The sequence below is a fragment of the Ursus americanus genome, chromosome 3 (assembly GCF_024610735.1).
Source record: "Ursus americanus isolate L20-20 chromosome 3, mUrsAme1.1.p, whole genome shotgun sequence".
Classification (NCBI taxonomy): Eukaryota; Metazoa; Chordata; class Mammalia; order Carnivora; family Ursidae; genus Ursus; species Ursus americanus.
In genome coordinates, this window is record NC_142129.1 from 50,940,602 (window position 1) to 51,084,780 (window position 144,179).

A 144,179-nucleotide genomic window follows, 5' to 3' on the forward strand; every position below is an offset into this window, starting at 1 on the left:
CCTGTCTCCTCCACGCCCGTGAGCTCACGCTCAGCTCTCTTTTCTACACGCGGCAGCCAACTGTGGTTGTAAGTCATTGCTTAGTTTGCATGGTTCTGCTATGGTTCTGTTTGACTGCTGTTTCACCATTGCAAACGATGCCTCCGGAGACCCTGATGAACCATCATTAGGAAGACGAGGGCTTGGAGTACAAGGGGTCTGTGGGACCCATTCAACCCACGAGTACGCAGCGGCAGAACGGTCCTGACTGGGGAATATTACATTTTATGAGAAAAGGCCAAGCAGAGGGGCATCTGCGTGGCACAGTCGGTTAGGCATCGGACTCTTGGTTTTGGCTCAGGTCCTACCTCAGGGTCGTGAGATCCAGCTTTGTGTCGTCTGGTGCTCAGCGTGGAGTCTGCTTGGGTTTCTCTCCCTCTCCCTCTGCCCCTCCCCACCCTGCCAGCCCCCTACCTGGCCCTGCTTGTGCACTCTCTCTCTCGCTCCCTCTCAAATAAATAAATCTTAAGAAAAGGAAAGGGAAGGGAAAAGAAAGAAAAGGATAAGGAAAGGAGAAAGAAAAGAAAAAAGACTAAAATACTCAGCTGACTCTGGCGCTTCTATGGTTTGAAAACCATCTAAAACTATTTGGGAAAGTTAGGCTGTTTTAAAATGAGTTATTGTCTTAGGAAAGATTGGAATTACGCTACTGCTTCATTCTGCTCACAACAAAGTGTTCAAATTTCTGGGTTGCCTGGCCAAGGTAAAAAAGCAGACTCACCGTTAGACTTGGGGCAGGCATTATTTATTGCCTACCCTAAAGCCTTTCTCTTATTCCTTGTTTCCTGATGCTGTTTGAGCTCTGGGGGAAGATCTCTAGTTCTCCAAGACCAGGAGGTCTAGCCCCTGTGATCCACTTCCCGCTCATACCAGGAGGGGAGCGCTGCTGGGGAGCCTCAGGGAATATTTTCCTCTCCTGTAAGTGGAGGGCATACTAGATCAAGTTCTCTGTGGACACTGAAATTTGTATTTTGCATATTGTTCAAGTGTCAAAGAATGTTCTTTTCTCCCCTCAACCATTTAAAGATATAAAAAAACTTTCTTAGCAAGCTGTACTTAACTACAAGACAGGCTGGATTTGGCCCATGGGCCATAGATTACCAACCCCTGTGCTGTGCAAAGGGGGGTACCTACAAAAAAAGAAATCTTTTTAATTTACAGGAAGGGAAAACTAGAAGTAGGGAAAAGACAGGCTTTAAAGTTTTGTTGTTCTTCCACTTTTGTCCTGACACAAAAGAAAACCTCTGGGCAGTTGCGAAGGGCTAAGAGATAGGAGAGGACTGGAAACCAATGTGAATGGAAGAAATGTTCCAGGACTTTTCTATTCTTGAGGTATGGTGGAGGAAGCTCTCCCCCTAGCCCCTGCCCCTGAGATATTTACCCACATTTTCTTTTATTAATCCTATTGTTTCAGATTTTGGATTTTGGTCTTTCATCGAGCTACAGTTCACTTTGTATGCAGTGTTAGGTGGTGATTCCGTTTTATTTTTATCCATGTAGTAGCAAGATTTTCCAAGACCATCTTCTGAGGAACCCCCTTTTCCCCCAAATTGTTGTGGAGGATGGTTGGGGGCAACCTGGCTGTCTGTCACCTGGGGAAGGGGAGTGTCAAATGTCAGGATATGCACCCAGGGTACCAGGCAGCTCGGAGAAGCCTTGAAGTCCTCATAGCCACAGGGATCTTAAGACTGTAGGAAAAAGGTACAGGAAACACTTATGTAACAGAAGGACACGTGCATTCCCCAGCACACCCCCTTTACCAAGCACTGGGAAACTGACAGTCACCTTAAACACACAACAGTGCGTGGGGGGATATGGTAGTGAGGAAAGTGAATAAGAGAATACAGAAATAACGAAATAAAACAAGGGAACAGACATGTGGAGATTAATGCTAGGCATGTATCTCAAACGGAGGAATAAAATGAACTCTCTTCATATAGATTAATATTTTTTTTAAAAAGTCATGTGCTGAATTGCTCTATAACTTCTAGTAGTTTGGGAGTGGATTCTTCTGGGTTTTCCATATAGAGTATCATGTCATCTGTGAAGAGAGACATTTTGACTTCTTCTTTGCCGATTTGGATACCTTTGATCCCTTTTTGTTGTCTGATTGCTGTTGCAAGGACTTCTAGTACTATGTTGAATAATAGTGGCCAGAGTGGGCATCCTTGTCGTGTTCCTGATCTTAAGGGAAAGGCTTCCAGCTTTTCCCCATTGAGAATGATATTTGCTGTAGGCTTTTCATAGATGGTTTTTATGAGACTGAGGAATGTACCCTCTATCCCTACACTCTGAAGGGTTTTAATCAGGAAAGGATGCTGTATTTTGTCAAATGCTTTTTCTGCATCTATTGAGAGGATCATATGATTTTTGGCTTTTTTCTTGTTGATAAAATCTATTACACTGATAGATTCACAAATGTTGAACCACCCTTGCATCCCAGGGATGAATCCCACTTGGTCATGATGGATAATCCTTTTAATGTACTGTTGAATTCTATTAGCCAGGATCTTGTTGAGGATTTTGGCGTCCATATTCATTAGGAAAATTGGTCTGTAATTCTCCTTTTTGATGGGGTCTTTGCCTGGTTTGGGGATCAAGGTAATATTGGCCTCATAGAATGAGTTTGGTAGCTTTCCTTCTGTTTCTATTTTTTGAAATAGCTTTAGGAGAATAGGTATTATTTCTTCTTTGAATGTTTGGTAGAATTCCCTGGGAAAACCATCAGACCCTGGGGTTTTGTTTTTTGGAAGGTTTTTAACCACTGTTTCAATCTCTTCATAATTAATTGGTCTGTTTAAAAAATCAATTTCTTCCTGTTTCAGTCTTGGTAGATAAAGAAAGGGGGGGTAATCAGAAGGGGGAATGAAGCATGAGAGACTATGGACTCTGAGAAACAAATTGAGGGCTTCAGAGGGGAGGGGGTGGGGGAATGGGATAGGCTGGTGATGGGTAGTAAGGAGGGGATGTATTGCATGGTGCACTGGGTGTTATACGCAACTAATGAATCATCGAACTTTACATAAAAATAAATAAATAAAAATTAAAAATTAAAAGAAACAGCAACTAAAAAAAAAAAAAAGTCATGTGCATCTTGAAAAACCAGCTCTGGTTCATGTTGTGACCTGGGGTTTCCTGATCATGCCTGTCTTCCAAGTGAAAGTTGGCTAATTTATCATGCTGCCACAAGGCATTTTCCTCCTAGGTGGAATGGCAGGCTTGATGAAGGAACAACTGCCAGAGGTTTTTGTGAGACACAGGTAGGTGTGAGGAAGCAAGAGTGTGGGGAAGGATTGGAGCAGTGCTGGGGGAGGACCATCCTGCAGGGGGGTGAGGCCGGAGAGAGAGTGAACATCAGTCACCCAAGATGACATTGACAGCAATGACAGTGCTGATTGCTTTTCATATGCTAGACCATAATCTAAGTGTTTTACATCCTCATAGCAACCTGCCTGGGGTAGGTTTTTTGTTTTTTAATTTTTTTAGAAAGGGAACGGGGGGGGGGGGGGATAGGGTGGAGGGAGAGTAAGAGAGGGAGGGCATTTCAAGCAGACTCCCCGCTGAGCTTGGAGCCCGATGTGGGGCTCCATCTCACAACACTGAGATCACAACCTGAGCCGAAATCAAGAGTCGGAGGTTTAACCGACTGAACCACCCAGGTACCCCTGGGGTAGGTACTTTAATTGTTCTGATTTTTCAGAAAAGAAGACTAGGGCACAGAGAGGTGAAGTCATTTGTCCAAGGTCACACAGCTAGTAAGTACTGGAACTGGAATTTGAACCCCCACAGTCTGGTTCCAGATCTGTCCTAAATCCTCTCCCTACGCTGAGGGTTTCACTGCTTATGCTGTGGGTATTAGTGGATTAATCATAAAAGGCTTAACTTTTTGAAAATAATGGAGGCAGTCAGTATTACAAGGGACAATACACAGATTTCTTTGCTTTAAATCTTTTTTTCAGAAAGACTTACTCCATGGTTTTATTTTTCAATAAATATACCACTGACTACTTTTAAGTAAGAAATATAGAGGGCCGTGTTCTTTGCTGGTGCCACAAATATACTTTGAAGTGTCCTTCCTCGGCCTGGATATTGAGAATGACAATGGTGAGAAGAGTCCATTTTGATGGAGTTACAAATTTGACAAATTAACAAGTTAGCTGGAGCTTTTACTCTCGAATTATATCATTTGTAACTTAGTCCCTGGAAAAGATCTGTCATGTCTTCATTAGTCTTGAAATAAATGATTGCATTTTACAAACCAAACAGATAAAAATACTGTCAGTGAGCAGAATAAAATGCAGAGGAAAGAAAACGATTAGAATAATGCCAGCGAGCTGTATAAAAGGGAAAGTTAAAGATTCTTGTGTTCAGGGCTCTCCAGCGTTAAATTGATCTTTCAGGCCAATGTTTTGGAGTGTGTTCAAACCAAGAAAAAAGAGCGACATTCTTCATTAGCTGGAGATAACAAGAGGCATTTTCAGTGGGATTTAATGCTGGGTAGAGACTGCAGCAAGCATGGAAATAATTGGGAGTCTGAACTCATTGAACTGATTTGTGCTGTTTACTGATGTTCAAAAATAAAAAGACCCCATTGATTCAAGTTCTCTGCCCCTGAATCCTTTCATCGAGTGTGCAAGGAATTGGCATGACACTCAAGGCCAAAAAGAGTGACACCATGAGAAAGAGACGCGTAAAGGAAGTGGACTTTTCTGGCAGGAACACCTCCGAGCCTGTGAAAGGGAACAGTGAGCGTCTGTGGGGCCAGGCCAGGGGCCACAGCTGTCAGATGGGGCCCGAGTGGAACACGTGGCTTTTGCCGAAGGAATGGGGTTTCTGAGAAAGAATGAAGGCCCCAGCCGAGGTGGCGGAGGAGAGCTCAGAATGGTGAAAAAGACAGCTGGGGTTGGCACCAGGAGAGCACCCCAGCCTCCTGAAAGGCAGCCCTGCTGCGAATGAGGGCCATTGTTCCAGGACACTTCAGCCCCAGGGCCTCAAGCAGAGGCCCTGCTGCGAGGAGGTTCCCGTCCCTCTGGGTCAGCTCTCACCAGACTCTGTGACACACAGGGCTGCTGTTTAAATCCCACTTTTAAGAGGAGAGAATTATGAAAAATTATTTATTTATTATTTTAAAAAAATATTTATTTATTTATTTATTTATTTATTTATTTATTTATTTATTTGAGAGAGAGAGAGAGAGAGAAAACCTGAGTGAGAGAGAAAGCCTGAGTGAGAGGCTCCATTGAGCAAGGAGCCTGATGAGGGACTCAATCCCAGGACCTTGAGATCATGACCTGAACCTAAGGCAGGCACTTAACTGACTGAGCCATCCAGATGCCCCTGAAAATATTATTTAACAGGTACACCCATCAGAAAGACAGCAGGCCAAAGGGGGACACCCTCTTAAGTGAGACAAATTAAAGGGACAGTTAGGAGACAACACAAAGAAGCAGGAGGAGGGGAAGAGGGAAGGGAAAGGGATTTAAGACTGAACTCTTTCTAAGCACATGTATCTATATGCATATGTATTTACATTTTATTATGAAAAACTTCAGACATACATAAAAACAGAATAGCACAATGATTCCCTCTATATCCATCACCTGGGTCTCATACTAGTAATATTTTGCCATATGTTCCTCATATATTTTTCATCTCTTTATTTCTTTACTATTATTTTTTGAAGATTTTATTTATTTGTTTGAAAGAGAAAGAGAGCGCGAACGGCAGGGGAGGGAAAGGGAGAGAAAGCATCTCAAGCAGACCCTTTCTTTGCTGACCCTGAGATCATGACCTGAGCTGAAATCAAGAGTCGGACACTTAACGGACTGAGCCCCCCAGGTGTCCCTGCTTACTATTATTTTAAAACAGATCCCAGACATTTTCTGAATACTTCAATATGCATCACTAAAAAAACAGAACATTTTTTTTGTAATTCCGAATTGTAAGTTATAATAGTTCCTTAATATTCTTTAATACTTAGTCCATTGTATTAGTTATCCATCGCTGCATAACAAATTACCACAGACTTAGTGGCTTAAACCAGGACAAACTCATTGGGTCCCAATTTTGATGACTCAGGAGTCTGAGCACAGCTTACCTGGGCCCTCTGCTCAGGATCCCACAGATCTTGATTAAGCTGTCAGCTGGACTGCATTCCTTTCTAGACCCCAGGGTCTTCTTCCAAGCTCATGTGGACGTTAGCAGAATTCAGTCCCTTTCAGTTATAGGACTGAGGTTCCCAGGCTTGCTGGCCAGCTGCTATCCCGGTTCTCTGCTGCTCTTTGTAGCACAGCTCCTGAAAAGCATGTCCACATTCACTGCATACAGCTCCTCTCCTCCCATTCCTTTCTCAAACCATTTCAGTCAGCGTTTTTACCCCACCATTTGTGTTGAAACAGCTCTTACGGAGGTCACCGTGACCTCCATATTGTCAAATCCAATGGTCCATCCTGAGTTTTCATCTTATTTTACCCAACAGCATCATCAAACACAACAGGTCCCCTTCCTCCTCTATATACCAACTTTTCTTGGATTCCAGGACCCCACACTCTCCTGTCCTCTTCCTCCTTCTCAATCTTTTTTGCTGGTTCCTCCCAACTCCTTGACCCCTAGCAGTCACAGTGCTCCAGTCCTCTACCTGCATGCACTCCTTAGGTGAGCCCATCTACTTCCATACCTTTAAAGGTCTGCTGCATGCTGATGACTCCAAAAGATCTCCAGCCTGGTCCTTTTTGCTAAACTTCAGATACATAAATAATAGTAATAATAATAATAATAATAATGGAAACAGCAACAACAAAAAACTAATAAACAGTGTATTGTGTATTTGCATTTGGTATATTATTAATTAAAACAATAATTATTAGTTACAATAATAATTATTATATAACAAACACAAACACATATACAGAGCTTATTTTGTGATAGGTAATGTTTTAAACACTTTATAAACATTAACTCATTTATTGCATTCTCTTCAGTTTCTCCAATTTTTCATGAGGATATTCGTCGCACCCAGGTCTGGCTTCATAGGTGTATGACTCGTGCAGTCCCACAGGGCTCCATCCCTACAAGCGCCCTGTGGTTGCTTTCCTGTTCTGCTGTCGCCACCTTGAAAGGCTTAATTTTTGAACAAGGGGTCTTGCGTTTTCATTTTGCACCGGGCCCACAGATTACGTAGCCAATTCGGATCCTGTCTCCAGCGAGGGCCATAGCGCGCACAGCTCTGCGGCCTGCAACAGCCACACCCTAGGCTGTGTCAGGAAGGGCTTCTTTGAACTCGTTGATGCTGAAGAGTTTGCAGAGCTGGCTTAGAGATAATGGCTATGGAGGTCCTATTTGACCGCCCCAGCAGGCCCTCCAAAACCCACTAGGAGTTAAGCTAACCAGCTGAGATGTGTTCCCAAAGAGCACAGTCTTGGCTCCTATAGCACTGATTTCCAATGCTCTCTTTGGCCTGAGGCCCCCTGCTCTGATTAAGGATGTGGTACCAAACAGCCCTGTGAGGCCACTATGGGACATCCCAGAGAAATTATGAGGACCTGTGGACTACATCACACGTACACCAGAAACTTCTTTTTGATCTCAGCACATGCGGTGTTTGGCCCTCTCTTGAGCAGCGGTTTGTGTTCTATTTTTAGAAAAAAAAATGGTAAGGTCACCATACATCATTGTTGCCTTTGCTGTCTTGACGTGAGGAAGCAGAGCCAATTTGGCTACCACCACTCTACATTTTGGTGACAGTACTCATTCTTGGTTCCACTTTATCTTTCCTGCACCCTGCTTTCCTTTGGGCCCATTTCCCTCATCTGTTGAAGTTTTAACTTACTCTATGTATTCTTATTAGTCATTTCATACCCTTTCTAGAAAAAAAGTTATAACTCGATAAATTAAATGACAATTATTAAAATAAATCAAAACCGATAAGAGCAAGTGCCCTCTTCTCATAAAATTCCTTTAAGATAAAAGATTTTTTTGGACCTACTCACTTAAGCAGTATCCTTCACAAGAGCATTCTGGCACAGCAGTGACCCGGGCAGTCCCATGGAGTCATGGGATTTGCTCTGTGAGGGCCTGAGCCTGACACTGAAAGGCTGCCAGGCCCACAAGCCCATGACCCTGAGTCAGCTGTTCAGGGCTCCTGGGGAGATCACTACCACCCTCTTCCTCTTTCTCAAAAGTGAAACAAATCCAAATCAACTCACTGGCCACTGAGCAGATAGATAGCAGATAGATGATTCAGGACCCCTGAATCAGCACATTTAGTGCAGCAGGTGGGTTTGGCCTCGCCGCACCAGCTATGCAGAAGGGGGTGCACAGAAACCAGCCACCAGGCTCAGTTCCCTTGCCTCCGGCAGCTAATTCAGCATATCGCCGGGAGAAGTGTGCATGAGGGTCAGGCATCACATTATTGAACTCTGACGAAGCACCACGATGTTTTAGGCAGCAGGAGACAGAGCAGGGTCCTCAGCTCCATTCGTGTACCACTTCTGTGGTTTTTCTCTGATCTGTGTACTTTTTAAAAAAATACAATTTTACTTGAGAGAGAGAGAGAGAGCAGGGGGACCAACAGGCAGAGGGAGAAGCAGACTCCTCACTGAGCAGGGAGCCCGATGCGGGACTCAATCCCAGGACCCTGGGATCATGATCCAAGCTGCAGGCAGATGCTTAACCGACTAAGCCACCCAGATGCCCTATGTCTGTGTACTTTTTATTATAGTTTTTACTTAATATTTATCTTTGAATCTACAACAATACTTTAATCCCTAAGTAATAGTACTCCAAACGTAGGAATTTGATACTCCAGTTATGTTTTGTCTATCTATAGAAAGATAATTTACTGTAATCTATTGTAAAATAAATGTTGAAAACTTGTAGAAATAAAACAGATGTGTTCACGTACCTTCTGAAGTCCTCTCCTGCACCTCCAGTGGTAGGCATGCCACAGCCTGCAACACTCTGAAGGAGAAACTAGATCCGGGGTCTCCTAGGGCTGCCCAGAACAGTATTGGCTATGGTGGGATTTGGGAGGAGTAGAGAAGCTGTCCTTTAAGTGCCATATGTGTAGACACACCTTATTATAGACTGAAAGAAGATAGGCTTCGGGAAACCAAAATAACCACAAGTTAGGATCTGTAACTTGTACGCCTTTCCTACCTCTGTTCTGAGGCTTCTTTGGGTAACACTGTCTTTAAAACAAACATGTTTACTAATGCCAATAGTGCAGCATTTGTAGAGCCTTTAGAAACAATGCTGGCAGTTATAATAAGCTCTCTCTGTATTTTAGGAGCAGTACTTGTTCATTCAGTTTACCAAGCACCAGTAAAAGAAAGTCTTGTTATAAAATATCAGCAAATGTGGCCAGCAGGAAGACTGTATTCCAGAGTGGGCTGTGGCTTCCTCTGAGAGTCCCCACGGAGTGGAGCACACTGGAAGAGGGGAGAGGGTCCCATCAAAGAGAGGTTGGAGAGAGAATATTTTCAGGCTGTGTTTTCACTCCATGGTGGGCATGGGGAGAGAAGGAGGAGGAAGAGGACCTCTATCGTAAGGGTTGGCAAATGGGGTTGGTGGTGGTTTGTCAGGGCACAAGGGAGGATGTGAAAGCAAAAGAGAAAAATCTGGAAAAGTAAGTTTTCTGCAAGGTCATGTAAGAGAAAGTTTATTGGCAACAAAAACAAGGATGGGAAGTGTATTTGGGTATTAACTGGAGACCTGGTCAATGGTAGAGCTGGATGCTAGAACTTCAAAACTGAGGCTAGCTCAGAGAGGTTTGTGATTATTATTTGTTTAAAACTCAGATCTCAGAAGCAGAAAGGACACACGACATACTTCTGAGAGATGCTGCATTCATTTAACCAGAAGTGCTGATTCATGGCTTCAAGGTGGTGGCTTGGTGTGTTAAGGGCATTGTGGGACAGGCAAGGCCATTCCCCACAAAGCCAGGGGACCAAGACAGAGGCTGAGAAGTCAGGCATTGGTCTGGGGGCAAGGTCGCCTCTTTGTGGATGGAGGTTGGAAGGTTGTGATAGTGGCTTTTTCTGTGGCTTGGGTCATAGCAGCCCTTAAACAATGGCAAAAGGAGAGAAATTGGAAATTTCAAAGTTTTTACCAGTTCTTTTGGACTGTTGTGGTGGGAGTAAGGGCAGAACAGATTAGGAGAAAGTTTCCCCCATCACCTCTACCAAGTTGACTCAGAGAGATTAGAAGACAAGTGGGGCTTCCACAGAAATTTGAAGCATTTTTTTTCCTTCTAATTTTAGGGGCAGCTTCAAAGAGCCCCTCTATTGACAGCTGGACTACATTTGGAGGTCTGAAGAAAATGAAGAAAATGCCCAGACATTGCAGCTTCCAGGTCACCTCTCCCTTTCTCTTCCTCAACGTGGTCACATGAACATACATTGTGACATTTTTGTGGTATGATGGAAAGTTCCTTAAAAGCACAAAAAGCACAATTCAGCAGTCATGTGCTTGATGAGGTTGATAAAGAAAGAACTGTGTGATGTGAGTGTGTATGTCCGTGGGCAAGGTCCTAGAATGTGCATCTTGTGCGACATTATTTGTGTTAGGAAATTGCTAGAAAAACCAAATGTCCTTCAGCAAAGGAGAAGTCAAATAAATCATGATACATTTGTGCAATGGAATATTATGCAGCTGTTAAAAAGGAGGAGGTAGATCTTTGTTTCGGCATTTGGTCAGGTCATTAGAAGAGCCTCTGCGTATTCTGTGACTGACCCAGGATGGACATGTGGCCTTGATCAGAGCCAGAGAGAGGCTGTGAGGATTTTTTTGGGAATCCTGGGATAGAGATCCTTTTCCTTCATTGACTCTCTAAGAGATGTAAGGTCTGGAGCTGCTGCAGGACTGTTTTCAGTTGGAAGAGGGCGCCTGGACAGAAGCCTCACGGATACTGAGAACTTATCAAGGACAATGTCAGTGGAATAAGGGGTGAGACAAATTGAAAAAGGTTGAAGAGTGAGGTGGGAATGGGTGGGGGAGGAGAGTGGTGAAGTGAAACAAGGTTTAGAGAAGTGTGGCTTTTACAGGAAACAGAGAGCTGGGGTGGTTTTGGAAGACAAGGTCAAGAGCATTTTGCATTCGTTTTTTCCCAGCAGAGAGGCACTCCAGCACATGTGATGTTTACGGGGGACTCAGCGAAGGGGAAGAGCAGGTGATTCGGGAGGAGAGTGGACAACTGGTGGTGTCCCATAGCCTGTGTGAAGGGCTGGCTTTGGAGTACAGAAGGGAATGACCAATGTCCTGTCTGAGGCTTCTAATTTCTCAGTGAAGGATGAAGAGGGTAATTTTTTGAGAGAGAAGACAGATTAGATGGTATAGAAAAGCTTAGGTGGGGGCACCTGGCTGGCTCAGTCAGTGGACCATGCAACTTTTGATCTCAGGGTGGTAAGTTGGAGCTCCATGTTGAGTGTAGAGAAGATAGAAGGAAGGAAGGGAGGGAGGGAGAGAGGGAGGAATGGAGGAAGGGAGGAAGGAAAGAAGAAAGGAAGGAAGAGAGGAAGGAAGGAAGGAAAGAGAGAGAGAGAGAAAGAAAGAAAGGGAGAAAAGCTTAGGTGGGAGCAGGGGCTGAGCCCCCTGGAGGAACTGTGTGGCTTCCTGAGCAGTGTTACTGAGATGTTTAAGGTCCTGACGTCACAGCATAGCTTTCTGTAGCAGCTACACTGCTCTGCGGGTGTGCTGGTCATGGAAGACAGCTTCCCAGGGTCTCAGGTTGGCAGGAAAGTGCCTGGAGGAAAGGAGCATAGGAGTTGCAGTTATGTACCTTCAAGAGTGGTTGGACTGATGCGCTGTGCAGTCTAAGCTAGAGGAAGAAACAGGTGAGGCCAGGAGGTGCCTCAGTCACTTGGGGATAGACCCTCTCCCCCTCCCCCCAATAGAGTTTCATTTTCCTTTCCCTTTTGCCCATTTCGGTCTCACGTTTGGCTTCTTAGAAGCTGCTTGGCCAGTGAGAAAGCTGGAGCCATTTCTTAGAACCACCTTTCTCTACTTCTGCCCCCATGGGTGAGCTGCCATAGGTGGTATTTTCCACTAATAATGTTTTTTTTTTCTTTGTGCTTTGATAAGATTCATCTCTCTTGTCAATGTACAGACTTGTACGTTCAGCCATCAAACATTATGAAAACCTATCTACAGGACAGAGGGCATCTTCAGAACACTTGGAAATCCAGTCTCTCTGGGTCTTTCTAATTTTGATGGAAAAAAAAAGCCAACAAGATCTGAAGTGTTGTCCATGCAGTAGCAGTCCAGGGGGCTCACTGGAAGGGACTGATGGGAACATTACTGATCTAGCCCCCAGTCCTAATTGCTCTTATTGCTGTATATATTCAATGACAACAGATTCACTACCTTTGAAATGTAAGTAGGTTATGTCTTCTGTTTTCAGGACCTGCATGGTGGGGAGATGGGAGGAAAGGAGGGGATAAATCAGTAAGACATTTCAAAGATCAATCTAATGAAGCCTATTAAAATAAAAACTATTCATACTTTCAACTCAGCATTTTCATTTTTACAAAACACACAATGGTGAAAAGATACGTGTTCTAGTATGTCCTATTGAAGCATTGTTGGCCATGAATAGAGGTATAGTTAAATAAATTAAGTAATGGACATACAATGGAATATTACCTTTAAAAACAGTGAGGTAAACATATATGTGCTGATTTGGAAGGTTCTTCAAAACATTTTGTTAGGTGACAAGACGAAACACAGCATGATAGCACTGATAATGATAATAACTAGTAGAATGTGTATAAAGTATGAAAATGAGAGAAACATGCACAATAATGTTAAAGACAATGCCATTGGGAGAGGGAGAATAATTTTCATTTTATGAGTTTCTATGTGGTTTGAATTCTCTATCATGAACAAGCATTATTTTTGCTCACCAATGGAATTATCAAGCATAATTTCCCTGCTAAGGATGTTACATTCATTACTGAGCCATACAGTCACCAGGTGGTGGATATTACCTATTCTACAGATAAAAGGATTGTAAAGGTTAACCGGCCCAAGTTCACCCAGTTAGTAAAGATTCTTTATCTAAAGGGATAAAGAAGTGTTTCAAACTCTATATAATAAAGTTAATGTAATCTTCCTGGGCTCAGTTTATTTCTATTTACAAGCTCACTTCTGACTGCTTTGACTATTTCTCCTTCCCATTATGATTTCACTTCTGTCTCAGAACTATTAAAATTCATTTCCTTTGGAAAATTACCACAGGCTGATGATAGCTCCTTATGATTCCCTTAACTCCACTCTAGCATTTTGATGTCCTCATTGCAGTGCCTTTGTATACATGTTACTGTCTGCGTTTGCATAGATGACTTGATTCTTGTTCATCTTCATCTTGACAATGAGCTCCTTGAGAGAACTGACACTTTGTTTGGAACTTTCCATAATCCTTCAGGGTCGTTTCCAAACCAGCTCAGTAGGTCGCAGGACTGAATCCTTAGGGTAGCATTTGCATTTGGTGGGTTCTTAATATCAGAGAGCAACAATTCCAATAAATCAGGCAATCTTTTTCTTATACAAGACTGTGTTTTCTCTACTGAATTATGTAAATGTCCTGGAGTTGAGTAGCTTCTGGGTCAAAATAATTCCAGTAATGTCTTCTCCTGAGTTTTTTTTTTCCCCCTGGTGGAAAGGAGATGTGAGTCATGCAGTTACTAGAAGTTTTCCAAGTGGAAAAAGCTTGACAACCACTATGTCAAAAGAAACATTAATGGCAGAGAATCCTCTTTTCCTCTGCATCACCGCGGACAGGATTGAATACTGTCTACATTATAAATGACAAGGATACAAGACAAGACTTCCAGCTGGTTGATGACATGAGGTTGAAAAAAGAGCTTCAAGGTAAATAGGTAACATATAGCATAGATTATCTTCCTTGTCTGGTGTAAGTAGAGAGACAAACTAGTAAATCAGGTATAATTTTCATTTTGCTCCACAAATATTTGACTGTGTACCCTTAATATTTCATCAGCATGGTAGCAAAAATTATATTGTCTACATCCACAGTCAGTTCCCTAGTTTTCCTTTCTGTGCTTCAGTATTGGAAGACAGGCTGCACCAGAGTGGCATATTTAATCCAAAACACGTGGATACAATTTGACAAACCAGTTGATTCATAGTATCACTTCAGAAATCTAAAAGCTACTTGATAATACCCAATTTAGAGTGGGAAAGAAGGCATTTCTTTTTTTTTCTAAATTAAATCTTTACAAATGTGTAAACTTATTTCAAGTATATGGAAAAGTATAGAAAATAACATAATGAATAACTATGTACTCATCATCCACTCTATTAAATGTTACCATTGTTGTATTAAGTTTAGAGTAAATGTCACAAAGATAAAGTACCCTGCATATGCCTCCAAAATCTCATTCCTTTATTCCCTCCCTAAGCAAACTCTACTCTGAATTTTGTGCTTATCATTCTCATGCTGTTATTCCCTTACTATATCTATATATTCACAAATAATATATAATATTATTTTGCATTTTGTACTTTAAAAAGTATACCATACATATCATTTTGCACTGGTACTTTTTGGTTGTATATACGTGTAACTCAAATTGTTGTACAGATATATCCTGTTTTACCAAATATGTGTTATCCTGCGGATGGACTTCTGGTTGTTTTCAATGTTTTCCTACTATAAACAATACTATATATAGATTTGCACATGTCTTTTCCCACATATGATTGTTTCTCATACATTCAGGTGCATTCAATCATCTGGCAAATCTTGTTAACAGGTGAACTCTGATTCAGTAGGTTTGGGGTGGGGCCTGAGATTCCGCATTTGTATTAAGTTCCCAGGTGGTATCAATGCTGCTGGTCCTAGGACCACACTTTGAGGAGCAATGGTCTTACGGAGGAGTGGAACTACTAGGTTGTAAGGGATGTGCATCTTCAACATTACTAGACATTGCCAAATTACTCTCTCAAGTGCTTGCACCAATCCACACTCGTATCAACAGCTCAGAGTCTCCACAATATTCCATCTTCTTCAACACCTGTTTTCATCAGACTTTAATTTTTGCCAATTTGATGGGCATGAAGAACTGAAAGAACAGGGCTGGAAGGGAGTAAGGAGAGGCACCTACCTTCACTCCAGCTGGAAGGTCTTAGGCTTTTTCCTACACTCTTCCTTGGCTGAGGGCAAGAGAAACAGAAATGGAAGCTTATGAGGGAGGAAGGGGTAAGACATCTGTACCTTCTGAGTATTTCATTTATCTTGAATTTTAGAGGAATTAATTTAACTGAAATAACTAATCCTGCTAAAATAAGGCCTTTGCCATCCAAAAATGTTAAACTCCATCCTACAAATTACATACCTATTAGAAAAATGAGAGATAAATGTATTGCAAAGGTAATGCATGTATATTGTAGAAAAAAGCAAGAAGAAAAAAACCCGTAATCTAATATCTAGTATAGCATGGTAGTTAAAGGCATGCACTTTTAAGTCCTGTGTTTGAATAACAATTTAACCATTTGTTAGTTGGGTGACCTTGGATAGGTCATTTTCTCACTTAGAAAATGAGGATCATAATAATACCACCTAGAGCATAGGGTTGTGAGGAGTAATTTAGCTAATAGATATAAAGCACTTAAAACATCATCTGAAACATTGCAAAAGTTCATAAAAACTAGAGCTATTGGAAGTGACATTAGCAAGATGATAGAATAGGAAGCCCTCCACCCTCATTCTCCCGTGGAGACACAGATTTAACAGCAATGCATGGACCAATTGTCCAAAAAAATCTAGAACCCAGGCAAGAGGTTCCTGCACTCTAGGTGAGTGCAAAGCCAACCACATTAAAGCCTGGTAGGAAAGTTCATGACATTTTCTCTTGCCAGGGCCCCTCCCTCTGAACCAGTGCAGTGCTACTGGGAGGAAACACCTAACTCCCATCTTCTCTCCGGGGAGGAAAGGAGCAAAGTGTAGGCCCAACATTCTTTTTAGGTGGACTGTTGAAGGGACTGGTTTACATCTTGTCTGACAACCAGGAGCCAGGTTGGGAGCTTGGCCTCTGAGAACAAGTGATCAACATGAACCAGAGTCTGCAGTACCACATATAGACGTTAAGTGGCACTCCAGTGCCGTGGCATACTAAAGCACCAGTGAGGCCACAGTAGCACAGGCAGATATTGATGGCGAGTATTGAGTAGAAACAGGCAAACCTCTTCAATTAGGTTACACACAAGCCCCAAAAGGACACACCCCCAGAAAAGGCTTGAGAAGTTTCCAGATTATCTAGCGGCGCTGACTTGAGAATGTCATTCCTGTACAAGACCAGACTGTGATGTTGGGGAGGGATGGCTGATTTTTCAAATGCCAAAATCCCAACAGTAGATAACAAGACATACAAAGAACAAGGAAATGTGGTCCATTTGAAGGAAAAATTAAATTTCCTGAAAGTGACCCTGAATAAATGGAGACTTATGAGTTACCAAAGAATTTGAAATTGCCATCATAAATGCTCAATGAATTAAAAGAGAGCATAGATAGACAACCAAACAAAATCAGGAAAATAACGCATGAACAAAATGAGAATATCAATGATGAGATAAAACTATGAAGAAGAACCAAATAGAAATTCTGAAAATGAAAAGAATAATAACTGCACTGAAAAATTATTCAACATAGGTAGAAGGTAGAAGAATGGATCAGTAAAAGACAGGACTTTCAAAATTACTTAGGCAGAGGAGCAAACAGAAAAAAGACTGAAGAAAGATGAAGAGAGCCTAAGTGACTTGTGGGACACCATAAAGCAGAAGAATACATACATTACGGAAGTCACAGAAGAAGAAAGAGAGAAAGGAATACACAGCATAAATGAAGAATAATTATGGCCTCAAATTCCCTAAATTTGAGACTAGAAATGGACACACAAATTCATGAAATTCAAAAAAACTCTAACTAAGATAAATCTAAAGAGAATTACACCAAGGCATATCATAATCAAACTGTCAAAAGTCACAAAGAGAATCTTGAAAGCAGAAAGAAAAAAGTGACTTGTTATGTATAAGGGAGCTCCTATTACATTATCAAAAGATTTATCAGCAGAAACATTGTGGGCTAGAAGGGAGTAGAATGATATATTTAAAATGCTGAAAGAAACAAGTGCCAACCAGGAATACCATATTCAGGAAAACTATCCTTCAAAAACAAAGGAGAAATTTAGATTTTTCCAGATAAACAAATGCTGAGAGTTTCTCATCACTAGACCTGCCCTATAAGAAATGCTGATAGGTTCTTTCCCTTGGAGCAGGTGGCAGAGGTGGTAGTTTGTGCAGCCATGGCCAATATTAAGTCCCAAGACCTTCAAGGTAAGGAGAAGGAAATGTTGAAAGAGCTGGACAACTGGAAGGTGAAGTTATCCCAGCCGCATGTCTCCAATGTGACAGGCAGAGTGGCATCCAAGCTGTCCAAGATCCAAGTTGTTCACAAATCCATCACCTGTGCTCTCACCACATTAACCAGTCTCAGAAAGAGAATCTTGGAAGATTCTACAAGGGCAAGTAGTACAAGCCCCTGGAATTGTGGCCCAAGAAAATGTGTGCCACGTGCTGCTGGTTCAACAAACATGAGGAGAACCAGAAGACTGAGAAGCAGCAGTGAAAGAAACTGCTGTGTCCATTGTGGGTGTATGTGGTCAATGCCTGAGCACTGCATGTCCATAAACTGGCTGGGAATAAAAAGAAATGCTGAAGGGAATTTTTCAAGTTGAAGTGAGAGGATGATAAATAGCAACCCAAACCATAAAAAATATAAAACTCCTGTGGAAAAGGTAAATATATAAATGTAGAATTATGTAGTATTATAATGTAGGTGCATATATCACTTTCTACTAGAGAATTTTAAAAACAAAGCATAAAAAGTAATTATATATAAATATATGCTAATGGATGTCATATAAAAAGAGGTAATTTACACCTCAATAACAAAGTGGGGGATACAGAGTTTATGTAAAGGGGCAGAGTTTTTATATGCAATTGAAGTTAAGCTGTTAACAGTTTAAAATATATTATTACACCTTTAAGATGTTTTATGTAATTGCAATGATAACCACAAAGAAACTATGGAATATATGCAAAGGGAAAATGAGAAAGGAATAAAAACGTCACTACAAAAAAATTAAAAAATTAATGAAACATAAGGTAGTAGGAAGAAAAGAGGGACAAAAGAACCCTAAGGTATACAGGAAACAATGAGCAAAGTGGCCATAGTAAGTCCTTACCTGTCAGCAATTACTTTATAGGCAAATGGATTCTAAATACACAACTGAAAGACGCAGATGAGTTGAATGGATAAAAAACAAGATCCAACTAATATACTGTCTATAAGATTCATTTTAGATCTAAAGACACACATAGGCTAAAAGTGAAAGCATGGAAAAAGATATTTTATGCAAACAGGAACCTGAAGAGAGGAGGGGAGGCCATATTTAGACAAAATAGTCTTTAAGACAAAAACTGTCACATGAGACAAAGAAGGACATTATATAATAACAGGGTCAATTATAATATACATGCATCTAATATTAGGGCTCCCAAATATATGAAGCAAACATGGACAGAACTGAAGGGAGAAATACACAGCAAGACAATAATTGTAGACTTCAATACTCCACATTTGTTTATGGCTAGAGTAACCAGAAGGAAGAAAATAGAGGAATTGAACAACACTATAGACCAATTAAATCCAACAGATGTATATAGAACACTTAAACCAACAGTAGAATACATATTCTTCTGAAGTGCACATGGACATCCTCTAAGGTAGACCACAGGTTAGGCCACAAAATAAGTCTTAACGAATTTAAGAAGACTGAAATTATACCAAGTATCTTCTCTGACCACAGTGGAATAAAACTAGAAATCAATAAAAGAAAGAAAATCCACAAATACATAGAAACTAACCAACATGCTCTTAACCAATGGGTTAAAGAAGAAATCACAAAAGAACTTAGAAAATATCTAGAGACAAATGAAAACAAACCTAATATACCAAAGCTTATGGGATGCAGCAGAAGCAATACCAAGAGGGAATTTTATAGTGGTAAGTGCTTACATTAAAAAAAGATCTCAAATCCATAATCTAACTTTACACTTTGAGGGGACAAAAAAGAACAAACTAAACCCAAATTTTGAAGGAAAGAAATAATGAAGATTAGAGCAGAGGTAAATGAAATAGAGGATAGAAAAACAATTAAAAAATTAAACAAAATCAGGAGTTGGTGTGTTATGGACTGAAAGTTTGTGTCTCCCTTCAAATTCATATATTAAAGCCCTAATCAGTAATGTGATAGTATTTGGAGGTGGGGTCTTTAAGGGATAATTAGGTTTAGATGAAGTCGTGAGGGTTGGAGCCTCATGTTGGGATTAATGCCCATATACAAGAGGGAGAGAAAGAGAGAGAGAGATCTCTGTCTTCATGCACATGTACCAAGAAAAGGCCATGTGAGCATACAGGGAGAAGGCAGCTTTCTGCAAGCCAGGAAGAGGGTTCTCACTAGCATATGACCATGCTGGCACCCTGATCTCAGACTTTCAGCCTCCAGAACTGTGAGAAATAAATATCTGTTTTTTAAGCCACCCAGTGTATGATATCTTATGGTAGCCTCAGCAGACTTAGATACTGTCTTTCAAAAAGATTGACAAAATTGATAATGCCCTAATTAGACTAAGAAAAAGAGGCAGAAGACTCAAATAACTAAAACTATAATTGAAACAGTGCATATTACAACTAATATCACAGAAATTAAAAGGATTATAAGAGACTACTATGAAAAATTCTATAACAACAAATTGGATAACCTAGAAGAACTGGATAAATTCCCAGAAATATACAACCTACCAAGACTGAATCATAAAGAAATAAAAAATCTGAACAGACCTATAACTGGTAAGGAGATTGAAGCAGTAATCAAACACTTCCCAATCAGGACCAGATGACTCACTGAAGGATTCTACCAAACATTTCAAGAATTAACACCAATCCTCCTCACAATCTTCCAAAGAATTGAAGAGGGAACACTTCCAAACTCATTCCATGAAGCCAGCATTATTCTGATACCAAAACTACATAAGACACAAGAAATAAAACTGTAGAAAAATATTCCTAATGAGTAACAATGTAAAAATCCTCAACCAAATACTAGTAAACTGAATTAAAGGCACACTAAAAGGATTATACAACATGATCAAATGGGATTTACACCTAGAATGCAAGGATGGTTCAACAATAAAAAATCAATCAATATAACACACCATATTAGCAAATGTAGGACAAAATCCACATGATTATCTCAGTTGATGCAGAAAAAACACTTAACAAAATATAACACTTCTTCATGATAAAAGCATTCAACAAACCAGGAATAGAAGGAAACTGCCTTAACATTAAATACATATATATATGAAAACCCCATAGCTAACATTATACTCAACCACGAAAGACTGAAAGTTTTTCCTCCAAGATCAGAGACAAGGTGAAGATGCCTCTTTTCATCACTACTATTCAAGAGAGTACTAGAATTCCTAGCCAGAGTAATTAGACAAGAAAAAGAAATGGAAAAGCACCTAAATTGGAAAGGAAAAAAGTAAAATTATCTGTTCACAGATATGATTTTATATGTACAAAACCTTAAAGACTCAACACACACACACAAACTGTTACAATTAATAATTTTAACAAAGTAGCAGGATACAAAGTCAACACACAAAAATCAGTTACATTTATATACACTACCAATAATTAATCCAAAAAGGAAATTAAGAAAATAATCCCATTACTATGGCATCAAAATGGGTAAAATATTTAGGAATAAACATAACCAAGGAGGTGAAAGACTTGTACACTGAAAACTATAAAGCATTGCTAAAAGAAAAGAAAGAGGATACAAAGGAATGGAGACATCCTGTGCTTATGGATTGGGAGACTTAATATTGTTAAAATATGTATACTATCCAAAATGATGTAAAGATTCAGTGCAATCCATATTAAATTCCAATGGCAATTTTTTTTTTGCAGTAGAAAAAAATCCTAAAATTTATATGGAATCTTAAAATATCCCAAATATCCAAAACAATCTTGAAAAAGAAGAACAAAATTGGCAGCCTCACAATTCCTGATTTCAAAACATAATACAATGAAACACTAATTAAGACAGTGTGGTACTGGTATAAAGGCAGATGTATACACCAACAAAACAGAATAGAACCCAGAAACAAACCCTTAGTTATATACCCTAATAATTTTTGACAAAGGTGCCAAGACTAGAAAATGGGGAAAGGACAGTTTCTTCAACAAATAGTACTGGGATACCTAGATATCCACATGCAAAAAAAATGAAGCTGGACTCCTACCTTACGCCATATACATAAATTAAAATGGATTAAAGACCTAAACGTAAGACCTAAAGCTATACAATTCCTAGAAGAAAACAGGAAAAAAGCAAGACACTGGAGTTGGCAATGATTTCTTGAATATAATACCAAAAGTACAGTCAACAGAAACAAAAATAGACAAAAGGAACTACATCAAACCTAAAAACTTCTATATGTCAAAGGAAACAGAGTAAAGAGGCAGTCTATGAAATAAGAGAAAATATTTGCAAATCATATATCTGATAAAGGGTTAATATCCAAACTATACAGAGAATTTCTATAATTCAACAAGAAAACAAATAACTGGATTAAAAAATAGGCAAAGAAGGTGCCTGGGTGACTTACTCTGTTAAGCAGTCAACTCTTGGTTTTGGCTCAGATCATGATCTCAGGGTCCTGGGATACAGCCCTGCTCTGATAGAGCGTGTCAGGCTCCGTGCTCAGCAAGGAGTCTGCCTGTGGATTCTCTCTCTTCTTCTGCCTTTTTTTTTTTTTAAGATATTTATTTATTTATTTATTTATTTATTTATTTATTTATTTGAGAGAGACTAAGTGAGAGAGAAAGCGAGAGCGAGCGCACAAGCTGGGGGAGAGGCAGAGGAAGAGGGACAAGCAGAGCCCCCGCTGAGCAGGGAGCCCAATGTGGGGCTTGATCCCAGGGCCTAGGATCATGACCTGAGCCAAAGGCAGATGCTTAACCGACTGAACCACCCAGATGCCCCTAAATAAATCATTTAAAAAAATTAAAAATAGGTGAAAGGCTTTAATAGACTGTTCTCCAAGGAAAATATACAAATGGCCAATAAGCAATTGAAAAGATGCTTAACATCACTAATTGTAAGAGAAATGCAAATCACATCAACAAGATATCACCTCACACCTATTAGGATGGCTACTATCAAGACAAGAAAATAAGTGTTGGGGAGGACATGGAGAAATCGGAACCCTGTTGATAGGAATGTAGAATGGTGCAGCTGCTATGAAAAGTGGCATATAGGTTCAACACACTAAACATGAGTTGCCGTTGACTCAGCAATCCCACTTCTAGGTACATATCCAAAAGAATTCAAAGCAGGATCTCAGTGAGATATTTGCACACCCATTTTCACTGTAGCATTATTTACAGTAGCCAAGAGGTGTAAGCAACCCAAATTCCATCAACAGATGAATGGATAAAGAAAATGTGGTTCATACAAACAATGGAATAGTTTCAGTGTTCTGTAGTTCTAGAGACCTGTTACACAACAACGTGAATGTTGTACACGCTACTTAACACTACTAAACTATACACTTAAAAATAATTATGATGGTAAATGTAATGCTATGCGGGGGCTTTTTTACAGTAAAAAATGTGAGCTATTATTAACTTTTAGGCTTTCCTTTCCCCATGAATATACACTTCCCCCCAAAATTGGACCACATTGTGCTTGGGATTTTATAATAGGCTTTTGCCCATTGACTACAGAATAAAAGCCTTTCCAAGTTATTCCCTATTCTTTTAGGTCATTTAGAAAGGTTGTCTAGTATTCCAATATATGAATCTACCATAATTAACAGATTTCCTGTTGCTGGACAGTAGATTAAATTATTTTATCCTTAGGAGTAATACTGTGTACATGTTATGCCTTTTAAATAGCATTAATATCAGCTGTTTTCTCTCTCCTCTTCTAATCAGCTCTCAGCTGTTACAACCAAGCTAGCTTAATCAGTTTACTTGTAATAAAACCTTGTTTGCAATTCTGTCATTTGCTCCCATTCTAGGTAAACAGCTGTTGCAGCAGCTGTTAAGGGAGGCGGTTTTTGCTTATTTGGGGGTATGCTTTCCAGTTAGACCAGCTCTCCCAGAATTGGTTCTTGCCTCACTGAATAAATCCAGATGGTGGCACATACTCTTGTGGTTGCTTTTTCCCCTTCCACTCCCTCTCAGGGTCTTAAAACCCAGTCTACCTGGCCACCACCTCATTGGTAGCTGTTTCTGATTTTCTGAAGCCCTGCAGCCCCTTAGCTAGGTCTAGGAGTTCAGACCTTCTTGGCCTCCTGATACAGTATGCATGCATACTGCTGGTTTCTACTTTGTGAACTCCTTCGCTTTAGTTTCTCACACTTTTGGGTAACCCATAGCGCTTATTTGTGCTTTTTGACAACTGCACTATTTGACCACCTTGGATCTAAGTTCACCACGTTGTGTGTGTGTGCATGTGCGCACACGCACAAGCACATAAAATAGACTTCAACAATTACAACAAAACTCACAAATCGCATATTACTAAGTAGCCTAAATGCAGCTAGATAGGCTCCTGTTTCCCAAACTTGCTTATAGAATCTCATAAAACACTTGGTAAAAAAGACGTCCCCAGGCCTAGCCTAGTGGCTATATTATTCTGGATAGGTAATTTAACAAATACCTTGGGTGCCTGGGTGGCTCAGTTGTTAAGCATCTGCCTTCGGCTCAGGTCATGATTCCAAAGTCCTGGGATCGAGTCCTGCATCGGGCTCCCTGCTCAGCGGGAAGCCTGCTTCTTCCTCTCCCACTCCCCCTGCTTGTGTTCCCTCTCACTGTCTGTCAAATAAATAAAATCTTAAAAAAAACCCACCAAAACCCCCACAAATACCTCATGTAATGCTTATAATCAGGCAAATTTAGAAACACTACATCCTTAATTTGCATCCTTAGAGCCTCCAGGCCACTGGTAAGTTTGACTGGGACTCACAGGAGACTGGTAAGCCTGGTAGCATAGCGTTTATTCCATCACATAGGAAAATCCTAGGAGTGAACTATAAGTTGGAATAAACATTGGAAACTCTTTAGAGCTTGAGACCAAAGCAGGAACTTAGAATCTTTTTACTCTTTCTATACCAAGGACGGTTGCAAAAATACACCCCTTGGCTACAGATTCTATCCCAAATTTTCGGTTTCCAGAAGTGTTAGCTGGGAGTCATACAGTTCTTTGAAAGAAGTAACATAGAATCTGGATCCTCTGATGACTGAATTCTCTGCATAAACACTAAAATCATTTGGGGTGCATATCTTTTAGTAGGAAAGATTCTATTTTCACATTAAAAAATCAGCTCAATCCCAGATCTGTGTCAGGTAACTGTTCTGTAGTGGAAGCTATGTCATTATGTAGGCTTGAGAGAGGAGAACAGACCTCTGACACATAAGCCTCAACTCATGACAAGTCTTTGGCTTCTTGGATCAACTGTATGTATACATACAAGATATTACTCTTTCAATCTGAGGGAACAGGGAGATCAAAACATGTCTGAGAATTCTAACAGAAGCTCACCAGAGCTGGTGCGTCCTGATCCCACTACATATTGTTCACATGAGACCACAATTTCCATCGCTCCTACAATCTGCCAACTTGATGGGATATGAGGAATAAATAGAATTATACAAAGTTAGGCCCCGATAAAAATCGGTCTAAAATTGTTGAAGAAAACTCAAATGGCGGTCCATGAGAGAGTCAAAATTGAAGGAGGAACAAAATTATGAGGAGAAATGCCTTGTAGGTCTGAAAAATAAAAAGAAATTTAACAACTGTCATTTCTCTGGGAGAATTTTCTTTAACATGAAGGATAGTCATGCTACTGATGTTTATTTGGTAAGTAAGCTAAATATTTAAGCATTTTCCCCCCTAATGGCTTTAGAAATGATCTCCTTCCTAAAAAAAATGTTTAAAGGTAAACCTTTAAAGGGTAAGACAGTAAAGTGATATAGAATGAGAAAAGCACTTTATTCAGTGCACACTGACAGCTTTTTTTCAATTCCATTCATAATTAAAGTTAAGAAAAAACCCAAACTCTTGCTGAGTATTTTTATGCCTTACTTAGAAGAAAGTATTGAATTTCAAGACCCCTAAAGTTATTAATGAAAGCTTATATTCCTTATAAGTATATATGTACATATATACATATATACATATATATTTGAACCACTCAAAGCAATTTTATACAAACCACTCAAAAACAATTTTAAGGGATGTTCTTTTCTGTATTTAAAATTGTCCTTTCAAATATTTAGAAGTTCCGTAGGTGGTGGCTTTAAAGGAATTTTTCCCAGAGTAAATTTCTTGGATTGAAATTGCTCCAGTTCTTCTCCTGTTAGTTGATCCTTGGGTGTGAATAAATCATTATCTGTTGTAGTGCTACCATTTGAGACTGGGAGAGAGGTGGATATGCTACTATTTCCAAAGGTGTTGCCAGATGACTTGGAAAAAGCAGTGTGAGAATGTGAGCCTAGACTACCAAAACCAGCCACAGAACTGCCACTTCCAAACGCTGGGGCCCCTGGAGCTCCAAAAGAGCCTGCTGCCATGGAAGCTGGAAATCCTGAAAATCCAGGTGATCCAAAACCAGAAGCTGCAGGAGTTTTGAAAGAAAATGAAGCAGCAGATGTGACTGCAGGTTTCCCAAATGCAAACGTTGGAGCAGAAGTAGTGATGGCAGAACTGGCAGAGGATGCAGCTCCGAATGCTGGAGGATTCCCGAACACAGAAGGACTTCCAGAAGGGGCAGAGGCAAATCCAGAGCTTGGTTTAAAACTAAAATTCTGAGCATTAGCACTGCTTCTGTTATTCACTGGAAAACCTACAAAAAAACAGAAAAAGGAAAAAAATAACCTATTATAGTCAGAAAATGTAGCCATATTAACCACCCCTCCTTTTTTCCCTTATTTCTGCCATGTTTGGATGTTAAGAAGCTTATTGGATGGAAGGAAAAGTGAAAGTAAGAAGCTAGAACAAACCCACTAAACCCTGTTGTCCTATCTTTCTGCTGTACTGATCTCACTTGATTGTCCTCACTCATGGAGACAGCTTTGAGAAACCTCTGGGATTAGGAGGTGGACTTTCACCTTCTGCCTCAACCCCAAATAAATCAGCTACATCCATTAGCAAAGAAGTAACTCTTTCCTTAGCTATATTCTTTTAAGCAAATGTAGAGTGGTCACTTCATCTCAGTTTCCTCCTGTATAAATGGAATGATTCTCAAGTCCCTTCCAGCTCTCAACTAAGATGAATCTGATGAAATCCTACTTTAATAATTGACATCTCTAGTTTTTGGGTAAAATTTTTCCTGAGTTGCCATTTTTATTTTTATACTTTTTATGACAGTTCAAACACCTCAGTCCTAATTTGCCTTTTTGTCTCTGTGAACCACTGTTTACCTCTGTATCCTAATTTAAAACAATTTTTCTTTTAAAGTAAAAAAAAAAAGGTGATATAGTACTGTCACTTGAGACAATACTATACTGTTATGCACAGTGAAAAGAAGGTCCTCAACGTGCTGCTACCATAGCTACTATGTATTCCTATAAAACTTTTGAAAACCATTCCTAAAATATACTTTGAAAGCTGGAGCCATAGGGTCTTTCAAAAAACGTGCCCAGTCTGACCCCTACTTCACTAAAGATTGATGAGACAAATTCTTTGAAGCTCCATTATAGAAGGTAGTAGAATCTGCAAGAATGATTTAAAAATCACTTAAAGAGAGGGAGGAAGGTGGTGGAGGAGTAGGAGACCTTAGTTTTGTCCGGTCCCTGGAATTCAGCTAGATAGCTAGCTAAAAAATCATTCTCAACACTGGTGAACTCAAGTGGAGAACAAAGAAAAAAATTGCTGCAATTCTACAAATAGAAAAGTGACCACTTTCTGCAAGGTAGGAGATGCGGAGAGCTGAATCTAAGGTGATGTATCAGAAGATAAACCGCAGGGGGAGGGAGCCTCTGCAAGCCAGCTACCCGAAAGTGATAGAGCAGGGGAGTGCAAAATGAGAACTTTTAGAAGTCTGCTCAGGTGAGGCACATCCTTGCCTGAAAGGAGCTCAAGTGGTGAAGTGGGGCAGAATCCTAGGTGGGACAGTGTGATCTCAGGATCCCAGGGGACACAGGAAGACCTGAGTGCGGCAGAGTTCCCAAGCATCAGAGTGGGGAAGCCAGCTGCAAACTTCAAGCTCGGGAGTGGGCTTTCTGCTAGGTGTTGCCATAAACCGCGAACTGTGGTACAGTCGGGCGACCGTTCTCTGAGCAGGGGCTCAGGAAGCAGCAGAACTGTGGCGAGACCCCCCGCTTCTTCCCCCAGGAAGGAGTGGTGCACGTGTGAGCCCCAGGAGTCTGCAGGGTTTGGAGACTTGAAACAGAGTTGCATGCCTGAGATACAAACACTCAGTCACAGGCTGGGGGAGCACAGAGTGCTAGCAGAGACCAGGGAGACAGCTTTTCGCTGAGGGTGCACTGAAGAGTTGGGGGTGTGAGCTTTCAGCTCTGGGGCTGGAGATCAGGAGGCCACCATTTTCATTCTCATCCTCTAACACAGCATGGAAAGCCTTCGGGGAACAAAAGCCACATAGAGCAATCTGGAGGACTTACATTTAGCCTGGCCCCCTGGCAAGGGCAGAACAATTCTGTCCGGAACAAAGACATCTGAGAATCGGTGCAACAGGCCCCTCCCCCAGAAGATCACGAAGAACATCCAACTAAGACCAAGTTTACCCATCACAGAGAACTGCAAAATTTCAGTGCTAGGGGAAAATAGTATATAGAATTTGTGGTATTTTCTCATGATTCTTCAGTTTTTCAATTTTTTTAAAATACTTTATTTATTTATTTAACAGAAAGAGAAAGAGAGAGAGAGAGAGCATGTGTACAAGCAGGGGGAGGGGCAGGCAGAGGGAGAGGGAGAAGCAGACTTCCCGCTGAGCAGGGAGCCTGATGTGGGGCTCGATCCGAGGACCCTGGGATCATGACCTGAGCTGAAGGCAGATGCTTAACTGACTGAGCCACCCAGGTGCCCTACAGTCTTTAAATTTTTTTTTTTCCTTTTTCCTTTTCAACCAACTTCTTATTTTATCAACACTTTTAAGTCTTTTTTAATTTTTATTTTTACATTACATTCTATCCTTTCATTATATTTAATCTGATTTTTGTACATACATAAGTTTTTCTTTCTTTACAATTTTGGGATCTAGTTTTCTAACAAACAGACCAAAATACCCAGGATCTCTTGTATTGCTCTGTTCTGTTCAGCTGTGTGATTATATTCTCTCTCCCTCTCTTTTTTAAATTTTCTGTTCGGTTTTGGGTCTCTTCTGATTTGTTTACTGTATATTTTTCTGGCATCATTTTTGCTATTTTAGTATTTTGTTCTCTCATTCATCTATTCTCCTATGGACAGAATGACAAGACAGAAAAACTCACCTCAAAAAAGAGAACAAGAGGCAGTACTGACTGCCAGGGACCTAATGTATGGATGTAAGTAAGATGTTGGAACTAGAGTTCAGAATAATGATTATAAAGATACTAGCTGGGCTTGAAAAAAGCATAAAAGACACTAGAGAATCCCTTTCTGGAGAAATAAAAGAACCAAAATCTAATCAAGTCGAAATCAAAAAGGCTATTAATAAGATGCAATAAAAAATGGAGGATCTAACAGGATTAATGAGGCAGAAGAGAGAATTAGTGATATAGAAGACAAAATGATGGAGAATTGGGGCGCCTGGGTGGCACAGCAGTTAAGCTTCTGCCTTCGGCTCAGGGCGTGATCCCGGCGTTATGGGATCGAGCCCCACATCAGGCTCCTCCGCTATGAGCCTGCTTCTTCCTCTCCCACTCCCCCTGCTTGTGTTCCCTCTCTCGCTGGCTGTCTCTATCTCTGTCGAATAAATAAATAAAATCTTTAAAAAAATGATGGAGAATAAAGAAGCTAAGAAAAAGAGAGATAAATAGCTACTGGATCACGAAGGGAGAATTCAAGAGATAAATGATACCATAAAGCAAAACAGTATTAGAATAACTGGGATCCCAGAAGAAGAGGAAGGGCAGGGGGGAAAAAGGCATATTTGAGCAAATCATAGCTGAGAACTTCCCTAATGTGGGGAACGGAACAGGCATTCAGGTCCAGGAGACACAGAAAACCCCCTCAATATCAATAAAAATAGGTCAACACTTGGACATATAATAGTGAAGCTTGCAAATTTCAGAGACAAAGAGAAAATCCTGAAAGCAACTCAGGACAAGAGGTCCTTAACCTATGAGGGTAGAAACACTCGACTGGCAGCAGACCTATGCACAGAGACCCAGCAGGCTTAGACTGGCATGATATATTCAGGGTGCTAAATAAGAAAAATATGCAGCCAAGAATACTTTATCCAGTAAGGCTGTCATTCAGCATAGACGGAGAGATAAAGAGCTTCTAGGACAAACAGAAACTAAAAGAATTTGTGATCACTAAACCAGCCTTGCAAGAAATATTAAAGGGGATCTTTAAGTGAAGAGAGAGCCCAAAAGTAACAAAGACCAGAAAGGAATAGAGACAATATACAGAAACAGTGACTTTATAGGTAATACAATGGCACTAAATTCATATCTTTCAACAGTTATTCTGAATATAAACGGGCTAAATGCCACAATCGAAGGACACAGGGTATCAGATTGGTTAAAAAAGCAAGACCCATCCATATGCTGTCCACAAGAGATTCATTTTAGACCCAAAGACACCTCCAGACTGAAAGTGAGGGGGTGGAGAACCATTTATTATGCTAATGAACATCAAAAGAAAGCTGGGGTGGCAATCCTTGTATCAGACAAATTAGATTTTAAACCAAAGACTGAAATAAGAGATAAGGAAGGACACTGTATCATAATTAAAGGGTCTATCCAACAAGAAGATCTAACAATTGTAACTATTTATGCCCCTAACATGGGAGCAGCTGTTTATATATAAAACAATAACAAAATCAAAGAAACACATTAATAATAATACAATAATAGTAGGGGACTTTAACACCCCACTCACTGCAATGGACAGATCATCTAAACAGAAGACCAACAAGAAAACAAGGGCTTTGAATGACACACTGGACCAGATGGATTTCACAGATATATACAGAGCATCCCATCCTAAAGCAACAGAAAACACATTCTTCTCAAGTGCACACGGAACACTCTCCAGAATAGATCATATACTGGGTCACAAATTAGGTCTCAATGGTACCAAAAGATTGGAATCATTCCCTGCATATTTTTAGACCACAATGCTGTGAAACTTGAACTCAACCGCAAGAGGAAAGTTGGAAATAACTCAAGTACATGGAGGCTAAAGGGCATCCCACTAAAGAATGAATGGGTCAACTAGGAAACTAAAGAAGAATTTAAAAAATTCATTGAAAAAAATGAAAATAAAAATACAACTGTTCAAAACCTTTGGGATGCAGCAAAGGTGGTCCTAAGAGGAAAGTATATAGCAATACAGGCCTTTCTCAAGAAACAAGAAAGGTCTCAAATACACAGCTTAACCTTAAACTTAAAAGAACTGGAGATAGAACAGCAAATAAAGCCTAAACCCAGGAGGAGAAGAGAATTAATAAAGATTAGAGCAGAAATCAATGAAATAGAAACCAAAAGAATAGCAGAACAGATCAATGAAACTGAGCTGGTTCTTTGAAAGAATTAATAAGATCGATAAACCCCTGGCCAGACTTATCAAAAAAGAGAAAGGAGCCAAATAAATAAAATCATGAATGAAAGATGAGAGATCACAACCAACACCGAAGAACTACAACTATAAGAACATATTATGAGCAACTATACGCCAACAAATTAGGCAATCTGGAAGAAATGGATGTATTCCTAGAGACACATTAACTACCAAAACTGAAACAGGAAGAAATAGAAAATCTGAACAGACCCATAACCAGCAAAGAAACTGAAGCAGTCACCAGAAATCTCCCAATCTCCCAACAAACAAGAGTCTAGGGCCAGATGTCTTCCCAGGGGAATTCTACCAAACATTTAAATAAGAACTAATAATGTCTATTCTTCTGAAGCTGTTTCAAAAAATAAAAATGGAAGGAAAACTTCCAAACTTGTTCTATGAGGCCAGCATTACCCTGACCCCACCAAAAAGGAAATTACAGACCAATAACCCTGATGAACATGGATGAAAAAATTCTTACCAAGACACTACCCAATAGGATCCAACAGTACATTAAAAGGACTATTCATCATGACTGTGTGGGATTTATTCCTGGGCTGCCAGGGTGGTTCAACATCCATAAATCAGGCAATGTGACACACTATATTAATAAAAGAAAGGACAAGAACCATATGATCTTCTCAATAGATGCAGAAAAGGCATTTGACAAAGTACAGCATCCTTTCTTGATTAAAACTCTTCACAGCATAGGGATAGAGGGAACATACCTCAATATCATAAAAGCCATCTGGTGAAAAGCACACCACGAATATGATTCTCAATGGGAAAAACTGAGAGCTTTTCCCCTAAGGTCAGGAACATGACAGGGATGTTCACTATCACCACTACTGTTGAACATAGTACTAGGAGTCCTAGTCCCAGCAATCACACAACAACAACAACAACAACAACAACAACAACAACAACAAATAAAAGGCATCTGAATTGGCAAAGTCAAACTCTCACTCTTTGCAGATGACATGATACTCTATGTGGAAAAACCAAAAGACTCCACCCCAAAATTGCTAGAATTCATACAGGAATTCAGCAGGATATAAAATCAATGCACGGAAATCAGTTGTATTTTCTATACACCAACAATGAGACAGAAGAAAAGAGAAATTAAGAAGTCAATCCCATTTACAATTGCACCAAAAACCATGAGATACCTAGGAATAAATCTAACCAAAGAAGCAAAGGATCTGTACTCAGAAAACTATGGAATACTCATGAAAGAAAGAGGAAGACACAAAGAAATGGAAAAAGTTCCATGCTCATGGACTAGAAGAACAAATATTTTAAAATGTCTATGCTACCTAGTGCAATCTATATATTTAATACAATCCCTATCCAAATATCATCAACTTTTCTTACAGAATTGGAACAAATAACCCTAAAATTTGTATGGAGCCAGAAAAGACCCTGAATAACCAAAGGAATGTTGAAAAAAAAAAAAAAAGCTGGTGGCATCACAATTCCGGACTTCAAGCCGTATTACAAAGCTGTAATCATAAAGACAGTATGGTACTGGCACAAAAACAGACAAACAAATCGATGGAACAGAATAGAAAACCCAGAAATCAACCCTCAACTCTATGGTCAACTAATTTTCGACAAAGCAGGAAAGAACATCCAATGGAAAAAAGTCTCTTCAACAAATGGTCTTGGAAAATTGGAAAGCCGTATGCAGAAGAATGAAACTGGATCATTTCCTCACACCATATACAAAAACAGACTCAAAATGGATGAAAGACCTAAATGTGAGACAGGAATCCATCAAAATTTTAGAGGAGAACACAAGCAACAACCTCTGTGACCTCAGCTGCAGAAACTTCTTGCTAGACACATCTCCAAAGGCAAGGGAATCAAAGGCAAAAATGAACTACTGGGACTCCATCAAGATAAAAAGCTTTTGCACAGCAAAGAAAACAGTCGACAAAACCAAAAGACAACTGACAGAATGGGAGAAGAATCTGCAAATATCTTATCAGAAAAAGGGCTAGTATTCAAAATCTATAAAGAACTTATCAAATTCAACACCCAAAGAACAAATAATCCAATCAAGAAATGGGCAGAAGACATGAACAGACATTTCTCCAAAGAAGATCCAAGTGGCCAACAGACACATGAAAAAATGCTCCACATCACTTGGCATTAGGTAAATAAAACCAAAACCTTGAGATACCACCTCACACCAGTCAGAATGGCTAAAATTAACAACTCAGGAAACAACAGATGTTGGCAAGGTTGTGGAGAAAGAAGAACCCTCTTACACTGTTGGTGGGAATGTAAGTTGGTGCAGCCACTCTGGAAAACAGTATGGAGGTTCCTCAAAAGTTAAAAATAGAGCTATCCTATGACCCAGCAACTGCACTACTGGGTATTTATTCAAAGGATACAAACACAGGGATTTGAAGGGGCACATGCACCCCAATGTTTATAGCAGCATTGTCCACAACAGCCAAACTATGAAAGAGCCCAGATGTCCATCGACAGATGAATGGATAAAGAAGATGTGGTATACATATACAATGGAATATTACTCAGCCATCAAAAAATATGAAACCTTGCCATTTGTAATGACATGGATGGAACTAGAGGGTATTATGCTAAGCGAAATAAGTCAATAAAAAAAAGAAGTCAATCAGAGAAAGACAATTATATGATTTCACTCATATGTGGAATTTAAGAAACAAAACAGGAGCATAGGGAAAGGGAAGGAAAATAAAACAACGAAATCAGAGAGAGACAAACCATAAGAGACTCTTAATCATAGGAAACAAACTGAGGGTTGCTGGAGGGGAGGGGGTTGGGGTAACTGGGTGATGGACATTAAGAAGGGCACGTGATGTAATGAGCATTGAGTGTTATATAAGACTGATGAATCATTGAACTCTACCTCTGAAACTAATAATACACTAAATGTTAATTAAATGAATCTAAACTTGAAAAAATAAAAATGTAAAAAAATAAAATAAAATGCCACTTAACACACCTTCAGACTTTATGATCTAAAACCTCTAAAATCCTATGTTTCTAAAATTAATGAAGTCTTGCATTACTTTAGCATTTACCTGGTGATCCAAATGTTACTGCTTGTGTACTGCCAAATCCAAATGCAGGTGCTGCTTGATTTACTCCATCCTTTATATCTGAGAGCTTTAAAAAAAAAGTAGGCAAATAATCAAGTAATTGATGAATAATTCTCAATTACCTTTTCTACACACTTTACAGCCAAATTCAACTTTAAAAATGTACACTTAAAAATATGTTTAACATAGAAAAATGCCCACAACATGAACATGCACAGAAAAAGATGGACCAATCTCAATGAGGTAAGAGCAACTGGCTAATGAATTATGGGTGATTTTAATTTTATTTATGCTTCTAAAATATTTTCTAAATTTCTTCAATGAATATATATTAAAATGAAAAATTTCTTCAATGAATATAATGTAAAATTAACAATACATTTCAGTGTCTATAACTTGATTATCAAGAAACCTAGATTTCACGTAGAGGGCCTTTAGAGGCTACCCAATCTACTTATTCTAATACTTGAACTGAAGTTGTTTCACAATTACATTAAAACCTTACTATTAAAATCTAGTAAACATTTCCTACTCCTGGAGAATACTTTCTGTTCTTGCTATTTTCTACTCTAGAAATGTCTTTCATCTCTGCATAACGAAATCTTTTTTTTTTTTAAAGATTTTATTTATTTGCTTTTTTTTTTTTTTAAAGATTTTATTTATTTATTCGACAGAGATAGAGACAGCCAGCGAGAGAGGGAACACAAGCAGGGGGAGTGGGAGAGGAAGAAGCAGGCTCATAGTGAAAGAGCCTGATGTGGGGCTCGATCCCAGAACTCCGGGATCACGCCCTGAGCTGAAGGCAGACGCTTAACCGCTGTGCCACCCAGGCGTCCCTAAAGATTTTATTTATTTACTTGATAGAGAGAGAGAGACAGCCAGCGAGACAGGGAACACAAGCAGGGGGAGTGGGAGAGGAAGAAGAAGGCTCCTAGCGGAGGAGCCTGATGTGGGGCTCGATCCCATAACGCCAGGATCACGCCCTGAGCTGAAGGCGGACGCTTAACCGCTGTGCCACCCAGGCGCCCCTGCATAATGAAATCTTAATCTCTCTTTCTTGCTTGCTTGCTTTCTTTCTTTTCTTTTCTTTTTTTTTGTTAAGATTTTATTTATTTATTTATTTATTTATTTATTTATTTATTTATTTATTTGAGAGAGAAAGCATGAGCGGGGAGGGGGGTGAGGGGCAGAGGGAGAGGGAGATGCAGACTCCCTGCTGAGCAGAGCCCGATGAGGGGCTTGATCCCAGGACCCTGAGATCATGACCTGAGCCAGACAGACACCCAAATAACTAAGCCACCTAGGTGCCCCTTTGATCTCCCTTTCGAGGAACTTTTCTCACTCTTTACCTCCAATAATCTTTTCCTAATCAATGCAAACAGATATCATTTCTCTCATTTGGAAGCCTCAATAGCATTTTATAAAAATCAACTTCATTGAGGTATAGTTTATATGCAATAAAATGAACCCGCCATATATATATATTTCAATGAGTTTTGACAAACTTACAGCCACCATCACAATCAAGATTTAAAACATCTCCATCACCTCTAAAAGATCCCTTGTGTTCCTTTTCAGTCAAGCCTCTCCCAAACCCTGGATACAGGGAACGACTCCTCTCCTATCACTATAGATGAGGCTTGTTTTCTTTTTTCTAAAGATTTTTAAAAATTTATTTATTTGAGAGAGAGAGAGTGAGCAGGAGGAAGAGGGAGAGAGAATCTGAAGCAGACCCTGCACTGAGCGCAAAGCCCCATGCAGGGCTTGATCTCACCACCCTGAGATAATGACCTGAGCTGAAATCAGGAGTCAGATGCTTAAATGACTGAGCCACCCAGGCACGCTGATGAAGTTTGTTTTATTTAGTTTTTCATATAAATGAAATCACATAGTATGCACTTTTTTTTTTTTTTTTTTGGTCTGGCTTCTCTCCCTCAGTGTAATATTCATTAACAGGTAAATAGATAAACATATTAAATACATACCACCCTAGATTAAAAGAACAAAGAATGAACTACTTGGCATAAAGAATGAATTACTGGGTGGCTCAGTCATTAAGCGTCTGCCTTCAGCTCAGGGCATGATCCCAGGGGCCTGGGATCGAGCCCCGCATTGGGCTCCCTGCTGCACTGGGAGCCTGCTTCTTCCTCTCCCACTCCCCCTGCTTGTGTTCCCTCTCTCACTGGCTGTCTCTCTGTCAAATAAATAAATAAAATCTTTAAAAAAAAAAAAAAGAATGAACTACTGATACATGCTAAGCCCCTTGTGGGTGGACTGTCCAAGACCCTCACCTATGCAGGGGCCCCTAGAAGGCTGGAAAAGTGCAAGGAACTTCTAACCCCAAGGGAAGTTCTGTAGTTCTTTGCACTCAGTTATCGCTTCTGCATTAGCAGTGGTGATGGTGGGCCACCTCTCACTCAGGGACAGAATACATCCAAGAAGTCCTACAAAATTTAAATGGCATCATAACAAACTAAACAGTGAAAAAAATTAGTTTACCCAAGAGTCTAACTGTTTAAGAAGTACATATTTAAGAAACGGTTGGGGTGCTGGAACTGTCACATAGTCATTTACTAAGTTAGGCAACTACAACTCTCATACCCTTTTCAGAAAAGCAGAAACATAAATCACCTGGGAAACTATAAAAATATTATTTCAAAATAAGGTTCTTAAGAAGTTTTTATGGGAATAAAACATCATAACTTTATCGACAGAGATAATGAATATGCTGCAGTCAGGACCATGTATCTTTGGAGACAAGTGGGTATATATGTACTAAAGGCATTTCTGTATAAGTCAGGGAACATATGGTGTTTTTTAGTCACAAAAGTATACATTAGTCTAAACGTGTATTCAGATCATTTTTCAGAGCAATTACTTTGTAAATGCTGATAACTATCTATATTTGAATTTATGTAGTATTTTCAAAACTAGACCACCAAAGTAAAAAACTCTACCCTAAAAATAGTTTTAGGAAAGCAGTTATCTGTGCTTTTCTGATTACGGAACAAAGAGAAAGCAATTCCAGGTCTGTGACTTTAAATGATGATACAGTTTTGAGAATGTGTCTATCATAATTCCTGACAGAGAATTTTAGTTTTGCTTTCCAAAGTGAAATTCTCTGCAAAAAGCAACAGATAAGATACTTCCCGTAGAAAACTCTCTAATACTCACCAAGGCTATGGTAGTTGATGTATTTAGATTCTTCAGTTCATTTATTCTGTTTCTCCACTGATTTATTAACTGTTGGAGGGAATTTAGCTGAAGAGAGAAGACAGAAAAATAATGAGTCAATTTTGAGTGTTTAAGTTTGTTTCTCCAACAACTTCATGTCTTTATTTGCCAAAATCACAAAAAGTTTATACAACATTTTATGGCCCATAACTTGCACAATTTGCCCAAGATGTTCCAGCTGTAGTTCCCTCCCTGTTCTCCAACTCCTTGTGTCACCTGGTTGAGAATCTCAAGTATGTGGCAGCACAGAGAGAGTTATATCTGGATGGGAGGCAAACATGTGTACTAGTTGAAATGCTTGATCATGACTGTAGACAACACAAAAATACAGCTTATGTCACTTCCTTTAGGCACCAAACTTATTCAAGCCCAGCTTTTTTATTTGTATTTTTTGACATACGTGGGAATGTTAATATGTATAAACAGACTTGTCTTTTTTCACTTTGTTTTTCTAGCATTCATCATGGTGTCTGCACCTAAGAGACGCTCCATAAATGTCAAATGATGAAAGGGTCTGACTTCTACAACTGATCGCTGGAAAATTTGTAATAAAAATAGTGACATTCCTAGTTATATAGTCAAAATATATTATTACCATTTTAGATAACCAACCAATTTCAAAGAAAGTAATTTAGAAAATAAAAAAAGCCTTGTCTTGAGAAAAATTTAGACCTCATCCACTTTGCCAACATACAAGCAAGCCACTATAAACAGAGAAGACAGTAATTAACAGCTAATCTGGTATCAAGGTAGATGAATAGGAAACAAACTTACATAACTCTGTAAGTTATTGCTGGTTAAGAAGTTATGGTATTCAAGCCTCAACTCCTCTGGTGAAATGTCTGTAAAACCTGAAGTGAGGAATCAATTGGAATCTTTAAAATAAATACCAATACTTTTAATAGTATAGTAAAGCTAGAAGTGCTAGACAAGAAAATATGCTGATGTTGATCATAAGAAAACTTTCATAATCATAAGGAAAAATTTCAAAGCCTATACTCTTATGTTGAACAAAGTATAAAATTAGAATAAAATATACTTGGATATCTGATTTTCAAAGGGGGAAATTTTCTAAAGATAAATGGAATGGAAGGAATAACAAAGAAAGAAAGGGTTGACCACATATACATTCAAAATTGTCTAAAAAATATTCTGTATGCCAGAAACTATAAGAAGCAAAATTAAAAGGCAAATGGTAAACTGAGAAAACCGTGATTGCAACATATATGATAGAAGAGCTAATGTCAATGTATAAATAGTACTTACAAATCAATAAGAAAAATAAGTTAATATGGGCGAAGACAATAAACACCCAACTCACAAAAAAATTCAAATAGCCAGTAAATAAGTGAAATAAAAAAGTTGATTTTAAAAATACAACTAAAAATAGAGATAAAATACTTTATTTAATGGCAAAAATTAAAAATGGATGGTATTTATTGTTATTAAGGGTGTGGTAAAATGGATATTCTCCTGAATTGCCTTTAAGGGAATGAAAAAGATACTTTTCTGGGAGGAAAATTATCAATAAGCATCAAGTGCCTTAAATATGTTCACACCTTCTGCCCTTAGTAGAATTTCTAGGATTTAACCTCAGGAAATAATTAGACATATAAACAAAGAGTTTTATATATGAAGATGTTCATTCTAGTATTTTTAGTAGTAGAGACAAACTGAAAACAACAAAGTAGAATACAAAACTAGACTATGATCTTAATTTTATATATTTATATGTATACAGGAAATATGGTTGTGTGTGCGTATTCTGAAAGAAAGACTTTAAAATGTAGTATTTGTTATCTCTATGAGATCAGGTGATCTTTCTTTTATTTACATATTTCTGTGTTTTTCAAGTTTTTTTATGGTAACAGCTGGTAAGTTTATAATTAGGAAAACTTTTAAGAAAGTTTAGGATGTTCAGGATATTTTCTACAGAGAATTAGCTTGTAACTCAGATATCACTAACTCCATGGACCCCACACCCCAGAATAAAGAAAAGACTAACCGTTCAAATCAGAACCTTGGATTCTCCTAATAACTTATCTTTATACCATCTTTATTAACTGTTCAGGCCAAAAAAATCTAGGAATCCCATTGCATTTCTCTTTCTTCACATCTAATTAATCAGCATCCTGCCAGTTCTTACTCTTAAAACGGAACATGGATTTGACCAATTCTGTCTCCACTACTAATAACTATAACCTGGGTAGTCACGAGCATTTATCTCCTAACTCATATCCTTGCCTCTATTTTGCTTCCCACCCCCGCCACTCCCTACACACCATTTCTTTTCATACAATCGTCCAAGTGAGTTTTTTCTAATCAGATCATGTCCTTCTCCTGCTTAAAGTTCCACATGGCTACCTAGTACAATTAGGCCCAACATGACCTGGCTTCTGGCTGACTCCACGGCGTTATGTCCTCTGACTCTTTCCCTAGTTCACTCTCCTCCAGCGGTTCAGGTCTCACTGGTCCTCAAACTTGCCAATCTTATTCCTACAAGGGCCTATGCACTAGTTATTCCTATTGCCAGGAATGTTTTCCCCAAATATTCCAATAAGTGACACCTTCTTTTCACTTACGACTCAGCTTCAATACTGTCTCCTAAGAATGGATAACCACCCTAACTAAAGGAATACTGTCCCTCCAGTTACTTTCTCCTCCTTCCAGTTGTTCCTCCTCTGAACCACAGGACATGGAAAATTATGTGACTATTTTCTCAATTCTCTCAAGGGGACAAAAGTAGTATCATTTTAGATGCACAGGAAAAGTTAATTCATTATAATTGATGTCTAAGGACAGCAGCTGGGAGCCTTGGTTGCTCAGTAGGTTAGGTGTCTACTTTTGGCTCAGGTCATAATCCTAGGGTCCTGGGATTGAGTCCTGCATCGGGCTCCCTGCTCAGCAGGCAGTCTGCTTCTCCCTCTACCTCTCCCTGCTGCTCGTGATCTCTCTCTTTCTCCCTCTCTCTCAAATAAATAAAATCTTAAAAAAAAAAATCAGGACAGCAGTTCTCCAACTTTTTAGTCTCAAGACCCAAATATGTTCTCAAAAATCATTAAACAATCCCAAAGAGCTTTTGTTTACATAGGTTATATATGTCAATATTTACCATATTTAAAATGAAAAATAAGAAATATAGAACATATTTATTAATTCACATAAAAATAAGAAACCAGGGCATCTGGGTGGAACAGTCGGTTGATCGTCCAACTCTTCATTTTGGCTCAGGTCATGATCTCAGGGTTGTGGGATCGAGCCCTGTGTCATGCTCCACACTCAGCTTGGAGTCTACTTGAGATTCTCTTTCTCCCCCTCTTCCTCTGCCACTCCCCCTGCATGTACTCTCTCTCTCTCTCAAATATATAAATCTTAAAAAAAAGGAACCAATTACACATCAACATAAATGAAGACTATTTTTCAAGCAAAAAATAAAAACTTAGTGAGATGAGCATCATTGTCTTATGTTTGTAAATTTTTTTATATATACCTTAATTTAAGAATATTTTATTGCTAAAAAATGTTAACCCTCTTCTGAACTTTCAGTGAGTCATCAGCTTTTTGCTGAAAGGGAAAGAGTCAGAGGTCTGTTTGTAAATTTTTTTAACGTTTGACTTTAATAGAAGACTGCTGGATTATTACATCTGCTTCTACATTCAATCTGTTGTAATATTCTTCTTTCACACTACACCAAAACTTGACAGGTTGTAATTTCTTAAAGGTTAGCTATAATGCAAACTCAAACCATATTAATTAACTTTTTGTACTATGATATTAAATCCAGTGGTTCATCTTACACTTGGAATGGATTTTTCAGCCATGCATAATTTTCACTTGAAAGCTTGAATTTTGTCACTGGCAATAAACAGTCAGTTGTTTTCTTTGAAGTGACGGGTTCACTTCATTAGTTTTTTTAGAAAATGTTGCCAAATACCTAAGTCTAGATAACCCCAGTTATCATTCTCTCAAGTAAAAATTGTCTGTGAAAAAAGTGGCTAGTTCAGCTCACAACTCAAATGATAACTTCAGTGCCTTCCCTCAAGATAACCATCATGTGAGTATGTGGCAGAAGCACTTTCTGTGCACTTCCCATCTTGTCACAAAGATGAAAAAAGTGTGCACTCAAGGGTCAAGATTAATAAAATCAATATTTTTACCTCTTTATCAAAAATTTTAAGTGAAAAATAAAAATTTTTATTGGGTGCCCGGCTGGCTCGGTCAGAAGAGCATGTGACTCTCGATTCGGGTTGTAAATTTGAGCCCCACACTGGCTGTAGAGATCCTTTAAATAAATAAAACTTAAACATTTTTTTTTGCATTGACTACTATAGTCTGCTAGTATAGTATGTTGCCTCTGCCTTGATTCATGCTTAGATGCAAGGGGTTTTACTCATCAATGTTTTTGCACCAACAGTGCAAATGTCAACAGAGTGAAAATGGCAATTAATGTCTTAGTACTATTAAGAAAATTGAATTTTGAGCCTTTAAAAGGGTCTCAGGAATAGGGTTGCCAGATTTAGCAAATAATAATACAGGATGCCCAGTTAAATTTGAATTTCAGATATATAACAAATACTTTTTAATATAATTATGTCCCAAATATTAAATGGAATATTCAGATACTAAAAATATTATTTTTTAGGGGAGCCTGGGTGGTTCAGTTGGTTCAGTGTCCAATTCTTGGTTTCAGCTCAGGTCTTGATCTCACGGGTTGTGGGATCGAGCCCTGTGCTGGGTTCCTGGCTCGGCAGGGAGTCTGCTCCCCCTCTCCTCTGCCCCTCCCCTGGCTCGTGCACTCTGTCTCTCTCTCTCTCTGGAATAAATAAATAAATCTAAAAAAAAACCACTACTGAAATTATCTTATTTATTTGTATTACTTATTGTCTCCCTGCCTCAAGAACATAAGCTCTGTAAGGGAAGGACCTTGTCTGCCTTGCTCATTAGAACTTAGAATAGGGCCTGGCACAAAAGAAATTCTGTAAGTGAACGACTGAGTGAATAAATAACTAAGGACTGGTGTGACACCAATGATCACAGGGAATGAGCAGGTAGAGCTGAGACAGAGCAGGGATTCCAGAGTTCTGAGGAACTGCAAGGGCTCTCATCTGCTAGGTACTTGCTGTTTACTCAATGGGGCAGAGGTCCTGGACCACCCAAAGTGGGATTAGAAAAGTGTGGTGTTGGGGCACCTGGGTGGCTCAGTTGTTAAGTGTCTGCCTTCAGCTCAGGGCGTGATCCCAGAGTCCTAGGATCGAGCCCCACATGGGGCTCCCTGCTCTGCTGGGAGCCTGCTTCTTCTTCTCCCACTCCCCCTGCTTATGTTCCCTTTCTCGCTGGCTGTCTCTCTCTGTCAAATAAATAAATAAAATCTTAAAAAAAAACCAAAAGTGTGGTGCTCTAGGTTTCCACTCAGAAAGGGCTTAGGGACTATGGACCAAAGAAAACAGGAGGAAAAAGGGTGTTCTAAAGAAATGCTATCCTGTGGCCCATCTAAAGCTCTTTACGTTCACATATTATCTCCAGGATAGGTCTCAACATGCTTTACAAAAAATAACTATCTTTAGAAGGAAATATAGGGAGGAAAGGGAGAACAGAATAGGCAGGCAAGGCCTTAATGGCAAGTAGGATGTGAGTCTTCTATTCATTGCAGGCAGCTAAGAGGTTCTGAAGTTGCACCTATAGGGAAGCAAGAAAGCAGAGACTCTTTGGGGGCTTACAGAATTAGAATTGTGGTGGGTACTGATTCAGTATCTTCTCGTGAGAACTACGTATCTTAAAAGAACTGTATCTTCTAAAAACAAAACAAAACAAAACTGTATCTTCTAATCTCTATCTCTGATATACTTTAAACAATGTCCAAACCTTCCTAACTGTAGCTAAGTTTGTGGTTAGTTTACTTGGCATGATCTTGGTTTTAGAAAATAAGAGTTGTAAAATGTATATAAAAACATACAATTTCTCAATTACCTGAAATATTAGGTTTCTTTTTCATTGGCGAATAAACAGAAAACATCCACTGCCCTGATGATTCCCAAATTTCCATATCTTTTATAATTCCTTCCCTGGGGGAAAAAAAAGAGCAAAGGATCTTTTTCATCTGCTTGTTAAAATTTATTGTTTATAATTTTCAATGATTAAAATTTTAAATTGTAGTAAATATATAATTTCAGATTTTTTCTTTTTTTTTTTTTTTAAAGATTTTATTTATTTTTAGAGAGAGAGCACACATGCAAAGGGGGGGGAGAGGGAGCAGCAGACTCCTCGCTGAGGGTGGAGCCCAACACAGGGCTTAAGCTCAGGACCCTGAGATTACAACCTCAGCTGAAATCAAGAGTTGGATGCTTAACTGACTGAGCCCCCAGGTGCCCCTAGATTTTTCCCATTGTATTTTCTGAAGAGTATTCTTTAAAGCACAATTTATGGACTAAGAACTATATTTCATGATTTTAAATATTATATCAAAGAAGTTCATAGCTTCAGTTTTCCAGTAAACTGAACCATTAACCAATATATTTAGTAAGTGAGAACTATCAAACTATACATATTTTAAAGAACTAAAATATAATAAAATATATAATACTAACTTAATTTTTCTTTGTTCATTATCATAAACATCAATAATCATTTAACTGGAAAAAGACAGAAAGCACCATGTTAAGTAATATAGAACCATAAAATTTTTAAAGTGGGTAGGACTTTAGAGATCATTTTGTCTAATTCTCATATTTTGCAAAAGGGGAAAACAGACCCATGCCCACATAGTTAATTTATTGGCAAAGCTGTGGACAGATTTGACTCTAAATTAAATGTTTCCCTCCCCCATCCAGAATGCTACAATCAATAAAAGGGTAGCTACCACAGAGATACTGTATTAAATTCAGGATTTTTACAACATCAAATATAGGAAGGAGGGCTTTGTTTGCTTTTTTACCTTAAAAAAAAAAAAAAACCAATTGTATATGATACATGGCTCAAAATGTTTACCACTCATTCTAATTTATTATAGGAAATAAAAGACTAATGACTATATTTAAGTTCTGTCCTGGGAGCTGAGGCAACAGTTACAGAGAGCCAGGGACTATTTTGGCAAGAGTCATACATTCTACCATGCTCAGGAAATAATAGGGACTCCACAGTAATGAAGGAAACCAAATGAAACCAGTTTCAATGGAGTAGCTGAAGTAAAAGTTTTAGAAAGAAAAATACCAGATGCTGTAAGTGACCATCAAGAGTAAAAATTGCTTTAAATTACCTCATACTTTGTAAAGAACTAATAATTTACAACAAACTTAAGCAGAACTACCTTAGAAAGATATTCACAATATGGGATTATCAATAGAAAAATGGAAAAAGCATAATTAGCCCTGAGAAGTCACTGTGCTGGTATGGAAAGGTGACATAGTTTTAAGTGAAATAAAATATACTACGACATATGCAAAATAGTGGTTATCTCTGAGTGATAGGATCATGGGTGCTTTTTCTTCTGCTTATTCTGATTTTTTAATAATGTATTACTTCTTTTTTAAAGAAAATACCGTAGGTACTTTTGAAAAAAATTAGCAAATCAGTAGTAATTTCTCTGAAGGCTTCCACTTACAGAAGTTTCTTTTCATCTTTCTGCCCATCAGAGCTGGGTGAAGCAAATGGGTTCTGGGACAATCCAAATCCTCTGTTCCTGCTAGTTGAAGCTCCAGAATCGAAGGAACCGAAAGATGGCTTTTCTTGATCTCTGCTGCCCCCCCATGGTGTTGACTTGGAGAAACTGGATGGCTGGATAACACAGGAATATCTTTGACTGGTGGTATTCCACCCACGTCTGTTACTACCTGAAAATAAACAATAAAACAATTCTATGGGAAATTCCTCTTTTAAATGTCTAAAAATTTCATTATATTATCTTACAATGTGCAGACATTATACAAAGATTCAACAAGTATCACATTTCCACTCATTTTAAATCACAAAACTCTTCATTTTTGACTTAGTTACTTGTAACCAACAAATCATGTAATGGTCTAATGGCATTTTTTGTTTAACAAGATTGAGAGGACTGCAAATCCATAGAAAAATAATGATATATTAGTAAGTTCAGCTGATATAAGCTTATTAAGTAAATAATTGCTTGATAGTAGATTTAGGATGTATCCTAAATCATAAGTCCTTCAGGATAAAAAGCTGTCTTTTATCATTCTTTGCTCTCCTACTGGGGCCTATACGGTAGTAAAGTCTGAAAAATGGACAATGCACTAAAGAGTTTGTTGAATATAAAAAATTAGATTCTACTCTCCGTCTTTGAAAAGATGCTTAAATCTATTTGACTTAGTCTTCCCTCTGGGAAAACACCACCTACCCACCTATCTTCCACAGGGTGATTATAATTTACATGTGAATAAAATGCATTCAGTTCTATTAGCAAATTCTATTATTTCATAATTATCACAATGAGACAATAGGACTCTCTTCCTGTCTCTGTAAAACATCTTGGGGTGCCTAGGTGGCTCAGTCAGTTAAGCATGTGCCTTTCGCTCAGGTCATGATCCCAAGGTCCTGGGATTGAGTCCCGCAACAAGCCCTTCATCAGGCTCCCTCTTCCCTCTTCCTCTGCCCGCCACTCCCCCTACTCGTGCTCTCTGTCAAATAAATTAAAAAACATCTTAAATACATTAAAAATAAATAAATAAAAAATCTTATCACTTAAACTACCTCATTTACTCATCGCTTTCTAGATGGGGCCAGGATAATTTGCCTTGTTTCTGCCTGAATTAAGAGATATGCCATGAAATATATTAAAAACTGGAATGATGGGAGATATATTCCTTCATGAAAATTCATCTCCCAACTCTAAAACTACTTAATAAAACCCAAGAGAAAAAGGAACAGATTGCTGGGCCAGATCCCTCATTTAAGGGTTAATGATATTTTATTTTTCTGAAGTTCCAAATCCTTTGGGGGGGATGACACAACTGAAATAGTTCATTTTTTTCCTTTGTATATAGCTTTTGGCCTTCACTTATTAATTATAGAAGCATTCATTTCTGGGAGATAAATACTGTTTACTTGATGAGTTTTATTTATACTTTCTTCATCCATCAACCCATTCAATATTTTCTAATTACTACATCTAGAGTGAATATCCACAGAATGTCAACTATTAAGTAACACTTTTCCAGGAAATACAGTCACAATTATCAGACCCACAGTCCTAATTTTTGGTTTGAAATATTTCACAAGACTAATAGTGGGTGATGCAAAAGGGCTGTCTTCAAGAAGAGGGATCAGACGTGAAACCATAACGCAACGTAGATTAAGGGTCAGATGAACAGTCCTAAAAGAGGGTAGGGAAGGAAGGGGAAGGTAGGGGTGTCAGCATCTTGTGATATTTTTTTTTTAAGATTTTATTTATTCATTTGACAGAGAGAGAGAGTGAGAGAGAGAGCGCGCGCGCAAAAGCAGAGGGAGTGGGAGAGGAAGAAGCAGGCTCCCTGACGAGCAGGGAGCCTGACGCCGGCTCGATCCCAGGACCCCAAGACCATGACCCAAAGACCACGACCTGAGCCGAAGGCAGACGCCTAACCAACTGAGCCACCCAGGCGCCCCACTTCCTGATACTTTTAAGTACTAAGTTTCAATCCTAAGAAAATAAAAACCTAACTATTCATCTGACCTGTAAAACCTTGTGTTGCGTGGTTTCATTTCCGATCCCTCCTCTCCTTGGACACAGTCCTTACATCGTCCGCAAGTGGCTTAAATAATTCCAAAAATTTTGACAATGACTTAGACCCAGGAAGTAGGTCAACGCGGTCCTCCACACCCCCTTCCCTCATAGCTCAGAGTTCTTAACTGGGCAACCCACCCTTCCAGTTTTACCTCCACTGTTATGAGCATACGGTATAGCTTTGCAGCTATTATTAGGTTTTTTAAAGGAGTCTGCGACTTCCCCAACTAGCGTTAAGAATCCAGGCTTTGACCCCAGCTGCTAGCCTCTTAAAAAAAGTTTAGTAAAAATTATATTTTGGGTGTCAAGGGAAAAAAAACCAGTACCCAGAAGGCAAGGAGGCGTCTGGGTCGACCTACACCAATTCTCCAGACCATTACCACCCACAGACAAGGTAGTTTTGACACGTACTTCCGACCTAAACACATTGTTTCGATTAGTACCCTGTCTTCATCCCCTCAACAACAATCAGCCGAATCCCTACACAGCCGAGAGGAGCAGCGGAGAGAACCTGAGCCGGGCTCGGTGGGCGGGGCCGAAAAAGGGACGACGCGGGCACGTCAGCGTCACTTGACGGGTGCGCCGCCGCGCTGTGCCGAGCGGCGGGCCCCACGCCGGACGCCGGTTCTCAGCCGGACGGCGCTGGCGCCAGGCCTTCCCCTGCTCCACCAGCCGCGGAGGATAAAGGAGAACGTCACCTGAGGGCTGTTGCTGCCGTCCTCCGCCCGCACCCCCGGCGCCGGGATGTTCGTTCCAGCACCGGTCTCCAAAGCGGCACCGGCCTTGAAGGAAGAACTGACAAATGGTCATTGCGACGGCGTCGCCCACGGAACGGCCTTCAGTCAGCACCCTCAGCGGACGGAGAGCCCAAAGCAACCGAAGGTCCCTCCCTGTTACCGTGACGTCATCTTCTCGCGCCCCCCTCTCTCTCTTGTCCTGCCCTGGGATGAGAGGCGTGGGTTTTACCCAATAGGATTTGAGAAGAGCGGGGCGGCCCCCACTCACTGAGTTGGGCTTGGGAAAGCGGAATGCTTGAATGGTTAACGTGGAGGAAGAGGCGCGTTTGTGCGTGGTGCGGGGCGTCGGACTTCAAGGAAAGCTTGAGGGTCCGAAATGAGAGGAAAGCAGGTTAAGGAAATTTAGATTTTCAGCAGGGCTCTGGAGGGGTGGAATAGTTGTGGTTTGAAAGACCGAGTTGTATTTTTCATTTGTACTGTTGAGAGTAAAAATCCTCGCAGCCATTCGTCAGGTGGATAACGGATAAAAGTCAGTTATAAGGTGAACAGGAAACAGTGTTTCCTTCAAGGACAGACTGCAACTGAAAAGTATCATAACCCCATCTTTGGATCAACACTACATTCTTACACTCTGAGAAAGCTAGTTCTTTAAAGTCCATGTACACGCTGCTGTTTGAAATTGTATCAGTAAGAATGAAACATCCCACTCTTGCCTGGAGAAACTAAGACACTTAGACACAGAGAAGCAGTATCGATTTCTACCCAGGTGCAGTTTCTGATAAGGTATCCTGTAAAGAACATTACGTATTTTTCTTAATTTTGTAGTTTCCAAGGTAACATGATCCTATATCCACTTCTCCGTCCAGATCCGATGTTGATGCCTTTGCACACAGCTCTGCTTTGCTTTGAGCTTATAAAATTTTACCTAAAATCCACCTAGCCCACAAATCTTACAGTTGTCTTTTCCTTTGTATGGTGAGACACCCTACCATTCCTATGGTTCGCTGTCTCCTTGGTTGCCAGGAGGCAATAAGTATGACTTTGTTGGATTACAGGTTTGTCCCTGGTGATTTAAGATGATTGGCTTAAGATGCACACATCTTTGGATTTTGAGTACAGTGGAATCTACAGGAGCACTGGGAATAACTGCTACAACATAGTTTAAAGTTTTTATTTTAAGTAAGCTCAATGCCCAAGTTTATTTAAACCTAGTTTATTAAAAAAAAAAAAAAGTGGGGCCCCTGGCTGGCTCAGGCAATAGAGCATGCAACTCTTGATCTCAGGGTCCTGAGTTCAAGCCCCACGTTGGGTTGTAGAGTTTACTTAAAAAAAAAAATCAATTCACTTATCTTGAAACATATTGAAAATTAACAAACACAGTATAACAGACTATATTGCAAACCTGGTGCCCCATCACCCGAATACTTTATTTCCTACAAACGAAGACATTCTCTTAAATAACCACAGTACAATTACCATAATCAGGACGTTAATATTGATGTATTACTACTATCTAATCCTTAAATTCTGTTCATGTTTTGCCAAATGCCCCAATGTCTTTATTTATTTTTTATTTTTTTTATTTTTTTTAAAGATTTTATTTATTCATTTGATAGAGAGACAGCCAGAGAGAGAGGGAACACAAGTAGGGGGAGTGGGAGAGGAAGAAGCAGGCTTCCAGCGGAGGAGCCTGATGTGGGGCTCAATCCCAGAACGCCGGGATCACACCCTGAGCCGAAGGCAGACGCTTAACGACTGAGCCACCCAGGCGCCCCTGCCCAATGTCTTTAAAAGAAAAGGATCCAGTTTAGAATTATTGTTGCCTATTCATATTTCTTTTTTTATTTATTTAGCCTTACCCATATTTCTTTAGCCTCCTTCATTCTGGAACATTTCCTCAGTCTTTCTTTGACTTTCAAGACCTTAACAGCTAGTTACTTTGTAGAAGTTCCTCAGTGCAGATTTATCTGATGTTTTCTTGTGATTGGATTCAGCTTAAGCATCTTTGGCAGGATTATCGCAGAAATGATGCCATGGTGTTCACATTGCACCTCTCAGGTTGTGCACGATTTCAATTTGACCCATTACCTGAAGTGTTCACTTTGATCACCTGGTTAAGGTGGTGTCTGCCGATGACTCTTTTCATCTTTGTTATTAATAAGGATTTTGTGAAGAGATACATTGAAAGTATAAAAATGCCATTCCACCCCAAGCTTTTTGATTCTTTCACTTATTTATTCCTATCAATATGGTCTCCAATTTTCCAGTTTTATTCAGTGGGTTATAATCTATTACTATCATTATTTTGAGGTTCAAATCATCCTCAATTTGGCCAGTGAGAGACCTGTAAGTTCCTTTGTTTTTTGACACAGCCCATTAATTCTTTGAGCACTTCTTTACTCTTTGGCCCAAAAGATGCTCCAGAGTCTTATACTTTCTGTGATCTAGTCATAGAATCAGCCATTTCTTCCAGGAGTCATGGGTCTTTCAATGGTACTTAAAGGCCAATTTTTGAGCTTTAAATTTTCTCATTGCTCTTGTGAGGTATTTGCTCCCAAGCCCTTTTGTGAGCATTGCTAGGAGATACATACTATAGACATACATTTACATCAATACATATTTCTGTATATGTATTAGAAACTATGAGTTTACACTAATAACCTCTTATATCCCAACATCACAGAATTTATTTTATTTTCCGACTGTATTTCTAACTTCCTCCTTTGATAGTGAGAAACTTGGTTCCCATTATTCATACTTATTTTGAGCAATTCCCTTTTATTAGCCAGTTTCTCATAGTGGCCACTGACTTCTTGTCTATGCAAAGACCAACGTGTGTAAGGACTCTGTTGGGATCAAAGACCTAAAATAATGCCAGTGGTGGCTGAAGCTTAAATGAGAATGAGCATGGTGCTGTGTGAAGGTGGAGAAGTAGGCAAGGCCAGATCCCAGTTTAGATCATCTGGGTGGAGTGCTGATGAGACAATGGGAGACAATGGGAGCCTAGGGGAGGAATGCAGAATTCAGTAGTGATCAGTTAGAGCAGGGGTAGGTGGAAATCAGGAGTGGGGTCACAGGAAGGAAACTTCTAATTTCAAGATGGCAAAGTAAAAATAGTTCTGCTCTTGAAAATCATCTCAAAGTAAGAAAACAAGCAAAAACATCATCTTCGATTATACTAGGAGATAACCATAATCTCAAACTACAATTTGTGAGGACTGAATGCACATGGAGGAATAGTCAGTTACTTAGAGGAGGAAGGTCACATTCCTAAAAGATGCACACTGATGTCCCTAGAGAAGGCTGAAAAGCCTCAAATTATGAGCCACCAGGTGCCATAGAAGGGTAGACTGAAAATCTCCATGTGGTGCAGTTAGAATCTAGCTCCATAAATCCACCCACTGAGGCAGCTATCCCTACCAGATGGGCAATAGGTTTTTTCCTTGAAAAATAAAGGGGGCTAGGGTGGGGACAAGAGAGGCTTCGAGTCCAGGACATCAAGTACAGAAGGGAAGTTATGGTACTGACAATGCAAGCTATGTTTATTCAGTGGTGAAGTACAGTCCTCTGCCTGAGCTCCAGAAATCCTGCAGCCAGCCTTACAGTCCCCCTTTTTCCCAACTTGCCCTCCGCACCCAAGGTGTAGGTGGTTTTGGAAGATTATTTCTTTGAGAATCAAACATCCCAGAAAAATATCTATAGATCTGTTGGATTCCCCAACAAAAATAGGTGGCCATCCCTCATCATATGATCAAGCTCATTTGATAATTAGGCCCACGTTCACAAACAAAAATTACCAACTTATTCAAGTCTCACTTTAAATATAAGTGTGCAGCCAAGGACCAGAAAAGAGCAAAGCAAACAGAAAAGGTAAACAGAAACACACCAAGTGTATAGAAAATGTTAAAGAATCTTCAGAGAGGATAACATGAAACAGTAACAGAATGCTATATGAAATAATCATTTTTTAAAAAGTATTCTTAGAAACTAAACATGGGTAGTGGAAACAAATTTAACAGACAAGTTAGAAGATAAAATCAGAGAAATCCCCTGCAAGAGTTGAATAAACCAAATCCTGAATCCATATTATAGCTGTTATGAGAAGAAGCTTAAAGCTGTGGGAAGTAAAAATCTTTCTAGTTAGTAACATTTCAGTTTCCCAGCATAAACTTTTAAATTTTTATTTCTCCCACAGTAGTTTGAATAGCCTTGCAAAAGAGGAAGTTAGGAAAATTAAATTCAAGCTTTTGAAAGTCTTGAAGCAAATGTAAGAAGACTACTTAAAGGATTTAGCACATGTTGAAGGGTGCAACCTGAAAATGTCTCTTTATATTACCAAGTTATTGGGACTTACTTTGGTGCCATGTTGGAGTGGATTGAATTTTCTGACATTGTTGGTGTATGTTAATGGTGTCACCTTAAAAAGCGAAATTTCTGGGGCACCTGGGTGGCTCAGTCGGTTAAATGTCCAACTCTTGATTTTGGTTCAGGTCATCATCTCAGGGTGGTGGGATCGAGCCCCTAGTCAGGCTCTGAGCTAGGCATGGAGTCTGCTTAAGATTCTCTCCCTTGGGTGCCTGGGTGGCTCAGTCGGTGAAGTGTCTGCCTTCGGCTTGGGTCATGTCATGATCCTAGGGTCCTGGAATCAAGCCTGTGTTGGGCTCCCTGCTCCGTGGGGAGCCTGCTTCTCCCTCCTCTGCCTCGCTCTCTCACGAATAAATAAAATCTTAAAAAAAGATTCTCTCCCTCTGCCCCTCACCCACTTCTCTCCCTCTCTTAAAAAAAAAAGAAAAAAAAAAAGGCAACATTTCTTTCAAATACTTCTTTATCCTGGCCTAGGGAGCAAATCTCAATTTTTTTGCTCTTCATAGTATATAAGGCAAAAGGAATATAGACTGCTTGGTTAATTGTTTATTAAATGGCTCATTTTTGTGACTCAAAATTTCCCATTAAGATTGTATGTCAGGTGTTTGAAAGCTAGATCACAATTGTAATTAAGTACTGTTTTTTAGAGCAACATTTTTTTCAAGACATTAAACTTTCAAGTTGTGATTTTTAAAAGTATAAACTAAAAACTGATTTGTCATCAAAATAGTGTCACTGCAAAGGATGGAACATTAATGTATCACATATTTTCTAAAAAGAAAGAACCCTTTATGGAAAGGACAGGAATTTTGTGGGGTAATAAAGGAATAGAAAAAATACTTGCTGGGGCATCTGAGTTTTGGTTTTGGCTTGGGTCACGATCTCGGAGTCTGGGGATAGAGCCCCGCCTCTGGCTGCATGCTCGGTGGAGGGTCTGCTTGAGGAGACTGTCCTTCTGCCCCTCCCCCCTCCTCTGTCGAATAAATAAATAAATCTTAAAGAATACTTGCCAATATATTGTGCCATTTCCCTGGCATTGACAATTTCATAGAATATTTCCAAGGTAGAAAGTAGGTACTAATTAGTAATTACTGAGATTACTAACACCACCTCCCCTAAAAACACCCACAAAACCCCCAAACCCAGGTTTAATCTATATCAGACCTGTCCACATACTTATCATAGTGTGTTCTAGTCAGTTGGTACAGGCTAAAGAATAGGCTAGTCCATTTAAAATATTAAAATATTTCAAACAGTGCTGCACATTCCATATGGGAGAGTATCATATTAAATTAATATGATAAATGTTCTTCCCTCCAAAAAAACTGGACATTTTTTCCAGTGGAGTACAAAATTCAAAACCCAACACAAAAATGTTCAAGATAGGCAAATCTAGAGACAAAAATTTAATGGTTGTCTAGGTCTAGGGTATCTGGGGGATGTAACTGTGTTGGATAATGCCCCCCCGCCCCCCATTCATGTCCTCTTGGAACTTCAGAATGTGACCTTATCTGGAAACAGGTTCTTTGCAGATGTCCTTAGTTAAGGTAAGGTCATGCTAGATTGGGAGGAGGGTCGGCTAAATCCAATGACTGCTGTCCTTATCACAGCATATGAAGACAAAAGAGACACACAGGAAACAAGGACATGTGAAGCCAGAGGCAGTGACTGAAGAAGGGGCACAGTTATAAGTCAATGAATGCCAAGGACTGCCAGCAACCACCAGAAGCTAGGGGGGAGGTGGGCAATTTTTGCCTCAGAACTCCAGGAAGCAACCCTGCCAACACCCTGATTTAGGACTTCTGGCTTCCTGAGCTGGGAAAGAATATGTTTCTGTTGTTTTAAGTCACTAAGTTTGTGGTAATTCATTACAGGAGCCACAGGAAACTAATATGGGGGAAAATGGGGAGTGACTGCTAATGAGTATGGGCTTCCTTCTGTGGTGATGAGAATGTTCCAAAATTGTGATGACGACTGCACAACTCTGTGAATAAAGACCACTGAATGATACACTTTAAATGGGCGAATTGTATAATGTGATTTATATTTCAATAAAGCTGTTACATGCATAAAAAACCCTAAATAAAAACATATTATGCTTTTCTAAAAAGATTTATTTTCTAGAGAGTGGACGTGTGTAAGCACAGGGGAAAGGGACAGAGGGAAAGGGAGAGAGTCTTAAGCAGCAGAGGAGCCCCACGAGGGGCTGATCGCACAACCCTGAGATCATGACCTGAGCCGAAACCAAGAGTCGGATGCTTAATCCAATTGCACAATGCAGGTGCCCCATCATTATGCTTTTTATAATCCCTTTTTCATTTAAACATTTTTAGGATTTAAGATTATAACCCCCACATAAATAAAGCAATGAAAATTAAAATAGAAACACAGCTTCACAAATACTAAAAACAACCCCTGCCTAACATTTAAAATGAAGGATTAATAAAACTTAGCAGTCTATTTTAAGTTAAAAAATATTTAATATTATTGGATAAAAACACTGATGGTGACAGCTTTACATGGCTCATTCCATACATTCCGTAATGTGAAAGGGCAAAACATTACTAGGAAAGAAATGAGTAGTTGGGTTTGTAGAAGATTTATTGACCAGATAAAAGCAATTAATACGAGATGACAAACATTTAACTCAAATCATTACAAAACTTTTAGGAGATAACTGGGTCAACTCTGTCTGATGTGTCCTGCTCAGGAAAATAAATCATGTATCTTTTTAATCCAGAAGAAGTTCAAAGTCAACATTGATATTGTATAACTATCAGTGCTATTCTAGTAACCTAGAAATTTGCTATAAATAGCTTTATCTTTTGCTAATCATTCTTACTATGATTTTATTTTATTTAACAGTGAGGACTGAAGAGGCATAATCATTTTTTAACCACTGGGTAAAACAGTACTACTATAAAGTAATGAGGGTGCTAAGCTTGACATTTTGTGTTTAAAAAGATGGAATATATTTAATTGGATTGAATATATTTCATGAAGACTTGGGTACATTTTTAAGCCCAAAATGTGTTTATGAAGTTCTGTGAGAGAATACGTGTATGCCTTGACTCACTCTGGCTTGCTCTTAAAATGAAATAAATTTGGCACTATATGGAACAAATGAAGACAAGCAAAATTAGGTGAGACTAAGATGTTTCATCACAGTTGCCTGTCTTGACTTACAATTCATACTATTTCTTAGTTCTTGACTGAACAGAAACAAATAGACCTAACTACGTAGCACTTCTATGATGTATGAAAATAGAATCTAGAGCTAAGATGAGACCGCTTCACTGATGAGCCAATCCCCCACTCTGCCATAATCATAATTACAAATGTGAAATTCATTCAAGAATTCGTATTTTCACCAAATGCTTATGATTTTTCAAGTTTTCTTGCTAGATTTGTCTTGGTTAAGTGGCCAGCTAAAATATGGTCTTTGAATTAAGTAAGGAAATTCATATAAAAGAAACACCTATTTTATAGCGATCTTACTTTACTTGAAATTTCCTTTAAAAAAACAAAACACCAAACTAAAACTTTGTAACCAAACTCTTGGAACAAAGCACTGGTGGCCATATTTTTGAGTCTCCGATAAATCTTGAAGTCCATTCACTTTTCATGTTTCAAGTGTTTCTTCATTTGCTCCACAAGTATCAACAACACAAATTAAACAACTTGTTACTGGAAAAGCTCGGACTTTGGAGTTGGCGACCCATTTGTCTGTCTCAGTATTATATTCAAGGATGTGCCCTAATCGACCCACACCTTGAAAACCAGCCAAGACATAAACTATAGAGCCAACTGCTGCACACTTCACTGTTACACCCTTCCATGGCATTGGCGAGACCATCTTCCATTCGTTTAATTTAATATCATAATATTCCACGTTGTCCAGACCACCTTCAAAAGAACAAAATAACACGAACAACTGTATTAACAATTCTAAGATCTCTTAAGGTAATAATTCTTTGCATCTTCCCAACATTTTATTATGAACATTTTCAAATATGCAGAACAGTTAAGAATCTTACAATGAATGCCTATATATCTACCATCTATTCTTATTTTTACTTTAACACAATAAAAATTTATTAATTTTTACTTGAATCCTAAATACATATAATTATTTTACAAAATTAAAAATGTTTTATCTGTTCTGGGAAAGTAAATAAATCAGTGGATTTTCTTTCTGAATAACTTTGACTATAATTACTAAAAGTCTTTTATCCTTCTGCCATTTATCTTTTAGCAGTTTATGGAAAACAGCAATGGCAAGAGACAGGAGGAGGGAAGACATTATACTTAAGTAATGCTTAAAGGTACTGACTAAAACGAGGTTTGTGGACTATAGACTCAGTCTAGATTCTCCGTTATTTAAAGAACTAATTTCAGATTTTTTTACTACAAACTATTTAAGAAAATAAGTCAAATTTACTCATTTAAAAAATAGTAATACTGATATTTTCATGCAATTCTTAAAAATGTTAAGGAAACTTGGCCATTCAGGGCCTGTCCTGTCTACAAGTCTTAAAAGTTGTATTTTAAAAGTTTTTAAAAATTCAAATGGAAATGTGTGAAGCTGAGACTGTCACAATGACTGGTGGCCATTACAGGAATGTTAAATGTACTGCAATATTTCATAAAATATATTAGTGCTCAGAAACTATAAAAGTAATAAGTATAATAATGTATGTGATAAATGCTTGTATTTAGACTTTAAGAAATGTTTAAAAAATTTATGAGAAGGAGGTATCAGCAAAGTCATTGGGAAAGCTGAACTCAGTGAATTAATGTCACATACCCAAGCCATTCTGACCACCGACAGCAAATATCTTGTCTTTTACAAATACCAGTCCATGATTCTTCCTGGCCTCAATCATTGGACACAGCTCAGTCCACCTGAAAAATAGAGAAAGCTTTGAGAGTACTTGTTCACAGGAGTAATGTACTCATACCACTTTATAAGAAAGGTGTGTTATCTCAGTTAAGTGCTCATTTAGTACTCACATGTGTTCACACCCACACCCCACACACACCTTAATGGCTAGAAAACAAAAGTTTAATGTGGTTTTGAGTAATTTACTTACAGGTAGGGTAAATGGGGATTTTATTAAACTCCAAGAGAATATGAGAAATAGAAAATATCTGGAGATTACTAACACATTTTTGGAAGAAATCCATTTCCTAGTTCAGAGTAACTTGTTAAAATAGTAACAAAAAAGAAAGGGATGATACTTAAGAAAATATAAAATACTAATATTGTCACATATGGTTTTAATTAATACTCATGTATGAGTCAAACACAAATTTAACATTGGGCTCTAGCGATCAGCAAATTAGTAGTATCTGTTACTATTCATATGTCTCCCTTCAAATGTATATTTAGAACTTTAGGCAGCACTAGTAACAAAAGTACTGTCATTCTGCAAATTTAATAACTTATTAGCATGTTGTTTTGTTCATGGTCACTAGTATAAAGAGACTGAGCAGTGCCTGGGTGGCTCAGTTGGTTAAGCGTCTCTTCCACTCAGGTCATGATCCCAGAGTCCTGGGATTGAGTGCCACACTGGGCTCCCTGCTCAGTGGTGGGGGGTGGGGGGGTGTGGGGGGAGGGGGTGCTGCTTCTCCCCCTCCCTCTGCTGTTCCCCTGCTTGTACTCTCTCTGTGTCAAATAAATAAATGAAATCTTAAAAAAAAATTACAAGATTGAGAACATAAACGTTGACACAAGTGTTAAAGAATGCTAATTCACAGGTAGCAGCCTCATATACGCAGACAACTGTGTTATTTTTTTCTGTGAGCCTCAATCCCTTCTTTTGCATACAATCCCATATACACGACTAACGTCTGTGATTGTGAAGGTGGTACTGGCGCACAGCTTGTGTCCCAATAGCTAACATAAACCACAAGTATCCAAGCAACAACAAAAGGGTAATCTGACTTCAGTGTAACTCTTTAATATGGCTATTTGTATTTCTCTTTTAAACAATTTACTAAATTTAACTTTTCAAAATATAAGACATAATGATTAACTCTGAAATATTAACAACTGTTTTGTTGCCTTATATTCATAAAATTGTTTTCTTTTAAAAGTGGTTTGACAGTTGCCACGTTAATCTCTCAAATAAATACATCTTTAAAAACATCCAGGGAATGTCTGGGTGGCTCAGGTCATGATCCCAGAGTTCTGGGATGGAGCCCCACATTGGGCTCCCTGCTCAGCGGGGAGCCTGCTTCTCTCTCTCCCTGTCTCTCCCCTGGCTTGTGGTCACTCTCTCTCAAATAAATAAATAAAATCTTAAAAAAAAAAAAAGGCAAATTTACTACTGACCATTAATTCTTCCCCCTCCTCCCATACATTTCCTGACCTCAAACAAGGATATTTTATGAATTTGATGAATTCGTCAGACTTGTCTCATTCATAGGCATTTATTGCACAAACAGGAACAGAAAGAGAGGGGATTCCTCAGGGTACATAAAGTCAAGCCATTTCTTAAAGCACAGAGGAAGGGACATAAACATGAGTACACTGAAAAATGTGTACACATTCTTAACACAAGAACTAAATTCTTCTGTTGGCTTCCTTCTGCTTTTTGCCATCTTCGTCCTCTGAGCTTATAGAATACAATTAGCTATGAAATAAGACTTTTTTTGTTTTGTTTTTTGGTTTATACACAGTGTAGTTTTAATGAGTTATGCATAAGGTTATTCCCACACACTTCTACACGTAAGTTTACACTTATATCTAAATAAAGAAGGAAGTTACTTGAGAGACAAATTATACACAGCATAATGTCACTGAGTTAAGAACAGGTTTATTTCCATATGATTTTAAAGTAAGACTTTCAAATGCATACATACGTTTCTGTGGCAGGATCATAGACCTCACAGGAATTCAGCACTCGCCCAGAAACGTTGTTCCCTAAACTTCCACCACACACATAGATGAGGCCGTTGGCTTCCACCATGCCATGGCTGCAACGCTGAGTCAGCATGCTGGGCTTCGTGTGCCAGCTTTCGGTTCTCGTGTCATAACACTCAAACAAATACAGCGCTGAGTTTCCTGTAAGAGAAAAACACTCAGTGTATGTGTAGGTTTGCAGTGAGCTGACGGTACAGCTGGGTCACTAGTTACTGGAGGGAAGAATTTAAAGTTGTAATCTTTTTGGGGCTCCTGGGTGGCACAGTCGTTAGGCATCTGCCTTCGGCTCAGGGCGTGATCCCAGCGTTCTGGGATCGAGCCCCACATCGGGCTCCTCTGCTAGGAGCCTGCTTCTTCCTCTCCCACTCCCCCTGCTTGTGTTCTCGCTCTCTCACTGGCTGTCTCTCTCTGTCAAATAAATAAATAAAATCTTTAAAAAAAAAATAAAGTTGTAATCTTTTCAACACTTAATTAACAATAACAGCAAAATGGAGGACTAGCTTAAGAAAAAGCTAACCCTCTTTGTATGGACCTTAGAAAAAGATTTTTAAAAAGGATCTGCTGGAGGGACTTTTTTGGTAATAAACTTTAGCAAAAGAAATTGGTTTATTTCAGAAAAAAAAATTAAGTAATATCACGTATGTCTTCACACCCAGTTATGCATCATGGGAATTATTCAAACTTTAAATACTTATAGAGGAGAAAAGCATAGCTATTTATAGATGGTAAATCCATACCTTAAACTCTGAGAACTACTATCTGGTAATATTGTAAGGTTTATCATTTAACATTCTATAATAGTCACTGCACCATTAACTAAACTATTCTTCCTGACTACTCTCAGTGACTTGTGAGTTACGCCCTGAAGTCATGCTGGCGCATTCTTGACTATACTCTCAAAGTATCACTGTATGTCTCTGGTGTGCTTTGATTACACATTTTAGCAGCAAAACATACATCCTGTCTTGTAAATTCCGTACATTATAGGGGCTCAATAAAGAGTTTTAGAAATGATACTAATAAAGCAACAAGTGCTTTTTTTCCTACCCAAGAAAAAAGTTAAAATTTAACCAAATTGTATCTCATCTCCCACTCCTTCTGGACTTCTTGATAATACTTAAAAACAACAACGCCCTTAAAATTCTTTTTTTTTTTTTTTAAAGATTTTATTTATTCGACAGAGATAGAGACAGCCAGCGAGAGAGGGAACACAAGCAGGGGGAGTGGGAGAGGAAGAAGCAGGCTCATAGCGGAAGAGCCTGATGTGGGGCTCGATCCCATAACGCCGGGATCACGCCCTGAGCCGAAGGCAGCCACTTAACCGCTGTGCCACCCAGGCGCCCCCGCCCTTAAAATTCTTAATCACAGTCAAGGTCTACAGAAAGCAAAATTCAGGGAGTAACAAATGGAAGAAGCAATGGTCCCGATTAACAATAACTTCTTTTTAACTTTTAAAACATTTTCAACTTGGTAGATTCAGTTGGTTGATACTAAGGGGAAATACACAGTGTATGGCAGACACGAGAAACTACTATTTAAGTAAAAAACTGACTTAGTAATTGCTGAAGATACAAAGTTACCTACTGTACTTTCTACAAAAAGTATTTCTATAGAACAGTTACTTTCTATTATCTTCAGGATTTGTTGTATTTGAAATATGTTGTATTAGACATTCTCTAAGAAAATGCTTTTAAGGGGGGGAAGGTCATTTCTTGAGTCACATTTAAAAAAATATTTAATTTTTCTAATATTCATTTGACATCTTGTGGGGGAGTAAAAACTTAAAACAGATAAATATGCTCACCAAAAGTAAAACATTTTTTGGCCTAATAAAAAATCATCAAAGAAAATAATTAACATTTGAATTCTACACCTTAGGTTTACTTGGTCTTCCTAGTTTTCTTTATAAAGCCCATTATTTAGCTAAAGAAATTATCTGAAAAGGTGAAAGCTATTATGTATCTAGTGTGCACCCAGAATATCCCTTTAGAAAAATTATTAATTTAGAAAAAGACCACCACCAACACTAACAAGTTACCCACCAATGAAAAAGATTTTTTTTTTTAAAGATTTATTTATTTATTTGACAGAGAGAGACAGACACAGAGACAATGAGAGAGGGAACACAAGCAGGGGGAGTGGGAGAGGGAGAAGCAGGCTTCCCGCAGAACAGGGAGCCCGATGCGGGGCTTGATCCCAAGACCCTGGGATCATGACCTGAGCTGAAGGCAGATGTTGTTAATGACTGAGCCACCCAGGTGACCCCGAAAAAGATTTTTTTAATAAAGATTTTATTTATTTATTTGACAGAAAGAGAGACAGCCAGTGAGAGAGGGAACACAAGCAGGGGGAGTGGGAGAGGAAGAAGCAGGCTCCCCGCAGAGCAGGGAGCCTGATGTGGGGCTCGATCCCAGGACTCCGGGATCACACCCTGAGCCAAAGGCAGACGCTTAATGACTGAGCCACCCAGGCACCCCCCTGAAAAAGATTTTTTACACACGAACCCATACCCTGTTCTGATCAATAAGCATAAAACACCACTACCAGCCATCATATTAAATGAAGAATAAAAGCAAATGAGAAAGATCATTCTTATTTTTTCTGATACAAAGAAAGAAAAGGTAGTAAGGTATAACAGATTTTAAAAGCGTGAATGTAATAAAGAGATTTTAAAGGGTCTATGAGTGAGCCAAACTCTGAAATCTTAAAGCAAATAATATTATGTATCTAAAACTAATCTAGGGGCACCTAGGTGGCTCAGTTAGTGTCTGCCTTTGGCTCAGGTCATGATCCTAGGGTCCTGGGACTGAGCCCCACGTTGGGCTCCCTGCTTAGTCTGTTTCTCCCTCTCTCTCTCTGCACAACCCCCCCACTCATTCTCTCTCTCTCACAAATAAATAAAAATAAAATCTTAAAAAAAAAACACAAAAAACTAACCTAGATAGAACTAAAATCCAGATGGTGTGAGAAAAAAATGGGACAATTAACATAATCTAGGAAGCTGAAGTTCTTATAAAATGATTTATTAAAAAAAGGTAAACCTTTAGGGAAATGGGCTCTAAAATGTGACAGAGATGTATTTAAATTAGGTCAAAAAGACAACACCAATTGTTTATGTAAATATGAAGGCCAAGAGAAATACTTGGTAAAACACCTTCCCCAAACAAAAATACTGACCGACTTCAGAACCTCCAGACGTGTAAATTTTGCCTTCTGCGGCACAGGCGGCAAGGCTGTCTCGAGGTGTTGGAGGGCCCAGTTTGGAATACCAGCTATCCTTCACAACATTATAGCAATCCATTCGTTTTATGGGGAAGAGCTGAGAGCCACCCAAAATGTATACTACATTGTCCCAAAACACACATGCTGCGTCTCTTCGTTTCTCAAAGGGGCAGCGGATGTCTGTCCAGCTATAATCCTGTAACAGGAAAGGACAGGAAGCGGTCAGTAATGCAAAAATATAATTGATACAGATGAGGCAAAGATATAGTTGAGAGAATACAAAATACAAAAGTATGTTAATTTGCTAGAGTACATATAGTTTGGCTTGAGACATGATCTGATTCAATCCTGTGTGATTTCCTCAGAATGTTGGTTAGCTGGGGTAGACAGCAAGAGGAAGATGGTGACTGCTTTGGGAGTTTTCTGGCTCCTGATTAAACTCTAATGCATTTGGATGTATCACTACCACCAGTCTTCTATTCCTCTTATTAAAGATGATAATACAAGAAAATTCTAAAATAAGTAGTTTCGTTATTTAGAAAAACATTCAAATGTAAATAGGGGCACCTGGGTAGCTTAGCTGGTTGAGTGTCTGACTCTTGATTTCAGCTGTCATGATCTTGGGGTCGTAGGATGGAGCCCCATGTGGGGCTTTCTGCTGAGCGGGGAGTCTGCCTGAGATTCTCTCTCTCTCTGCCCCTCCCCCTGCTCACACACACTCTCTCTAATAAATATTTAAAAACAACAACGGTCGCCTAAGTGGTTCAGTTGGTTGAGCGTCTGCCTTTGGCTCAGATCATGATCCCAAGGTCCTTGGATTGAGCCCTGCATCGGGCTCCCTGCTCACTGGGGAGCCTGCTTCTCCCTCTGCCTCTGCCCCTTCCCCTGCTCGTGCTCGCTCCCCCCCAAAATAAATAAAGAAATAAAATAAAAACAACAAAAAACCCCAAATGTAAACATACCTCTTTCCTGCCAGATATACAGAGAGATACAAAGAATCATTGTAGGGGCACCTGGGTGGCTCAGTCGGTTAGGTGTGGACTCTAGATTTCAGCTCAGGTCATGATCTTGGGTTGGGGAATGGGCTGTAAGTCAAGCTCCACAGTTGGTGAGGAGATTGCTTGAGATTCTCTCTCTCCCTCTCCCTCTGCCCCTCCCCCAGCTCACACATATGTGCACTCTATCAAAAAATAAAATCTTAAAAAAAATCGTTGGATAATATGAAGCTTAAACTGATGTTAACCTACTGATGTCTAAAGCTAGAAGATATTTTGTAGACTTCTGTGATATTAAATTTTAAAAAAATATTCAGTTGAGCCAGTTTATTCAGCTGGACTCTTAAAGCTGTGATATTTACTATGAAATATTTGAGTAATCTGTTTTGACTAGTCTGGAAACTCACTTTTTTCTTCCCGATGATTAGTAATGAGCACGTATCAGTACTTCACAACAAGGGCTATTCACGGGATCATTTAGTTTCCTCACTGTATTTGGTACATCCAAGGATACCTTCTTCTATGTAAATGTATGAGGTATCTTGGATCCTCCCCTTTTTTTGAACAAGGAAGCTACAGTGTTCCTGCTGCTTTCTGAAAATATCTGAAAATAGAGGCAGACAGAAATCCAAACAATTCCTGATCTCACTGAGCAAAGCAGTGTGTGTGTGATTATTAATGCTGAGTTCCCTCTGGGAAAATCTGATGGATATCTATCACACTAGTGTCCAGTGTTCCAGGCATTCATCAGGCTAGATCGAAGCATCATATAACATAAGGAATTGTCTCAGGAAAAAGAAGAGCCCCTCATTTGGAACACCTCAAGGTGTCAATCCTAGTGATGATAAACATTCTGCTTTTCGGGTGGCCAGAAAAATAAGAGTCTTAATCCTTGTTTTATTCTCAAATTAGGATCTATGCATCCCCTCAGTTACTCAGTGGTATACCTACTGGCAGGCACACAAAATTACAGGATAAATACAACATTTTTCCAAAGTTTGTTTTACTCAATGGACACTGAAAAACTGGGGAAAATTATTATTTTAAAATTTTATTTATTTGAAAAAGAGAGGGACAGGGAGAGAGAGAGCGCGCAAGTGAGCATAAGCCAGGGGGAGGGGCAGAGGGAGACGCAGACTCACAGCTGAGCAGGGAGCCTGATGCCGGGGTCCATCCCAGGACCCTGGGATCATGACCTGAGCTGAAGGCAGACACTTAACCAACTGAGCCACCCGGCCACCCCCTCAGGAAAATTATTTTTAAAAATCTGTTTTCTTAGAGTTGCATACTACAGAATGAAAAAAATGAGAGAAAATAGTGACCATACTAATGATTCTCTTACATATTCTGAAATCTACTCATAATTCCTACCTGATAAAGTTCATTAGCAGAGAAATACAATTTCATTAATAACATACGCTGTTAACTCAGTGAATTTCAAGTCTTGCCACTCTTATACCCAATTTATTTGATACTGATTATTAGAAAGCAATATGGGAACTTTTCTATTCTTTCTAAAGATATCCACAAGAACATTTTCTTTCCCTGCTCCTAATTTCAGGATGAGAAAGTGGGTGATACATTCTTTTGAATGATCTCTAAGACACCCTACTCTTCAAATTAAAAATAACTGCCCATGTAGGAGCTGGGATTAAAAACACGAACAAAATGTTTTCTTTTAGCTAAATGACTTGAACATTTAGACCCTAGGATATGAAGTTCCAAAAAAAGGGGAAATAATTCCCAGGAGTTTGGTAACAGAATAGTTCTAATATTCTAGTACTACTCAAGGGTTTGAGTAAGGAATAAATAAGTGCTCATATGTACCTGTCATATAGGGCTTAGGCTTCAGATTTAAGAATTAGAAAAAACTGCTCTCTTGGAACTATAAGCCCAAAGGAAAAATGATTAGCCAGTGTGTGTGCGCAGTGTGTGTGTGTGTGTGTCTGTGCGTCCATGCATGTGGGACAAGAAAGGCACATGCTTCTATCTACTTGTAATTTGGGCTCTGATTTCCTTAGATATCCTCAAGTTTTTAAATCTTTTTCAACTCTCCAGATACCGTCACTGGTCAAAGTACATGTCAGACACTAAGTTTGATCAATACTGACTACATTTAATATTCTGCCTAATAGTTTATCTTCCAGGCAGATGAAATGACCTTTGTAAGAATTTTACCTAGAATCCAAGTATGATTTCATTTCAGCTAAAATTTAATGTTTTACATTTGAGCTCATTAAATATACCTGTCAAGTGTTAAATGCACCTGTGTTTGAAAACACCTGGCTTTGGTTGTATCCATGTATAGAGGGGAGCTTTTTTTCCATGTGTGTGTATGGGTTGATCTCACTGGAAAGTCTAATTTTCCCAATCTCTACCTCATCCAAAACAGAATACTAAGAAGGTGATTTGATGTTTGCCCTTTAATAAGTTGTTATACTGCCTAGGAGATAACGTGTGTAGTTGAGGAAGCAAGCAGAAAAGGTAAAAATATAGATAAGTCAAACTTTAAATAGACTCCATAGGTATGAATGTCAGGTTTTATCTTAGTGATGGGACTACTCCCAAGCTGGGGCCTGCAGGTAGAGGAAGGCTTGCTTAAAGCTTCCTGAGCTCCTAGGCTACACGTCAAACTAGAGGGACATGCAGCTTTTCTGTCAGCAATAAGACAGACACATTGCAGTACAGTTACAGTGTATGTGTGTAGGCAGAGAATTGTTACTCTAAAAACATAATTTAATTAAGTTCTGAGTATCTATTTCAGGCAACGTTCTGTGCTCGGCTGAGGAGAAGATATGAAAATGGAAAAACTGGAAAGCCTGGAAAAGACAAAGGTAGAAGGAAGTTTTGACAGATCACCCATCTAGTCATCCACACACATACACCTTCATGTATAAAGTCCTGTCTTCCCTCGTCCTAGTTAGCCTTTCTTGTCTTTGCGGTGATACACCACATTCTAGACTTTTTTCAAGCTCAAGGTCAAGGCTCCTTTCCTTTTTGTAGGCTTCCCCGACTGCCTTGTTCTGAATTCCCACCTCATGAAAGTCTGGGCTTAATGACTGAGCGCTCCGTTACATCTCGTCCTGTGTGATTTTCCAGCACCAGGGCTATGCTACAGGACAGTGAAGTGCTTCTTGACATCAGCCTGCTATTTTCCTTGAAAGTAAGGACTGATTTTGTACTAACCTGCATTCTGAAAACACATGTATCTTCAAATAATAGAGATATGCCACAGATGTAGATTTCAATAATCAAGACAACCAAAATCCAAAATAAAAGAAATACTTTTTACTTGTAAGACTTGAGAATTTTATTTTGGATCATTTTGAGAGGAAACCAAGCAAAAATAGGGAAGACACATCTTGGAAAAAAAGGAAAGCAAAATTAACAAATATGTAAAACTTCTAAGATTTCTTGCAGAAACTTCAAGGAGTCAATCTAACCTGAGTTTAAGATGACCAAATTATAAGCACCTTCTGTTAAGCCATTATCTGACCAATTTTAGTTTCTTTTTTTTTTTTTTTTTTAAGATTGTATTTATTTATTTGAGAGAGAGCAAGAGAGAGAGCAAGAGAGCAAGGGCGGAGCGGGAGCAGAGGCAGAGGGAGAAGCAGACTCCTCGCTGAGCAGGGAGCCTGCTGTGGGGCTCGATCCCAGGGTCCTGGGATCATGACCTGAGCCGAAGGCAGATGCTTAACAGACTGAGACATCTAAGCACTCCTAATTTTAGTTTCTAAGAGCTGTTTAAAAAATAATCATAGAACTATGGCAACAATCTATATAGAAAGCAGGTTTATGCCAGATGCAAGAACATCCCTAGAAGTAGTTTCATGAAAAATGCATAAAAACACTTCTGGCTTCGTCCATTTCACAAGGTCACAAAGAATGCAGCTCTAGGGAACTGGGAAACATGGGCACTGAGCTAGGCTGTGGAGAAGCTGTGGGGTGCATGGAGTCACTTCACCTTTCAGGGATCTTAGTTCCCCAACACCATGAAACAAAAAGACTGAACTAGATGATATTAGGGCCCCTCCCTTTCAGCCCTAAAATCTAATTATCTTAGGGTCCAAATGATTTAGAAAGTATCCCTGAACAAAGAGCTACTAATTTATTCATTATCAAGCATTTCCCTTTCCAGGAACTAGGCTGAAATATCTTAAAACATTATTTTATTTAATTTCCTCAATAATCCTATGAGGTAAGAACCTTACCTAATAGATAACAAAATCTTGAGAGTTAAGTACCACGTCAAAGGTTACAGAGTTAGAAAGTGGTGAACCCAAGTTTTAAGTCCAAATTTCTCAGACTCCAAAACTGCACTCTTAACTCCTACACTGCCCTGCTTCTCTAAAAATCTTCTTACAGAGCCTCCTAAAAAGAACACTGGATTCGGAATGGAGTAATCTGGGTTCTTCTTGTTCCTGTTTTAAGTCACTCTGGGATTCTGACTGGACATCAAAGGACCTGGACCAGCCTCATCTACAAATCAATCAAATCAGGATGTTGGCAGGATGGCCACTGAGGTCCTCCTGCACGGCCTCCATTTCTTATCACTTAGAAAAGCAATGCTTAAGCACTAAAACCCCAGCTACTCTGAAAACCAGGGTTTCCCCCCCTCTCTTTGTATGGTATTTGGCCTAGGGCTGAGCATATTGACGGGAATATTTCTATTGGGTGTTAGGCCACATTTGTGGAAAAGTATGTCTCATCCAGCTGAGCCACCTTCATTTTATACTTTCTAAAGGTCAAAGACTGCAGATCCTGCACACGGCTCCTAGTTTGAACCGGTTCCTCACTACAGAGCTGCCTTTTAATTACACTGACTCCAAGATGCATCTTGTCACTCTGGTCCCTGGTCATTTGGTAGCTGCACTACTGAGGGACAGGAAACCTGTGACCAATTCACAAACACTACCTAATGTTAGGAACCAGGCTTTTCTTTACTTTTTTGGTAAATCAAAATAGTTTCCATCTTTATCCTTTGCTAGAACAATTCTTCTCCCAGGAATTTCCCCTACAGAAAAAACTGGGACAGTGTACAAAGTTGGCATATACAAGACGTTTCACTGCAGGGGTATTTTAACAGGGAAAAATGGGAAATAGGCCAAATGTGCATGAAGAAGATAAGCATTAAACAAATCACGGTATATCCTTAGATTTATATAAATTATGCTATATCCTTATGTAGCCCTTCAAAAGATGATATTTTCACTGACATGAAAATACCTCCATATTATAAATGCTGAAAGAGTAAAAATAGTTTCTGCAAGACAGCACATATAGTATTAACTCATATATGGAAAATGAGAGGACTGGAATTATGTTCACTAGCTACTGATGACTGGCTTTTGATATTAGGAGTGTCCTGGCTTTTTCTTTTATATCTTGCTATATTTGAATTTTCTACAGTGAGCATGTTTTTTTTTTTTTTTAAGATTTTATTTATTTGAGAGAGTGAGTGAACGAGAGAAAGAGAGAGAGAGAGTGAGAGCGAGAGAGCACAAGCCCTGGGGGGAGAGGCAGAGGGACAGGGAGAAGCAGATTCCCCACTGAGCAGGAAGCCCGATGCAGGGTTCGATCCCAGGACCCTGGGGTTGTGACCTGAGCCAAAGACAGACGCTTAACCAACTGAGCTACCCAGGTGCCCTGTTTTTTTTGTTGTTGTTGTTTTTTTTTAAACAGAAAAAGTAAATACAACAACCAGGCAAATGGTACCAAAAATACGGTACAAGGAAAACAACTTCTCAGAGCAAATGCTTGTAACAGCGCTAAATGTTTTAACAAAAAAGTGAAAGTAAAACTAATTTAAGGTTTAAAGAACTGAAAAACTTAACAGCTACTATACTACGAGGCTGCATTTCAAATACAGGACAGATCAAAACAGTCTCTGCCTTCCTTCCAAATGGCACACTTACTAGGGCACTCTTGTTTTCAGAAGTAAACACTTGATTGCGCCAAGTAATTTCACAGGTTGTACCCATTTTGAAATACACTCATTTTCAACAGGGTCACACAAATATTTCTGGAAATATATTAACCTCTTAGGTCCAGAAAGGGGTTTAATAATCAGGCCCTAAGAGAAACCACTCTTGTAATCTAAGTTCTTCAAGAAATACAGCATTGTAGGGATGCCTGGGTGGCTCAGTTGGTTGTGTCTGCCTTCGGCTCGGGTCACGATCCCACGGTCCTGGGATTGAGTTCCGCATCAGGCTCCTTGCTCAGTGGGGAGCCTGCTTCTCCCTCTGCCTACTGTTCCCCCTTCTTGTGCTCTCTCTCTCTCTCTCTGACAAATAAATAAAATCTTAAAAAAAAAAAGAAAAAAGAAATACAGCGTTGTAGTTAGAAAAAACGGCTTCTACAATGGGGGCTGGGTGGGGCTGGAGGGGCATGACTGTGCTGTTATAAACTGCTAGATAAAATTAGGAACAGTAAACTTATAAGCGGTCATTTCTCAGCTGTTAATGATTGCTAACATTAGCAAGGAGTCTGAAGTAAGGCCAGAGACCAGCTTAAAGGCAATTACTGATTCAGAATATGGCTGCTTTATAAAGTCACAAAGTGTTCTTCCTTTCCACTCTCAGATGAAAACCATCCCATCAAAAACCAAAAACTCAAACCTAAACTCAGAAATTTAAATATGAAATGAAAATCCAAAAGTGAAACCCGAGAAGGATATTATGTTCAATAATACCGCTTGTCCTCTGAGCAGAAAATAAATGAAATAGGAGGGAAATATCTCTGTGTTAGCACTCTGCCAGTTATCTCAACACAAGATTTGCTTTTAGATGAACCCTGATATGTTATTTTAAATCTTGGCACAGGAAGACATATTACCCTTTAAATGATTATCTCAAATCTCAAAATGCAGTAACATATTTAATGAACTGTCCTCGTCAATGGGACAAACATCTGCTCAGTTTCAGATGTGCAGAGTACAGGAGATAACGCTGAAGGGCACGAGTTAGGGAAGGTGAAGAGATAGATAAAATGAAGAAATGAAGGTGGTAAGCCTTTTTACATTTAAATATAGAAAATGAGGAATCCTAAAGATGCCAGGGAGAAACTGAGTGAACGAAGATCAAAGAAAAGATGGAGTCAAATGAACATAACTGATATTCACACAAATCCTGAGAAGATTTCAACTTTTTATTAACAGATCAGAAAACTGAAGTTTAGAAAGACTAGCTTATTTGCCTAAGCTCATATACCTAAACTTGAAATGCTCTTTCTACAAAAGAGTTGCTTTCCTTTACAAAAAAAAAAAAAAAAGGAAAAAAAGCCTCACAAAAGAAAAAAGACCAATGGCTTAGTCCTTCAGTTCTTCCACCTGTCTATTTTCTTTTTTAAGGCAGTAAGGTGTTAGAGTCCATTCAATTAAGTAATGCTTTGGAAGCTTATATGAAAATTTTAATAACCATGCTTATCAAGCCAAAAAGATGCACTCATACTTAGGATTCAATATACCCTTGTCTTTTCTCTTTCTTCCTATCCAAACTCTACCAATAAGTTTTCCTCAAGAAAACCTCCATGAAGCTTCCATGGACAAATCCAGTTCAGGGGGAGCTCTTCAAATCAAGAAGGCTGTTACCGCCTGTCCCAAATTGGGACTTTTCCTTGTTTTTTTTTAAGTAGGCTCCAACCTGGGTGTGGAGCCCAACAAGGGGCTTGAACTCACAACCCTGAGATCAAGACCTGAGCTGAGATCAAGAGCTGGATGCTTAACCAACTGAATCACCCAGGCACCCCTCATATTGGGACTTCTAAATGGCTACTATGTTCAGCAGCCACCTCACTGACCTCAGCCTCTAACTACTTCATGCTTCTGTACATATTCTGTACAATGTGCTCTACTGTTTATAATGGCTGAGGATAATGATCTCTTATACCCGATTATCAATACTCAAGGAAAATAATCACACCAAACCTATTCAGCCACGTTTTCATACTCCTAGGATGACAGATCTTACTGTGCCTCTGGGTCATCATATGAACAAGGTAGCCAACAGAAATTTTCAAGTGACATGGTATAGTAAATCATGATAATGTATTTCCTTCTTTGTTGGTTACCCTCAGCCTGACCCTTACCCCTGTAGCCTGTGTTCATTGCCCACTACTCTCCAGCTAATTCCAGGATGGCTGGAGTCCTTTAAAATACCACCACACGCAGATACCATTTTTAGTTTCCTCATTCCTTCCCACTTACAGCCCTCGCTCAAACACCTACAGCTCTATTTCTGCTCTCTCCCAGCTTTTTTAGGGGACTGATCTGTTAATTTATGGTAATTATGGCTTAAAGAGAATGAGTCTGATGTCATCACTCCTGTGGTTAGTCATATTTCCCTGGGGTTTCTTGCAGATCCAGTGACAAAAGGAAACAGATCCCTGAAGCGGGAACTTCGTGGGATGCAAGGGGTTGTCAGGTTGATTTTATTTTATTTTATTTATTTTTTCTTAAAAGTTATTTATTTATTTGACAGAGAGAGAGAGACAGCCAGCAAGAGAGGGAACACAAGCAGGGGGAGTGGGAGAGGAATAAGCAGGCTCCCAGCGGAGGAGCCTGATGTGGGGCTCGATCCCAGAACGCCGGGATCATGTCCTGAGCCGAAGGCAGACGCTTAACGACTGAGCCACCCAGGTGCCCCTGTCAGGTTGATTTTAGAACAAAATTATGAAACAGTGTGTGGTGGAGATGCTTGAAAAGAGAGGAACAGAGGCTCTCGATATCTGGGAAGACATTCTAGGAAGGCAGTGCACTCTGCTAAGAATTTACTTCAGAATGTGTTCCAGTCTCCTCCACCTGTTTAACCAAACTGTTTGCAAACAATCAAGCCTGAGGAACACTTTCGGTGCACAAGGTGCAGAGGACACTGTTACCACTGGGTGCCTATTATAATGACAACTAAGGAAGCTTAAGGGATACCCATGATGACCCACACTCGCATTCCAACAATGCCAGCCCCCGGGCATGTGGCTAAAGGGCGAACCCACCTGGGATGACTGCTGCCCATGTTGGATATTTTGTTCCTATGGGTGCTCCAGATCATTTTAGCAGTGCTCACCCTTTTACCTCAGTGTACTGCTTCTATAGCACTCTTTCGCTGGTGGCAAGCACTACTGATACTCTCTTACAAAAAGGCTTGTTAATTTTTTAATTTAAGGTTTACACTTCTTTATGCACATACCTTTCAAAATCAAATGCAATGTATAACTGCCCATTTCCACCCTGATCACAGAGTAGGACCGTCTCTTCAGGAGAAGGCTGTGTTAAGAGGTAAGTGGCTATGATACGGTGAGGAAAAAGCACTGCAATACCCATATTAAACAATATTTCCAACAGGAAAATGTGTTCTGAGTTGAAGGTAACTTCATTTCTTTTGATTTAGGGCCCACCGATATTTAAAACCAGTCCTATAAAACTGACAAAATTGTTTGTGAAATGTTACATAAAGTTATACGGGTTTATTCATCCTTCTAACTTGAGCATCCGCACTGGGCCAGACACTAAGCTCAGTGATGGGTCTACTGAAGAGCTCTGAATAGGAAAATGTACTCGGGGTAAACCTTCTAAACCTGATGGTTCCCTGTGATATGCACCATATGGTTTTCTGCCTTTGTAATTTACAGGCTCTGGCCCTTACCCTACTGGTCTTAGTCCTTGTTTTTGGCAGGGAATATGCAGAATTCCTTTTTCTCTAGGGCACAGTCTCCTATATCTCCACCATATTAAAAGTGGTGAGCCAAGTCCTTTACAAAGTTCTAAGCCCCTTTAGAGCTCATTGTTTTACTGACAGGAAGCGTCCAAATAAAAACTGGTCCGTTAAGTCAACTTTTATTTAAGCATCAATATCATAAGACATTCTCATTCTACAACTTGAGAATACCAATACTAAGAGAATAGAGCACTGGTTGCACATAAACAACTTTTTTAGTGATCACTAAGCACTTGAAAACTTTAAAAACAGGTACAGATGGGGTAGGGGGGCTCAAAAAGCTTTATAAGAGGACCATAACAAGAATGATATAATTTCAATTTGATACAGCAACCCAAGACTTCTTTTTCTATTAATACTCAGGAAAGAGAATTAAGATTTTCTTTATTATTTTTCAGTCAGCAATTAATATAAACATTTGCCTCTTCTCACCAGTGATATCCAAGGAAAATCTAAAGATAATAGTTTATAGGGATATTGTCTTAATTCTGGATAATTCAATTAAGTAATACTGCTTAAATTGCCCCCTTTGAAGGAGATCGATTCTGAAAATGATAAATTTTTGGCTAGTATAGGACACACACAAATGGGTCCCACTTAATGAAGGTCAAATCTAAATTTCTGAATTCTGAATTCCAATTTCTGAGAAGATTAAGTTCAAGAATTTTAAAATAATTCCTGTATAGAACTTTTCATTAAGCAATCTACTTGAATTGAATAATGAAATAATGTTCACTTAGGTGGATTCAAGATTAATAATAGTAACTTATAATGAAATCAGCCTTCCCAATTATTTTATTAGAATAATGACTAATCAATTTATATTATTATTTACAAAAAATAGTAATGGGTGAAAGTTCCTCAAGATAAAGTTTTATAGCAAAAAGAAGGGAGGGCCTAGTACTTCTAATAGACACATTTAATGAACACTGAGTGGGATTCTAATGGTGTTAGCTTCAGGACATAAGAGATAATTGATGGAAGGAGGATTTTTTTTGGTAGTTATTTCCTCAATTATTTGAATTTTTCCATTGAAAATCTAAAAATTTGTGGTTGACTATACAAAAGAGCAGTAAGTATGTATGGGCCAGTAATAAGAGCAAATAGCAATTCTGAAGTTACAGTCTCATTTCCAGGCTTGTGGAGAATACGTGTTTCTTTTTAACTGTCCAATAAAAAAAAAAAAATCAAGGAAAGTGTTAGAACTACAGACCAAAAATAAAGTGCTAAGAGTCATTCCATGTTTGCCATATACTAGAAACAATGCTTACTGTCTCCTAAATGAAATCAGGATTCTCCTGTTCCTCTGTACATCAAAATAGCCACCTCCTTTATTGTAATGTAAAATATTTTCTAGCAAAATTTAGTTCAATTGTCTTTTTAAAAAGCTGAAGTATAGCTGACACACAATGTTACATTAGTTTCAGATGTACAACACAGTGATTTGACAAGTCTGTATGTTATGCTATGCCTGTAAGTATAGCTAGGTTTTTTGCTTTTAACTGTAAAAACCAATACCATAGTTTAGGCTTTGGAAAATAAGAGGGGATTATTATCAATACCTGAAAGCTATAGTTTATAAATTATAAACTCCTATGATTTCAATTTTTGCTTGAAAAAAACCACAATATTTATAAATTTCCTACTCTTGATTCAAAAGGATCCTGAAAAGTCAAACAATACTGAAATTAACTAGGCACTGGTATGTCAAGAGTCTTAACCTTACCTTGTGTGAAATAGATGGGTAGGTGTATCAATCTCTTAAGCACAATGCCACTGTGCTTATTGGATAGTACTGCATAGGCCATGAAGCCTTGTGGTACCTGCTGGACACCCAGTCTTTACTGAGAAAGGAAGCCAGATGTCTTTGTAAGAAAATCAGCTTATGTTCTGGAGATGGAGGAATGGGCCAGACACAGATGGATGAGCTGAGATCAGCCCAACAGGAACAGTCCAAATATGATGGTGTTTAACCAACCCAATTCTGATCCTCCATACTTGGAGAGGTCTTTTTGCTATCTGGCTGCATATCCGCTCTATGAGTCACGGTGTTAAGTATTACAGTAAGCAGGAGAAGCCTTCTTTGGTAAGACCTCCTTCTCTACCAAAATAGAGGAGGAACTGCTGCTTTGTAGAAACTGCCAAAACTGATGCCTCTAATTGTTGTGGCAGTGCCAGGTGTGGTCTTCTTCCTGGACCAGACTGAAACAACTACTAAAACTTGGCATATAGCTAACACTTTGGCTAATGTATATTTCTGTTACTGCCTACTCAGACAGTTAGATGCAATTTCTTTTCAGCTGGCAGGGAAAACAAAATAATTTCATGCTCTGACTTCAAGGATCTCTTGACTGTCTGTATGCTATAATCTAAGCTGCAGGAGACTCGATCCATCTCACTTTAACATAGGTAGTCACATACAGTCTCGTATGTTGATGCCCATAATACTGATCAGGTCTGGAGAACAGGACATGGTAAGACAAGTGCTTGACAGGACAGAAGTTTATCCTAGAATACAGTGGTGGTCACTACAAAGTTCCTAGATGTCCACAGGTCTAGAGCAGCGGTTGGCAAACTATGGCCTACAGACCAACTCTAGGACACTGCCTGTTTTTGTAAATAATGTTTTATTGGAACACAGCCATGCCTATTTGTTGAAGTATAAAAAAAATCTGAAAAAATATATTATCTGGTCTTTTACAGAAAAAAGTTTGTCAAGTTCTGATCTACAGCATGTTGGTATAGCTCCTTGGAAACAAAGGATATACCCTGTTGCCCCAAGTATCTCCTACATATTACAGATGGCATATCCGACAACTAAATGTGCCACTTAAATACTTTTACTGGGTAAAACAAAAAGTTGCCAGTTGCCAGTAAAGGCTAGAGCAGGAGACAGCTTTCTAAGTGGGACAGGCTACCGTAAAATGGCTTGGCCCAATCACAATTACTTTGTGATTCTGGGGCATCAGGATACTGACTAGGATGCTGCTTATAGCTTGGGCCATGTTCTAATATGACCACAGAGCATGATCCTGGGATTCTGGAGCTAGGCCAACCTCCTTTAAGCAGGCATCATTTTTTTTTTTTTTTTTTTTTTCAGGAAATAGCTCCTGGCTGGCCACTAGGTCTTGAAAGACAGCAAATGTCTGACATCAAGGGAAACAAGGTAACCATACCATTAATACATTTTGAACAGTTTTACCTGATCTACCAAATCACAAATAGCATGCCTTTGACCAATAATTTGGTATTTAAGCATAACCCTGGGCTTACAGAGGACTCAAAGACAAAGAATACCCAAAGAACTAATCACAACCCTTTCCTAGGAGGTCTTCTTCCTCAACCAGGGTTATGTCTTTATAGAGGTGGTCTCTATAAATCAGCTGATAAATTTGAGAGACCCGAACTTGGTTTATTTTTGATAGTATTAGCCAAGAGTAGACTGTTAAAGCATTATAGTCCCTTCAGAAATGGTACTGAGGGACAATTCAGAAGAAACCTTCTGATCTGGCAGAATCTTAAGTAGTCCTTTTATTTTCCATTATACCCTTCAGGAGGGAAAGGCTAAGGTCAGTTTTTATCAATTCTTGACAGTGGCTAATGGTTTACCTAGATGGATGTAGACCTGAAATAAGTAACAATGTAAGACTGTTGACAAAAAATCTGAGGAAGGATAATGTAGATGACCCTTTAGAAAGGACACAAATTTGCATCCCCTATGAATTCTTACCAGAGCGCCCACAACTTCAGCAAAATCTCTTAATAAACACATGGATAGGACTGCATCTCTATCTTCCCTCTCCAATCTGAGGCTTGCTCAGTGGTTTTATGAGTGACCACAGCAACAGTGATAGAGGCTGCATAAGCCAGCAGCTATGGAAGCTAATGCACTTCCTCTCCCTAAGGCCAATGCGGCTACCCTCTACTGGACAGCACCCACTTTGTCAGGAATATGGACCGGTCCTAAGCCCTTGATTTGTTACCACACCTTGGGGAACCAGTTAGTTACCTAATGCCAAGCTAACTACACTAGGACTCGTGCATCGTTAAAGGGACAATGTCCTGCCCTCACTGGAATTGATACTGATTCTGGATTTGGATTGACCTTCACTCTGTTTTGCACTCTTGACAACATCATCATATGAGTTTTTATAAATGCTTTGTTCATCACTACTACAGTACTACACAGAACACCTCCAAAGAAATGAGTATCAGATACGTATCCTGATGTCAAGGTGATGCTCGACTCATCAGTATCTATCATCAACCAAAAATGGGCCAACAAAATGATGAAACAGACCATTATATGCTTAGATTCAATACCAGTTACAGGTGCTCTCTTTTACGACTGTGATATTTGCTTAGCCCCAGCAATACATGTTGTACTAGCAAAATACGGTATTATCTCTTCCATAGCCAAAACACACAGGTCTAAGAAACAAGGGGTAGAAATGTGAGTGGACTCTCTCAAGGTTTTAACTAATAATCTCTTAAGAAAAATTGTGTTTCTAGACCTATGACTCAGGTTTTGCTGGCCCAAATGGCATAACATATACTGGAAAACACATTAAAACTGGTGATCATTTCTAAATGGTTGAGTTAAAGGTAACTTTACCTTTTTTCTTTATTTTCTAGGTTTTCCAAATTTTCTAGAATTACTATGTATTATTTTACATTAAAACATAATTACTAAAAAACCCCCAAAAAACCACATACAGGTCCAGAATATTTTCATTGAAAATGACACATAAGGAAAGCAATGAGTTGCTAACAAAATGAGATAAGATAGGAGAACTAATTTTCCATTTTCTCTGATAGTGGTTACTATGCAGCAATTATGGAAACATTTAAAATCTGACCAAGCCTCAATTTCCTTATTTGTTAAATAAAGAGAACTGTGTATCTCAAAAGATATGTGAAAGGACAAATAAACTGTAACTTCTCTAAAGGCATAAGATATTATTACTAATGGCAGGTAAGTGTTTATATGCTCAGGGCTTTCAAAAGCAAAAACAAAAATTAGTTACCTTTGGGTTAAAATATCTACAAGACTGTGGCTGGGAGCCTCCAAATAGGGCTATGCGATAGTCATGTTTCTTTCTTCTGGGCCTTGTGCCTTCTACCAATTCCTCTCGATCCTCCGGAGACAGCAGATGATACCTCATTCCACCTGTAGAAAAACACATGGCAACTTTTCAAGAACTTCAGGCACAATAATGCCTTAAAAAGGAAATAACTAAATTTAGTGCTTTTATTTCTGTAACTGTTCTTCTATTATCCCTCTACAGCATTTAAGCAAAGAGTCAGGGGGGAAAAAGGCAAGAAAATGTGTAAGGATCTGAGTCCTAACCAATTTATTATTCTCAGCAATCTTTATGCTAAGAACACCTCACCCACTTACTACATACCAGTGAATTATCTGGCTCTTCAAGCAATAGCTGCCAAAATAATAATGATTAAAATTCAGATCTCCTAACCTAGCAGTTCTCAATCTTAGACGTATATTAGAATCACCTAGGAAATCTCTGAAACTACCACAGACCCATCAAATAAAAAATTCTGTTGGTATGGACCAGGTACTAGTATTGCCACTTAAAATGTGGTTCAAAGGCCAGCAGCTTCAGCATCTGGGAGTTTGTTAGAACTACTGAATCTCAGAATCTACCAGGCTTAGTGAATCAGAATCTATACATATTTAACAAAATCCCAAGGTAATTTAGATGCACATAAAACTTTGACAAGTAGATGCCTTAGATGATTTTTTGTAAAGATTTATTTAAGAGAGAGAGAGAGAGAGAGAGCAAGAGAGCTAGCGTGCACGAGTGTGGAGGAGTTAAGTGACTGACTCTTGGTTCTGGCTCAGGTCCTGAGCTCAGGGTTGTGAGATTGAGCCCAGCCAGCGTCAGACTCCATGCTCAGAAAGAGTCTGCTGGAGATTCTTTCTTCTTCTCCCTCTGGCCCTCCAGTTTGTGTTCTCTCTCCCTCTAAAATAAATAAATAAATCTTAAAAAAAAAAAAAAAAAAAAAAAGAAGGCCCCAAATGGGAAAGCTAAGGCAAAAAACATAGAAGCCATGAAAAAAAAAATTCAGACTTAACTACATAAAATTTTAAGTTAAATTGCTGCATGGCAGAAAGAAAAAAACGAAACAAAAAGACAATGACAAACTAGGAAAATATTTATTAATCATATAACAGACCAATTGGAAAGATACCCTATTAATAAGATTAAAACCAGTTATTAATAGAAAATTCCATTAAGTAACTGAACACAGTTCACCGAAAAAGAACTACAAACAACTCTTAAACATATGAAAAGATGCTCAAGTGCTCTAGTTAGAGAAATACAAATTAAATCATACTTTTTCATTTATCATACTGGCCATGATCAAACTGTCTGAGACACAGGGTATAATATAGGTGCGGGGAAACACATACTGCTTCCTACACACTGCAGGTGGGGATGTGGACAGGTACAAACTATATGGAGGGCAATATACTATGATCTGCTCTAAATTACAAATGCACACATTCTTTAGTCAGTAATTCTTCTAGGAGTTTATCAACCTAAAGTTCAGTCAGGGAAGTGGTTAAAAATTAGTGTATATTCATACAATGGAATATTATATGTGGCTGTTAAGAAAAATGAAAAAGGGTAATATATACCCATGGAATGATCTCCAAAAGCTAATGTGGAGTGAAAAAGCAGTATGTAGCAGGATACACACTATGATACCATTTGTGTTTTAAAAATTTATATTTTATGCATAAAGTTATATAAATAATTTATACAAGTATATGTAAGTAAATGTGTATGCAGACTACCTATGGAAGGATATATAAGATAGTAATAGTAACCTCCAGCATGAGGGGATGAAAGGCGTAGGGAGCAGGGGTACTGAAGAGATTTACTTTTCACTATATACCCTTTTATATATTTTTGAACCATATATGATGTGTAGTATTATTGATCCAAAAATAATGTCAACAGTTCTTAACACATGCAAAATACTTTGTTCATGAGGCTGTGCTGGACCTTTATAAAAGAGAGACAGTTGGAGAAGCTTGCGAGTGAATGAAAATCAGTATCAATATTTAGCATCTCCTTCATTTTGGAGTTTGAGTAAAAGCACTTTGTATCAGAACAGCAGGCAACCTTTGCAGCTAAGGCTCTGGTGCATGCTCTAGGTCAGGGGTCAGCAAACTTTTTCTGGAAAGGGCCAGATAGTAAATACTTTAGGTTTTGCAGGCCACATACGGTTTCTGTCACATATTCTCCATTTGTTTGTTTTTATAATCCCTTATAAATGCAAAGACCACTTTTACCTCAGGGCTAGCTACAGCCTGTGGCATGTAGTTTGCTGACCTCCCCTTCAGCCCTCCCACTTCAGATCTAAGACAGCGATTCTGAAAGTGTGGTTCCCTGACCATCACCAGCAGCAGTGGCACCTGAAAACTTGTTAAAAATCCAGATTACTGTACAGTACCCCAGACTTTGGAGTCAGAAACACCAGGGTTTGAGAGCTACTGCCCTTAGGAGGGCTCCACACAGGCCACAAGTGTACTGTGGCTCCCAAAAAGAGAAGACCGGTAGCAAGGAAGGAGAGCGACAGGAGGGAACTGTTTCCAGGCAGCAGGCCACTGGATAAAAGTGGTGGACTGTAGCCAATGGTGTTGACCCCTGAAGGAAGCATAAGCTGGGGCTTCACTGATAGGCTTTTTCTCTCCAAGGACAGGGTTGGGGACAAACATTCTGACATCTTTCCCTGAGGAGCTCTTTGCTTCTTAGGCTTATTGCTTTGGGAGTTCTTCCTTTGAGAGTTAGGTATAGTCATTTGCAAATTTTAAGTAAGAAATCTGTTGAAAAGATAGAAAGTGCCCAATATAACTTCAAAAAAAAAAAAAAAAGGGCACACCAAGTTACATTATTGTGAACTTTCAAAACATCAAAACATCAGGGATATGAAAAAAAGCTTTTATTTATTTATTTTTTCCGCAGTGGGGGAGGGGTAGAGGGAAAGGATCTTCAAGCAGACTCCCTGCTGAGTGCAGAGCCTGAGGCCAGGCTTGATCTCAGGACCTAGAAGACCAGAACCTGAGCCAAAACCAAGAGTCAGACGCTTAACTGACTGAGCCACCCAGGAGCAACCCCCACCAAAAAAAAGATTTTAAATGCTTACAAAGAGGAATAAAAGAATAAAAGGATCAGACTGACATCAGATTTTTCAAAAATAACACTGGAAGCTAGTTAATAATGGAGCAATGCCTTCAAAATTCTAACTGAAAATGATTTTCAACATAATTCTATACCAAGTTTAAGAATCCTTCAACGTTTTATGGTAAAATAAAGATATGAGATTCATCAAGTCTCCAAATATTTACTATCATATACACTTTCTCAGGAACCTTGTAAGGAAACATACCATTCAACAGAGAGAATTATGCAAAGGGAAGATCTGGGGTCTAGGAAGACAGTGGGTCTAACTTAGGAGAGTGAAAGGACATCCCAGGATGGTAGAGGAGGGAAGTCTAAGACAAATGTGCCTTACGGTTAGAGTACAAACAGTCCATATTGGAATATGTAGAAGGAAGGCTCTATGAAGGATTTTCCAAGAAATAAAAGAAAAGTAACAGACTGTCTAATTGTACAATTTTATTAAGGAGCACTTTACAGAGGGGTGGGGACGTAGGCTGCAAGTCAAGAAAAACTAAATAAATGAAAAAAATATGGCAGTTATTAGTTCCAGGCCAAAAAAAAAAAAAAAAAAAAAAAAGCGATCACGGTAGACTATTTGGTTGAATAAAATAAAAAAGGAAATACTAGAAACGAAGTGCATGAAAGCTGTCATACACAACCGGAGACAAGGTATAAGTAATTTTTACCTTCTATCACACACATCCCTATACGATAAGGGCTGGGGCTAAGTCTCCTCCAAGTAGACAGCTGAGAACCCTACTGCATTAATTGTTTGAAAGAGTTAAGTCTTCAATGTTTCTCCCTGGTGCTGAGTCTGATCCATTCTAAAGGGTTTAAGCTCAAGAGAAACTGGCTACAGGCTCAGGTTATAAATGGACAGTAAGGCAACTTACTTATCACCATCTTAAGGCATTCAGGATTGTCTTGAATAAGTGGTTCCGCTTGTACCGTTTTACTTAAGAAATTCTTTGATATAAGAGGAAATCTGACTTTAGCAAGGATATCAACCATAAATGGCTGGCGATTAGGTTCATCGTATTTCAACCATCTGACAGCGGCATCATAAACCTAGGCGGGGGGGAACAGCATAGTAAGGTTCTTAGAAGGCAGCAACATTTCCAATTAGCTATATTTACTCTTATACTGAAAGTTGGGGGAGGATCTCATGAAGACACAACCACTTATTCCCAATATTTTATTCAGATATTTTCTTTCATTCCCAAACTTTTTTTTTTTTTTTTTAAGATTTTATTTATTTATTTGACAGAGATAGCCAGCGAGAGAGGGAACACAAGCAGGGGGAATGGGAGAGGAAGAAGCAGGCTCCCAGCGGAGGAGCCTGATGTGGGGCTCGATCCCACAACGCCGGGATCACGCCCTGAGCCAAAGGCAGACACCCAACCGCTGTGCCACCCAGGCGCCCCCATTCCCAAACTTTTGCCTGTACTTCACAACAGTTTACCCACTGCTCTAATGATTCTTGTAGATAAGTATTTTTTACGATTACTATTATATAATGTAATCACAGGGAGGATACTGAATTTATGATTTTTTTAAAACAAAATATAACTTCTTTTCAGAAGGAGCTATGATGTACATTTCTACTGAAAGAAATCTACTTATCAATGATAGTTTCAATATATGTTCACTCAATACCAGGAAAAAAGGCTAATTTCCTAAAAGGGCTTCCATCCCAAGAGATATGAAGGTCAGCTATGATTTTATTTCAATATGATATTCCTGAATTTTGAATTGATAGACTTATCTACTTTCCAGAAACTTTATGATATAAAAATTCTATATTTAAAAAATACATTAAAGGATATTTATATAAGAATTGTTTTCAAAAGAGTACTGTAGCATTCATTTATCTTTACCAAACATGTCCAAGTTTATCAACACAATTTGAATATAAATAACTAGGTTTTTTTTTTTTTTTTTTTTTTTTTTTTTTTAAAGTAGGCTCCATGCCCAGGGGCCCTGAGTGGCACAGTCAGTTAAGCATCTGACTCTTGGTTGTGAGATCACGCCCTGAGTTGGCTCTGTGTTCAGTGCAGAGTCTGTTTGAGATTCTCTGCTTCTGCCCCTCCTGCTTGTGCTCTCTCTCTCTCTCAAATAAATAAATCTTTTTTTAAAAAAAATAAAGGAGGCTCCATGCCCAACGTGGGGCTTGAGCTCATAGCCCTGAGATCAAGAGTCCCATGCTGTACCTGCTGAGCCAGCCAGGTGCCCCACAAATCATGAGTTTAGGCACACTGAAAACACACCTATTACTTCATAAACCATACACATCTGCCACATACATGTTTGAGCTACTTAAATTGGTTAATTTAGGGCTGGTGTTAATATGGCCTAGGTTCTGATCTCCATTATGAATTAATTTTTTTATGGGAATTGGCCTATTTTCTTTTTTTTTATTTTTTTTTATTTTTTATATTTTTAAAGATTTTATTTATTTATGTGACAGAGAGACAGCCAGCGAGAGAGGGAACACAGCAGGGGGAGTGGGAGAGGAAGAAGCAGACTCATAGCAGAGGAGCCTGATGTGGGACTCGATCCCGGAACGCCAGGATCACGCCCTGAGCCAAAGGCAGACGCTTTAACGACTGCGCCACCCAGGCGCCCCTATTTTCTTAAACAAATTTTTAATTTTGGACAAGTTTTAGATTTATAGAAAGGTTGCAAAGATAGTGCAGAGTCCTCATATACCCTACACCCAGTTGTTAAAATGTTACATTAGCATGATACTCTTATCACAATTAATGAATCAATTAACTAAAATCCACACTTCCAAAACTTTGGTTTTTTATCTAATTTTTTTCTCTGTCCCATAATCCTATAAAAGATACCACATCACATTTACTCATTATGTCACCTTAGGATCTTCAGGCCTATGAGAGTTTCTCAGACTTCCCTTGTTTCTGATCACTTTGACAGTTTTGAGTGCTGGTTAGGTATTTTGTAAAATGTCCTTCAATTTGGGTTTGTCTGATGTTTTTCTCATGATAAACCAGGATTACAGTTTCTTAGGAGGAAGACCACAGAGGTGCCATGCCATTCTCCTTACATTATTTTAAGGGTGCATGATATCAACATGACTTATCACTGACAATATTAACCTATAAGTAGTGCTCATCAGGTTTGATGATCTGCAGGTAGCATTTGCCAGGTTTTCTTCAGTCTAAAGTTACTTTTTAATTCCCTTTCCATAATGCATTAAGTCAGTTAATTTTGATCAAAAAACTGAGGTGTTTTGTTCTGGTGTTTTTTTGTTGTTTTGTTTTTTTTTTTTGCATAGTCAGGTCCTCCAGGTCCAACTTGTCAACTTGTAGACAAATATAACTCATGACTCTGGGCCATTAAGACCAGACAAAAATGGCTCAGTACAAATCTTTTATCTTTAGAACAAAAGTAACTCAAAGCATATGCTCTTACAGTACCTCTGGTAGTTTTCTATTGCTGATGTAAAAAATTATCACAAATTTACTGGCTCAAAATACAGAGAAGGGTGTGGGACTGAAAACAGGGATTAACTGAATGTCTGCATATCAAAGTGTTACTGTTGGTCCATCTAGCTCCCGAATGCCTGCACCCAGCTTACACCTCTGACAGTTTATCTGATAGTTCTGGAGGTTGAGTCCAACATGGGTCACACTAGGTTAAAATCAATGTGTCAGCAGGGCTGCCTGAAGGCTCTAGAGAAGGCATTTCCTTGCCTTTTCCAGAATCTAGAATCTGCCTTCATTCCTTGGCTTGTGGCCTCTTCCTCCATCTTCAAAGCCAGCAATCCCTGGCCACATCACACATCACATCACTCTGACTTTTCTGCCTCCCTCCTCCACATTTAAGGACCCTCATGATTACAATGGGCCCACCTGGGTAATCTCATTTCAAAGATCTTTAACTTAACCACTTCTGCAAAATCCCACTTGCCATGTAAGGTAACATACTCATTAGTTCTGGGGAATAGGATGTGGACATCTTTGGAGGGGAAGCATTGCTCTTCCTACCATGGTATCCAACAGCTTTATTTCTACCAAATGGCCTATCTCTGAGATAGAAGGCCCTTACAAGCACCCAAGATTTACTTTTCCTATGAAACACATTTTGGAATACTCTGTTTAATGTAAAGAACACATTCTCTCCTAATAGGATTCTTTTCCTTGTCATGTATCCAAACATGAAATGTAAGAAGTCAATAAAGATATTTTTACTAAAAAAAGTGAGAAGACAATTTAGTCACCTGATCCTCTGCTCTCACAGTCAGAGTGTCCTGGTTGAGGAGATGTGTAACTCGCTTGACATCAAGTTGCAGAAATTCATCAGTTTTGTAAACTTCAGTAAAATGCTGATGAATAAAGTCATCCGCAGTTGCTTTCAATTCAGGACAATCCAGACACTCTGCTAGCACGCTTATACCTAAATACAGAATAAATGAATAGAAAATCACTTAAAAAAAAACCCCAAACATACACTGGAAGACCAAGTATGACTGCAGAAATATGAGGCTGAAAGAATTTCATAAATTTAGATCCTTTTCTGTTCTACTGATTTGTTTATTCTTATGCCAATACTACACTGACTTAAGTATGGCTGCTTTTGAAACTTTGTAGGAAAACTTCCTTCAATGTTTTTTCACATTTTTCTTGGCTACTGTTAAATAAACATTTTCTCTTGCAAATAAAATTTAAAATAAGCTTATAACATTCTACTGTAAAAAATCCTGATACAATTTTAATTAGGATTGCACTGAATTTCCAGATTACTTTAGGGACAGTTGACTGTTCCACAATACAGAAAAGCTCATCTTAGGAACATGACATGTATCTCCATTTATTCAGATTTTTTATGATCTTCAGTGTAATTACACAGATTTTTTTTTTTAAGATTTATTTATTTTTAGAGAGAAAGACAGTGTGAGCAGGGGGATAGGCAGAGGGAGAGGGAGAGAATCTTGAGCAGACTCCCCATTGAGCACAGAGTCTGATGTGGGGCTTGATCCCACAACCCTGAGATCATGACCTGAGCCAAAATCAAGAGTTGGACGCTTGACTGACTAAGACACCCAGGCACCCCTACACAGTTTTCTTTTTTAAAATTTTTATTTAAATTCAATTTAATTAACATATACTGTATTATTAGTTTCAGAGGTAGAGTTTAGTGATTCATCAGTTGCATATAACACCCAGTGCTCATTATTTCAAGTGCCCTCCTTAATGCTTAATTAAGCCATCCCTCACCCACCTCCCTACACAGCTTTCTTTATATAAATTATACATTTCCCATTCAGCCTTTTCCTAGCTATTTTATTTTTTGTTTGAGAGGGAAGTGTCCCCCTAAGTGGTTACTAATATTCTCTATCAGGAATCTGAAAAGTACTGTCCATGGGCCAAATCCAGCCCACAGCAAGCTTTAGGATCAGCAGCTAAAGATACTTTTCATATTATTTAGGGTCATTAAAAAAAAAAAAAGTGGGGCAGAGGAAGAAGGAAAAGGAGGAGTGAAAAGGACCACATGTGACATGTGCATGGCATACCAAAGTCTAAAATAGTTACTATCTGGTCCTTTACAGAAAACGTTTGCCAACCCTTCTAAATAAAACCACTGATTTACTGTGTGTGATCCTGTTCCAAGCCTCCCTTCGGAGTCATAAACTGAATTTTTTTCAGTTCATTATTTGATTTTCCATGTTTCAACTTATGTTGTCTTCAGATAATGAGTTTTGATGCTTTTTTTTTTTTTTTAAAGATTTCTTTATTCAAGAGAGAGCAAGAGAGAGAGTATATGAGCAAGGGGAGGGCAGAGGGAGAGGGAGAAGCAGGCTCCCCGCTGAGCAGGGAGCCCGACATAGGGCTTAATCCCAGGACCCTGGGATCATGACCTGAGCCAAAGGCAGACACTTAACCGACTGAGCCATCCAGGTGCCCGAGTTTTGATGCTTTTAGATTTATACCATAGAGGTTCTCATAATTGATGTCTGCTAATGAACTTGTGAGATTAACGGCCATTTTCTAATACTAACTAATGCCATGGCATGCTAGATGTTCATGGCAAGCCATCTGCTGTATCTGTATACTTATGCTACCAGCAGGAGATGACATTTTCACCAAGAACCAGTATTCATTTATTAACTAATTTTTGGCAGCTGAATTTATTGTCATTATGCAACCCAATTAAATATCATGCAAATCACTGAAATATGAATGTAAAAAGAAAGTAGTTGTTTCTATGAAAACTAATCTTAAGGTTTCAGACAGACTTGAGAAAACTCAAATTAGGCATGACCAAAATAACGGATAAGATCTGAAAAAACTGCAAAATTTTAGGAGGATTCTTTTTTTTTTTTTTTTTTAAGATTTTATTTGAGAAATAGTGCAAGCAAGAGAGCATGAGTTGGGGGGAGAACTGGGGGACAGGAGGGGGTGAGGACAAGCAGACTCCTCGCTGAGCAGGGAACCCAACACGGGGTTTGATCCTGGGACCCTGAGATCAAGACCTGAGCCGAAGTCAGACACTTTACTGACTGAGCCACCCAGGTGCCCCTCTAGGGTGATTCTATACTCAGACTGCTAAGTTCTCAATTCATTTCAAGGAAACTAAAAATTGAAAAAAAATAGCGTATGATATATTACTGGCATGATTTATGTAAGACAAACATGGATAAGCATTGAAATAATAGGTATGGCCTCACAAAGATTGGAAGATTAATATACTTATGTATTACATTAAAGTAACACTTTCACAACAAAGAATATTTAACCACGCACTGTTTTAATGACATTTTATGTATGTACATAGGCAGGTAGGCTCCATGCCCAGCACAGAGCCCAACATGGGGCTTGAACTCACAACCCTGAGATCAAGATCTGAACTAAGATTAAGAGTTGGATACTTAACTGAGCCACCCAGGCACCCCTAGTGACATTTTAATTTTCTAAAAGGTATGTATGTAGGTAGGTAGGTATGTATGTATGTATGTATGTATTATATAGATAGATAGATAGATAGATAGATAGATAGATAGATAGATAAATAGAGTGCAAGCAGGGGTAGGGGCAAAGGGAGAGGGAGAGAGACTCCCAAACACACTCTGTGCTGAGTGTGGAGCCCTACCTGGGGCTCCATCTCACGAGGTCATGACTTGAGCTGAAATCAAGAGTCAGCCACCTAGGGCGCCTGGGTGGCTCAGTCCGTTAAGCATCTGCCTTCAGCTCAGGTCATGATCCCGGGGGTCCTGGGATTGAGTCCTGCGTTGGGCTCCTGCTCAGCGAGGAGCCTGCTTCCCCCTCTCTTGCTCCCCCTGCTCGTGTTCTCTCTGTCAAATAAATAAATAAAATCTTAAAAAAAAAAAAAAAAAATTAGCCACCCAATAGGCTGACCAGGTACGCCCCCCAGTGACATTTTAAATTAGCCAACTAACTACTGTTCTGAGTATGCCTGATAAAGAAACTTTTACTGTTACCTTATTTATTTTTTCTTGACTGACTGTATAAATGGAAATCTCCAGCACAAAGTTGCACAGTAGCATGTTTCCATGTAAAGAATATTTGCTATTGGTTCAGACACTTACAGGTTAATTAGATATTCTATTTCTAGTTTAAGAGTTTTTTTTTTTTTTTTTAAACACAAAAGTGCCTTCAGCATTTGTTGCTATGACTATAGGTATTTCTTTTCTATAGCTTGTTAGTATAGTAAATTATGTTGGATTCTTAAACATTCAATCATCTGGTATTTCTGAAGTAAAACCTACTTGGTCACAAAGTATTATTATTTTAATTAACAAACTTTCAAGTTCCACAGTGATTTTAGGTTTACAGCACAATTTAGTAGAAACTACAGAGTTCCCACATACTCCTGTTCCACACATGAACAACATCTCCCGTTACCAACATCTTACTCCATGGTGGCAAAGTATTATTATTATTATTATTATTTATTTATTTTTTTTGGTAAAGCTTTATTTTAAAAAATACATTCATTGATGGGTTCAATTTACTACTTTTTTTTTTTTTTTTTTACAGAATTTAAAATACGGGGTGCCTGGGTGGCTCATTTGGTTGAGTGTCCAACTCCTGATTTCGGCTCAGGTCATGATCTCAGGGTTGTGAGACTGAGCCCCACGTTGGGTTCCACACTTGGCATGGAGCCTGCTTGAGATTTTCCCTCTCCGTCTCCCTCTACCCCTCCTCCCACTCGTGCACCGCTCTCTCTCAATAAATAAAAAATCTTAAAAAAAAAAGGAATTTAAAAAAAATCATTGTTTCTAAGTGAAACTAAAATTTATGCACACATGTGTTCTTTGTCCAATGCTGGCATCATAGTAATCCTACCCTTGTAGAATGAGCTGGAAAGTTTTCTGTCCATGTTTATTGATTTTTTTTTTTTAAAGATTTTATTTATTTATTCGACAGAGATAGAGACAGCCAGCGAGAGAGGGAACACAAGCAGGGGGAGTGGGAGAGGAAGAAGCAGGCTCATAGCGGAAGAGCCTGATGTGGGGCTCGATCCCATAACACCGGGATCACGCCCTGAGCCAAAGGTAGACGCTTAACCACTGTGCCACCCAGGCGCCCCTGTCCATGTTTATTGATTTACAACAATTTCAATAATACAGAATTACTCTCCTTGAAGGCTTGGTAGAATTAACACATAAAACCTGGAGCAATTTACTGGGAACAGACCTTTACCTTTTCAACATTTCTGAGGTTACTAGTTTTAGGTTTCCAACTTTTAAAGACCATTTTGTCTTTTGTGTTCACACCTTGATGTTTCTTCTTTGATCTTTTCTAATTCTTGTTGTCCTTTATCTTTCCTTTTTTTTTTTTTTTTTTAAAGATTTCATTTATTTACTTGAGAGAGGGAGAGTAAGAGAGAGAGCATGGACAGGGAGAGGAGCAGAGAGGGAGAGGATGAGCAGGGAGCCCGATGCAGGGCTTGATCCTGGGACTCCGGGATCATGACCTGAGACAAAGGCAGATGCCTAACCCACTGAGCAAATCAGGCACCCCTCCTTTTTATTTATGAGAGAGAGTAAGACAGCACACACAGGAGGAGAAGCAGAGGGAGAGGGACAAGAAGACTGCACTGAGTGCTAAGCCTGACTGGAGACGGGGGGGGGGGGGTTCAATCCCAGGACCCTGAGATCATGACCTGAGGTGAAACCAAGAGCTGGACGCTCAACTGACTGAGCCACCCAGGCGCTCCTGATCTTTGCTTCTTGATTAGGCTTGTTAACTCTTTCCCTTTTTACAATAAATTTTGTGAGAATATTTATTTATATAAGGAGAAATAAGTAAAACCTCAGGAACATAAATCTTATTGATGAATGGAGCCCCAAACTATGACCCAGAGAAATAGAGGACTGATCCCAGAATGTCTCTGTTGCACAGGTGAGATTAGAGACTGGTCTTTTTAAAGATTGTATTTATTTATTTGAGAGAGAGAGAAACGCACGAGTGAGGGGAGGCGCAGAGGGAGAGAGACAAGCAGACTCTGTGCTAAGTGTGGAGCCCAACACGGCGCTCGATCTCAGGACCCCGAGATCATGACCTGAGCTGAAATCAAGAGTCGGATGCTTAACTAAGCCACCCAGGCATCCCCTATAGCAGTCCCTTAATTAGTATCTTAATTTATAGTCTAGGATTTTTAAGTCTTCTAGTATGCAATAGTTAGCATATCTGACAATGTGGAGAGGCAACATGGTATAGTAGTTAAAAACAAGATTATTTGAATTCCAACCTCAGCATCTCCACGTACTAACTATAAGACCTCAGGCAATATATACAACCTCAGTTTTCTCATTCAAGACAGACTGCAGCAATCTTAAGTATGTCAACAAAAGTCAAATTCATATTTATATCATATCACACCACCACCAGATGCAATCCTTACTCTTATTCTAGATACACAAAAACTCATTATTAAAGCTATTTTATATTTTAGAAAATGTTAATACAGTATTTAATGGGCTTCTTGCTGCCCAGGTTAATAGGCACCTCCTTAAGCATCTCTTAAAACATATTTTAAGTGTATTTTCTAGTGGACAATGTCTTTAAAATTAAATGAGGATACTTATAGCCACACTTTTAAAAATTAAAATACACATTAAAGTTGTTTTTATTTTACGTAGGAATCTGATTTCTTACCAAGACAATTTGAGGCATCAACTTGTTCTTTCAAAAAATCAACACACATTTTCTTCACAGGTTCAATCTGGTACTGGTTTGCTGCATCTAACAAAGACTGAACGTTGTTGCTATTCACAGAAATTCTGCAAAGAAGTTGAAGTGAATATTAATTTCCTACAATTTTTTATTATTTAAATAATGCTATTGTAAAATGTATCCTACTAGCCCCTGAAATTAAACAGAAAATTAAACTTTTCAGTCCTTGCATCAGTATGGCATAGGTTCCTCAAACTTCCCCTTCCTTGCAGTTTTTCATGTTGAAGAATTTGGAGCACATCAATTTGTCAGCACAATCCTCTGCCATCGTAGATCCCAACCTTACTGCTCTACAACAGAAACAATCCTTCGTAACTTACCTAGCAGTATAAGCAAATTCCACAAGTTGTTCGATAATGTCAGGTTCAGCATCTTTGAGTTCAACTTCAAAGGATTTTGATTCAAGCATGTTAGCTAAAATGAAGAGAAGAAATATAAATGGTATGAGTACTATCACCAGTTTAACTGAGGACCAGATCATTCCAGGCCATGTTAAATATGGAAAAGAATAATAGGACAGAAATCCCTTTGGAAAAAAAACACCCAGAAAGCCAAACATTCCTATAATAAATGCAAATTAATTCTCCACACTTGAGATGTGCCTTAAATTAAAATAAGCCAAGAAATTAGTGAATTATGTGTTTCTTAAAAAAAAAAAGGCCAAGTAAACATACATATAAAACTAGATTTAGTATTTCCTCAAGTCCTAAAATAATTTAGTAGCTCTCTTCTAAATTGCTATGAGCAAAACTACATCGGATGTAGCTGGCAAAAATCTACAAGAACAATGACAATTATATGTATAGTAATCTATAGCTAGCAAAGCTCTCATTCTTTACTAAAAACTTCACAGGTAGCCAGAGCACCAAAGAGAAAACTTGAGGCAGATATATTACATAACCTGATCAAGTTCATAAAACAGTACTAAGCAGAGGAACCAGGACTTGGACCCAGGTCTCAAATCTAAATCTACAGTTCTTTCTTCTGATATGCTATATTTCATATTTCATTTTTATTTAGTTTAATTGACTAAATAAATCATCCTAACATTTATTTTCGTCTTTGCCTTTCCACCTAAGGTTAAGAAGAAAACTGGACATTCAAGTAGAAACTGTATCTTCACCCACAAAAGCCTTGGGCCTGTAGGGGTAATGAAAGGACATTTTTCTTTTGCTCAATCCTCATCATAACCACTTTTCAATCTCTTCATTGTTTTATGGCCTTAACTTCTTAAGTGCTTTAAAAGTAGGAAGATATTTTCATTTAGACTCCACCTCCTCCTCATGGAAAAAATATTATGTTCTACTTTAAGATACTTACTTGTGAACATTAAGTTAAAAAAATGACTGGCTGCTGCAAGGACAACTCGATGAGCAGGTATCTTTCTTTCCTGGACCATAAGGATCACATCACACAATGTTTTCTAGTCAAGAGAGAAATAAATGAAATTAAAAGGGGCTCATTGGGCCTGGCTTAGCAAACATACAAAACTGGTGCTTGACAAATGCTTTATCTCTATTTTCTATTCAAATCCAGTCTTTGTGCAGCACCAAATTTATTCATAAGACACATTTAAAAAGGACTTACAGAGTTGCTATCATGATTTACTGTATCAAAATGTGGCACTGAGCTTCCCAGCAGTAAAAACAGGGGACAAAAGAAAAAATCTTTATCATCAGAAAAGGAGAATAGTAATCCTTTAGGGAAATCAATTTTTTTTCTGACACAAATTCTAAGGTATTTCTCATGGTGAGATTTTATGTGGACATTAAATGACATAAGAGCAATGTCCTTGATGGTTTTTCAAAGACAGCGATCTGGCTTTTTAAAAAATTATTTATTCTTGATAAGCTCCAAAGTGCACACTGTATTTCCCAAGAGAGTAGCCTACACAGATTTAACTTGAAACAAAAACAATTCAGAATACAGAGTGGACAAACTGAATGACCATTTAGCGCTCTTTCCTCAGTAACACTTCTCTCAAATGTATGTCTGATAGGAGCTGGACAGCAATCACTTTTAAACTGTGAGTTCTGACCAGGGCCAAAACGGTGTCACTCTAGTTTGCTGAAAGAAGGCAGAGTTAGATTAAATTACTTACAATGCTGAAGAAATGAAATGTTAATGAAAAAATCTAAAGTTTACTGGAACTTAAGGATGAATTTCAGGGAGAAAGAATATCTTTTTTGTCAAACAAAATTTCTATTTCTTAATGAAGTTAAAGATATAATGCACAAGTTAATCTCAGAGAAAATTTGGAGCTTGTGATATGGTAGGCACTCTCAGTACTGGGAATATGAGGTAAACAATATTTTCAAAGTAAAAAAAAATCTATTACAAATCTAAATATTGGCTTAGTAGCTCAGAGGATATGGCATTTTGTAGATTTTAAGTATTTACTAAAACTATTAATACAGGGCACCTGGGTGGCTCAGTCCATTAAGTGTCTGCCTTCAGCTCAGGTCATGATCCTGGGGTCCTGGGATGGAGCCCTGCATCAGGCTCCCTGCTGAGCTTCTCCCTCTCCCTCTCCCCCCCCCTCATGCTCTTGCTCTCTCAGATAAATAAAATCTTTAAAAAAAATAAAACTATTAATACAAATTCTAATAGGAAAGTCACTATATTCTACTTTATTACTTCACGAATAAAAATCCAAATGAGATGGTAATGCTCAGTATAAGAAAGGAAATGGGCTTTGTTTTTATTTTATAGTGGGCTAAAAGATGAACAAAATTTCACTTTTACAGCTAGCTCTGTGAAGATTTTTTTAATAAGGCCTATGGACTACTGCTTAGATATTACATGCAGATTACTTATAGTAAAAGCCATTGTTAATCCCAATAGTGTCTTGAATTTTTAAATTTTTATTTCCTTTGATTTTGTGGGGGAGGTTCAGAGTAGGCGTAGTTCTTAGATAATTTTGCCACGTACCATATCAAAAATACCAGGTAGCAAAACCAGGTCAACTATTTGGTTACCACCAAAACAAGCTGACCTAGTTGCTCAAGAGAAAGAAGAAAAAAAAGAAAGGTGGAAAAAAAAGAAGGAAAAGAGGGAGAAAAATAATTCAAACAGAAGAACAAGCAAGTCAGGTAAGGGAGGGGTCTATGGCTGCTGACAGAAGTTCCAGAAGATGTACAATTATACTGAAATACATCGAAAAACCTTTCCAAAATATATACTCAGCAATAGGGAGTTTTAGTGGCATGAATTTTTATAGGCACTTTAGGAAGTTAAAGAAATCAGAGAGATCTCTACACAGCAATTTAATCTTCTCTAGGAATAATCTCCAGCTGGATATTAACATTATGGAAGGAAGGGGAGGAACCTTTTGTATCCGAATGGTACAGCTGACTGTACTACAGCAGACTAACAGGTTTCAACAAGAGATGGGACTGACTTAAAGAGAGGGGTTCCGCTCGGGAAGAGTGTATCCACAGATAGAAAATGGGAAGAGACAGAGATCTGGGTTACACTGGAGAATACGAAAGGTCCTAAATGAATTGAAGAGAAACTTAAACAAAACTACCTTCTGAACAATACATGTTCAATATATGTTCACTGGATAAAACAAGAAAACCAAAATCAAAACCCTGGCAATTTCTGTTTATATCCTCCCATATTTGTTATATCTTTATATTTATTATTTTCATCTTTTGAATTTTTAGTCTCTTATACATTGCACAGATTTATATGACTTAACCTGAAATTCTCACCATCTAAAATTACTTTGAGTTGGATTTAGATCCTTCATATTTATTACTGATAACTAATGTTTCATCTTACATAGGCCATCTTCTTTTATACAATTTATTACGTTTCCTTGCTGTCTTCTTTTTTAACTACCAGGTGGTATTTTAGTCACATTTTCTTTGCACTTTTTCCTTCTTTTAGGGACTTACTAATAGCTCTGTCAAATATTTGCAAAGTGAATTCAGTAGGGCTATTCATCAAATACTGTTCTAGGAATGCAAGGAGGGTTCAAGAACAATAATTCTTTAATATAATTCAGCATATTCACAGGTTAAAAGAGAAAAACTTCACAGAGAAAAACTTCAATAGATGGCAAAATTAAAAATTCATTTCCTTTTAAACTCTTTAATAAAGAAAATGATGTATCTGTATGCTGAAGGTGATTCGACTCAAAAGCAAACATCACGTTTAATGGTGACACAAAAGAAGCATTCTCATTTAAGTTTGAAACAGAGACACATATGCTGTCACTACTATTATTCAAATATCGTTCTGGCAATTTTAGCCAAATTGAAAATTGCCTCTGCCTTGGCCCCTCTGGCCAACTTACCAGTCTTTAAGTTTAGCAAGCACCTTTAGCCCTCCTGATTAACTAAACCTTTCTTTGTATGGGAACCAAACCCTCTTGCATAACCTCTTCCCCCAACCCCCACTCCAGGGTACCAATACACAACTTTCAAGCACTGCTGTGTCCGTAGCTGGTACCACTGAGTCTGCACAGAATCAAGAAGTGTTATAGACCACTGTGCTCCCCTTTTACTGATTAACTGACCTAAAGTTCCTTTAAAAATCTTTGGGCCAGGCAAAAACCACAGAGTTGGTTTTTAAGACAAAAGTCTGCCTTCTCCCCAGGTGGCCGGCCTCCTGAATAAAGCTCATATTCCTTTCCAATCAAAATTCGTCTCTTAAGTATTGGCTTTTTGAGCAATGAGCAGCTGAACTTGGGTTTTTAGGTAACAAAATCAGTAAGAAAATAAAGATAAATAAACTTAACACTTATAGAACTAAATAAAAAGATGGCTAAACAGAAACAAGATAAATATGAAAAAGCAACTAGCTAACCTGTATGTGAGCAGTAAGCCATAAAGAAACACAAATGAGGAGGGGAAAAAAAAGACAGCAAACAACCCGGCATAGCAACAACAAAATAATTCAATGTTTAGAAATAAACCTAAGAAATGTGAGGGATCTACATTAAGTAGGAATTTAATATGTGATAAAGATACTATTTCAAAAATGTGGTAAGAAGGTGGAGCACTGGCAATGTTTAGGGCAGTGAAACTATCTCCTGTGGTACTGTAACAGGATACATATGGAGTATACATCTGTCAACATCCACAGAATGTACAACACAGAGAATAAACCCTAATGTAAACCAGGGTTAATAATAATGTTAACAATATTGGCTCATCAACTTCAACAAATGTATCATACTTGTGTTAGTAAGATGTTAACAGTAGGAGAAACTGGGAGGGGGAGAGGGAAAATGGAAACTCTGTACTTTCTGCTCAATTTTTTGGTAAACCTAAAACTACTCTAAAAAGCAAAGTCTATTAATTTAAAAAATGTGATGAGAGAATGGATAATTGAAAAAGCGGTATTAGTGTAACTATTACCCACTGAGGGAAAACATTAGATTTCTCTCTCATAATGTAGTGTCTCTTCTCTGGGGCAAGTTAAGTACCGCGAAGGAAGGTTTGGTCCTTTTCTCCACTGTCACTTGTGGAAGAGGTTCCACAGGATGAGCAAGAATAAAGTAGAGGTCACTGACCACACACTGCCAGGCCTTCTGGTTCATTTTCTTCTGTAAGTCTGCCCCAAAGTGGAACATAACTCATCTCAAATGTTTGGAACCAACAGTGGAAAAGGGCTGCTGAAATCCATATGCAGAGACATTCAATGCACTATAGACAGAGAGAAACTTAGGTGATGTTTTAGTGCCCGCAAATATTGGGGACTTCTGCAATAACAGTCCTTTGGTTAGGAAAGACTGGGCAAGCATTTCAGGCAGCTGTTGGTAGAAGGACCTTCTGCTCTCTACATGTTTGCCAGGTAAGACTGCAAAAGGCAGTAGGCTCCATGTAAGCTCCACAGCATTGTATGAGGTTCTAACTTTTAACAATATGTGCTGGCATTACTAGGAGGCATGCAATCAGTTAATTCTATTCCCAAATTCTATCCTTTATTGTATCCCAAGAAGAGGACTAAGGAATGACTAACCTTTGGATTTATGTAGCTTGTCAACAAGGTTCTGCAATCAGTCCCGCCCAGCGTGATTTCAAGTTGGCCCTGGGTATAAATCCCTGAGTAGACTGTAGATTCAACTATAGTTGGGTGGTGGATTTAAATCACTGAAAAGATAAAGGGAAATGGAGCCCTTATTATATGGGGGTAAATCATCTTGGATTGAGATACTAGAAAAGCCTCAACAAAGCCATAATAAACTCAAAAGCTAAGAGAAAAATTAAAAAGGCCTTAGGAATCTTATTTGCTCAGAAAAGCAAGAAAAATAGTACTGGATTTAAACACACATAATCACAATAAGGCAAGTGGGAAAGTGAAAGAAAAGCAAAGTTAGACACCCAGATTAATAGAGGAAAAAGCGTATTTCTTCCTTAAGGGAAACATAACGAGTTAGATAAACAGCTTTAAAAGGCAAAGGAGATACAGTCTGATATAACTGCTCTTTAAAAGATGAGACTAGGGGAAAAAAAGTTATTTTTGCTGTTACTTATCCAAGTAAGGTGATATAAGCCAAAGAGATATACGGAGGAAGAAAAGTAAAATTCAGCAGACTAAAACAGTTCTCAGAAAAAGCCTGGATGGAAGAAATTTTTGTTAAGAGCTCTCTTAAAGCTAAAGGTAAGAAATCAAACACATAATTAGATTGAGACAATTGTAACAGGTGATTACATTAAATTCAGATATGTAAAGTTTAGAAAAGGAAGATCAGCATTAAAGTAGTTCATCCATTATGTAATTTGCAAGGTGATATGGGTGGGAAGACAGGAATGCTACATACTATAGTGGAACACATCTGGGAAGTCTGTGGAAATAAGACGCTAAGGGAGAGTACTAGGTCACATTAAAGGGAAGCCAAATAACCCAGATATAATCTAAGCCTAAGTTAGATGCTGAACCTGTCCATAACTGGAATTACTTTAACTGAGGGTGGTGAAGATTGGCAGCAGCTGAATCAATCCTGAACACATGGACTCTTGATTTCCACTGTTACAGTGTCTATAAGAAAGGCACTAGAGGAAGAAGCAGCAAAACAAACATTTGGGCCCAAAATCAAAAGGAAAGGAAAAGTAAGGAAGGTATTCTGATCTAAACAATGTTAGTTCTATATTATGTAGAAAGGAAAGGATTCAACTTGAACAGGATAACAACTCAGCTGGGGATGCCTAAAAGGAACAGACAGACAACAGAGACACAGCCCATTCTGACACATACAGGTGAGAAAAAGGAGTATCTGCTACCACTGAGTTTCCAAAGCCTGGAAGACTCAAATAATGGGGAAAGGCAAGGTTTTGAGGAACACACTGTAAAGGCCATGTTGGTCCCTATGGGGACCACAGGCTTTAGAGGAATCAGTCAAAGGTCATTCTCCAGCTGAGATAAATCGAAAGGGAAAAAAGACCCCTCTAAGAGATAGGATTAGTAGTAGATACAAGGAATTTCACAGCAGGATAGGATCACAACATGGATACAGGGGTACAGAACAAGCTGGATCAGAACTGTAGAGAATGCAAGGCCACAAACTGCTATGCACGACTGCCTGCTACAAATGTGGATCATCCTTCTCTCAAAAGAAAATACTTTGTCCTTACACAGAACTCAACTATTTCAGCACTGGGTTGCCAAGAACATAAGGTTCAAAAAAGAAATAAAAATTAAGATTTAAATGTGCAGGACAGACAACAGGGAAAAAAGGGAGACTCTAGAAGACCCGGCAGTGGGGTAAATCCCCTTGGCAAATTTTTCCAAGAACAAGGTATCCTATGTCAGTGAAGCATTATTACGCACAGATGAAACTCCTTCCCTATATGGTAAGTGTCCTATTAGCTTCTTGATAAGTGACTCCTCTCACCCGAGTTTAGAGTCTGCAAATTACAGCCAGCCAACACAGACTGGCAACCTGTGCAAGCAAAAAGCCCAGACATCCTTATGTTTTCTTTGATGATTCTCTGTTTGTTTCCTAGAAATCGAAGTTTCTGTTGTTTTAGTCTGGGAACAACAATGTGGGTTAGGACTTTATAGTAAATGTCAACATCTGCACTATTTATAGTACAGATGGGAGATATGCTTATATCTTTTCAGGTTTGTGGGGGTGGAGATGATGCTGTGCTAATCTTAAGAGTCCTAGGAACCCTTCAACATTCTGAAAACACGTGGCACCAACTACCTTGAAGTTGGAGAAATTCACCTTTCGAGGTGCTAAACTAACTTCATATATTCCAATGGAAGATAGCCGAGGCTGCAGCTGCTGAAGAAAGCTTCCCAGAATCTACCCAAACACTTAAGCGAATGCCTTCTGGCTGAGACTGAGCAGTGTAAGAAACCAAGGAGAGCGCATATTTGGAACGGCCTTTAATTTTAACTTAAAGGGAGATCACAGATGTGGGAATTTAATAATGAGTGGGTTCATAAGAGTCAAATTTGGGGGATTTTATGTTGCTAGTATGGAATTAGATGGAGTGTTTTAACCTGTCATTTGGTTGTTCACAGCAGATAATCTGGAGAGCTAGGAATGAAATCTTGGCTGAGAAAAATTTGAGATGGGAAATAGAAGTGAATTTCCAGTCTGGGGTTAACAGATTACCTATTTAAAAGCTTTCTGGAGTAAAAAATTTAAATAACCTTTCTAAGTGGTCTACAGAGGATGCACAGAACAGTTATTGATAGAGGATAGAACAAAATGCTCCCTGTGCAGGTAAAACAACAACAGCAACAAAAACCAAACAAAAAACCTTAAAAAAACAAACTTGGAAATAAATTCTTATTTATTTATTTGGTCCAGTTACCTTCTGTTGGGAGTTGGGATGGGGCTTTGGTGCCTGAATGCTACTATTCAGCCCTCTGAAATTCTCATCAGGGAGTTTACATAAAGAGTAATAGCCAAGCAAGACATAATAAAACATACTACTGGGGCGCCTGAGTGGCTCAGTTGGTTAATTGGGTAAAGTGTCTGCCTTCATATCAGGTCATGATCCCGGGGTCCTGGGAGCCCCGCATTGGGCTCCCTGCTCAGGGGGGAGCCTGCTTCTCCCTCAGGCCCTTCCCCTGGCTCAAGTGCATGCACGCACACTCTCTAAATAAAATCTTTTAAAAAAAAATATAAGAAACCCACACTATTGATAGATGGGTGCATACTTGGTAATTCCTATCTACTCACACCTGTATACCCTAATAATCTAAATTTTGGAATTTGCATATTCATATGTCCTGTAGTGGGGAATAAAAGATGGCTGGGCCCAAATCCGGCTTACAGAGTCCACCATGTGACATACCTTACCTATTCTCCTTAGCAGATGGAGATGTGAATCACAAAAGAATAATCACACCATTAATAAAACAGCAATGTGTTAACTTCTAGCTTAATTAGGTTACAACTTCTTTCTCATTGGGCAAAACTTGTAGGAGAGAGAGAGATATGAGCTCAATACACCTCATTTCCTTTCCTTTGGGTGAGGTGAAGGTCAGACAGGTTTTCCCAGCCCCAGTCCCTTTGCCTGCTGGTCCCCACACCACACACAGACAGACAGACAGACATTGTGTGTGTGTTCATTCTCCTTCTCCTTTCAGGGAAAAGCCTTATAACAGTGGTTTTCAAACTTTTCAAGCAGCAGAATCCATTTTCAAATGATGTGATTTCACATAATTTACAGAGAAAGGGGGCAGATGGTTTGCCTCAGATCATGATCTCCAGGTCCTGGGATCGAGTCCCACATCAGGCTCTTTGCTCAGTGGAGAGGCTGCTTTTCCTTCTCCCTCTGCCTCTCCCCCTGCTTGTGCTGTCTCTCTCTCTCTCTCTCTAATGAAATAAAAATCTTTAAAAAAAAAGTTTAAAAAAAATAAACATTTAAAAAAAAATTTACAGAGACAAAATGGTTTCTATAAAGTCAGACTTAGCCTGGCAACCAAGGGATGGAAGAAGCTCCTCTATTATGCTTAATGATTCACTCACAAATATTTTGCTTCTGATCTCAGCAATTAGTCTTTCTGGAGGTGGATTCTGCTAGTTTAAAGATATGAGAACCCAAAAGAAGAATGCTTCAACCAAGTGACAGAATAACGTCTTTACAGAATTAGAAGTTAAGAATACAACCCGGGCATTTTGGCATCCTCCTGGCACTGGGTAAAAAGAACAAAAGTTATTATATTTGGTTAGGTGCCTGAACTTGGCCATGAAGGGGGAAAAAAAAGGTTTCTGTTCTCTATGGGACAGAAGATAGCTGGAGCTCAGGGGATCCCCCTTGGGTACCTTCTTCTTGTTGGGAGAGAAGAGTCCTCTATGGTTCTCTGAATTCCTACATATCTTCCTAGACATGCCAAGAAGGCAAGGCCCTGACACTTTTTACCTGGGCCACCACTTCTCAGGGTTATGTTGGCAGCAAGCAACTATAAGGGATGAAATAGTCTTCCCCATAAGAATAAGGAGTAGGCTGCTTACTGTTTGCTACAAAATGGCAGATTCCTTAAGCTCAGTGTTCATTCCGTAGCTACAACACAAACCCACTGTTGTGCATAACATCCATCTGGGCCCCAGCAGGTCACCCTCATAGAACTTGTGGGGCAAGTGGAACTGACACATACATGTGGATGCTCATGATGCTGTGCTGTGAGTAATCAAGTCTGCTGTCTCTAACCCAGGAGTCTCATGTCTTCGCCAGCATCCATTAAACAGCAACAGGCTAACTAATCAGCTTATAAATACCATAAAATCAAATCCCAGGCCCATTGCCTCTACTGCTAAATCTAGTAATCAGTGTTAACAAAAGACTAAAGTGACCCTATACAGGCAAGACCAAAGGTTCAAGACACCTAGGAATGAAGGATTAGGTCACCCCATCAGATAAAGAACCTTAAGGAGTTGGCTAAAGACAAAGAATAGGAATAGGCAGTGAAGGGAGAAATCATGAATACAATGAGTAATATTAACAAATAAATAATAAACAATGAATGTGGCTTCTATTTTTATTTTCGTTCTTGCTCTTTTATTTGTATAAGTTTTAACTATGAAACTTTTCCCTCCACAATCATATAAAGAATCTATTAAGACTTAGACCTTAGAATCTTGAAATGACTATAGAAGGAATGGATATCACCAAGTAATCTTGAATTTGAAGTTAGACATGATAAGTGAAAAAATGTGATGACTTTTTTTGTGGATTCTGGCAATCTAGTATCTAATTTCCTGCCTAGTAGAACCCCAAGCTCCCATTTCTGGAAAAATTCCTCATTATGAACTAGGTTGGTGAGAGGGCAATTCCCAGAGCCTGCCTCTCACTATGGAAGCTAAAAGTCAGTTATTTCTTCTGTTCACTCAGCAGAGCCAAAATCTGGCAAACAATACAAGGCCAGACAATTATACACCTACTTTCAGGATTTTAAATTTTGAGCAAATAGAAAGATGGAGGGAAAACTGTCTTTATGGCAGTGGCAGCAGCGACGGCAGCAGCAGCAAGTAGTCAAGACTGTTCCTGCACCATAATTGACTCCAAAGTCTCTGAAGCCTAGGAATGAGAGAATACCAGGGGTTTTGCTTATTTGCCATGCCTGTTCATCTTCCAGCCTGTGGTCAATATCTAAGTTCCTGATATTCTTGCAATAAATTATTCTGACTTCAGAGAGAACATATTTTTGTTGGTGGCAACCAAGAATTCCAGGAGATTCACTGTGATAATAGCAATACCAACAATATTTGACAACACTGAATAATTTATCATGAGTTTTCAGGGGCGCCTGGGTGGCTCAGTTGGTTAAGCATCTGCCTTCAGCTCAGGTCATGATCCCAGAGTCCTGGGATCGAGCACTGGACTTGCTGTCCAGCGGGAAGTCTGTTGTTTCTCCCTCTGTCCCCCATCCCACTCTTGTGCTTTCTCTCAAATAAATAAATAAAATATATATATATTTTTTTAAAAAAAGAGTTTTCACATTCTCTGTCTCACTATCCCCAACATCAGTAGGGTCGGTCAATATAATATTATAATCATTGTTGTGCAGATACAAACATAAAAGGCTAAAGTTGTGACTTGCTCAATGTCATACAGTTAGTAAGAAGACAGAGCTAGAATTCAAACCCAGATCTGTTTGATTCCAAAATCCATGTTATTTTCACTATAGGGTACTGTTTCACACAGCAATGAGTGACTAAGGCAACACTACTAAAAGGAGTTTTATACAAGATACAAAGCCACTTTTTAAAAAGATTTAATTTATTTATTTGACAGAGAGAGAGCACGCACAAGCAGGGGGAGTGGGAGAGGGAGAGGGAGAGCGAGAAGCAGGCTTCCTGCTGAGCAGGGAGCCTGATAGGGGGCTCAATCCCCCAGGAACCTGGGATCATGACCTGAGCCGCAGGCAGACGCTTAACTGATTGAGCCACCCAGGTGCCCCACAAAGCCACCTTAGAATAATTTTTCATGATAAAAGCTTATAGTGTAATATTAAATTGTGATTCAAATTAAGTGCAATTCAAAAAGAAGGTCTAAAAAAGAACTCATTTTAATCCTGGCACACCATTTTCCAGTAGGCTAACCTGATATTAAGTACAGAATTTACGATATTTAGCACTGATGGCATATTCTTAAGAATGTCTCTCTTAAATATTAATCAACCACATTTTTGACAGTTTAACAGAATATAACTAAATTATATGCTGTATTATTACATACTAAATTATTTAATATGCCGGCTATTTCAATGATATGAATCTTTGTAGTAAATGTTCACTGGAGCTACTACCTGACTTACAATTCTCCCCTCTCAGGAAATGGCCTCAGTACATAAAATGAGCCTTTCAAGATTATGTTTGTGCTACATGACCTTGTTCTCCTTCGCATAGATAGTTGATTCAAAGGGTTAACACTCAACCCAAGCTAGGTCTATCGCATCCTGTCTATCCAGGATTTGAAACTCTGGAAGAGAAACAGATTAGTGGTAGTCAGACCTGAAGTCCAATGAAGGCGCTGTTCCAGACAAAGGCTAGATGTTGGCATGGTTCTTGTATCTCCTAAATCTTGACGGTCTTTCTTCTCTTCAGAAGGGAATTTTAATACAGTCATGTCTCCCTTAAGATACACTTCTGTAGTCATTCATTCAACACACATGGGGTAAGTATCATGATGGTAGTAGCATTTTATACTACTGGATTTTATTTTTTTAAATGTGGAGATATATAGTTTCTATTTAAATTCCAGTTAGTTAACATACTGTGTAATATCAGTTTAATGTACAATACTCAACACTTCCATACATCACCTGGTGCTCATCACAAGTGCCCTCCTTAATCCCCATCACTTATTTAACCCATTTCCTCCCACCTCGCTTCTGGTAACCATCAGTCTGTTCTCTATAATTAAGAGTCTGTTTCTTGGGGGCGCCTGGGTGGCACAGCGTCTGCCTTCAGCTCAGGGCGTGATCCCGGCGTTGTGGGATCGAGCCCCACATCAGGCTTCTCCGCTATGAGCCTGCTTCTTCCTCTCCCACTCCCCCTGCTTGTGTTCCCTCTCTCGCTGGCTGTCTCTATCGCTGTCGAATAAATAAATAAAATCTTTAAAAAAAGAGTCTGTTTCTTGGTTTGCCTCTCTCTCTTTTTCCCCTCTACTCACTTATTTTGTTTCTTAAATTCAATGAATGAGTGAAATCACATGGTACTTGTCTTTCTCTAATTTACTTATTTCACTTAGCATTATACTCTCTAGCTCCACCCACGTTGTTGCAAATGACAAGGTTTTACTCTTTTTTATGGCTGGGTTATATTCCATTTGTGTGTGTGTGTGTGTACATGCGCACATGCGCATACGTGTGAGTACACAACATCTTCTTTATCCATTCATCAGTCGCTGGGCACTTGGGCTGTTTCCGTAGTTTGGTTACTGTAGATAATGATGCTATAAATGTTGGGGTGCATGTATCCTTCTGAATTAGTATTTTTGTCTTCTTTGGGTATATACTACTGGAGTTTAAAGAACATTAATCTCATCCTGAAAAGCCTGGGCCATAGAGAAGGCAGGTCCCTCTCCATGTACTCACAACTCTGTCCCTCCTTTATTCTCTAAAATCTGCCCCTTCCCCCACCACTCCAATAAAACTTAACTTGCTAAAACCACCAATTTTCAAATCCAGGGGACACATTGACTTTTTTCGCCTCCCTACTACATTTGATACTCCTGACTAGCTCTTCTTTGTAACTTGTATCTTGGTTTCAATGATATTATTCCCTGCTGTCTTTCTTCCTTCCATACCTTAATCTCCTAAGAAACTTTTCTTCCTATCCTTTAAAATACTGGTGCTCCCTCAGAGTTTCATCCTCTGTCCACTTTTCTTCTTACTCTGCCCGCAACCTCCAGGTGTTATCAACCATACCTATGACATCAACTATTTACTTAACAAGTATTTGTGCACCTCTGTGGTAGATGTTGGCAAAACAGCACTGAATAACACAGTGTCCCTGCCCTTATGAAGCGTAGAGCCTAGCAACAAAGATATACGTTAAAAATAAGCAGTCTTTCTTGCCTTTATAGAGATGATCAGTGCACGAACGAAAGGAATGGAGTATATATAATAGAGGTCCTTGACATAATGTAGGGCATTCAGGAAGGAAGTGGCATTAAAGTAAGAACTGAAGCATGAGTAGGAGGGAAAGAGAGTTAACAGGTACTGGTACAACATTTCAGGCTCTGAAGGAAGACAGGTGCCTGGAGTGAAATAGCTAAAAGAAAAGTAGTATGAAACCTGACTGAAATAGTTTGGGATCACATCAGACAGGGCTGTGAAGGCCTGGTTAAGAATAAATATTCATTACAAATGCATAGTAATTAACCTCAAAAAACCTTCAAAAATTCTACTAGCCATTATACCAATTCTACTCTTCACAAAAATTACTTTTATCAACCTCTAGCTTCATCTTCCTCCTTCATTTTAGTGGATGATCTCATCTCCTACTTTTCAAAGAGAACAAAGGCCTCTGGACAGAAACTCCTTCATTCTCCTGATTCCAAAAACACCTATCTACCGATCTCTTTTCCTTCCCACTCTTACGGAAGAGAAACTGTCCTCCTCCCAAGAGAGATTAATTACCTTTAATTGAGATCTCATCTAAGGAATCATCTATCAATTATCCATTCTGTCTCATATACGTTTAAGCTCTACACCTCAAATGAATTATTTTTTAAAAATGTTTTAATTTAAATTCAATTGAATTAACATATACTGTATTATCAGTTTCAGAGTTAAAATTTAGTGATTCATCAGTTGCATACAACACCCAGTGCTCATTACTTCAAGTGCCCTTCTTAATGACCATCAACCAATTACCCCCTTTCCCACTACCCACCTCCCCTCCAGCAACCCTCAATTTGTTTCCTATAGTTAAGAATTGCTAATGGCTTGCTTCCCTCTGTTTTCATCTTATTTTTCCTTCCCTTCCACTATGCTCATCTGTTTTGTTTCTTAAATTCCACATATAAGTGAAATCATATGGTATTTGTCTTTCTCGGACTTATTTTGCTTAGCATAATACTCTCTCGTTCCAGCCACGTCATTGAAAATGGCAAGGTTTCATTCTTTTTGATGGTTGAGTAATATTTCATTATATATATATCACATATCATTATGTGTGTGTGTGTGCTCACACGTGTGTATACACACACACACACACACGCACATATATCACATCTTCTTTATCCATTCATCTGTCAGTGGACATCTGAGCTCTTTCCATATCAAATGAATTCTTCCAGTTATTAAGCACACTTATACCTAATTTAAACAAATAAAACCAAACGAGCTTCATTTGACTCCCCTACTTCCTTCAGGGACAAATTTCTCCAATAAAGCTGTTTCAATTGTCTCATATCTTACTCAAGACAATCTGACTTCCATCTGTCTCCCCATCAAAGAAGCACTTACTACATTCAGTAATTTTCCTGTGTTGCTATATCCTGATTTCTCAAAGGCTTCAAAATTTGCCATGCTCCTTCTGAGACAATTTCTTCTCAGATTCTGAAAATTCTCACTTTCTTGTTACTCTTCTAGCCTTTTTTTGGAGGGAAAGGGGGGGCCTCCTTATAGGCTCACTCCTTATCCCTTATCCTAGACGTTTCACAGTTTCAAAAAGAAGTTATCTTCCGTCTGCAGATAATCACAAATTTACACTTAAATATTTTTTTAAGATTTTATTTGAGAGAGAGAGAGCACAAGCGCACACAAGTTGGGGGGGGGCAGAGGGAAGCAGACTCCCCACTGAGCAGGGAGACTGACATGGGGCTCCAACTCAGGACCCCAGCATCATGACCTGAGCCAATGGCAGATGCTTAACTGACTGAGCCACCCAGGTGCCCTTTTCTTCTTTTCTTTTTTTTTAAGATTTATTTTAGAGAGAGAGAGTGGGAGGAGGGATAGAGGGACAGGGAGAGAGATAATCTTAAGCAGACTCCCCATTGAGCTCAAGCCCGACAAGGGGCTTGATCTCATGACCCTGAGATGGTGACCTGAGACAAAATCCAGAGTCAGATGCTTAACAGACTGAGCCACCCAGGTGCCCCTAAAATAAATTTTTTAAAAAAAGATTTTATTTATTCATTTGAGAGAGAGACAGAGAGAGCCCAATGTGGGGCTCGATCTCAGGACCTGAAGATCATGACCTGAGCCAAAGGCAGATGCTTAACCATATAAGCCACCCAGGTACCCCCCCCCAATTTTTTTTTAAGTAAACTCTACGCCCAACATGGGGCTCGAACTCACAACCCTGAGATCAAGAGCTGCATGTGGTATGACTGAGCCAGCCAGATGCCCCACAAATTTACACTTTTAACCCACAGACCTGTCAATTCATCATATATACCTTAATGTCTCACGGGCACTGTGAACTGAACATATCTAAAATACAAACTATAATCCCTTCCTCAAAGCCTTGATCCTTTTCCAGTACCTCCTCTCTTAGTGAATAGTGTCACCATCTACCTAGTTATGCATTCTAGAACCCTAGAGGTCAAAACCAAAAACTTGTATTGAATCCCTCAGCATCCAGTCAATCACCACTATCATGATAGCAACAAAAATAGCCAACATTTATTGAGAACTTATTATCAGGTCCTGTTTTAAGTTATCTTAATTTGGTCATCTAATTTAGTCATCACACCCACATGTGGAAGTTATCATCACCAAGTCCTGTGGATTTTACCTCCTGAATTTCTTGAATATGTCATCTTTTCTTCATCACTACTGCTGCTATCACCTTAGTTCAAGGGACCCTCTCTTTGAGCTACTGAACTTCCTGTTTAGTTTGCCAACAATCACTCTGAGAACTCTCATTTGCCACAGATCAAGCACCATCTTTTTCAAACGAAAAACAAATACCTGCAGATCCCTCCTCTCTCTCCCTCTCTCTCTCTCTCTCTCTCTCTCTCTCTCACACATACACACACACACACACACCACATCTGAAGGGGTTTTAGAAAAAAGGCAAATCCCCCTAACTTGACTTAGGAAACTGTGCATGGACAGGTCTCTAGCTATTTCTCCAGTTTCTTCTTACACCATCCTCCCCCTGATGTTCTGTACTCCAGTCACACTGGCCTTTAATCAGCTTCTTGCACTTGCCATTCTATGGTAGAAGACTCTGCATCTGTTTTTCCATCTACCTAAAAGGCTCTTCCTTAAGGTGCCTAATTAACACGTAATCTTATTTCAGCTCTCAGTTCATTTACCAGTTCCTTGGGGAAATCTTCCTGATTTGATGGTCAAATCATCCAATCATACCCATCACTGTATCATGTTCTTCTCTGTAGTAATACCTACTGTTACAATTTTACATTTCTTTTGTGTGACTGCTTGACTAATGTTTTATTCTCCTACTAGACTAAAACCACATGAAAGCAAGGACTGTCTGGTTTTGCTCAACACTGCAACTATAGAATCTAGCAAAATACCTAGCATGCAGTGGGTCCCAGTAAGTATTCATCCAAACAGATGAGTCAGAAAGCCAAACTGAGCTAGAGGAATAAGTCAACAGTGAGCCAAAAAAAGGGGGTGGGGGGCAGTGTGAATCTACCCACGCTCTGGTTTTAAAGGGGGGAGAGAGGTATTATTTATAGAGGAATGTTGAGACTAAGAATGGGTGGACTGGTTTGGATGGTTGGTTTAAAAGCTAGAGAAGTTAAAACATGCCTAAATGCTGGACTCTGGTAGAGAAGAAGTTAAAGATGCTCAGTAGTGATGGAATAACCAACAATATAACTTTCCTGACTAGGCTAATATTGAGGGGAGCCAAAGCCCAAGTGAAAGTACTGGCTTTAGATGGAAAAGAGACAGCTTCTTCACTGTAGCAAAATTAAAAACTGTCAATACAGGTGTATAGATTTGGTGGTCGAAATTTAAGAGATAGTTCCAAAATAACGTCTTCTGTTTATTTTTGATATCAAAAGGGGAATGATCTACTGAAAGTGAAGATATATAGAGAGGACTCGTTTTAGAGGAAAACGGTAAAATTAATGTAGAGTACGGCTGATCACCAGTATTGACAGCTGAGTTGAAATTAGGTCTTACCTGACAAAGAACTGCCCAGTAATGGGATATTTTCCAGCTGTGCTTGGAAACCTTGCACAAAAAAGGTAAATAGTCATCAATGCTTTTTACCGGATGGATGTGAAAAAAGGATGGAAGGTCAAGAAAGCCTCGGGCATTGGAAAGGGAGTGAAGAGAGAGATGATTATCTCCTAAGCGGGACAGACAAAAGGAGAAGACAGCGAAGAGTCAAAAACAGGAAGGTCTGGATGATGGGAGTTGTCAATGGGAGTTGCTGGTGGAATTAAATGAGACAAAGCATGTTAAACACATTGCAGAATGGCTGGTAGAAAATAAATGCTCAAGAAGTGTTTCCATTACTGAGGATTTAATGCAGAAGGTTTAGATGATTCACAAGGGACCCTAAAGATTAATGACTAGTAGTAATTTGCAACCTTGAAAAGATGAACGTACAGAAGTTGAGTAATTTTAGCTTGTAAGTAAGCCCAGCTGACTGCTCAACATCCAATCCTTAAATCAGCTTTTTTGGTTCTCTCACATAATTCTCAATAGGGCTTTAACATAAGCTTTTAAATTCTAATCATGCTTTAATTCACTTAACATGAGGAAACTGTAAGCTGTAGTGGTACTCAGGAAGGTCTCAAAACATATCCCTCAAATGTTAAGGGTCTCCTAGACTTCATTAACACAAGAGCAAAAGCAATTAGATATAAGCAGTAGTGATTATGACCCAGCCTTACTTTGTAGAGCTCCTCTGTAGTGTATCAGGTAATTAAACAAAAAGTTTGGGAAATAAAAAGGTGCTCAGCCTAATTAAATAAGATGCTGCTATATAGCCACCAGAATGGCTAATGTTATAAAGACTGACAATTCCAAGTGTTGACAAGGATGTAGAGTAAAAACCTCTCTAATACACGGCTGGCATGAGCTGTAAACTGGCACAACCTTGGAAACTGTACGACAGTATCTGTTAAAGCTGACTGTAGCATAACCAGTGACTCCACAACTCCACTCTTAGGTATTTCCCAATGGAAATACATACATGTGCACATCTAAAGCCAAGTATAAAATACACAAAAATGTTCAAAGTAGTACAATTCTTCATAGCGCTAAACTAGAAATAACTCCTATGTCCATAATGATAGAATGGATAAATTGTGGCATATTTACATAATGGAATACTAAATACAATGAGGATATACTAGAGCTACACAGAACAACATAATAAATTTCACAAAAATAATGTTAGCTTTCAGAAACCAAGACCCAGGAGTATATACTGTATGATTCCATTTATATAAGTTCTAAAACAGGAAAAAAACAAATCTATGGTGATAGAGGTTAAAACAGTGGTAACCTTTGGGGGGGGGTAGTGATTGAGCAGAGTGTAAAGGGCGACCTCTGGTGTACTCTTCATGTTCTATTTCTTGTTGGTGGTAGTATGTTTATTTTGTAATAGCTCATTGAGCTGCATGTTTATGATCTGTATCCTTTTAGTGAATCCTATACTTCATCAGAAAGTTTACTTTAAAAACAAAAGGCTATAAATGACTGCAAGGATGATGAAGGAAAAGGCTCCATGAGAAGCTGAGGCTGCCGGCTCTGAAGAACCTCCATTCGCCACTATGTATAGAGTTGGCTGCTACGCTACGGAGAGATGAAATGACCTAAATCATATTTCTCTAAGATCACAAAACTAATTAATGGTAGAGCAGGAACTGGAATTCAGATATTCTAATTTCACCGTGTTCTCAACTTCCTGTGAGAATGTTTCTGGGTGTGTACAGAGGGGTCCTTTTCATCCACGTACTCATTATTCTGATCCCCAAAGTAATGAGGTCATATGGGGAAGCAAAAATAGTCACAACATAATATTCACTAAAGAACAAGAACACTTATAAAATTGGTTCTCACTCAAACATTCTTCCTCTGGCTCAGACCAGTTTCTCTTTCTGCCAATTCCCATCAACTGCCCTTGTCAGTCATTCTTGGTGAGTCTCTCTTGTGTTATGATGTTAAACAGAACAATACAAATACAATGTAAATCAACTGCAGAGTGAAACTGCACATCTTGCAAAAGATGCAGGATTCCATGAAGTTGGTTAAAGTTCTACTGGAGAATACCCGAATAATATGTAAAGCCATTGACAAGGAGAGAATCCAACAGATTAAGGTCAGTTAACCAATGTGGAAGAGATCCCTGTTTGTTCCACCCGGCATCTATTTTCCCCTTCCTACTAAGTAACAGTAACAGAATCCTGATTTTTTGGTAACTTTATGTCTAGCTTATCCTAAATAAACAGATGTTAATATAGTCTAAAGCTAAGTCTAAGAACTGGATACGCATCAATTTTTAAACCCAAAGAGCTAAACGTAGCATCAGAAAATCCCCTCTTCTTCAAGTAAACAACTGATGCTGCAACCCAGCTGCACCCTATCTACATAAGGAATGAGGCAATGCTTCACCATGCTGGTGTCAGAGACAAAACCATGTATCTGGAGGGAGAGGGAGGGTTGGTGGAAACGAATCTGAGCACTGGTGAACAGTGTTCACCCTTTACAAGCAGACACTTGTTAAATGCACCAGTAATATGAAGTCACCAGTGTTGTAAATATAAAAAGGTTTACATGAAATGAACTTGAATGTATACATGAAAATAGATACATGAAAGTAAGTTACACATAACACTGAATTCAGACGTTCACAGCTACTTCAGCACAAAAGCCAGGAAAGGTTTAAAGGCATTCGGATAGGTATCTACTGCATTCATGCACCATGCCAGGAGCTGATGAACAAAGACAAGATCCCGGCAGTCAGAGTTTGCTTAAAGAAACCAGAAGCCAGTATCTTCATACAAATCTTAAATTCCTGTACTGTTTTCCCTGTTCTCCTCGGAATCACTAGATAAGCAAACGAGGTTTTGCTATTATTCATACTCACATCCTGCTTTTGTCTTCTTTAAAAACAGGACTACAGTTACAAAACAGAAACATTCTCACATCTCCTTAGATGCGTATTTTTTTAGAAATAAAGCTTACGGAATAAAAAAGTAACCAAGTGACTTTTCTATGCTTTTTGGTATGTTACGGAATTAAAAAAACAAAACAAAAAAACCTCTCTAGTCTACATTCTCCGTCTTAAAATTCATTCTTTTCATAACCCACCTTTCGCCGACGTGAAGACTTTCATTAATGCGCCACACATCAAAGAGAACAAAGGGCTCCTCTTAATAACAGAGGCGCACAAGGGCCTTAAAAGACTGCGCGGTATTTATCCGTGACTGTTTCTGCTCTAAATTAACACGTACAGGAGGATTTGTCTTCAACTAGCTCCACCCGGCTAACACAGAGGAGGGGCGGGGATCCTTATCTAAGAGTAGCTGATTTCAGGCCAGCACTGCTGCTTTTCCCTTCTTTGGGGGCTTCAGGTTGGGCTGTGCCAATGGGCTTCTTCGCACAAGATCTCACGACACCTTAAAGCGGCTCGCCAATGGAGGGATCTTCGCCTCACAAAGAGATAACTAGGGCAGAGCTGTTATACAACCGATACGCGACGCCGAATGCCAGCCCGGGGAGTCCCCCAGGAGTGCGACTTGGGAGCCACAGCATCCGCAGACGAGGAGACGCTTCTCGAGAACGGTTTAACGCGACCCTCTACTAAACAGCAGCTCGGCTGGCGTGCGAAAATGGAAGGAAGCGCGAGGACCGAGGAAGACAGCCGCGATCCACCGGGCGCGGTTTCAGCCCAGGGAGCCAGGGGCGCGAGTCCCGGACCCCCTCCCCCCTGGCGCCCGTCACTCCCACAAAGGCGGTACCTGTTTCCGCATGTTATTCATGACGCCCATGAAGCCCGCCAACAATTTAGCTTCTTCTCGAGCAGCAAGTTTCTTCTCGGTCTTCTTCTTGCTGCTCTTCTCCACCCCGGAGGCTGCCATCCTCCGTCAGCTCGGTTCACGCCCGGGGCTGGCCGGGCCGAGCGGGGGGTTGCACGCTCCGGGCACGCTGCGGCTTCTGTTTACCAAACAGCGCGGCCGGGACTGCGGCTGCAGCGCCCTGCTGCCGGCGCGGCCACTGCGGAAGGACAAGGCCTGGCGGCCCCCTCAGAAACTCACCGGGAGGCGACGTCGCGGGCTCGGCGGCGTCCCGACAGAACCGGAGCCGGGCCGAGGAGTCTGCGCACTTCGCTCGCGGGGGCGGGCGCGCTCGGAAGGGAGCAGGGGGCGAGGCCTACGCGTCACAGCGGCGCGCCGCTCCCGGCGACGCGGTGCGGGCCGGTTGTCTTTGTCGCCGTCGGCCGCCGGCGAAATTTTGACTTCCAGCGGCTCCAAGGGCGTGCATGCCCTTCGGTTTCCCCAAGTCAGGGTTTACAAATTTAGACTATGTGGAGGATTTTCTTTTTTTTTTGGATACGCAGGCGGTATCTCCCGTTAGTGTAAGCCCCGGAGGAACCAGGTTGATGTTGTCTTCCCTGCAGCATCACAGACTGGCAAATTGTAGACGCTTAATATGTATTTATTAAATGATGAAAGATTATCACGTACTGCAAGTGACAGGCATCTTACACGGAACACAAGAGTTATTTGCTTGGGATTCATAAAGCAAAACCACACAGTCCCGTTGGTGTCTCCTTGATGTGGAATGCCTGCTTACTTAGGCTGGTTTACTTACTGTTTGAAACCAGATCAGGGATCAGCTCCAGAAATCTTCAGTTAGTCCAGTTAGTCTTCCCCAAGTATTCTACCGGGACACGAAACTCAGTCACCGAACTCATGAAAAGGCTTTTTTTTTTTTTTTTTTTAAGTATAATAATCTGTTCTTTCGAGTGTATGGTAATACAAGATTATTTGAAATGGTACATTATTTACATTCTGAAAATTTTCTACATATCCTCTTGATTTTCTACCCAGGTCTCTACAGGCATATACGGAGACATATTTTATGGAAAATAATTTACACCATTGAAGCATGCTTTCTCTTGAGGACAAACAATATACAATAACTCAAATGAAAGAGCAGGTGGCATATAAGCCTCCATTTTTATGAAAGAGGCATTTATGCCTATGTGCACTTTATATCCTCTTAATCTAGAGGTTCTCAGATCTTCTATTTTAACTAGTCAATAATTTGAGGTTTTAGAGTGGATGCTGGCAAAAGAAACCATTTGTTCCTCATGAAATGAGAAAGAAGGAAAATTTTGTTTACTTTATCAAATGACCTAGAATACTGAAGAATAAGGGTTGTGTTTAAACATTTCTTTTCATTGAAAGGAAGTGGAAATCTTTTTACTCTAAGGCCTTGGGAAACATTAAGGATGCAGGATTCAAAGGCAGAAATGCAGGTGATGAGATGGAATACTATTCTGTAACAAGGCAAAGGAAGGAACAGCAATCATCCTACTTGATGTTGAAACAGTTCTTTCATATATTGCAGAATATACCCCATTTTATTGTGCTTCACTTCATTGCACTTCGCAGGTATTGCCTTTTTTTTTCTTTTCTTTTCTTTTTTTTTTTTTTTTTTTTTTACAATTTAAAGGTTTGTGGCAACACTTTGCTGAGCAAGTCTATCAGCACAATTTTTCCAACAGCGCTTGCTCATTTTGTGTCTGTGCGTCACATTTTGGTAATTCTAGCAGTATTTCATATTTTTCATTATTATATTTATGGTGCTCTCGATCAGTGATCTTTGACATTACTGTTCTAATTGTTTTGGGGTGCCACAAAACGCCCCTCTATAAGGTGGTGAACTTAATAAATACGCATGTTCTGACTGTTCCACCAACCAGCTGTTTCCCTGTCTCTCTCTCCTCAGACCTCCATATTCCCTGAGACACATCAGTATGGGAATTAGGTCAATTAATAACCCTATGATGGCTCCTAAGTGCTCAAGTCGAAGGAAGAGTCACAGGTCTGTCACTTAAAGTCAAAAGCTTGAAATGATTAAGCTTAGTGAGGAAGACATGTTGAAAGTAAAGGAAGACATGAGATAGTCCCAAAGCGAGGTCTCTTGTACCAAACTGTTAGCCAACTTGTGAATGCAAAGGAAAAGTTCTTGAAGGAAATGAAAAGTGTTACTCCAGTGAACACACAAACGGTAAGAAGTGAAACAGCCTTACTGCTTATATGGAGAAAGTTTTAGTGGTCTAGATAGAAGAGCAAACAAGTCACAGCATTGCCTTAAGCCAAAGCCTAATCCAGAGCAAGGTCCTAACTCTCTTTAATTCTGTGAAGGCTGAAAGAGGCGAGGGAGCTGCAGAAACTTTAAGCTAGCAGAGGTTGGTTCATGAGAACTAGAATCAGAAGTGGAGCCTGGGGGGGGGCCTGGATGGCTAAGTCAGTTAACTGTCTGGTACTTGTTTTGGACTCAGGTCATGATCTCATGGATGGTGAGATCAAAACCCGTGTCCGGCTCCCTGCTCAGTAGGGAGTCTGCTTGAAGATTCTCTCCCTCTGCCCCTCCCCTGTGCTCATGCTCTCTCCCCCTCTCTAAAATAAATAAATAAATCTTAAAAAAAAAAAAAAAAAAGGAAGTGGAGCCTGAAGATGTGATTGAATTGCTGCAATCTCATGATAAAACTTTAATGGATAAGGAATTGTTTTTCATGGATGAGCAAAGGAAGTGGTTTCTTGAGATGGCATCTACTTCCTGGGGAAGATATTGTGCAGATTGTTTAAATTACAACAAAGGATTTAAAATATTACATAAACTTAGTTGATAAAGCAGTGGCAAGGTTTGAGAGGATTGACTCCAATTTTGAAAGCAATTCTTTCTTTCAAAGAGCATCACATGCTACATAGAAATCAGCTGTGAAAGGAAGCGACCATTCAGGCACAGCCATCCCAGCCTTCAGCCGCCACCACCCTGACCAGTCAGCAACCATCAACACTGAGGCAAGACCCTTCACGGGCAAAAACGTTACAGCTCACTGAAAGTTCAGGTGATGTTTGGCAATTTTTAGCAATAAAATTTTTAAAATTAGGGAATGTACCTTGTTTTTTAAGACATAATGCTATTGCACACTTAATAGACGTCAGTATAATGCCCAGAGGTTAAGCATGAAACTTTGCCTGATGCCAGTCAAGCACCCCCACTCTTTAGGTGTTCAACTTTGGGCAAATTGCTCAACTTCTCTTATGCATCAGTCTCTTTGTTTGTAAGAACAGAACCTGCCACATGGAACCGATGTAAGGATTACAAAAATGCGTAGATTGCTGCCACCCTGAGACAAACAATATTACTTCACTGAATTAATAATTTCACTGTGAATACAACTTTGGGAAATAAGATATATGTTCTCAGAGAAAATCCACGATATATTTGCATATGAAGTGTTTGGCAAAGACTTTGCTGTACCTATTGGTTGAACCTAACCAACTTTGCCGTAGTATACTGCCTTTTGAGGCATCTGGTTAGCCCATTCCTATTTTCCATGAGTTATTCAATCCATTATCCACTTATAGTATGGGGCCTAAAGATACACTTGTTCTGTGGGACTTTACTTATACTTGGTACAGCTTATTGGATCAAAATTGGACACCCGAACCAAAGAAAGCCAATTAATAACAGTAGTGGGAAGAGCAACTGGCTTCTCTCTGGAAAATGGACAGATAGATTTTAGTGAGCTGGCACTCAGCAGTTCTACAGGAAATAGTACAAGGGGCTCAGGCAGCCATCTCTGGGCCACGTGCATAGATAAGCAGAGAAAGGCAGTCTGCAGAAACTGCATAGAGAAACAAACAAACAAAAACCAAACCCAGAAATCCAGAGAGAAGTCAAAGGAGAGACCAGGTGGTGTGTGTGTGTGTGTGTATGTGTGTGTGTGATGGAGACAGAGAGAGAGAGAGAGAGAGAGAGGGAGAAAGAGAGATACAGTGAGGTTAACTAAGCTTAAAATTCAGGATCTCTAACTTTAACAGGCCCCTATCAAGGTTGAGGTCCTAGCAATGTGTTCATATAGTCATTTGGTTTTGTAAAATTTCTGAAAGATATTCTAACCATAATAGGTTGAGTCTGTTGTCTCATTCTACCCTGATTTTACTTTATTGTATTTCTTTTACTATAAAGTGGTGTTGGAGTGGGTGAGGATTTCTTGGGAACTAACCAAGAACAAATTGAGTTGGGGATACATTTTGTGGGGGGTTAGTAGCATATGTTTTTGTGTATCATAGTTATTTCTATAAAATTAGGTTATTTTTAGCCCTTCTGATGTATGTATGATTTCCAAGAATAGTCCTTGTGCCCACTGTCCCAATTCTGTGCTGCAATGCAAAGATGTAGGGCCAGACATCTTTTTGTTTTTTAAAGATTTTTATTTATTCATTCAGAGAGAGTGAGCAAGAGCAAGAGAGAATGCACAAGCTGGGGGAGGGGCAGAGGGAGAGTGAGAGGGAGAAGCAGGCTCCCGCTGAGCCGGGAGCCCAACTCCGTTCTTGATCCCAGGACCCTGGGACCATGACCTGAGCCAAAGGCAGACATTTAACTGACTGAGCCACCCAGATGCCCCTGTAGGGCCAGAGATCTTATCACAATATATCTTACAGTGCCCAACACTGAAAGTGTGTAAGGAGTGGAAGAGACCCAAATTTGAAATATATAAAGGCTGTAGCTGATTTGTGGAGAATTCTTTCAGTCTTCAGATGTGTAAAATTGTAAGCAAAAGATGTAGTACTCATTGAATTCTAGTCAAAAATGGTAGAAAAATACTTGTCATGCATGTATTTTAAAACACGGCATGTAAGTTACAAGTGTGACCTCAGCTCACAAAATGGCAAAGTAAGGACCTCTGAAAATCCATTCCTCTGTAAAAGTGACGAGAACACTGGGGAATTGTCAAAATCAGCTTTTTTTCTTAAAAAAGATTTTGAGTGAGAGAGAGAGTGAGAGGCATCATGAGCAGGCAGGAAGGGTAGAGGGAGAAGAAGACTCCCCGCTGAGCTGGAAGCCCGATGTGGGACTTGATCCCAGGACCCTGGGATCATGATCTGAGCGTAAGGCAGATGCTTAAATGACTGAGCCACCCAGGTGCCCCAAAACCAACTTTTTCAGATTGCTGAAAATTAGCTAAAGGCTTGCAATAATCCAAGGAGTATTTTTCTGTACCTTGTTTTCTTTCTTCAATATTATATTTATGAAGCTCATCTATGTTAATACTTAGAACTTTAAGTATCATTTTTTTACTACAATGTAATTTTTTATTGTATCAATAGCTGTCCTTTATCCATTTTCCTATTAGGGGACATTTAGGTTGTTTAGACTTTTTTCTATTACCTAAACATAGCTACTCATATATAAATACATATCTCCTTGTGTATATGTGTGACATTCTAAGTAAGGTCCAGATGTGGAATTGCTTAGAGAGGAAATATGCATTGTCGACTTTGCCAGGTTTTATCAAATTGCTCTCCAAAGTAGTTGTACCTAATTATATTCTTGCCAGCAATGGATAAGTGCTCAATAAACTCAGAGCCCAATTTTTGTTCACACAGTCATAATCATAAATGGTAAGGAACTGGGGGATTTAAGCTGACAATTAGTCTTAATTATTGAAGCCATTTTTCCTTCAATAAAGTCAATAAAAAGTAACATATAATGAGAACTTACTATATTGTAATCACTGTTACATATTTTCTCTATATCACTCCCTTCATCTTCATGGGCCTGTGAGCTAGGCACTGATAATTTGAACTTCACAAAAGTTAAGAACTTCTGTTCAAAAGTCACTGTTAAGAGAATGAAAAGGCAAACTACAGTCTGGGAGAAAATATTTGCAAATCACATATCTGATGAGTGACTCATTTCCAGAATATATAAAGAACCCTCAAAACTCAATAGGAAGAAAAGAAACAATTTTTGGGGGGGAAAAAAAACCAAGCAAAATATTTTTTTATGATACTTTATTTATTTGTGTGTGTGTGTGAGAGAGAGAAAGAGAGCAAGCAAGCGAGCATGAGTGGGATGGAGGGGTGGGGGGGAGGGGTTAGAGGAGAAACAGACTCCCCACTGAGCAGGGAGCCCAATGTGGGACCTGATCCCTGGACCCTGGGATCATGATCTGAGCTGAAGGCAGACACTTAACCTACTGAGCCACCCAGGCACCCCAAGCAAAATATTTGAACAAACACTTCACCAAAAATATATTTATAGATAGGAAACAAACATTATTAACTATCAGGAAAGTACAAATTAAAACCAAATAAGGTACCACTTCACACCTAAAAGAATGTCTAAAGTTAAAAAGACTGACCTTATCAAGTGTGTGAGGATATGGAAAAACTGGTGCTCTCATACACCGCCGGTGGGAACTTAAAATGTATAACCACTCTGAAACAGAGTTTGGCAGTTTCTTAGAAGTACGCATATGACCACTAGGTCATTCAACCTACAGGTACTTACCCCAAAGAAGTGAAAGCATATGTCCTGTAAAGATTTGTAAAAAATGTTTATAGAAGACTTATTTGTAATAGCCTGAAACTGGAAACAACTCTATGTTCAACAGGTGAAGGTATTAAAGGTAAGTGATATGTCCATACAGTGGAGTACTATGCATCAATAAAAAGGAACGAATCTGATACATGCAAAAAATGGTTGAATATCAAAATAATTTTTGCTGAGTAGAAGAGGGCAGGCAAAAAATGATATATATTGTATGAGTCCATTTATTTAATCCTAGACAATGCAAACTAATCTGTATTATAGAAAGCAGATCAGTGGTTGCCTGGGCTATGTGTTAGGATCAGGGAGGGACAAAAGGGAAGGATTACAAAGAGCCATGAAGAAGAATTTCGAGGAGCTTTAATGGTGATGTCAGCAAGATGGCTGAAGAAGACCTCCTTTTCTTGTATTCCCTCCTCAACAACAACCATTTGAAATCCATCCATGAACAAAAGTGCGTTTGTGGAACCTGTAGGATTCAGTTAGGAGATTGTGAAACTCCTATGCAGTCCAAGACTTAGGAGAGCTGTTTTGGGAGGGCCTATACCCAGGCGGCTAACCTACCTACTGTAGCCCCGGCTCTAGACCCCAAACAGCTTCATCCCCCTGAAGACTTAGCCACAGTCTTGTTTGGCTTTGGTTCTGTTACCAGCATCATATGCCACAGGATCTGAGAAGGCGCTTGCCTACTTGTGGGTCAAGTAATAGACATACAGACCTCAGTCTAGGCTGTGGAGCCTGAAGTAGCTGTTGAACTGGATTCTGTCTCTCTTAGCTACAGTCCAGGAGGTCCTAGAGAACACTGATTTAGGCAATCACCCACAGAGAGCCTTTGTGGAAGTCCAAGGGCCCAGCAGATAAGATCCAGCACACCACTGGAGCCCAGACAAACAGAATTCAAGACTGAATGCACTGGTGAGAGTAAGAGGAACAGTTTGACTCCACCTGCATCAACTGTCCCACAAGGCAGCACAGCTCAGTACTAAGAGCCCTTCTCAGCTCATGATTTCTCCCACAGGGGAAAGTGAAAGCTGGGAGAATAGCAGCCAGGACTCAGAATGACTGTACGTAAGGGACACAGATCCTCTAACCTTGACACGGACTCCATCGGGAGGCTTGCCCATGAGCCACTGGGGATGTCTTGTATGCAGACCCCCCCCCCATTGGCCCACAGGTACCCCCAGCACTCTACGTGCCTCACCCACACACACTCCCACCCCATGGCCAGCTCCCTGTGCACACTCCCAATGGCAGTGAGACGGAGCTTTTGCAGACAGCTAGTGAGCACATGCAGAATGCCCAAATCTGTAATCCTGGGAAAGACCACAAACTTGAGAATTCAGTGCTGCCTTTGGGAAAGCAAAAGGAAGGCTCTCAGCCCTTGACCTGGTGCTTTGCAGGACCCAGACAAAGCATACGAGTTTAAGAATTCTGCCACAAGAGGGAGCAAAAGGCATGAAGCAGGCATATTCATAGAAAGTCTGAGAAAGGCTCAGTTCCTAGCAGGGCTGATGGGAGGTATCGCTCTTCCAGTCAGTCAGTGAAGACTGGAGAAGGTGACTGCCGCTTCAAATGTAAAGACAGCAACATGAGATTTCAAGAAACATGAAAAATAAAGGAAATATGACACTGCCAAAGGATCACAGCAATTTTTTTTATTTTTAATTTTTAAAAGATTATTTATTTATTTGAGAAAGAGAGTGCGAGCCAGCAGGGGGAGGGGCAGAGGGAGAGAATCCCAAGCAGACTTCACACTGAACATGGAGCTTGATGCAGGGCTTAATTTCACAACCCCGAGATCACGACCTGAGCCAAAATCAAGAGTTGGATGCTCACCTGACTGAGCCACCCAGGCACCACCCTTTTTTTAAAAAGTACGCTCCATGCCCAGCATGGAGCCCAGTGCAGGGCTTGAACCCACTACCCGGAGATCAAGACCTGAGCTGAGATCAAGAGTTGAATGCTTAACCAACACAGCCACCCAAGCGCTCCTCACAAAAAATTTTCAGTAATCAACCCCAAAGACATGAAGATCTGTGATTTACCTGATAAAGAATTCAAAATAACTGTTTTAAGGAAGCTCAATGAGCCAATGGAGACAATTCAATGAAATTAAGAAAACAATACATGAACAAAGTGAAAAGTTTACCAAACAGATAGAAATCATAAAAAAGAACCAAACAGAAGTATTGGAGCAATGACTGGAGTAGGGGGGAAAATGTAACAGAGAATATCAATAATAGAATAGAGCAGAGGCTGCTGGGAAGATGGCGTAGTAGGAGGACGCTGGACTCACCTCGTGCAGTGTGGCCACCTAGAGAACACCCACATTAGCAGAAATAACCCAGAAAGCAACCCAAACACTGGCAGAACTGACTCTCTGCGGCTGGACATAGACGAGAGGCCACAAGGACGTAGATCTACCCCCTCCAAGAATGCTTGTGGCAAGATCCCATCAAAGCAGTGCCACAAGCCTGACAGTGTCCAAGTAGCCCAGACAAGGGCCAACACCACTCCAAAGTGAGTCCTGCTCCAGGGAGAGGGGAAGATAACCACACACCAGTCTGACTGTGACCCCAGCCGTGGGCTGGGGGCAGGCTGCTGGTCTGACTGCAGGCCTCACCCACCAGTAAAGCTTCTCAGGGAACAACACAGGGAAACTGCCCTGAAGTTTGGTGCTACTTTATCTCTGGCAAACATCTGGTCTGACTCAACTCAAGCCCAAGGCAGCCCCCGACTGGCCCTCTAACACCGCAGGCACCAGACTCTGCCCACAACAGGCAGAGAGCCATCACAGCCCGGGCTGAAGGCAAACACAGCTCCACCACAATAATAGGACACCCCTGTAGCAACACACCGAGGAGACACCCTTGACACACCATTTTCTGGTGAACAGGGAACATTGCACTGTGGGGCACTACGGGACCTCCTCTTCATAAAGCCACTACTTTCAAGTGCGGGAGACATAGCTGAGTTTCCTAACACATAGAAACAGACACATCAATAGACAAAATGAGGAGACAGAGGAATATGTCCCAAACCAAAGAGCAGAACAAAATCATAGCAAGAGACCTAAACAAAATGGAGATAAGTAATATGTCTGATAGGGAATTTAACGTAATGTTCATAAAGATACTCACTAAAATTGAGAAAGGAGTGCAGGACCTCCATGAAACCCTCCACAAAGGGATAGGAGACTTAAAAAGAACCAATTAGAGATAATGAATTCACTAAATGAAAATAAAAATAGACCACCTGGAATAAATAGCAAGTAAGAGGAAGTAGAAGAATGGAGCAGCAACCTGGAGGGCACAGTAATGGAAAGTAATCAAGCTGAGCATATGAGAAGGTAAAAAAAAAATACGCAAAATGAGAATAAACTCAGGGAACTCGGTGACACTGTCAAGCATAACAGTTGCATGATAGGGATCCCGGAAGGAGAAGAAAGAAGAAAGAGAGCAGGAGATTTATTTGAAGAAATAATAGCTGAAAACGTCCTAATTCTGGGGAAGGAAAGAGAAATCCAGATCAGGAGACACAGAGAGCCCCCAACAAAACCAACCCAAAGACGTCTGCACCGAGATAGAAAGTACATAAGATGGCCAAAAGTAGTGATAAAGAGAGAATTTTAAAAGCAGCAAGAGAAAGGAAAGCAATTACATACAAGGGAAACCCCATAAGTCTATTAATGGATTTTTCAGCAGAAACTTTGCAGGCCAGATATATTCAAAGTGCTAAAAGGAGAAAATCTGCAGCCAAGAATACTCTATCCAGCAAGGCTTTCATTAAGAATAGAAGGAGAGATAGAGTTTCCCAGAAAAACAAAAATTAAAGTTATTCATGACCGGAAGCAAAACCATCCATGTCCCCATCACACATGATGCCATCGGACTGTGGGTCTCAAATCCACAATCCAGCTGCCCTCCTGCCTGAGTCAGCGTGCGTTGTCTGCCACCTGCTCAATGCCAAGTCAATTCGCCTTCACCTCGGATTGACAAGGGCTCACACTGACACTCTTCCCCTCGAATTCCAGCCCCTGTGCTCAAGTTTGTGCACAAAAGTGGGCATAAGTATAGTAGCAGAATGAAGCAATCCGAACAGTGACACTAATTCTGTGGACTATATAATGCATAAAAGGAGGTGCTAGGCTGAGAACCTCTCCAACAAGCACATCAAAGAACAATACGTATAGCGTGATTCTGGTTACTAAAAGAAATAAACCTGGAAAAATTAAAAAAGTGAAATCAGAGAGGGAGACAAACTATAAGAGACTCTTAACTCTAGGAAACAAACTGAGGGTTGCTGGAAGGGGGAGGGGTGGGGGACGGGGGGGACGGGGTGGGGGGACGGGGGGACGGGGCATCCAATGCCCATTGGATGATGGGCATTAACGAGGGCACTTGATGTAATGAGCACTGGGTGTTACATGCAACAGATGAATCATTGAACTCTACCTCTGAAACTAGTAATACACTATCTGTTAATTAATTGATTTAAATTTTTTAAAAAATGAATGCAATTTTAAGTTGAAAAATAAAATACCAGGCAAAGCAGTTGTCCACTACTAGATGCCACTAGAGAAAAAAAACTTTAGATGCTTTTTAAAAATACTGAGCAGTTCAAATAACAAAGTGTTTTTGCTCACATGTACACAAAATCTCCATGACCTCACAGTTGTTTTTTTTTAAAAAACAACTTCACTGAGGTATAATGGACATACAACAAATCGCACATAAAGTATACAATTTCATAATTTATATGTAATCATATTTGTAATATATATATTATATATCACATTATGAATGCTTAAGTTGTTTCCATATCTTGGCTATTGTGATTAATTGTCTCTTAATCTAATAATCTACTTATTAGTCTACTAATCACAATTATTGTGATTGTCTATTTAATTGTCAGAAGTCTTTTATTTAGCTGAAATTTTTATACTGTGTGGAAGGTAATCAAGAAACGAATGAACATTTATCTCACATTCTGTGTGAGGAATACTGCAGCAGAATTCAAAGAAATATAACATGGTTCTGGGCTCCTTCCACCTCCCCCCAAAAGCTTAGATTCTATTAGGATTATAAGACACCTGAAAGCATCAAAGGCATCATGGTAGCAAGTGAAAATAGTCAGGTGAAAGCTTTGTAAGAATGCCTTTTTATCTATCCAGATCTTCTGCTGCTCTCAGGAGAGAGTGAATGAATGAACATTTAGTAGAAATCGGTTGATTTTGTTGGACCTATACAGTTTTCTTAGCTTTTCTAAATGTCAGAAGACCTCTTTTGATCCCTTTGTGAAGATACCTGATGAATGGAGGGATTATTCACCTGGAGAGAAGAGTCCCAAGTGGACAGAGGAAGCTGGTTGCAAGCTTGTAAACCTTGGGATCACTTTTTCAAAAAGAGCTTTAGATCTGAATTATGACGGTGGAAACTTAGGTTTTGGGGAAACCTTAATCAATATGACAGGCAAAAAAAAAAGTTTTTTGGTGTTATTTTAAAAATTCCTAATGAGATTGAACATCTTCTCATATGTTTATTGGCCATTTGTGTTTTTCTATCGTGGATTGCCTATTTATGTCCTTTGTTCATTTTTGGTCTTTGATTCTGTAAGCATTTTCTGCTAAGGTGAGTTTTAGGCAGATGGAGTTTGAGGTAATGTAAGTCATTGAAGGCGCGTGATGACGTCCCCAAGAAACGACTGCAAATGAGTAAAGGTAGATTACGGATTCGTATAGCTTAAAGAGAAAAAGGGTCCTGCAGAGGCAAAAGAGAAGCATTCAGAGTGACCTGGAAAAACATGTCCTCATATGATCCTTACCAGCCACACTTCCTTTTACAATACGATTTAGCGCGGCGTGCAGGACTGCAGCAAGTCCAGGTTTTTTTGAGTCTTCTTCCTCAAGTATATTCAAGAAGCCCCAGGGGAAGTGATTCATGTCCAGATGTTTGTCATTCCAAGTATTATTTTTTTTCTTAACCAACCCAAAAGTCAGTGTGCCCCCTTGAATCTAGAGGATTCCAAGAGCTGCCCTGATGCTCTAACTCCAGAATGTGCTGCCGATGCAGGGCTGGCTAAGACACCTGGTATACCGCTTTCTGAAATCAGAGCAGTCTGAAGACTTGCCCGGACTAGGCCATGTTCCTGTTGCCCAGTGACCATCTGCATCATCACTACTGTTGCTGGAGCTGAACCTCAGGATTGCTGTCTGCTGACCTTGGCCAAGCCAAACAGCTGTGGCTCAAGCTGTGGCTCTAATTATGCCACCAAGGATATTGTAGATCCTAGCCCAGACCATGATTGTCCCTCATTGGACAGGGGAGAAGCGCACAATTCATTGCTGAATGGGTTCTCTACCAAATATAGCCCAGCCTTACCACCTTCAAATGCTTATGGTACACGCAGGCCCGAGTTGGCCTCCAGTGGCTGTGTTGGGGGCACATTCACTAATGGATCCAGATTTGGGATTGACTTTTCCCAGCTCATCTCTTCATCTGTCTTTCCCCATCCTCATGTTAAATTATCTCCTAGGGATCTTGTTGCTCTTTCCTGTTGCCTAACTTGGGTTGGGCTTTCCAAGTCCATCAAATGATTTTGATTCTTTTTGAACCTGAGAGGGAAAGAAGTTCTCACTTCCATTCCTCCCCAAAGTGCTGTCATGTGTTGAGGGTTCTGACCAACACACCCTCTTTCCCAGCAGCATCAGTAATGAATATGTTTGGGGGTGGGAGGGAACTATTGAAACGTCCCTGGCATTACAAAAGCACCTTCTCTCTCTATTAACCAGGCAAAGTTAACCTGCAATGTTGAATTCCCAACAGAGGTGGGTTGTCTATGATGTTAATGAAGCTTAAGGGTTACTTGCCATGACTCCTTCCAAGTGACAGGTAGGGCCCTCACCATGTAATCACGTGCTCATATATGTTTGTAAAAATTGCAAAAGTAAGATATTTTTGTATTGTATTTCTTAAAAAGTTTTCTCCTCCCAATAATATGACCATTAGACTCTCCAAAACCTGGATCTATCCCTGACCTCAGGCAAAACGTTTTCGTCGTTTAACTTTTAGGAAGAAAAGTGTCTTAATAGCATCAAGCCAATCTGATTCCATCCTGGCTTCCACTTCTTACCAGCTGTGTAATCCCAGGCATGTTCCTCACCTCTCTGAACCTGAGGTTCTTCAGTCAGAAAGTGGGGATAATAATCTATGTTTTACAGGATTGTTGCGGGAATTAGAACAGCCCGTATGGTGTTTGGCACATCGTAAGTAATCAAAAGCATTGTGTGTTATTATTACTTTGTCAACTGCAAAAAGATCTTTACTTTGGAGGAGTGGGTACTTATTTCCCACATTTCTTACATATCTATTTATTCTCTCTTCTTACCAAGGCCTGATCAAAAAGAGCCTTGAACATGAAAGAACTAACCAGAAGAATGGGGCTCCGCTGCTGAACTCTTAACTGAGTAATTCAATTGCCAAGCACTATTTTCTTTTTTCATATCTCAGATTTGAGGTTTTCTAGGTGACTAGATTGCCTTGACCTTCCCAACGTTATATTACAAAAAAAAATTCATTTCTGATGTAGAAGAGATGTTAGGGTTCGAAGCCAATGGCCAAGAAAGAATTCTTGAGATGTGCAAAAAGGTGGTGTTATTAAAGCACAGGGACGGACACGTGGGCAGAAAGAGCTGCACGGGGGTCATGAGGAATGGCCAATTATATACTTTCAAGTTGGGAGGAGGTTAGGGATAGCGTAAGTCTCTAAGGAATTTTGGAAGCAATGTTTGCAGGACCTTGGGGGGGCTAGCGATTGTTAGGAAAAGGTCATCTATTACCATCTAAGAAAACCTTAGTCAAGACACCCTTCAGATGGGAATCGGTGGGTCATACACTTGGGGGATGATTGCCAACATATTTCTTGGGGATTAGAGGTAAAGGAAGTTTCCAGGGGAATTTTGTACATTAAAGGAGACTTACAGGATCTTGGGGGTTGGGCTCAGATTGCCTTTCGCACTGAGTAAAGTATTAACATCGAAGCAGCTGAGTCCCAGAGGAATGTCACTCTACTTGTTTCAAGGACTTGTCAATGGGTGTAGATAGTAAGGAAATTTAATAATTTTTCCTCTGCCTTTGTTTCCCACATCAATATCTAGGCAAGGAGGCTAGAAAATGTCTTTCAAAACCATTTATTTTGGGTCTAAATCTCAAAGAGAAAATTAGATGTCGAAAGTGTAATTAAAGTCAATGATCTTTCAAACGTGATGGGAAATGAACAAGGTGGTGGTCTTCAGCCCATATGCCAATATGTTAATTGAAGTGGCCATGCCCAAGAATACAGTGGTTCTTTTTTTTTTTTTTTAATTAAAATGCCAAACATATTTAGTCTTCCAATCTAGGTGAGGGGGAAAAAAAGTATAATTTAGTCACATCCTCGGTTTTAAAAAATATGAAATTTACACATAGATGCCTAGTAAAAAAAAGACTTGGAGATGAAAGAAAATATCTCAAATACACTCAAGAAATTATTTGGAACACAGAGGAAACCCAAGGAGATTGGTACATTTCTTATAATTGCTTAATTGACTGTTTTGCCTGTGGGTCACACTCTAATTCACTGCAACCGTAGCTCGTAATTGAAATGTTGTTTTAGTTAAGAAGACAACATGACAGTGAATCCTTCTATGAAAGGATTTCAGCCCAAGGCATTTAATTCTGTTTCAGAACTCAGGTCAAGTGGGTGGAAGAAGCACATGGCTTCTGAATTCCTTACTCCTGAGCTTCATCATCTTTGCTGGCTTATTTTCATTGTACCTCTGCTGCCTTTTTCTCCCAGTGCACCCCCTTGCCCCCGCCCCCCCCCCCAGGATAGTTGTTCTCTTGCACTTAGATTTATCTTCATTCTTCCTCATTGCCCTCCCCTCCACCTCACAAACGCAAAGGAGAGTGGCCCTGTAAAGTCAGTTGGAATTCTGCTCCCCAACTCACTTCTCACTGGGGCCTTAGCGACCAGACATTTAGGTAACACTTTCCAGCTTCTCTAGGCTTATTTTCTATCCTCTTCCCCTCCCTACTTCTTCTACCTTTTCCCATACTCCACAAGCATTTCCAAAAATAGGCACAACAAATGGGAAAATGACAATGATTTTCTAAAACCCCAATAGGTTGAATACGATCCCCAAGTATCGCATTGCTGTACCAACGTTCAAAGTCTGTTGGGAAAATCCTTCATTATTGTGAGGAAATGGTTCAAAAAGACAGCCTCTTGACATGGCAAGAAAGCAGAACATATTGAAAATACATAGGAAATCTGTCTGGAACCCAAATGATAAACTGAACTGCTAATAATGCCTAAATAAAGGGGATGAGAGATATTAGAACAGAAAGAAAAAAGGAAAAAGTATTCTCTTAACTCCTCAATGTAGGCTCCTCTTATTTTAAGTTTTACCACTTCTTTTAGGAAAACAAAAAAGTAATAACAGAAATAACGAATATAAGGAAGTTACAAATATTGCAAAGTTCTTTCAGAAAAGGCCCTTGGGCCCATTTCTCTTGGCACAGAGCTTTGGTATTTTATTTTAATAAGACTTTGGTATTTTATTATAATATGATGAATATACTGGTTATGTAAATAGTCCAGGTCAAGTCCTTCATGGTGGCAGTCAGCTGACGAAACGCTGAGAAGGAGAGGTCCAGGGAGCCGCTGTGAGCAAAAACGTTATCTCTTTCAGGCACAACCACAAAGGCATCGACACTATCAAGAAAGCAGTACTCTGGGGTGAATGTTAAGATGGCTCCCTTCTGCATAGACAGGGTGGGAGCTAAGAAGAAAATGACATAGGTCAAGTACCTGTGAACCTCTGTCAGTCTTTTTTTTTTTTTTTTTAAGATTTATTTATTTGAGAGAGAGCGAGAGCGCAGAGGGGAGGGACAGAGGGAAATGCAGAGAGAGAATCTCAAGCAGACTCCCCGATGACTACGAAGCCCAATGTGGGGCTCGATCCCATGGCCCTGAGATCATGACGTGAGCCAAAAGCAAGAATCAGATGCTTAACTGACGGAGCCACTCAGGCACTCCTCTATCAGTCCTGGAAAATCAGGTAAATATGTCAGATAATATGTGGAACAATACAGAGATTTAAAAGCAAAATTCTTGAACAGCTGTTTATCAGAATATGTCTAATTTTATTTTTATTTTTTAAAAAGATGTTATTTACTTATTTATTTGAGAGAGAAAGCACATGAGTGGAGACAGGGGCAGAGGGAGAGGGAGAAGCAGACTCCCCACTGAGCAGGGAGCCTGACACGAGGCTCAATCCCAGGTCGCTGAGATCAGGACCTGAGCCAAAGGCAGATGCTTAACCAACTGAGCCACCCACGCACCCCAGAATGTGTCTAATTTTAATTTAAATTATTAGTGAAGGAACCAGGAATTAGACAATTAGACAAAAGAGCTGATTTCCATTAATGCTTACACACACACACACACACACACACACACACACACACACACACGTCTGGACAGTTATCAAAAGAAGGCATTACTAATTGAGACATAAAACTGGTTAACATTCTATAGGGCAATAAAACCATGACATCTTCAGGGTTAATTTCTCTAAAAGCTATCAAATCATAACATCTTATCAAGTCCTTCAAGGGTAACCTCTAAATTTAAAGGGCTGTAGCACTGTTTACTCTTTTATGCATTGTGAGTTGTTAGTCAAATATACTTTGAAAACAAAGTTACAATGGCCACTAGGATCAGTTGAGCGTAAACCAGAACTGCATGGCTTCCCTCTACCTTCCCTCTGGAGAGTCTCCTTCTAGTATTATCTGTGAAAGTTCTCAATATTTATTTTGTAAAGGAGCCAGTATTTTCCAATACCAATGATGCAGTTTTGGAATGTTGGTGAGGTCTGGAGCCACAGCCAAGAAAGAATTCTTGAGATGTCTTTGGTGCAAAACGGTGATTTTTATTAAAACTCGGGGACAGGACCCATGGGCAGAAAGAGCTGCTGCACTGGGGTTGTGAGGAAGGGCTGATTATAAACTTGAAGGATGGGGGAGGTAAGGAAAAAGGGAGGTGTTCAAAGGACTTTCATGGGCTAAAGAAGATTTACAGGATACTGGAGGCCTGGCTCTTGCCCAGTTAAGGTTGTTTTTCTTCTAGTAAGCCAATAACTTTAAGACAGTTGGGAGCTTTCTGGAGGAATGTTATACTCTATTACGGTCCTTATCAATAGGCTGCAGGTCGTAAAGAAACTTAACTTTGTTTACTTTCCCGATGCTTCTGTTTCCCACATCACTCATGAAGGGAGGGTGATGTTAGAGTTCTAGGAAATTGAGTTATGGGTCTCTGAAAGTTAGGCTATTGATAAGAATGCTTTTTCCTTGTAAGTCACTAAGACATTGGTAAACTGATGGAGACTCATGTTTTGCAAGACTGTGATCTCTCTTAGTTAATCATTTGTTCTTTCCCTCCCTTAGCTTTAGGGCAGCCAGGGGTGCCTGAAGAATGTCACACAGACCCCATCTGGGAGGTGGGGGGGGGGTTTCGGGGTGTCAGCTTCTCCTTTGTCCTCAGCTTGCCTTCTGCTCCCTCATCACCATCTTTGCTCGACTTGTATGTAAAGGAAGAATAAACAGGAGGAGCCATGTTTAGGGATTCAACCCATGACTTTCAGTATTTGGAATGTGTGAAATCAGTTTTGGCTGCTCAGAAACCTCTTTTGCTCACCAGCTAATTCCTCACTGAAGTCTATCTGGGCAAAATGACTGTTCCCTTTCTAGCTGCCTTTACTATCAACGCTGCTTTTCTTCAACGCAAGAGCCAGAGAACTGTTTGTAAAACTAGGACCAAGAGAGATCTTGGTGGCAGGGATTTATTTTTCCTCCTTGTCTTTTTTTTAAAAAATTATTTCTTTATTTGAGAGAGAGTAAGAGAGAGAGAGAGAGCATGAGCAGGGGGAAGGGGCAAAGTGAGAGGGAGAGTCCCAAGCTGACTCCATGCTGGGTACAGAGCCTGACACAGGGCTCGATCCCACAATCCTGAGATCACAACCCAAGCCCCCAACCGACTGAGCCACCCAGGAACCCCTCTCCTTACCTTTGTATCCCTACTCCTAACATAGGGTCTGGCACATAGTAGACATTCAGTAAATGAAGTAAGAATATACAAACTTGACTATGATTATGATTTGTCCATGAACTTTATCCAACACTGGAAATGGGATAAATGGAGTTTGTGAATTACCTGTTTAAATTTCAATCTCTTTTCAGAAAGTAGGGCAGTCAGGTATTCTATTAACCTCATCCTCATTATGAAAAATCTTTTATACATTTATTCATTCTCCTGCATTTGTGAAGCTAAATACCTCAGAATTTTGTCCCTATAAATGCTTTAGAGGAGACAGTAATTTAAATATGTTTCCAAATTTGGTTCATTTGTGATTTTTAGAGGATAACTTCTCTTCCTTGGGGACAATATTAACTTCTCAGTGATCAGGTATGAACCTAGCATTTTGTTGTTTCATATTCACTTGGCATTCACTGCTACTTACTTCAGACAAGCAGGGAAGAAGCCCTTGTCAAGAGTGAAATATAGGGGCGCCTGGGTGGCACAGCGGTTAAGCGTCTGTCTTCGGCATCGAGCCCCACATCAGGCTCCTCCGCTATGAGCCTGCTTCTTCCTCTCCCACCCCCCCTGCTTGTGTTCCCTCTCTCGCTGGCTGTCTCTCTCTGTCAAATAAATAAAATCTTTTTTAAAAAAAGAGTGAAATATAATATCAGTTGTAGACCCTATAGTATTCCCGCAAAGTTTGTAAAAATCATTTGAGTTTATTCTTTCCTGGGTAATCTGTGAAATAGTCTTAGGAAAAATCTTATTGTAACGCAAGAGCATTTACCTAGTTTGTGTGTGAGTGTGTGTGTGTATGTGTGTGTGTGTGCCCGTGCGCGCATGCATCTGTGGGAGAGAGACAGCGAGCACTTAAATGTTTGGTTGATTGTTTTTGTTTGAGGAACAATCTAGATTTTTAGAGCAAGGTCGCCTAAGGTTATGTGAGCTCTGTGCTAAGGCAAAACCAATCCATGGTACCGGAGCCGTATCCTCTCTCCACCCTCTGGCTGTCTTCCAAGAGAACTGGGAGGATGCTGAGCCCTCTAACTCAAATGTGGTTGTATTTGATGCTTAGATCCCACAGTGTCACATTAGTCATGGTTCCTTGCCCTCTGGGTGGGGCAGGATGGGATTTGTTCTGATGAAATCTGCACCGAAGGGGAGGAAACTCAGTGGGGAATTAGCTGGTAAGAGGAAAACTCTTTTTAGAATCAAGTGATACCTGATTTTCACAGGCAAGCTGAATCTCCCTATCTCCCCCCATCCATCGGTGTAAAAAAATTGTATTTCCTGTTTTAGAGAAAGCTCTAAGGGTTTGTAAGCCACAGTTACAGTGTCCTTGGAGAACACTGACTTCTCTGTCATTGCCAAGGAGGAGGTTAAAATGAACATTATACTTCGTTTGGTTTGGGAACTCAGTTTGAACCCAGAGGAATGGAGATTGTTTGGGACAGAATATTTGAGTTGTTGCTCATGGTTCATATCTTGTCCTCATTCTGTCTCTAAAGCAATTTTCCCAAACCCTTTTCCCTTTTCTGGTTGCATGTAAATAACTATCCATACAAGATTAGAGCAAGGAAATTAATGACAATTAAAATACAAACCTTTGTTTTGTAGCCATCCCCCAAATGCTTCCTCTTTGTATCTGGAAACCTATGTTTCTGTATTTTTCTACGGGTTTAGCATCTTTTCCTTTGCAGAAACATGGTAGAAAGTCTCAGAGGTCAGTAAAACCCTGGCCTATAAGAAAAGTAGGACACAGAAACTTCAAATACTTGGGAAAATCAGTGTGAACTCAAGGCTTTATTTTTTTAGAGATTTTATTTATTTACTGGAGAGTGGGGGGAGAGAGCACAGAGGGAGAGTGAAAGGGAAAAGCAGACTCTCTGCTGAGCAGAGAGCCCGATGCGGGACTCGATCCCAGGACCCCAAGAGCATGACTTTAGCTGAAGGCAGACGCCTAACTGACTGAGCCACCCAGGTGCCCCCACACTCAAGACGGTAAAAAGCTGTGTGTTTTCCAGCTCTGGGACTTCTCGAATGCCCCAACTGCCGTAGTGTTTCCTCACTCACCAACTCTCCTGTGTACAAATGCTCAGATTTGTGTCTTTGATACTTTTCTCCACTAGAAGGAGTCTGGACTCCTTGGACTGTAGCAGTTTCCAAGATTAGAGACAGGAAAGACATTTAAATGGGTCAGAAAATATCCTCCTATTGATAGAAAGCAAGGATTCTTTAAAAACACATTAGTGCCAGTGCTGAAAGGGCAAAGGAGCCAAATTAAAGGTGTTCTATGGACTAAATGTTGAAAAATTAAAAATGTAGTGATAATTTTTATTAAATTCATAGCAATACTCAAAAGAAGTTTAAAGTAAATGTTTAAAAAGGTGAATAAAAGAATGGTGAAGATGAATAGATTTGTTCAATTGTTACTTTTGACTGAAATTAATTCGTAAAGATTCAATTTCTATGTCTTGCTAAAAGATAGTTTTGAAAAGAAGGCATCATATCTATGCGATTTTCTCATGTAGATATACAGAAGTCTATGTGAAAAAGTTTATTTAACTCATCAATTGATGAGAGAACCAGCCCTATGTTACCACTTGGTCAAAGAAGAAGGCAAAGGACCACATTTTACAGGCAATAAGGAAAGCTGAAATGAATTTACAGAGAGATGCAAAATGGGCCTATTTAGAGGCAGTAGTAAATTGCCTTCAACTGTTACTTTGCATTTACATGGACAAAAATTATTTGTACTATTATTAGTTCACTGCAATTTACAGAGTTGTAAAATAGTTTGTAGTGGAGGAAAAAATAAATTATTCTTCTACCTTTCTAAGTTCTCGGCTGGTGCCTCTGTAACAAAAGACATTGATAAGAGTTTCTTGACTATAAACTCTTTGTGACAAGAGAAACTTCGTAAGAAAATGAAGGCTTGAAGAAATGGTTATACCTGAGGGTTTTAGTGCTAGTTTGATGAAGAGTGGAGAGCAGTAGAAAAATGTGATAGGCACACAACTGTACCCCTGAAACAATTAATACATTATATGTTAATTAAAAAAAGAAAGAAAAATGTGATAGGACAAAAAGAGTATGAGCTTAGTATAGTAAACTGTGGTAAACGGGAAGACCTGTTGGTTCAGATTCCTCTTGGAGTCTTGGAGATAAGGATGTTCTTTTCCCCAGTGTATGAGGGGTGGGGAACAACCTGTTACATGAAGTTTTTATGACTTGCTTCAGAAGCTCAGAAAGCCCTCCTGCACACGCCATTGCTCAAATCCCTTCAGCTTAAAATATTCCATATGTCGAGATGCCATATTTTGGGGTAGTATGTCCTGAAGTCCAAAGACAATGAAACTTAGGAAAGTGTGCTAGATGGGACAGCCAATAATTTTTTTTTTTTGCCTATTTTAAAGTCTTTCACAATTTTTCCTGACAGTCTGTTTATAAAGTATATAAATGTCCTTTTTTTTTTTTATGTCTGCTGTTAACCTTAAAATAAAACTGCCATTATTTTCCAGGAAAATGGGTTATTTGGGAAAAGCAGAAAATTGCTGTCCAGGACAAGAAAGCAACAGCAAGAACTATAGGCAGGTGTGTCAAACAAAGAAACATACTCTTTTATAGTAGAAAGAGGGAAGTTGAGAGGGCTGTTATAAACAAAAAGTCCATTGGAGTAAATTAGAAGTTTGAAGTATAGTGGCTTTTCATTGGCTGAGCTGTGACTGTCTCTCATTGGCTGGGCTATTGGGCTGAGGAGAAAAGCCTTTTTTCCTCCTGCTGGGATAGTAAAGTAGCATTGGCTTGTAAGGTCCATGTCCTCCTGTTGAAGTTGTAATTGACTACTAATGGTAGGGCATGAGAGCTCCCCTGCCGAAGCTCTGGATTCTATTGTACTTTATTTTGTTTTATTATTTTATTTTTTTTGCTCCTGCTTCTATTTTAGTGAGGTTTCCCATTATTAATGTTCACATAGTGTATAGGAAAGAACGTATGCGGGGAACATCAGACGAGGTAGATATTGTTCCTAGAAAGAGAAAAACTGACCCAAACCAGCAGCTACGTGGAGTCACAGGAGAATAGAGATTTGACATTTATTCAGCACACACAATAACCAGGCAGGAAGATAGTATATTCCAAGAAAATAAAGGAGGCAAATTATCCCAAAGAAGAGAATTAACTATGTAGGCTTAACCCCTCACCACCCAGGAGAAGATAACTCTACATCCTTGCTATGCAAAGTATGGTTCAAGGACCAATAATAGCATCAACATCAACTGCAAGCTTATTAGAAACGTAGAATCTCGGGTCTTACTCCAGACCTACTATGCAAAGTTTGTATTTTAACAAGATTCACAGGTGAACCACCATAAAGTTTGCAAAACCCTGATCTAGATATTCTGCTAATTATAACGAGCTACTCATGAAACAGAAGTCTCCAATTACACCTGTAGGCCAGACTATTCTATCATTGTGGTAAGACTATTGGTTAGAGATGCTGCCAGCATAGAACACATGAAAGAATGTATCATTTTGTAGACAGAAACTATGAATCAAAAAATTAAAGTCCATAGGTAAAGCATTTTACTGAAAGTAAAAGTGAGTTTTAACTGTAGATAGTCCCTGACTTATGATGGTTTGACTTAGGATTTTTTAATTTCACAATGGTGGAATAATGATATGCATTCAGTAAAAACTGTACTTCAAATTTTGAATTTTGATCTTTTCCTTGGCCAGCGAGGTATGATACTCTCTCGTGATGCTGGGCAGCGGGATCTCCCAGCAGCTCCCAGTCAGCCACCCAATCACAAAGACCAACAACTGATCCACTTAGAACCATTCTGTATCCACACAGCCATTCTGTTTTTCACTTTCAGTACAGTAGTCAATACATTACATTTAACACTTTTAAAATAGGCTTTGTGTTAGATGATTTTGCCCAACTGTAGGCTAATGTAAGTGTTCTGAGTGTTATAGGATTTCTCAGGCTTTAGTGCCCACGGTTCTCGGTCATGCCACTTGGGACAATGAAGAGGTAGACCAGACGAAGAGTGGTCGGCAGCAAAGCCAAGTTTATTGAGCAATAGTATGAAGCTCCCGGAGAGGGAGGGGACCCGAGAGGGCTGCTGTTGGAGTTTCTAAGTTTAGGGGATTTTTAGGAGCTCCTTTGTGGAACTGTCTTAAGCAATCAGAGTGGGCTGAGTCATGCCAATCAGGACTTCGGTCATGAATCTGTCTACCTATTGGGCTAATGTCTACGTGCTAATGGTTTGCTAACAATTGGGCTAATGTTTACGTGCTAATGGTTTGCTTTTTTGCTGACACCTGGGATTTTATATCTTAACTGCCCCTTGTCCCTGATAGAGGTTAATTGTCTTATTTTAGGACATTTTGCAGAAGTCATTTCTGCAAAGGTTGCAAAACAGAATACTAGTGTCATCCTGCCTAAGCTGCAAAACAGGATGTAACTGCTGTTTTATCTTAGCTGTTCTGACTCCATATTTTCTTGTTGGGGACCCTGGTCCTGACTACCTAACTGTCCAACTAACTCCTAGTACGAGTACACTTATTTAAAAAAAAAAAGATTTATTTGCGCGTGCGTGCCCAATAGAGACACCACCAGTGGGAGGGGCAGAGGGAAAGAGAATCTGAAGTGGACTCCACACTGAGCATGGAGCCTGATGCCATCTCACGATTCCGAGATCACTACCTTGAAATCACAACCTGAGATTACGACCTGAGCTGAAACCAAAAGTCAGATGCTTAAATGACTGTGCCATGTAGGAACCCCTGTTCTGAATATGTTTAAAGTAGGCTAGGCTAAGCTATGATGTTTGGTAGGTTAAGTGTATTAAGTGCATTTTTGATTCATGCTATTTTGAGATGTAACCCCATCATAAGTTAGGAAGATCTGTATAATAGAGGTTTAATTTAATTACTAGTGGTTTGGGGTAGAATCATTTGGACTGTGATCAGATTCCAAAACCAATTGAGAATCAATCACTTGACTACCCACACCCTGCAGTACTGGTAATCAATATAATATTGTGTGTGTGTTTTGTTTCCAAGTTGTTTGAAACATTTATAAGAACTTGATATGTTAAATTTGTGGTTTTAAGTAATTATTTAGAGAGTATAATTAAATAAGTTTTATAATCAATGTTTGAATACCTGGGAAATTTTAACTTCTTGCATCTGTCATTTGGTTTATCTGTTCTATGAATAGTACGTAAATATTTAGGATAACGTTGGTCACTTAGCATTTAAAGAAATGCTAAGGGGCTCCTGGGTGTCTCAGTCAGTTAAGTGTCTGCCTTCAGCTCAGGTCATGATCTTAGAGTCCTGGGATGTAGGCCTATGTTGGGCTCCCTGCTTAGCGAAGAGTCTGCTTCTCCCTCTCCCTCTGCCCCTCCCCTCTGCTAGTGCTCTCTCTCTCTCAAATAAATAAATAAAATCTTTAAAACAAAATAAATAAATGCTAATTGCTTAATGCATCATTCAGTTTTCTCCTGCAATGCTGATGTATAAAATGCAACCCCCAATCACTTATTCCATATTCATGGCCTTCAGGTGGGCTGGGTGGCTCTCCTTCAGATTGTGAGTTGAGTTCAGGCATGTTCCATGTGTTTCTACTGTGGGACCAGTGGCTACTCAGGGCTTTTCTTAAGGCAGATGGCAGAAGTGGAAGAGAGAAAAGTGGAAAACGTGACTACCTTAATTCCTTGGCTCAAAACTGACCAGCTCTCTTTTCTGTCCACATTCCATGGTCTAAAGCAAGTCACAGGGCCAAGGCCAGTATCAAAGAGGTAGGGAAGAATGCTTTGCCTACAGTAAACTGTGACAAAAGAGAGAGGGCTGGAAAATTCTGAGCAAATAATGTAATCATACTTAATACCTATATTAGATCAAATATTGGATATGAACCAAAGCACAAATAGTAGTTATCATTTTCCATGCACAAAAGCCTCTCGTAAATAAAAGACTTCATCCACAACAAAGTTCTGAGTAGTGAATGATTATTTATTTTTATGGGGTCAAATGCAATATGATGTGAACTTAACATTATTTGATTTTAGTGTTTTTGAAGCGGGATTGCAAAATTATTCATGAGATAGAAATTTAGAAGAGATTTAGTTTCTTTTTTCTGTCTATAGTGATTTGGTCTTGTGGCCTGGTAAGTGGCAGGAAGGATAAAACAAAACCAAACAAACTCAATTTAATCTAATTTAGAGTGTATTGTGATCCAGTAATTTAAGCCACCTCTTTAGGTGATTCTCAGATTCTCAGATTTCCCACATTTTTACTCCTCACTGCTCTCTTATCTGAGAGTATGTAGGGCCCCTTCTCTGAAAGTACATGGGGAAGGAGTATAGCTTACTGTATTCTTATAGTATGGGTAGGGAGAGGGGTCCCTATGACCTTGTCCTGGTTCTTGACTATGTACAGGTCAGCTTATCCAAGTTTTGGCTAAAAACTTCAGTAGCTGCTAAAGTTGTCTATCTTTCCCTGGTTCAGTCAGGCCTATTTACCCTTCTCGCTGGCTTGGCCCCATTTCAGCTCTCTCTGGCTGTAGACCTTTCCAAGTCTCCCCCCATCCAGCCCCTGGCCAGGGCGTCCATCCTGAATACTTCTACTGTGGGATCACCTCTCCTCCTGTCACAACAGGTCCCAAGGCAGGCTGCTGGCTCTCATTTCTATGTCCATGTTACCAAGGTAGGCTTTGAAGTATGAATTAGGTTCTCCCCTCCCAACTCCCCATTTCTCCCAGGGACCTCAGCACTCTAATTTCCTGATCATGCTGGGGGATCTCATGTTGAGATGAAGTCAGTCAATGTAGCTGCCCCAGAATCCCACAGGTAAGATGATCACGTTGAAACGTGAGTTTCTCACTGTCCATCTTTCCCTTCCTCTGACCCCTTTTTTCTTTCTCATGAGCCCCTGGACCACAAGAGAAAGGATTACTTCTACTTCTCTATCACATTCTTTTTCTACCACAGAGTAGGAAGTTTCTTGGCATAGTTTTATAGGCAAAAGAGGAAAAGCTCTATGATTTGGTGTGCCAAAATCTAGTTTTTAATATGTTAAGTGGAGCCAAAGAAATGTAGAAAATCTCTTTCACCTTGACAGTTTCTCATTGCAAAATCCTAGTTTACATGTCAAAAGCTGACTGCTACTTCTTTCATTCATAATTACCATCCTCCCCACAATAGGTATCCAGTTGGATGCTTTTAGTTTGTTCAAGAGAAAGTCATGATTAGGAAAAGCAAAGGAGAAAAAACATGTGGATGTTTCAAAGTCCTGCTGTTGCACTGACACTTTGTATTTGTAAGGGCTCAAGTTGAATAATATTTCAGGAAATCAGATTTGTTTCTACTTTTAGATCTATTATTTTCTTAGGCAACATGGTAGAGAGGAATCTAGGGTATACATGACATGAAGGTTGATATTCATTTCTAAACAGTCATTAAATTTTTGTATGTGTGTATTGTGGGGGTTGGGGAAGCAGCCAGAGGTAATGAGAATTATCTAGTAGGAAAGAAAAATAAATTACTCATCTCAAAATTACCTGTCATTATAGGTTAGACAATAGGAATCCTTGTCATGTCTATCACTCACCCGATCAAAAGAAGTCTCATTTGCATTGTCATGATTACCTGTTCTCTGTGGCCAGACCCTGGGTTATGCAACTTTGGTACAAAGAACTGCTGCTCTGTGGCATTAAGCACCTCAGAAGGAGATCCCACCTCTTCTCTTGGTTGACAGCCTCTGGGAAGTCTGGGGGCGCCTTTCAAGTAGGAGCCATACATCACAGAATAAATGCTGCCCCTGCTCTTCAGAGCTTTTAAGACATGGAAAACACTTCATGCATATCATTCAGCTTCTCAAATCCTATCTAGAGTAGAGTTTTATAGAATCTCCTAGAGGAGATTTCAATACAATCCCCAGCTCCACCAGGACTTGCTAAGATCTGGGAGAAGAACTGATTTCTCCAATGAGAAGGAAACACCATATCTACTGCTTCTCTTCTATTACTGTGCTGGCATCCAGGCTAACAGAGACACCTTGATAACAAGACACTTTGATAGCATCACGCCCTGTGGAGTGATACTCTGATATCTTAGTAGAAGACAGTATCTCTCTCAGATAGCTCCCTGCACCTTTCAAATCCTTTTAAAACTCAGAATCATATTGGTATACACTTTATGGGAAAATCCGGACTCTGAGATTGATTATCAAGAGGAGAGCTGCAACTATTTTAGAACCATTCTTGGACAAAGGGAGAAAGAGCATTAGGGATCATTACTGTATTACTAGTCTCTGCAATAGGAACCCAGTTGGCATGAGCACAAGTCCAGTGGGCTAAAGTTGTATGTTCGGATCTCCAGGATACAGTACCATCCAGGTGCTTTCAGATGAGAAAGCTAAAGTTGAATGAGTTGTCCAGGGCCTACCAGCTGGTTAGTATAAACTCTTTGAAGATAGATATAGGGTCTTAAAAATCATCATAATCCCAGCACATGGCACAATCCAGGTTACAGGAGAGGTTTTTAGTAGAGGATGTTGAATGAATAAATGAAAGTATAACATAGGGACAGAGAAGGCAATGGGACCCAGCTCAGCTTACTTCTAAACCCCTGTTCTTCCTGCTGGCCAGGATCTGGACACACAATTTATACAGAACTTAGAACCAGGGCTGGCTGCAGCTTTTAATGTTCTTTCTGCACTTTTGATGACCAGAGGCGATTTTAGGGCCATAGGATACCTGAGGGCAAACAGGGCTTGGTAGATGCTGGGGTCATCTATCCAGTACCGTGAGGTGGAGTCAGAACTGAGTAGCCGGAGACTTCGTGGCCTGGCTTCACCTGAGGCTGCTGGCCTGCTCAGAGGTGGTGGGATGGTCTTAGGGAAGTTCATGGGTGTGGAGGGCAGTGGGGCCTGTGAGCATGCCTGGCTGGATCCCTGTAGAAGGTGAGTTGGTCAGACTTCTTTCATAATTCACTTATTTCCTTCAGTTGGTAAAACTGTATTGAGTGGTCACTATATATCAGACAATGCTTAGGAGAAGCAGAACCATCTGCGAATGGTAAGTAATTCTTTCCCTGAATACCCCGTCATCTCCATTGTTTCTCCTCTGTTTTTGACCAGGGAAGATGGGGCTTGAGGCCAGAGGCACGGGTCTTTGTCCCACTTCTGTCACCCACTCCCTGGGTAAGCCACTGTGCCAGATTTCTTTGAATGTCCCCTACTGATATACTTTCTACTCTCTTCTATCCTTCTCTTCGCCCTGGGAGGCTAGCCTGGATGGACCACCCTAGAAAGGGCCCCCTTTCTCTCTGGCTTTGGTTGAATTCAGCAAAAGCAGGGCACTGGCTGGAGATAGGGAGGAGGACAGTGAGGTCAGCGTATTTATTCCTCTAGCCCCTTCCGCCCCAAGTGAGCAAAGCTGGCTGGGTCCTTCTGTCAGATAGTCCTTTCCACACAGGCCTCTGATTTTAGCAACTTTTCTCTCTCCTTCAGACCCCGGAAGGTAAAGCTTTTCCATAGATACTGGCTCTGTTGCTTTTCCTAAGCCCTGGTCACAGCTTTATTATAAATAGACAGAGTCTGTTTGCCACGTTTGGGAGAGAAGGTAAGTCCTGCTGAGGGCTTGGATGTGGGCGATGGTCAAGATTTGGGGCCGGGGGCAAGCTCTATCCTACGAGGGGAAGGACAGGGAAGGGGAGAGAAAGGCAGGAAAGTGGAGAAAGGAGCCCTCAAAGTAGAGAGGCCAGAATTAAGCAAAGCTAGCAGAAGTCCATGGTAGCAGCTTAGCCCAGGAGTCTTTTAAGAATGAAGTGCCTAGGTTACTTAAATGTAAACTCTCCCTGTCTCCCCTAAAATCTTAGGTGGAATCTACTGTATTCTGGAATGTTATATGTGGGCGATTTTGGTTTCGATATTGTGGAAACTAAAGAAGGTCACAGGTTTGACATGAGAGGTAACGAGTTGTGGGGTGGGAACAGCTCAAGAGGCCACTTGAGACTGGACCTGAGGGGTCCCGAGGTGGAAAGTCGCTGAAATCCTGGAGAGGGCTCCGAGCTTCTCTGGGCCAGGAAAGCAGCAGGAGGGGCTGGGAATACCTTCAGCCATAAATGGCATTGTATGTAAAAATGAAGGATTTAAATAAGATTATCTCTAAATTGATGAGGGATAGACAGAGAGACAGAGAGGGAGTTGGGGGCAAGGAAGGAAGTGAACTTATGAAGCCTAGGATGACCATAAGTCTTGATGGCCTGAATCAATTCCAGTTTATTTATTTTTTTAAATTTATTTTTATTTTTATTTTTTTTGAAGATTTTATTTATTTATTTGACAGAGAGAGAGACAGCCAGCGAGAGAGGGAACACAAGCAGGGGGAGTGGGAGAGGAAGAAGCAGGCTTCCAGTGGAGGAGCCTGATGTGGGGCTCGATCCCAGGACTCTGGGATTACGCCCCGAGCCAAAGACAGATGCTTAACTACTGAGCCACCCAGGCGCCCCCAATTCCAGTTTAAGCAACAAATTACACAGGCATTGAATTAAGGTCCTCCTATGTGCCAGGGTCTGCATATCCAAAGGAGGGATTAAGTAACAGAATGCTTTCTGTGTATTTCTATATGACCCTTACCATGAATGCCACCAGTTAAGTATTGTTCTTTCCATACGACACATTTCAAAAATGAGGCTCAGAGTTGTTAAATAACTTGCTTAAATTCACACTTCTGGTAAGTGGCAGAGCCAAGATTCAAGTTCACACCTGTCTCATTCTA

At 39.6% G+C, this 144,179-nt stretch overlaps 2 protein-coding genes, 2 long non-coding RNA genes and 1 pseudogene across 11 annotated transcripts; 1 reads left to right on the forward strand and 4 right to left on the reverse strand.

Annotated features, from left to right (window-relative positions):
- Nucleotides 1–463: 463 nt before the first annotated feature.
- Nucleotides 464–6,925, reverse strand: LOC123789175 (uncharacterized). Its single transcript, XR_006778703.2, has 3 exons — nt 6,716–6,925; nt 6,137–6,334; nt 464–1,727 (listed from the first exon to the last, which is right to left on the reverse strand). It is a non-coding gene; the product is annotated as an uncharacterized LOC123789175 (long non-coding RNA).
- A 32-nt stretch (nt 6,926–6,957) lies between these two features.
- LOC148110388 (uncharacterized) lies at nt 6,958–13,872 on the reverse strand. Its single transcript, XR_015723935.1, has 3 exons — nt 13,268–13,872; nt 12,400–12,439; nt 6,958–11,779 (listed from the first exon to the last, which is right to left on the reverse strand). It is a non-coding gene; the product is annotated as an uncharacterized LOC148110388 (long non-coding RNA).
- A 1,288-nt stretch (nt 13,873–15,160) lies between these two features.
- On the reverse strand, nt 15,161–47,864 carry NUP42 (nucleoporin 42). Of its 4 annotated transcripts, none has more exons than XR_015723934.1 (8): nt 47,660–47,864; nt 44,844–45,072; nt 43,214–43,308; nt 38,021–38,097; nt 37,187–37,273; nt 33,995–34,079; nt 23,856–26,040; nt 15,161–15,210 (listed from the first exon to the last, which is right to left on the reverse strand). XR_015723934.1 is itself a non-coding variant. In XM_045793043.2 (8 exons), the coding sequence occupies exons 4-8, from the start codon at nt 43,287–43,289 to the stop codon at nt 25,463–25,465; spliced, it is 903 nt and encodes a 300-aa protein (XP_045648999.1). In that variant the 5' UTR covers nt 43,290–43,308; nt 44,844–45,072; nt 46,911–46,989; nt 47,373–47,516; the 3' UTR covers nt 25,169–25,462. The 4 variants fall into 4 exon arrangements, 3 of the variants coding, with proteins under 3 accessions (XP_045648997.1, XP_045648999.1, XP_045648998.1); XM_045793043.2 differs by lacking the exons at nt 15,161–15,210; nt 47,660–47,864 and adding exons at nt 46,911–46,989; nt 47,373–47,516 and having other exon boundaries at nt 25,169–26,040; XM_045793041.2 differs by lacking the exon at nt 15,161–15,210 and having other exon boundaries at nt 22,201–26,040.
- On the forward strand, nt 17,358–17,725 carry LOC123788679 (large ribosomal subunit protein uL29 pseudogene; annotated as a pseudogene).
- Nucleotides 47,865–54,646: 6,782 nt separating the features above from the next.
- On the reverse strand, nt 54,647–114,029 carry KLHL7 (kelch like family member 7). Of its 5 annotated transcripts, none has more exons than XM_045793047.2 (12): nt 113,956–114,025; nt 97,310–97,440; nt 92,657–92,759; nt 91,657–91,750; nt 91,259–91,383; nt 85,357–85,532; nt 82,007–82,181; nt 77,946–78,088; nt 62,169–62,409; nt 58,931–59,132; nt 56,871–56,968; nt 54,647–55,969 (listed from the first exon to the last, which is right to left on the reverse strand). In XM_045793047.2, the coding sequence occupies exons 3-12, from the start codon at nt 92,733–92,735 to the stop codon at nt 55,686–55,688; spliced, it is 1,617 nt and encodes a 538-aa protein (XP_045649003.1). In that variant the 5' UTR covers nt 92,736–92,759; nt 97,310–97,440; nt 113,956–114,025; the 3' UTR covers nt 54,647–55,685. The 5 variants fall into 5 exon arrangements, with proteins under 5 accessions (XP_045649003.1, XP_045649002.1, XP_087717101.1 ...); XM_045793046.2 differs by lacking the exon at nt 113,956–114,025 and adding an exon at nt 113,659–113,798; XM_087860975.1 differs by lacking the exon at nt 113,956–114,025 and adding an exon at nt 113,009–113,362.
- Nucleotides 114,030–144,179: the final 30,150 nt, after the last annotated feature.

Excerpts from the sequence above, each read along its gene's own strand:
- NUP42 (XM_045793041.2), bottom strand. The coding sequence starts at position 47,771 with ATGACCATTTGTCAGTTCTTCCTTCAAGGCCGGTGCCGCTTTGGAGAC. Across the intron at positions 43,309-44,843 it reads AAAGATGAAAAGAAACTTCT|GGAAGGAATTATAAAAGATA; the intron begins GTAAGTGGAAGC and ends TTTTTCCCCCAG. Across the intron at positions 34,080-37,186 it reads CATCAACTACCATAGCCTTG|CTCTCAGATATAAAGGATGG; the intron begins GTGAGTATTAGA and ends TTTTTTTTAAAG.
- KLHL7 (XM_045793045.2), bottom strand. The coding sequence starts at position 113,778 with ATGGCAGCCTCCGGGGTGGAGAAGAGCAGCAAGAAGAAGACCGAGAAG. Across the intron at positions 91,751-92,656 it reads TTTTAACTTAATGTTCACAA|CTAACATGCTTGAATCAAAA; the intron begins GTAAGTATCTTA and ends TCTTCATTTTAG. Across the intron at positions 55,970-56,870 it reads CGGTGGTCAGAATGGCTTGG|GTGGTCTGGACAACGTGGAA; the intron begins GTATGTGACATT and ends GTTCTTTTGAAG.